Below are 116,597 nucleotides of genomic sequence, written 5' to 3' on the forward strand. Positions count from 1 at the left end.
CATTTTCCAAAGTGTATCCTGATCTTTGCCTTTTCTTCACTAACAAAATGCCCTTCCTTAGATATTTGAATATAGATTCGAAGACCTATAAATATACGGTTTTTATAGCTGGAGCTACTGACTTACCACTGCTTCAGAGTTTCTCAAAATAGCTTTTGAAAAATATTTGACTGGAAGGTTGATCGTTGATCCTAAAAAATATCTTACTAACATTCCTTCAATTCTTATTGATTACTAAGACGTAACCGGCGCCGTTATTGATCTTTATTTTTTTTTAGGGAGAGTTCCCTCCATTCTAAAGACCTCTGCTCAAAGATGATGGTCTTGATCAATCACGGAGAAGCAACGATCGACGAGGTAGAACTTGTTCTACTTAGCCACTCCAGCAATTGTGGGATTCGGAATGCACACATTTATGCTTAATAATTATAACATGAGGTTTTTGAAAGTTATATAAATATATGTAGTTATTTGAATACTTTAAGGGTTCTACAATTCAAAGTGGATATGAGTAGTCAATTAAGCTAAACTGAGCATATAAGCAGTCTTCGATCGAAAATTCGATCATTGCTTTGATATAATGAAACACCCTATAAAGGATAGAACCTGGAATTAGTGCTTGAAAAGTGAGAAACCTCTGTAAGCGAAAGGAAAAAAATTTACTTCCTGAGAAAATTTCTTGTGAGAATAGTATTATATCAGGTCCGCAATACTACAGCTCCGAATTTCTAGGGATTATGAACAGACAATACGTTCAATGTTATGTACATATATTGCAAATAAATATTTAAAAAATAATCATGCAATTGTATGTCACTACGAGCACGAACATAACCCGTCTTCTCATCACGTTTGTTTGAAAGCAATTTTTGGATCATTTTCGGCCATTGATTATGTTAAACACTGAGTTTTTTTTCAATCTGAAATATTTATTGAGGTTTCATAAATTATTCGCAAAAATAATGTTACTTACGGAGCATTGAATCGAGAGAAAACACACTAACGAAAGCACAATCTAAAAATAAATATCTTCTACTGGTAGCTAACTTATATTTACAATCTTTGGTTTCACTTTGAGAACATTTGGTATTTAAAAATTGAGCTGCGACCAATTATCTCTGCACATAATCGATGCAGGAATTGTTCTGCCTCATCAGCTGATGGTGGCTGGTCGCAGTCGACGGACTGGATCCGTAAAATCCCTGATAGTGTCCGGCATAAGCCGTGGCAGCCGCCGTTACCGAGTGACTAGAATGGTGTGGTGGGGTCGTTGGTGCCATTTTGTACTTTTCATATTTATCGAATGAGCTGACGTACGATCCGGGATGATGGGCAGAGTGGAGCGCTCCATGGCCATGGTGATGATGATGATGGTGGTGATGATAAATTGGCCCAAAACCGCTCGCTTCCGTCCCATACGGTTGGCTCAGCATTGACGAATTGCTGTGGTGATGAGGACTGCCAAGACTGTATGGCGACAGGCCAGTCGAAGGGCTGATCAAGGGTGACGACTGGAAAACACCGGTTCCGGTGAAACCGCCGGCAGCAGTTGAGTGATTAATTCCGAGCATAGCTGGAGCCCCGGAGTTTTCACCGTTACTCCCGGTAGAGCTGGGTGATATAGATGGACCGCCAGCCATCAGTGAAGTCGTCGTCATCGTTGAAGGATCTGTTGCCTCGATGTCTTCTGTGGGGGGAGACAGAGATCAAAAAGATTATGGATCAGAAATGGACAAAAAGTAGCGCGGTCGTATGCGTAACCCTTTGAAATACGTGGTCGTACGCAGGAATCATAAGATGTCTTTTATGTATTTGCTGAGAAAGCCGTGTTGAGAGAAGGCTCAAGTACGCAAAGTGCTTTACCTAGTAGCGACCAAAAAAAACCAGAAGCGACTACGGTTGAAAGAGTGAGAATGAAGGTTTTATGTTTTCCTCGGCGAAGCGTTAAGAACGATTGAAAAAAGATGCTCGTGAAAGGCACTTAATAAAAAAAAATCCCGCCGCACATAAAACGGATTATGGTCTGTCAACAGAGTGTTACAACGTAAAATTTATTTCACTCCGCCATTATTGCGCGGGGACGTCTGGTGATTGTTGGACTAAGGTGAAACCGTTTCAAGTTCAATGAATGGAGAGATCATTGGATTTTTTTTTGGAAACCGTGAAATCTGTAACTAGTTTAATTCATTATTAACGAGATCAAATAATCTCAACAGTGCTAATATGTGTTGCTTCTAACTACGCAATCACATTTGGAGCAAAGAAGAGCTTCTTAGGGCCATTAACTAAGATTAAACACGAATTCGCTAATCGCCATTTATCTAGTTAACGGTCCTGTTTTAATGCATTCTCAATATTTTTTATAAAATAAATGCGTGTGCGCATTATTACATCGTCAAAAACGATATTCAAAATTTGTAATCGATCTTTTTCCTTATCAAGATGATAAAATTGAACATAATATAATGTACAAGGAGTATATTGAAAGAAAAATTCGAAATATTTTTCGAACATTTTATTAAATCACAAATAGTAAGCAGAAGCACGAAGTGACGTTCGGTCAGCATAATAAGTTGAGAATAGTAAGCGTTGAAAGTATTAAATTTCCGCTTTTGAAATATGATTCATATTTTTTTTAGAAATGCGATTAGGCGGCATCCATAAGTTACGTAATGCTAAAATGCACTTTTTAGACCCCTTGCCCCCTTATGTCACAAATCGTAACACTGCGACTTACCCCCTCTATGAAAATTACGTAACGCTGAAATATACCCTCCTCCCTCCATGCATGTTTTAAAATTTTGATTTACGAAGACTCGAAAAATAAATTTTACATAATGTGGATTATGAAGATTTCGACTGTATGTTTTAGTGTTCAAATAACGGCAAATCCTTCCAATTTGTATTTATAAATGACGTTTAATTTATTCCGTGCTCCGTGAATATTTGTCAAAAAAAATACTGTAAATTGCCAAAAAAAACCGTGAAATTGTGCATGAAGATTAGAAAGGATAACGTTGATGTTAAGTGTAATGATGGGTGAAGTTTGGAAAGCAGTTTCCCGAGATATATTAATTGCGATTCAAAAAATAGTGCTTAATAGTAAAGAAAAATGGCTACCGGTGTGATCTGATTTGCGTTTACGCAGTATCGATTAAATTTTCAAGCGTACTTTCCGATATAAAAATGTTCCCAGTGGTCCACTGCTGGTGAAGTCAGGAAATATTGTTTTAAAAGACATCTGAAGAATTTGGAAAAACAGCAATGCAGCGGCGCAGCCCAATTATTAGGCCACAGCAAGAGAAAAGGGAAATTCCGCAATGGGCGAAAAAATGCAGTTCTTTTTAAGATTGCTGCGATGCGCGTTGCTTGTAGGCGACAGATATTTTGAAAAATATTTGGTTGCAACCCGTTCCAGTTGGCTCCAATTAGGAAGGATTGGGAAACAGCTCCGGCCTAAACCTTCTATACCATTGAATGGATTTGGTGAGATCGTTTCTTTTTGAAAATTTATTGCTTTTACTCTTTTTTTCAGTCCTATTTGCCGAGTAGGATTTCCCATATAAATATCCCTTCCCCTTCCTTTCTAAATACAGCGCTCTGGATCGTATGAGTTCTCTGCACCTGAAAAGTTTTATTTGCTGTATCAGATCATCCCCATTATGATTACAATGACTTGTCGCGGTGTGCATTATTGTACTAAACTTATTTTTAAAACCAACACTTGAAACGAATATTGAATCCAGATACTCGTTTTGGCATCTTGTGTTTGCTTTGATGATTAAGTTGTACTTTGTGTATTAGCCAATGCAAGATGTGTGTAGTCACCCAATGCTATGCTATCAACGACGTTTAATTTATTCCGACTTATCGGTGTTTATTGCCACCATCACCAGAGATCCAAGTTGTCGTTTATTACTATTTTTTTTGTAAAAACGTACTGTGTGTATTATTTTCTGCAGAATCTATTTCCCATTCAAAATTTTTCTTTAAAACTTTCTATGGAAGCACTATAGTGTACTTTCAGGCGGAACCGACCAGAGAGTGTTTAAAAATTTTACGTTAAAATTGATTGCATTCTCAACAAGTTCCAGATTCCACATCTGCACTATCGAATTACACATCTGCCCTGTTTGTGTCTCACAGTGGGGCAGAACCTATGAAGCTTAGACAAAACCTCTTTTTGTAAATTTCGAAAATTCATCATAAATTTATGCTTTTTAGAAACTGGACATTACACCGATCACAAATCTATCAAACATATCTTAAAATTTGTTGTTTCATACAATTTTTAAAGTAGGTGAAGTTGTAGTTTGATGATGTTGCATTTTATCGCAAAAACAAAAAAAATATTTTCAATACTGCTCTAAAATTGTATTTCATAAAAAACCAAAATAAAAAAGCATGGATGTGTTCAGAATAATAATCGAGCACAAACGAATAACGTTAAAAAATTTCGAATTTTCATAATATTCGGACATCTGGAAAACATGTTACCAGACGAGACCCCACCCTCATTCTTACACAAACCTTAAATCCAACAAAAAAAAATTGCCACTTTTTGCCAATTCAAAAGTTATTCACGTTTTAGTGAAACATGTTTTTGGACAATTCTTGTACTTTTGGGATTGCAGGGAGGACTCAGTAAGCCGTGCCCAGGAGCGGCCGCGTTTTTTTTCTTTGATTCCTTGCTTCAGAAAATTTAGAAAAAAACAGGATATTTTAGCCAAAATCCGGTTTAAACGTTTACAAAGCTTAATAGTGGTCCTATGTTCCGTAAAGTTTAATAGAAAGAAAGTAGATTTTTGGCGTTCGAATCGGAGGAATTAGTTTTTTAGAAGGTCTGGTGCTACGCCTCCCGGACCAACTCAAAAAGACTAAAGTCCAGCTTCTCCGTTAATCCAAGGACGTTCAAAAGCTAAGTACATTGCAAATTTATTTATCATTTGTTATTATTTATAATTCTCAAATGATGTGTTATAATAATTAAAAAAAAAACATGAATTTTAGAGGTTTTGACACCGTAAATATTTGCAGGCAGGAAATATTTCGTTCGGAATTTCGGAAACGTAGATATTTTTGTGAGTTAAGTATTTGAAAACGTTTTCAAACCAAAATGGAACCAACTGGTCGAAGTCCAGAAGCGAATCAGTGTGTTTCGGAATTCCGTATTTTATAGGCGCTTTCTTCACCGGAGATCCTATTTTTACAGTTTTTATGGCCTGTTCAAGACGGTGAGTGCTTTTCGACCGACAATTGCTCTTGCCAAGATCTTTTGAAGGCGTATGGAGAATCAAACCGATGAAAAATTTAAAATACCTGGAGAAACTTATATGTCCGTTTTACCCGACCTTGAGGTGTCCGTTTTACCCGCCTTAGCAACTTTTTTTTCGTAACGTTTGCTGTTCAAGCCCTTTGACGGAAATTCTCTGATTTTCCTCCAGATGGTTAGACAGAAGCCCAATAAACACTCTACCTTTGAAAACGGTTGAAATTTTCGAAAATTTTTCGAGTTATGAACTATTTAATGAGGAGAGAAAATTTCAAGACGGTGAGTGCTTTTCGACCGACAATTGCTCTTGCCAAGATCTTTTGAAGGCGTATGGAGAATCAAACCGATGAAAAATTTAAAATACCTGGAGAAACTTATATGTCCGTTTTACCCGACCTTGAGGTGTCCGTTTTACCCGCCTTAGCAACTTTTTTTTCGTAACGTTTGCTGTTCAAGCCCTTTGACGGAAATTCTCTGATTTTCCTCCAGATGGTTAGACAGAAGCCCAATAAACACTCTACCTTTGAAAACGGTTGAAATTTTCGAAAATTTTTCGAGTTATGAACTATTTAATGAGGAGAGAAAATTACATCAGATAATGGATCCTCAAAGTTTTTGTTTGTTTTTTTACTATGATGGGAGCTTGCTTGCTATAAATAAACAAAGGTTCTCGAAAGCGTTGATACACTTAGGCGAACATATTCCCATCATTAGATTTGTGCTAAACATTGTAATTCTCGAAATATTGAAAGTGTCCGTTTTACGCGCTGTGTCCGTCTTGCCCGACTTTCCCCTACCCCTTCAGTCCCACGTTCACATAATGTGTTTCCAACAAGTTTATTGATGATTTTTTCCATCAATTGATAAGATTTTGTTCATAAGACTGAACAAATTTAGAAAAACCTATTAAAATACATAAAAAAAATTTAGTCTACATTCATTAAACATCATTTGAGAAATTATATATTTTTTTATATTTAAAGGCTGCATTTTTATAATATTATTATTTTACGATCTAAGGTGTTTATTATAACACCTTTTCGCAATAAGATAAAAAAAAAGGAAAATAGGGTGATTTGCCAATCGTTGTCCCCTAACCCATTGTTGCACAGCATGACTTTAATTGTCAGTATTTCAGATGATATTTTAACTTTTCCCAAAAATAATACTCAATCATGTAATTCGGAATGTTTTTCTGATAAAATGAGGCTTTTGAGATATTTTCTGCTGTTAAATGTGTATCTTGTGACAGTTTTAATTTTTCTTGTTTTTTTTCCCGCGGTTTTCGTGCTAATTGTTAACAAAAACCTTAACATTCCTTCTACGGCAAATAAGGTTTTACGTCAGAACAAAACATTTTTCGTATCAGTTTTCTATACGAAATTTTTGTTGGACAATTTCAACACCATGATTTTGAAAAACATTGTGATCCTTACTTAACCAGAAAATATGTCGGATCGGGCAACAATTGGTCCGTTCAATCTCCTCATGCCCCATTGTTGTACATTGATTAAGTCCTGAATTACAACAACGTGTTTGAATTAGTAAGGAGGCTTGTACGGAAAAATCAAAATTTTCATTCAAAAACCATCAGAGATGTACTGAAAGTTCAAAAAACATAATTTTGGATTTTAAAATATTTTTTGGCTTTCGAAATGGTTATAACTTTTTTCATGAAATACTTTGCTTCTTCTCATGTTGGCAAAAAAATAATCTTAAGAATGGGCAAAATTAATGATTAAAAATAAACTTCATTTCAAACTTATTTGAAATTCTTGGACATTCGAAAAGTTCATCTTCCATACAAATTGTCATACAAAATTGAACACATTCATTGACCACATGCATAAATGGATATTTACGTTTAACTAGTAATTTTAGTAATTTCTGTGCTCCAATTAATTATTTTCCACTTAGAATTTTCACATTTTTCGCACTCAATGTTGATTTTTAATAATTTATTCAATAATTCAAAGACACTTTATATATCCATAAGTTTATTTTTTCTACTGTCGAATCTTAAAATTCAAGTTTTGAAATTATTAGGCTCGTTGAAAAAACTTATGAATGTATGAAAGTCGGGCAACTTGCATCGTCTGAAAAAAGTCTAAGTCAACTCAACTGCATTGGCTTTGAGAGACTACTTTTTTATCAGATTTATTTTGAAATTCTTTATCCCGACCATTTACTCAACATTTTATGCAAAGAATCTAAAAATTGTCCTGGAAAAATCTATTTCTCTTATTTCGAGACGACAAATCTTAAAGAATTGTATTTCATGTCGACAGCGATCCCCTTGATATTGTAAATAATATTGTCAGATTATTGTACAATAGGAAAACAACGATCCTATCATCCAGAAAAATAAACAGTCATAGCTTTGTGAAACCTAATTTGATCCAAAACAGGTTTTCAACCGGAAAGCTCTATGTGATGTGATTGTTTCCTGAAGATTGATGAAATGCTACAGAGGTTACATTAATTACAAATAAACCCACTTACATGAAAAAGATATTTAAATCAATTAACTTTTCGAAAAGATAAATTCTTTTACAAAATTGTATATTATGAGCATAAATCAGTCGAACGATCTGAAACTTTGGGCGTGGTTGTGTGCATTTTCAAGTTTTAAATTGATATTCAATATGTAAAAATCGATAGACTTACAAGTGAATCCTAAAACAATTTTTTTTATAAAATCATATCTTCATAGGGGTAAAAGGGGGCAAAACAGATCATGTTCTCTAATCTTTTCACCTGTAAATAGGCACTTTAAAATGAAGTATCAAATACCTTTCAGTTTATCCTATATTCTATTTTAAAGACATAAAATTTTATATTGGTAGGACATATAAAGAAAAAAGCTCAACACTGGGCAAATTATGTCAAATAACACTCCATTCAAATGGCTTCGGTTAAATAAAGAGATGGATTTGAGTTTCTGAGAAAACTATTCCAGACACTCAAACCGACGGCTTTGTGTTTTTTAAGATTTTGAGTTCAAATTTTCCAATTGTGCATTGGACGATATATATGGAGACCACCGCGCCCCCCCCCCCCTCCCTAAAAAGGGCCGTCTTCAAATAAGATTGCATTCGAACAAGAAGTTCTCATAATAAGCTTCCGTAACAAATATCAGCCTCTTCGACCACATGGTGGTTGATTTTCAAAATGTGCAACCATTGGAAAAAATCGGACAACATTATGACCGACATGAAATTTGTCTGTGCAACTATTGGGCACAGACAAGCTGTTTTAAATGATTTTTAAAATTTGTATGTCTCTTTTTTCAAACACTTGAACTTTTGGATCTTGTTGACCAATCCTGTATGAGTGCATCGACAAAAAAAAAATCGAGTGAATTCGATTGAAATGACTAAAATACAGCATAAAAACCAAAATCATGTGCTTAGCTGTGCAACGATTGGCAAATCACCCTATGCGTCCTTTGTCTTTCCTACATTTAGGTTAGGATTGATGAAATTTCCAAAATACATGATAAAATAAAAAATTGACTAATTCCTTCCATTATCCGTTGTTTTTTTTAAAGCAAATCAGGAAAAAAAACTTTTATGTGATAGCGTTATCTTACAAAAAGCAACCGTCTATGGAAACAATTTTACAAATAATCACTATTTATTTGCATCAACTTTTTTTTTGCTAAAATTGTTGAAACTTCTTGGTCTTTTTATTATTTAACAGGTGACCAATTCAGAAGTAACCAAATCAATCCATTTAATACTTTTTTTTTAGCGTTTGTAATTTTTCAATCAAAAGAGTAAGGTTTAGTAACATTTGTGATTGGTTAAACACGTTTTCTACTAGTTTATCTAATCCATAAATGTACTGATTCTATCTGAGAAATAAATTTCTTTTAAATACTTCAAAATAAAGGCAGATTTTTTTAGGTTTCAGTAGTGTAGTGACAATAGTTTTGGTCACACTAGTCAAAAGTGTCTCCCGATCAAATACTTTAAACCAAACCTCTAAAATAAAATTGTTTTGCTAGGATGCAGAGGTAACCTTGGTCCTAAAGCACAAAATTGATCTTTCATCCTTTCCTACCTTTTCCAATCTATCCATTGACTACTAGGACGTGGCCGGCGCCGTTATTGATGTTAAAAGAGAGAGCATCAGGTTTGAGCATTGTGAATGTGTTGCCAATCCCAGGTTCCATTCATTCGACCTCTGAACAAAACTGATGGCCTCGGTCAATCACGGAATAGCAACCATTGGTGATGTGGAACTCGTTCTTCTTAGCCACGCCTGAGATCGTGGAATTCGAAATATTTTTATTTTTTATAGTGATATTTTCCAAATTGAAAACATTTTAAAATAACTCAAACTTGCGTTGGTTAATTTATACGAATGAAAATGGTGATGAAGCATTTCGAATTCAATGATCAAAGGTGGATGTGAGTAGACAATTAAGCTAAGCTAACCTAATTCTTGTACTTTTGGGATTGCTTTCGAAAATGTTCTTGCCAGAAAAACTTGAACACAATCTAATTTGAAATTTAGCTCATTTATTTTTTTCTTCATAGGATAATTTTTATAATACTTTTTCGGTATTTTAATTTTTTTTTATCTACAGACAAGCAGATAAGATTCTTTAGAATATAAACTTTCTATAACATCCTTTTCGGTCAGATGTTTAGTATCTGTTAACTAAATTAATTTTTTTTTCAACATTTTTTTCTATAAAATGTCTCTCGACATTCGTTAACAAGGAAAAAAACTAGATCTTCTAGTTTTACTCAAAAATAAAATAGAAATTATTTACACACTGAATGTTAGGATTAAAAAAAAAAGAACCATGTTTAATTGCTGTCAAATTAAGCAACAGCCTACTTGATCCATTAGCTACTTATATAGAGTACCAATATGAGTTTATAACTTATTCATCTGAACTTATTTGTTCTATTACTGAGCTCTGACCAATAGACTGGCCCAAATTTGTATGGGATGATTTTTACAAAAAAAAAAATTCAACGCGGCACCCCATTGATTGGTGCATTTAGGTGAAAAAATGACTTTCTGAAAGTTTCAGGTCATTTGGAAGAAGCACGAGCTGGCGCAAAGGACTTGAAATTTGTATGGAGATTTTCGGCAAAATGTATGAAAAATCGACATACTTCCACTCTTTGTGTTCTAAACATGTTTTCAGTATGCTAGAAAGCTCAGAATTTCAGGAATTGTAGTTCAAACAATGACAAACAAGTTTGTAGAAGATTGTGACGCGATACGAGTTGACTGTGATGAGTTATTTGCAATTGAATGTGTGATTTTTTTCGCAATGCGCGTGGAATATAAGGATTTTTATTTATATGGGCCAGTCTACTGACCAAGGTTGCTGAAAAAAATTCTGTGTTTTGACGAAAAAAAATTCTAACTTTCTGTGATTTTACCCAAAAATTCTGTGATGGATTTCTGTTATGCTTTTCCATTAATTTCCTTCAAAAGTCATGTCGAATTGCGTCTTTTTACATTTTAATTAAGAAAAACCAATTAACATTACGAATTTTATCATAATTTTCCAATTCAAAATTATTTATCCAAAATTTATATTGACATAAAAAATTTAATTTAAAAAAAAAACGTCCTAAATTTAAAAATTCTGTGATATCTGCGAATATTTTCAAAACTCTGTGTTCTGTGACACAGATTCTGTGATGGAAATTGGCTCAAAATTCTGTGAAATTATAGATGTTTCTGTGATTTCGGCAACCTTGGCTCTGACATCGTGTACGTGTTTTTTTTATTGGTTTACAAGTTTTAAGTTTGGTTGATTTTTTCCTGAAGTTTCTTCCCCGAGGTTTGGTTCAGAATGTTCCGGAGATGAGACATTTTTGAAATGCCCAATGAGAGCAGTCACAAGGGCTGGAATAATAGAAAAACCAACGTTCTGGAAAAAAATTGAACAATCTGTAATTATAGACTGTGAAAGAAAAAAAATCTTTGAGAAAAAAACAATAGAAAGCTCCAAAATACAACAAAAATGGAAAGGCTGTTACCGTACAGATAATTCTTTTTCGCGAAAAAATAATCTTTGGCTTCAAACTAAAATAAGTTTGGACAAAGCTATCAGTGAAGGTTAATATTAAATTCTCAATTATTTTTATATAAAAAAAGCCCTACAATACAATCATTGATTCTTCAGGAGGAAGACCTTCAGTAAATGTTCAAGATTCTTCAAATCGTTCAAAACGTAGAAAAATCACTGGATTGCGTAGATCTGTTCCAACACAGTAGCTTGCAATGGCGACAGAAATGAATTAGAGTTCAGAAGGAAAACAGCAGAAGCCAATCATATGAAGGTAATATTTCTTCCAACATTTTCTCGAGCGAATTGTTCTTTAGAGCAATCTAGTCTTGGAGGAATTAAGCTTTACACTCCTAATGAAGCTTTAGCCTTGATTTTGGATCTGGATTTAACCAGACACCAATATCAAGCATTTAGATCTCAAGCCAAGAAGAGAGGAATCGATCTGTATCCTTCGTACAAAAAAAATCAGCAGGAATAAAGCTATGCTATCCTTCCGCTCAGGACATGGAAGAGACTAAGTCCAAACTTTTGGTATCACTGCAACCGTTGATGGATTGATCCAAGAGATGTGCATATATTCATGTAACATTTGTATGGGAACCCCCATTCTTGCGAGGAAAGGGATCTTAAAACATCATTTAACTTTTTAACGGTTCTAAAAACCCTTACATGAAAATTTTCGCGCCGATCGACTGAGTAGCTTCTAAGTTTATAAGGAAAATCAGCTAAATAAAGTAATCTAGATCTAATTTCAAAACATCAAGATGAAAAAAATTCATCAAATTAAAGATTTTTGTCAGAAGAACAACTTTTCAGAAGACTTTTAACCAGTAGGATTTGATTTGACAAAGTTATAAGGTTTTGACCATCGGTTGGTCAGGTCTGCCCCACTGTGCGCCTTAGACTCTAAAATGATGTTCAAACTTATTGATCGTCAGCTTTTTTATTTTATGCTGATTATTTTTTCCCTGATATGCAGCACAGATCGTAAGGACTAATACAAACCAGCATGAAATATGATGAAATTTGGAGCGTTAAGCGATTCAAGCTGTGGCAAAATTGGCTAAACATAAATAGCCAGTAATTGGCATATCTACAAAATAGCTTCGAGCAGACTGACATTTTGTGAGAGGAAGAAATCGTTACGTAACGTTGAGCATCCCCCTCTCCCCCCTATGTCACTATTCGTAACAATTAAGCTCACCCTCTCTCCCCTTAAGAGCGTTACGTAATTTATGGATGCCCCCTTATTCATAACGTGTAGCTTATTTATTTAAAAAATTTAAAAAAATGATTCTAACTAACCCGGAATAATATAAAGTTACAGAATAGAAAAGATTGTTTTTTGACATGTGAAGCATTTTGACGAGTTATCTGATTTTAGTTTTCGCTCGCACAAGTTGACCCTGGTAAGTCATCGGAAAATTCTTCCTGGTGTGGAATGACTTGCACCAATGTATTGAACTCAAACCGAACGATTTGAAGGTCAATGGCACTCGTAAGCCTCACCCGATGATTATTCAATGAGTTCCGTTATAATTACGACGCGCGGTGCACCAGTGTTCTATACGAAGAAAAAGTTCAGAACCCTCAATTAGCTACCTACTGACTGATTGTCATGAACACCAAATTTCAAGTTCAGAAACCCACCCAACTGAGCCCCATAGTCTCTTCTCTTTGTTAAACTAATTTGAAATTCAATCAAAACTCCACTCTGCGGTGTCAAAACGGCAAAATTAATCGGTCGGCTCCAAAATCCAAAAAAAATAATGTTAATTAATTACCGTACACGGATGATATAAGTCAGGGTCGCTTCATTAAAGAAGCACCAGCCAGCCAGCCAGAGCTAGAGCTGAAAGCACTGGGGCGCAACATGAGACACTTCCCTAGTTCCGTGTTTTGCGATCGTCTTGGATGGAAGTGGCGCTTAAGAGTTGAAAAGTGAAAGCAAAAACCAGTTTCCACCCGGGTTGTGTGTGACCTCGCGTCTCGATAATGCTTAGCACAATATTATTAGATCCGAATGCCATTCTCGGCAACTTAGTAGCTGCGACTAGCCAACACATGGCGGGTGCATATGGTTATAAGCTAGGGTAGAAGAGCCAAGGTAACATCTTGCGTGCTGCGCTGAGGAAAACATTTTTTTGGCGAACAAATCAAAGCTTGAAGCTCTGGCTAGTTTTAGGCTGGCGTCTCAGATAGAGGTTCATCAAAATTGATTCAGTCAACTTACTCTTGTAATTTCCGCCTCGGTCACTTTTTATACGCTGCTCGTTCATAGAGGAGATTCGGTCTTGTGAACTGTAACGGATCGGAGAACATAAAAGAATAAGAGGTTAGCAGTTTTGTTTAGCTGTCGAAGGGGTCTATCGAAAGACACAATCTGAATGATTTAATATTTGATGTTATTAAAATAAGCTTATAGAACATCATCTCGGATGTTTCCTAGGGACTCCGTTTAACGGAAACACCGGAACCGGTAGTGATTTTCACTGACTTTTTAAATTTAGGACTTCTCCTCACGGAGTACGGCAATTGTCTATGAGACAAATGAGTTTCATTAAATAATCTGTATAGGGGCACATTATATGTTGCCGAAATACCACAATACTTACCCTACGTCCGTTCATTTTTTGTAGAGAACATATGTATGTTAATGTTTTTTAAGCCAAATGTTCGATAATTATTCTTCTAAAGCCGGTAATTTTCACCGATCAAACTGTGGGGAAGAGGCGGGCTAAATGCACATGCTAAAGAGAATACTCATTTTCTCCCATATTCCAATAGATAGGAGTCTGAAACTGTATGCACATGAGCGGACATCTATTTGGTATACGTTAGAGTAATTTTCCTGTTAAAGTCTCTCAATTTTTTTGTGAAAATAATTTAATAATACATGTAGTCCAAATTGCCAATTTCCGATACCGGGCGGGCTAAATGCGCGTATCTATATCATGACTGAAAAAAGTGTGCGCCGGCCGATGCGAGATACCAAGAATAAAGTAGATTTTTTGCTTACAAAAAACGACAAATTATTTTGTTCAAACTTTTTCATGAAATGTTCAAACTTTTTTCAAGATTACCTTCTTAGAAAGTATTTCGATTAAACGAACTGTTAACTGTCCGATTTTTAAATACACTAAGCTTTAGTACGCCTCCGAACCAAGGTTTCCGAAAAAAAATTCTGTGATTTTTGAGAAAAAAATTCTGAATTTCTGTGATTTGCCCCAAAAAATCTGTGATGGTTTTCTGTGTTGCTTTTTCCTTTATTTTCATAGGAAATTCACGATAAATAGGGGGGAGTAGGCCTTGGCTTGACCGCAGTGCACGCGTTTTTTATCTCGTCCGTCGAAATTTTCAGAAAATTGAGTGTTTCTGGTGAAATTATATTGGGAATTAACAAAATAAAACTCTGGGAGTGTTGATTAAAGATGCCTTAAAGTGGACAAGTCCAATCTTGGGATGGATCCACTGGACGAAAATGGAAAATCGTGATCGAAAAAGGACGGTTTGTTTTTTTTGTGTCGTCGCCTTTCAGGTCGTCGTCTTTGCTCTTCGATTTGGTTATCCGCGCGGTTTGATTATGGGTGTCCCTGGTGAAAATACCGTATAAGATTTCCTAGTGTTCAATGTGTCGCTTATCATTGCAATATTGTGAATATCATTTGTGAACATTCCCAACGACAACAGTGGCAGGGAATATGAAAAAAATAAAATAAATTAGAGCAGTGTTGTGAGTTTTCAATCAGTCCCTTGGCACGATGGATTTGTTCAGCTTGCTGCGACCAAATTTTTTCTTTTGGTCGTTCATTCTTGTGTGTGTAGGGTTTGTGGAAGGCCAGCGGAGGCATTTGATAATCAATATTCAAGTGCTGAAAATGGCATAAAACTGTACTAAGTTCTAGATTTTACGGGTGAATCATTAATAGATGAGTGGGATCCTCAAGAGTGGCAGGATAAATATTTCGTGCCGCGTTCCGCTAAGGCGCTGCACGGAACTGGAAATCATTGAGAGCAGACTGGAAAGAGGAATTCACCATCAATTAACACAGCCCAGATGTTTTACTTTTATTTGGTGAGTTCGTTCCATGATGTTTATTTTACTTACATGAAGTTAAATAAAGGTTAAATTCTGAGTGTTTCCACCCTCAATTCTCCAGATTTCGGCTTCATTTGAATATTATCGGCTGCAGGGAATAGATTGTGTTATATTATATGTTTCATTTTTACCGATTGTTTGTTTGTGTGAAACATTTTCCCAAGAAGTTCAATTTTTGGCTTTATTGACCAGGACACAATTGAACTATTTTAAAGTTTTGAATTTAGAGATTATTATTATAGTTTATTTATTTCTATTAAAAGTGTTAATTAAAAAAAAAACCTTTCGGGTTCGTAACAGACCTCGAAGGGTTTTATGTTCTTTTAATATTGTCTTATTCTCTTTTTTATTTTCAAGAGCGAGTAAAGGCGCTTTATCCTTGGTCGATGACCAGAAATGATTGTACATCGAAATCCAAAATAATTGAATGAAAATAAAAAATCTTAGAGTTTTAAAATCATTATATTTATTAAATTACTTCTACAAAATGCATTTATTCTTAGGTTTTGTGATTTCTTTGTACAAAATGAATCATTTCCAACCACTGAAGAGGAACCCCTGTGATTTGTGGAATTACTTCCAATAACGCGTGGTTTTTCATCAAGGAGCATTTTTCTTAGCATGCTTCCAACGACATTGCCCATTTGAAACGTATGGTACTGGTGGTCCACGTTTCTTCTGTTCCTGAGTTCCAGATGTCTCTGCGTTCTCTGCTCCATGGTAGGCCCAACCATTTTGTGTTTTTCATCATTTTATTTTTTTTATGTTAAAATGATAAAAAGCATGAACAAAGACAAGAAGAATAGTAACTCACTTTTATTATTCTTTGGGACTCAGACATAAGTTCTGGCTGTGGAAGTACGATTAGTGATTAGTGATAGGAAATTCACGATAAATAGAGTCTTTTTTATATTTATGTTTGGCAAAATCAATTAAAATATATATCTTATAATACATTTTTAATTGAAAGTAAAAAAAATCTAAATTTTATATTGACTAAAAAATCATAATTTTGGAAATCCATTCAAAATTCAAAAATCTGTGAAATCTGTGAATTTTTCATAATTCTGTGTTCTGTGACACAGATTCAGTGATGAAAATTTGCTGGAAATTCTGTAAAATTACAGATTTTTCTGTGATTTCGGCAACCTTGCTCCGAACTGCCTATCGATACGCTCCTATTATGTTCCAATTACAGAGACTGTATTTCTTTTTGTACGGAATTTTCATCCTGCACAGAGACTGCATGACCAGCGTATCCGTTTATATTCCGTTGAGTTTTTACAATTTTTTGATACTCCGTAGAGAAATTTTCTACTTTGTAAAGTTTACATTACATTTTGTGGTATTTGTGTTCATTTCAAGTCCAAAGACATACATAATTTCCTTAAGCTAGAAATTTAGGGTAGTGGGACTCGATCCCTGGACCTAAAAGCTCGGTAAACAACTGGTGAGCAAAACCAAACTCATAGTTTTCCGATTACTGTGTTATTTAATGTGTTTAACCTTCCAATGCTGTTAGGGTCTTTATCACCCGAACTGTACGTTCTCGATGCAATATCTGAGGAACGATTGAAGCTAGATTCATAAAATTTGTTGACTTTTTTTAAAATGAGAACTATATAATCCCTCATTTTGGATTTTGAAGTCACCCACCAAAAAAAGGACTATTAGCTTAGCACAGAGAACAGACGTACAAGCTCGAACAAAAAATCTTCAAATAAGTATGTGAAATTTCAAATGCTTTGTTCGGATAAATACATTAAAATCTGACTTGAAACCAGGCTTGAAAATTTTCATTCATTCATATGGACGGCGAAATTTATTTTGGATCACTATACCCAAGAAAATATGATCAGTCATGGATCATGTCATGACAGAAATATTCCTATCATGTGAATGAAAATAACATTCGTATTCACGTGAGATAAATAAATAAATGTCAAGTATGAGAAGAGTGAGCAATGAATGAAATTTAGGAACCAAATGGAATCTTTAAAAAAGCCGCAGCAAACACTTACATATCTCTATTTTCATATTTTAATACTATTGCTAGTTAGCGTTTGTCATACTATAGCATATTGAAAATAAGCTTGGCAAACGAAGCAGCAAAAAATTGCACTGATGATCTATGTCATGACCAGTTTTAACCGTCATGTCATGACCGAAATATTGGAGATCTCAATGATCAATGACATAATGGAAAAATCTTTCTTTACCAAAATAATCATTCATAGCATGCTTTCATTTCGAAAAAATTCTAAACTAACGACATGTGAGGAAAAAAATAGATCACGAGTCGCAATTTTTGGCTCATGACTATGACATAATCCCGTCCCTGCTTGAAACAGTGCCATCTATTGTGTCATTCAAAAGTTACAAATCAACGTTCAAAGTGACCAGTTTTCGAAAAGGCGTATGAATAATTGAACCAACGTTTCGCTAAAATTTTAATAGACGGATCAGTTTTTTTGCTAGATTAATGCAAAGAGAGGTATTTTTGAATGGACAAAATTTCACTTCCTTTATTTTTGTACATATTACTGAGGCAGTCAAAATTACTAACAGCTTTTTAATAAGTTTTTGATCAGTTATTGGATTAAGAGAACGCATCGGCTATGTCCAGTCGAATAGGAACATTCTTGACGATCAGTCTCACCCGGCAGATTCTAGACATCTTAAAAAGGGATTACTTCCAAAAATCACTTTCGCATCCCATTATTTGAAAATTTGGTTCTTCTAGAAAGTTTTAAAGAAATACGAAACTTCAACAGCGATTTTCTTGAAACATGCTAAGTAGCTCATACGACCTGTGTTAAACTGAATAAAACTTTTTCAATTTTTCTCTGTTTTGGTTTTCACAGTTCTCTTTGGTGTGATTGAAGACATCTGGTGGCTCAGCAAAAAAAAAAAAAACAAAAATTGTTTCAAAACGGAAGTTGGAATTTTTACACACGTTCTCTGTGCTATTAGTCTGTTAAGGTCATAAATACGGATTACTGTTTTGCAAATAAAATCAAAACTACTTAGCCGATTTTTAGAAATTCGGATTATAATTTTTTTGGTCTGGTCAAGTCAAAATAACCTCAAAAATGGATGTTTTGCTACAAATATAACTCATTTTGCTAAAATCGTAATAAAAAACTGTTTATTGATAAGGATAAATAGGGCCTAGGATAAATTAAAGGGCCTTCTGAAATATTTTACTGATAGAGGGAAAAAATTATGCCATCTGTCGTATTTTCAAACAAATTGATTGGTGCTAAGTTAGCACTGCTAACACAAGGCGGTGCAGTAACAAGTCAGATTTTTGGGTTGATCGTATTGGAACTATGTATGTATAAAGAGTAACAAAATATTAGAATCTTGAAATGGAAAGTCTAGCCATAAAAAAAAACTAGTAAATTAGATTTTTTGTACTCAGATTCTTTAATTTCAAATCAATAAATTTACAACATAAACACAAAAGACTTGCTATCCTGCTGTTGAACGTGAACCTTAATAAGCTACATAAGAGTGAGAATCTCATTTGTGTACATACTTTGAAATTTTTTGGTTGATTTGTTTTCTCCGTGCAATTGCAAAATCAAACAGAGGCAAAGAGTTGTATTGCCCTAATGAGTTTCCAGAACCGATCTTTTTCAGTTATCACAACCTACTTAACAAATTAAAAATTAAAAGGAACAAAAAAAGAGAATCAATTCATCCATTAACAAAACTTTAATATTTAAAATATCTCCTTATAAATATTCTTCGAAGTTTGATAGAAGTATTTCAAACTAAGGGGTCGCTTTTGAAAGAACATCAGTGCATCAGGAACAAGAATAAGGAAAACAAGCTAGTTAAAGGAAAATTCGAACACATTTTTCACTTTCCTTTAAACTTTGTATCACTGCCCCAAAGTTTGAAATAGGAGTTTCCTTAAGAAAAATCTAAGAGCATAGGAGGTGTAGGAAAACTCTATTACACCATTCATCAAAATGGATCCTGAGTTATAACCTTTCCCCTACTTACTAAATCCTTTTCTTGGATATTTAAATATAGATTCGTAGACGTATAGACGGTTTCTATGGTTGGTTATATTGACTTACCTTTGTTCCTGAATTTTTCAAAAAAAAAATTATCTTTGGAATATAAAGGGACAAAAGGTTGTTAATTGATCCTGGGAAGTATCCTACTAACTATCATTCCTTCATCCCTCACTGACTACTAGGACGTGGCCGGCGCCGTTATTGATCATTTTCAAAGGGAGAGTATGAATTTTGTGCATTGTGAATGAACTGCTAGTCCCAAGCACCATTCTTTTGGCCCTTGAACAAAATTGATGGCGTCGATCAATCTCGGAGAAGCAACCATTGTCGAGGTAGAACTTGTTCTGCTTAGCCACGTCAGCGATCACTGAATTTGAAGTGAGTAAGTTGAAGAAAGTCTAATCAAATATGTTATATGAAGCTTTAAATTAAAGATCATATATAAGCACTTCAAGTTCAATGATTTAAGGTGGATATGAGTAGTCAACTAAGCTAAGCTAAGCTAAGCTAAGCTAAACACAAAAGACCTGCTATCTTTTTTACTCTAAATCACCTCAACATTAAATCGCATATTATAAGCTTTTCGAGTAGGAACAAAAGAAGTATATATTTGCAAAACGGATACAAAACGACCGATCAGTTGGGGGAAACTTAGAACAGGAATAGAAAAAAACAAGATAGGGCAAAACGTTCAAATATCACACACTTACTGAAAAACTGCACTATTTTGAATAATCAACAAACAATAGTTGAATATTGAGTAATAGTTTAACGAATAGTGTTTGATTTTTGAAAAGGATTTGCCAAAATATATCGAGATCTCAAACACATTTTTCTCGATTGGAGCCAACTTCTGGTTTCGCCCTTATGAAATGTTACACGATTCGTTTTCTTTGACATGAGGTTTGACAGCTAGCTCTACATGCTGGTGGTGACATCTCTTTGTAAAATAGCTTCATCCATCGATCCATTCAGTCCGTATAAATTAATTTTATAGCTATATTTTCATGAGATTTAGCAAATTTTGATTTTCAAAAATGCTTTTCTGTTAAATCACATCCATTTCCAATCGACAGTAAAGAATTTATTATGAAGAGACTGTTAAAATGACCAGTTTAAGTATTATACCATCGAATTTCAACATATTGTGAAACTTATTGATTTGGGCTTCACGATTTTCGTTACACTGAGCACAATTTCATTCAAATTTTCAATTTCATTATAAAATTATACTTAAAAAATCAAATACGCCATCAGATTAACTCAAAAATTTGAAATCAGAAATTTAAACCCATTTTATGTTAGAATATGGCACGACGAATTTCTGAAATTTCTCGTTGTATGTTTTCGCGGTTCTTTATGTGATATAACATATAAGTACCTCAAATATAATTAAAATTTAATTTATTTCCATTGGTTTTGATGTTTCAATTAAATAAATTATTTATCAGCTCAGATTTATAAATATTATCTGATTATTCAGTAGTAAATAATAGGTTTCAAGCACCGCATCCAGAACGATTGCTAATTACCAAAAGATGGAAAACAAAAAATAAATAATTATAATTAAGCATCATTATCACTTACCAGAAGATCAAGCTATGTATATCCAATAAAATCGTCCTTCACTCCTGGGGAAGAAGGAGAACGATTGAAATATTTTCTTTCTTTCACAACCAGCTAACAAAATCAACTGGCTGATAATTCCCTTTTCCAATACGAATTTACAACTACACGCAAGAGAAAAATGAAAAAAAAATTGAATCCACTTAGACTTCACGTGAAATTCATGCGCTAGCGAAGTAAAGTAGTTATTACAGAATACACGTGGAATCGATGTAATGTAACAAAATCTTACTTTACGTGAAAAATCCCGCAGTCATGAGAAATTTGTCCTAGCAAACTCATTTTACTTAACTGCAATGCAACTTATACATCACATGATTCTAACATTATTGAAATGTCCTGGACTCAGAGTCAGTATAGTACGGTTAAGCAGGGTAATTTCAAACATAACTACGCTGTGAGTATCGTTATGATCATGACAGGGTCCATAAACAATTAAAAAGTGATTGTTTATCATTCAATTGAAAAGTAACAGTTATAACATGCCATGCAAGTCTTGCTATATAAATTCTGTAATCATAGTTGTAGACGAGGTTCATGTATCTGAGAAACGATTTTTTTAAGATGTGTTCTATAAATTGACTCCATCGTCAATGTAAATGTTTTATAAATTGACTCCATCGTTAATGTAAATATTGTTTTTGATAGTTTTACGTTCAGTAAATGATGCTCCATAAGGTGTGATTTGATTTTTGTTAAAAAAAAAACCTATTTAGTATTGTACAAAGTCATGAAATGACTTCAATATTTAGAAGTTTTTTCATTGCGTAAATACTTCAAAGATATCATCAACTTCGTATAACAAAAAATAGTTTGATTGATTATCGATTGAATAAAACGATTTCAATTTATAAAGAATTAACCTTCGACCTCTGACATAATCAGCTGCCTTCAATCCCAAGTGATTTCGACTCATTCTAATGATTCATCACGGCAGCAATTTAACAGAACGAGAAAAAAATCACTCTGACAGCGATCTATGTTTGGAGTTTAAGCTTTCAGTTATTAGCTAAAGCCCGTTGTAAAACATAATTAACCGAAACACAGCCAGCTCCTCCAAAATGCAGCTTTGATTCGAGCGCAACCAAATGGTAATGGAAATGATTTGGCGGTTTTTTGACTCCGCAATCACAGGGGGACGCGGACGACACCTTGAAATCTACACACTCGATGAGATATTCCAGCTACGACCGACGAATGTCAGCATTTCCGTTCCGTCCGCCCATCTAACAAACATAAGTGCGAGGACATTTCGGATATACATTCTCATAACTAACTGCACCACCTACCAGGCAGAGTCCGCAAAACTTTAAAGGCGAATCGGTCTGACTTAAAGCTGTCGTTAACACATATTAAGTGGCAGGCCCCGGTCAATTGATGAATCTGGTCAAACCTGTTCTGGCGTTCGGATAGTATTTAAATCGTTGTCGATAGAATCGCTCTCGGGCGGCTAGAATTGTTGTGCTTTGGATCGATCACTGAAAACGATGGGAACAATTAATTCTAGCTTCTAATTTGACATTATTCGAGCAAAAATTGTGTAGATGATTTGTTTACAAGATGCATAAAACTCTCTTATAAAATCATTTTTTTAATTTTTTCATTAGTTGAATTTTGAATTTTGTGTTTTTTTCTCATGTACATATATGTATTTTTTTTAAATCTGGGACACTATTGGTGAAAAAACTCTTCTGAAGCAACATTTCAACGACTTGTTTTTTTTGTGCGGTCACCGACTAGTGAAGTGCGGTATCAATATTTGTAGAACCTTCATCCCAATGAAGCTAGAAGAATAGTCCCGTGGAGGTTAACGCCGTTTTTTTTTGTTTCGACCGATCCATTCTCGAGGAAAGCAAAAAGTTAAGCTGACAGTAAAAGAAGCTGATGATGGTCAACCGTTTGCAAATCGAAGATTTTAGCACACTGCATTGGCAGATTGATTTCAGTTTCACCTCGAAAAACAATCGCAAATTGTTCTGACACAAAAACTTAAAGTCCTCAGGCAATGATCAGGGTCTTAAAATGCCTGGAAAAAGATAATATAATTTAAACTGAGGCAGGTTAGGTAGTTCGATCAGCCTGTGGAGGAATTTTGATTGACCCTTGAAAAATGTGTATGTTTTTATTGCATTACCTACATGGGAAAAAATGCTGATTCTAATCTGCCATTTTTTACTAATACAATAGTGATACAGTGACAATGAATACTTTAAGTTAGCTGGATGTAAAAATCGTAAAGCATTCAAAATTCAATCATCAAATGTGCAACGTGGATAGAAATTAAAAAAAAAAACAAAGAAGATAAAGAAAACTTGAAAAGCTTATTCAAGGTAAACTCCAATCAATACCTCCTCATCAATTGAAATTTCAAATAACAAAATTTTATTGATTCAGTGCATTGCAAAATTAGATTGAAAAAATGATTGCTAATTCATACCCAACATCTTACTGTATTAAATATTGAAAATCATAATAACACTTTAAAATCAAAAACAAGGGATTAAACTGAAAACCGCAGTCTTAACTGACGATCCGAATTTTTTAAGAAAATTATATACATATATTGAACCGATCAATTTGAAATTTGATATGTTAGAGTTTTTGAGGTCGGAGATGGTTTCTTAAATACTTTCAAAGCGTTCCGGAGGGGGGGCTCCCATACAAAGTCAATAAAAATATGACACAATTTGAACAAACTACTGAGCCGATCAACGTGAAATTCAGTGTGTAACCGTTTTGACGACCGAGAATAGTTTTCTATAATGCTTTCAAATTAAGAGAGGAGGGGGGTCTCATACAAAGTTGCTTAAAATATGACACAATTCGCAAAATTTCCAGTTAAAACTGGACCAATCAACGTGCAATTTGGTGTGTAGCCGTTTTTAAGACCAGAAATGGTTTCTGTAATACTTTCAAATCCCTCCGAATCCAAAAACGGGGGGCTTCCATACAAAATTAACAACAATATGTAAAATCCTCGATAATTTTTTGATAAATATTGATAAACGTAAGCGTTTTGACATAGTTAAACATGATTAACTGTCTGTCTGTCTGTCTGTCTGTCTGTCTGTATGCTCCCTATAGACTCGAAAACTACTGGTCCGATTTACGTGAAACTTGACAAATAGAAGCTTACAAGACCGGGGAAGGTTCCTATAATGGTTTGGAACCACTCCTTCTCACTGGAAGGGGGGAGAGGGTCTATCAAATAAAATTTACAAGTCTTTATAACTCGAGAACTGATCATGCAAATGGAACCAAATTTGGCATGGGAGTGTATTTCGATGCAAAAAATGTTTCTATGATGTTTTGGCACCCCTTTTTTCGAGTGGGGAGATAGGAAGTGGAGAGGGGGGCTCTCTTACAATTTTTTACATAAATCGAGAACTAATCAAGCAAATGGAACCAAATTTGACATGTGCAGGTATTTCAATACAAGAAATGCTTCTATGGTTATTTGAGGCACCTCCCTTCTACCAGTGGGGAGAATGGAAAGGCGAGGGGGGGGGGACTTTATTCAGATGGAACCAAATTTGGAATGAGAGTGTATTTCGGTACGAGGAAGTTTGAATGATGGTTTGGTACCCCTCCTTTTTCCAGTGGGGGGAAAGGAAAGGGGCAGGAGGGCAGTCTTAAAATCTATTATATAAAATTCTCTTGTAACGGTGTTTGTAGTACTACTCCTCCGGGATGACCCAACCGATTTAAATGATATTATTTTTAGAATATTCTGTGGGCATGCGAATCGGTTTAAATCGAATAAAAACAACAAAAAGTCGCATCAATTGTCCGTTATAATTCAATTTGTAGTTTTTTGAATGAAATTAAAGTCATGACATCCATTTTTGGAGATTTTCTTTACTTCGGGCGCCGGGCGATTTGTTTTTCGTCTCCATGGTCGTCCAAGGCGTCGCAAGCAAACGTCGAGAAAGGATAGTAACGAAGGCATAGCATACTGATTAGTTGAAATATTTGGGCGCGCTTTTCTAAACCAAGCATAATTTCAAAATGCATGTGGTAGCGAAATGAAGCCTAGATGTGCTTTTTTTCCTCTTGATTCCTAGATCATTTGTGCAGCACATAGTAATGAATGACGCCCAGATTGATATTTTGCCAATCAAATCAATACCATTTAAACGATTTAAAAAAATAAAACTATTTTAAGTTCAGCAGAAATTGTTGTCTGAAAAATATGAATTTAGTACTGATGCATATAAACTTATGGTATGACTATTTGCGGACATTTGAAAAAAAAAATTGGAAAGATTTACATACAATTTTATAATCCAATACCTCTAGCATCATTTTTCGAACATGTACAAATGTGCTTAACTGAAGATTTTTCGGGTGCCTTTAAATTTACAGAACAACAACAAAATCCATTGAAGATGAACAGACACATGAACTGAACAAGAGCCTGTCCTTTAAAAAGGATTACATTTAGGATTGATGGTTATTTTAAGACCTAATGCAAATAACTTTTTGATTTTTTGCAAGCATAAGTGAAAGTTATCAATAAAATTATTCATGTATACATGTTCACATTATTTCTCCATCTTTAAATCGTTGAGCTCAAATAAACAATCTGACTAAATAAGCTCAACTTTTTTTAAAAATCATTCACCGAAAACCTGTTTACAGGTTCACTGTTTGTTTACACAGAATTCAAGTACGTACTTAACATGAAAGTGTGTTTATGTTTATCATATTTTTGCTACATAGAAGAGACTTCAGATCCGATTTTTTGTTGAAAAGTTTTTCTGTGATTGATATTCCAAAAGCATTATTTTTTGATAACAGAAGCAGAATTTTTTTGATAAGTTTTTATTATGACCTGAAAGTGTCGAAAATGAATGAAACAAGTGGCAACGCGCCTTTTAGTCATGAATCATATACCTTTTAAGAATTATTTGTCCAAAATCATCAGGAAGGGTATGCCGAATGTTAAATCTGAAGCGGATATTAAAAATTATTAAATGTCTTTGTAGATGAAGGTCTTATGGTAAAACAGTGTTCAGTGAAATTGAAGTACCAAGCATTATTTTATTCTGGAGAAAAACTGCAGATATATCAATGAAAGACAAACAGGAAAAAGTATTGAATTCATTTTAAAGTCTTTACACTGACGTATCTGAAAAAGAGCTATGTGTTTTCACTTGCATCAGTAAATGGGACAAATGTACCTTTACTTAGATATTTCTTATTGAAAGAATTTGAAAGTTGAACTGTGATGATAGCCGAGAGACACTTATATGTTTTTAAAGGTTTCGAGGTATATTTACATGAAAACTTCCAGAAAAAAACGAATGAACTTATGGAATCATTGTAGCCTTTACAGATTAGCTCTTTTCGATCTATTTAATTTTTAAAAACCTCAATGCTTCAGTTAGAATCTTAGAAAAAAACAATGGTTTCAATTGGCAGATATGTCACTTAGGATAAAAATGCAAATAAAATTGCTGTAATTCGGTTGAATATAAAAAAATCTTAACATATTTTTTCCTCCTTTTAAAACCGATCGTTGTTTTTTTCATTGATTGGATAAAGGTTCAAAGGAATTTAATTAATAACTGCTTGAAAATGGTTAGTGAAAAATCTTCTCTAATTTTTTTTTTATTTCTTCAGTTCTAAAGAATATACCATCCGAAGAAACTCGGGAGCTGAAAGTACTGCGTTAGGCATAATATTGGGCAAATACTCATAAATGGTCCCGATATTCAAAATTATTTTTCCATAAAGTTTCATATGCAATGAATTACAATTAATGAGAAACTTTTGATTTCGATTTAAACCTTAATGTGAACTCGAGCAAAGTGGAGTAAATCAACTAAATGGTATTCAATAAATGAAACATTGATATTATCAACATAAAGTTATTTATGGAACAAGTTACAAAGAGTGGTATTTTTAAGCATGCTGCATGAGGCTTGCCAAGTTTGATGGTCACGTTGAGTGCTGAAAAACTCAAATTTTCAACGGGAAGCTGATATCTGACACCATCCAGCAATATTCAAAGCATCCGAATCAAAGAAAAGTGAAAGAAAAGATATCCTGTAAGATGGTAATGTTTTGATAATCTATGTACAGACCCGTAGAATTGAGTTAAAATTTTAAGGTTTGATTCCGATAGAATTAAGCGTGACAATTCGAGTAAACGGAAAAGAAGGATGTGTAAAAAAAACTAGGACATGTTCATAAAAGCGAGACGCCAAGTTAAACATGGTACGACGAAGTTTACCGGGTCTGCTAGTTTTTTATATAATTTGAGAACTTTCCAATCACATGGAACCAAATTTGGCATGGGACGGTATTTGAGACTAAAGAAGATTTCTTGTGATTTTTGGTACCACTTTATTCTTTCAATGGGGAGATAGAAAAGGAGCTACTTTACAATTTTTTGCATAACTTGAGAATTTACAGAGCAAATGGAACCAAATTTGACATGGGAGTGCATATGACACGAGAGTTGGTTATATGATTATTTAAAACCCCTCCATTCTTTCATCGGATATACAGGAAGGGAGTAGCGAGGCTTCCATACCAAACTTAACATGGAAAAGGATTAGAGCACGTGAAATGGTTCTTTTAGAATTTGAGACCCCACTCTTCTTTCAATATGTTTAAAGGAAGGGGGAGGAGCCCTAAAACAATTTTGTTGGCATAACTTGAGGCTTAATCAAGTGAATGAATCCAAATTTGGCATGGTAAGATATTTGGGTACGAGAAAGATTCTTTCCTTTTTGGAAGGAAGAAAAGAGGAAGGGAAGGAGGGGGTTCTAAATAATTTTGTTGTATCGCTTAATAATAATAATTATTATAATTATTATAATTAATTCTTGATTGGTGTAAACGACGAACAAAACGGCTTGATGGTTCTTCGAACTGATGTAAGTACTCAGCATCCTGGAATATGCGCATCATTGCGCTGATTGGTTCATTGTAGCCGTAAGATGTCCTATGAGTTCGATTCGACAACAGCGAATGAGATCGTGACGTTCTCGACGGAGCTCTAAAGCTGATCATCCTTGGCAGGTTTGGCGATTGCACTTCTCCGTTCAACATATTTGCGATGAACGTGGCCTGTTGAGTTTTTCGGCGACGTTCAAGAGTATCTAGGCCCAAGAGCTGGCACCGATGAGAATAAGGGGGCAGATCTTCGAGATGCCATGGCTCCAAAGCAAATGGCGTAAAGCGAATCTAATAAACCGTTTTTGTACACGTTCGATTCGTAAAATCCAGCTGAGCTGATATGGAGCCCAAACGATTGCAGCGTGCTCAATAATTGATCGGACGAGTGCACAGTAAAGTGACTTTAAGCAATACGGGTCATTAAATTCTCGCGATATTTTCGAGATGAAGACGAGTTGTCGATTGGCCTTATTAATGACCGAAGAACGTTGATTGTTGAAGGTAAGCTGATCATCAAGAATATCACCAAGATCATTAACTTCGAAGACTCTTTTTATGTGCTCATTGCCGATGTAGTAGTCAAATAGAACATCACAGAACACTTTGAGACACTCACAGATAATTTGTTACGTCTACACCATCCATCCGAATCCGAAAGAAATGATGAATTTTGTGGCAACAACAACATGGTGATCGGTGGATCGCTCTTCCCCCATCGACCAGCACATAAGGTCACTTGGGTATCCCGAGATGGCCGAACAGAAAATCAAATTGACCACATCTGCATCAGCCGAAAATGGAGAAGGAGCCTTCTTGATGTCCGCAACAAGCGAAGCGCAGACATTGCATCTGACCATCACCTCGTCCTTGGCGAGATACGACTGAGAGTTGCACGTGTCCAACGGCGCGAGGAGAAAGTCGGGTGTCGATACGACGTCCGCCGGTTGGAGAATCCAGAGGTGAAAAGGGCATACGTTGAACAGCTAGAATCCCGAGCCTCGGAGCTGCCGACAGACGGAACAGTCGAAGAACAGTGGTGTGGAATCAAGAATGCCTTTATCACGACGAGCCATGGTACTCTCGGTAAAGTTTGTGGAAGAAGGAGTGAATGGATGTCGGATGAAACTTGGAGGATGGTCGATGATCGGAGAAAGGCGAAAGTCGGAATTGAGCAGGCATGTACCGGGTCAGCCAAAGCAGCCGCCCGCTTACGATATGCGGAGCTGGAAAAGGCAGTTAAACGAGCTTGTAGACGAGACAAGAGAGCCTGGACAAACTCCCTAGCCGAAGAGGGAGAAAGAGCCGCCGCCAATGGAGATATCCGATTACTTTATGACATTTCTCGCCGCCTCAGTGGTGCAAGGACTAATGCAAGAATGCCGCTAAAAGACCGAGCAGGTCAGTTATTGACCGATCGAACAGATCAGCTAAAACGATGGACTGAGCTCTTCGAACAACTCTTCCGAGTCACGAATAGCGATGGCCAACAGAATCTGCAGCTCGAAGCGCCAACAGTAAGTCGCATAAATGGCGTCAACTCGGAAGCGCCTTCGCTGGCTGAAATAGAAGCGGCAATCAAAAACATGAAATCCAACAAAGCACCTGGGATCGATTGCATCCCTGCTGAAATGCTGAAAGCCGACCCTGCCCTATCAGCACAAATGTTGCACCGTCTTTTCGCTGACATCTGGGATACTGCAACATTCCCGGCCGACTGGATGCAGGGTATCCTCGTAAAGGTCCCGAAGAAAGGAGACCTGACAGAGTGCGGTAACTGGAGAGGCATAACGTTGATCTGTACAACCCTCAAAGTACTCTGCAAAGTGATTCTGAACAGGATCCAGGAGAAAATAGACGCTACACTCCGACGGCAACAAGCTGGATTCCGATCTCGACGATCATGTGTGGACCACATCACAACGCTACGAATCATACTGGAACAAATCAACGAATTCCAGGACTCTCTTCTGCTGGTGTTCGTTGATTTCGAAAAAGCATTCGACCGACTTAACCATGAAAACATCTGGGCGGCTCTAAGGCGACGAGGGGTCCCAGAGAAACTAGTCCATCTCATCGAAGCACAATACGAGGCATTTTCGTGCAAGGTCTTGCACGACGGTGTCTTGTCCGAACCAATCCCGGTAACTGCTGGAGTGAGACAAGGATGTATTCTATCACCGCTACTTTTTCTAATCGTAATGGATGAGATTCTGATTGGATCGATTGACTGTGCACCGAACCGAGGATTGCCGTGGAATCCTTCAACAATGGAGCAACTGAACGACCTTGACCTGGCTGACGATATTGTTTTGCTCGCCCAAACACAACCAGATATGCAGAGCAAACTCGACGACCTCACCGAAAGTTCCAAGGCAGCAGGTCTCAAAGTCAATGTCGGAAAGACCAAGTCGATGGAGATCAACACAGGAAATCCCTCCAGTTTCATGGTAGCTGGGCAACAAGTTGAGAAAGTGGAGTGCTTCCAGTATCTTGGTAGCCAGATTACGCCTGATGGTGGTACCAGAAAAGACATCGAAACACGGATCAGAAAGGCCCGATTTGCGTTTGCGAGTCTCCGAAACATCTGGCGGTCACGCCAGATCTCTCTACGAACAAAAATCCGAATCTTCAACTCAAACGTCAAATCCGTATTGCTGTACGGGTGCGAAACTTGGTGCACATATGCGGTAACGACGCGAAAACTGCAAGTATTTGTAAACCGCTGCCTGCGGAATATCATCCGCGCTTGGTGGCCTGGCAACTGGATCTCGAATGAGGAACTACATCGCCGGTGTCATCAAAAGGCGCTAGAAATCGAGATTCGGGAACGTAAGTGGAGATGGATTGGGCACACGCTGCGAAGAGATGAAAATGAGATTTGCAGAGAGGCGCTAGATTGGAATCCAGAAGGTCATCGAAGAAGAGGCAGACCCAGAAATTCGTGGCGGCGAAGCCTAGCCGCTGAAATCCGAACTGTCGACGAGAATCTTGACTGGGACCAGGTGAAGACGCTGGCTCCGGATCGTCAACAGTGGAGGTCTTTTACCACGGCCCTATGCACCGGAGGATCGGCGCGGGATCATTAAGTAAGTAAGTAAGTACACCATCCATCAAAGTGGTCTAACAACGATTGGAGGTATTCACAGTCCGCAGCGCATTCTATTGGAACGAACATTTTCAGATCATCAGCATATCCAATTTTGTTCCATCGTCTAAACTGGTTATCAAATCGTTGAAAAATAATGCAAATAACAAAGGCCCCAAGTTACTACCCTGAGGGACGCCAGATCGGTTTATAAAAGGCAAGGAGATGCTATCGTCAATTTTAATTCTTATGCACCTGTCAGTTAAAAATGACTTGAGCCAATCAATCATATTATTATGAATGCCAAGCTTAGCAAGCTTAGCAAGAAGAATTCGTTGATCAATGGCATCGAATGCAGCCTTGATGTCGGTGATATGGCATCAACGTGCTTCTTATTCTCAAGCTGATTCAAACAGAACGAAGTGTATTCTACAAGATTTGTACATACCGATCTTCCAGGCATAAACCCATGTTGTTCCAAAGCAATATATTGCAATGAAGCCTGTAGTAAGGCTTGACTAACTGTTATCTCGAACAGCTTGGAACCTGCGGACAAGCTAGTGACGTATTGTTTAACGTTCCGACGTTCGCCAGTTTTGAAAATCGGAAACATAAACGAAGTTTTCCACATCTCTGGAAATTTCCGTTGCTGGAAAGACCGGTTAAAAATTCGAGCCAGAGGTGATGATACTGCTTCGCTTAAAAAGCTGATGGGATTCGGTCAGGTCCTGGCGCAAACGAGCTTTTCAGTTTTTTTGCAGCAGCTTCGACGATTTCTTAATTGACTTCAAAGGTGTTAAAGTCTATTGCATCGATAGGAACACTGCTAATGGTTTCGATACACTCACGTGCAGTAGAAGCATTGTCCGAAAAAACTGACCGGAAATGCTCAGCAAACAGGTTGCAACACGTTTGTGGAGAGTCAGCTACAGTCTCATGAGAGAACACTGACGAAGGGATTGCGTTTGATTTCCGTTTTGAGTTTACAAACTTCCAAACACTTCGAGGGTTACTGCGCAGACCAGAGTGTAAACGCATCAAATAAAGCTTGTAGAGTGAGGCATTGAGTCGACGGTATGCTGTGCTAGCTATCCCAAATTGTGCTTGATAGTCTTCTGTCCGATTCCTACGAAGTCTACGCAAACAAACATTTTTTTCACGTTTAGAAGAGACCATTTTTTTCAGAGCGGATTATGAAAGGAGACCTGTTTTTTTACTATATTTTAATCGTTTTAAACTGAACATTCATTAAACAAATGGAGCCAAAAGTTGCATACAACGTCATTTAGATGAAAACACGGTTTCTATGAAAATTCGTGAGCTCTTTCCTCTTTGGAAGAGGAAGAGGATGGAGAATTCATACGAATAAATCATACATTTTGGCATAGTTAAAGAACTCACGAAACTAACAAAAAATAAGGCAAAAATTTCAGATCTTGTAAAACAAATAAAATGATCAAATTTCACTTAATAAGATGAAATTGTCATTGAAAAAATAAATTTTTTTTACAGATTTCATTTGTTTTAAGAAGGTGTTTTAAGGGAACATCCATAAATGACGTAGCTTTTTTACGAGTTTTTATACCCCCCTCGTAGCATTTCGTCACAAAGTCATAGACCCCCCCTAGATAATAACGTAGCTTTAATAGAGCCCTCCCCCCATTTTAAAAAATCGTTTTTTAATTTTTACTACTATTATCAGAATTTTGCAAGAATAATACAAAAATAACAAAAAAGGGAAAGAAGTTATAAATGGAAGTTTTAAAAAGCATATCAATTAGTCAAAAAAAATCAAGCTACCTTTCAACAAACAGGATAGCTAGTAAGTATTCAATCAGTTGCGTCGGTCCAAATTATCTCCATTCGGGATTCCAATGAAATCGTTGGGCAGCTTTCCTCCATCGTCTGTTCGGCTGGAATAATTGCATCTGCGATGTCAGCTGCCTCCACTCACTCTCTATCGTCCTCCGGAGTGATGACCAGCACTTCGTGTCCTACAATTCGCTTTGGACAAATTTTTCTATCCGAGACTGGGGCCTTGTGAATTTTGCTATGCTCCTTTTGGAGAACATTTGAAGCAAAATATAAATTGCATTTCTTGCATGTACGCTCCTTGATACGCTTGAATACAGTTGGGCAGTAGGAGCCAAAAGCTACATGTTCAGACTAGATTGAATTAGGCATAATTTTGCTGAATTTTGATTTTTTTTTATTATTTAATTAAAGCTACGTAGCTTTACTTGAACCCCCACCCCCGCTCTCGTCACACATCGTCACACAAAGTCAAACTCCCCCCCTCCCCCTCAAATGCTACGTCATTTGTGGATAATAAAATATAACATACCTACATGTTAATAAGTAAACACGAATGCCACAAGGATGGTAAAGTGTCATTAATAAAAAAAAGACATTTTATCAACAAAACCAATAATGTCTTAGTGTTTTTTTTTCATAAAGTTTGGCACACTTCTTGATTATGTGCAAATTTGCCTGTATTTAAAAACTCCTCCCGCTTTGAAAAGGGGCGATTTTATTATTAAATTTAAAGGGAACATTTATTGTATTGAAGATCCCTCCTATTGTGTCTCAATCAACATTCAAACCTTCAAGTTACGTTTAGCCTCAAGTTAATCCACACGCTCAGATGTCATACAAAAAAATCGTTGTGAATTTCATTTCAATTTAATTTAACTAAAACAATTTAAAAAACTTCAAAAAATTCCATGGAAAGGGTAGCAAAGCACACCGGGCCAGTGTGTAGACTATAGAATCATCAGATCTTAAAAAAGATATCAAAAGCCAACTTCACGATAAAATTGCAAAATTAAAAACTGAAAAAAATCCAAGCACAAATTTGTTTTTAGTTTTTTTTTTAATTCCGAGCATATTGGGAGTGTGCAAATTCTACATCCGGATTTTAATTTTATGCTAGAAAATAATCAACCAAATATAATTGAATATTTCTTTTAAAGTCTATCGTTTATGTGATTAGGATCACTGATGAAAAAATGTACATGTTCATAAACGAATGGTGATCACAAAGGCCATTTGCGACCACTTGATGTGGTTTTTTTTTTAAACAAGTCTCCGTTTATTTGTAATGACGAATTGTACAAAAAAAAATCGACCCACTTCTTTTCGGGATACTTCTCATCTGTCTGCGGTTTAAACACAACGCACTCAACGAAACCGAAAAAAACCGTAACAAAATAAACAATCTGTAAAATAACGATCAATTGATACCACTACTGCTGGCTGGACAAGAATCGAGAAGAAAAATATGTCTAAACAATTCGTTACTTATGATCTCGTTCAGCTGGGAATGCAACCGTTTGGTATTGTTTTGTGTTTGAAGAAAAAAAAAGTCTAACCACTAAATCATGTTTTAGCGATGCAGGTTTTCATAGATGCAAAAGAAGAGAAGAATCGCTTTTAGGGCCTAGAATATTCGCATCTTGATTCGAGTGTAGAACCTTCAAAGGTTGGTTTTATTCGAGAACAAATTCGGATATAAACAACCGATATATAAAATATTCTAATCGTTTATTTATGCACATCTGAAGAGTGGATTTTTTTCTCGCCATGCTCAACTGGTTCATCTATAGATTGGAACAGGTTTCTGGACAATTTTTTTTTGTTTACAAATTCGCCTTTTAAAGTTGTGCGTTGCTGCCGATAAACATTCTTATCGTTGAAATTTAGGAATCGTATGATCAAATAAAAAACTCGTATCCAAACAAAAAAACAACTTCATCCAAAGTTCATTGATTGTCAAGTTTCATTGGAGCCACATATTCGATATTCAAGATCACGAGATCTGCTTAGCAAAATAAAGAACATTAGCAGCATATTCTTTGCATATTATGTTCTAAGATTTTTACCTCTCTGAAGCCAGACTTGAGGGTTGATGTTTGCTATTGAATTTGAATCTAAGTTCAAATTTGGGATTTGGAATGTTGAATTTGGATGATTTTTTTAGAAGTAAATTTAAATATTACATCTTATGTGCCTTACAATGAGGTTCTCAAATTAAGAGTTATTTTCCATGAAATGCTTTCTGGTTGATTCAAAGGCTTAAAGCTGGTATTTTGTATTCATAATTTACTCAGCTTAGCTTAACCAGGAGGTAGATTGATCCTACTTTTTGTAATATGGATTTCCAAAAACAATTTTCGAATCTTAGTTCTGATTTTCGTTAAATTTGCTGGAAAATCTTGCACATGCCTATAACGATAAAAAAGTTTGGTTTACTCTTGGGCATTGAATTAGGCTTAGTTATTAAATTGTTGCAAAGCAATTCTACCCCAACATTGAACAAACGGATTTATTTGAAAAAAAAAAAAAAATAAAAAATGAATCAAGTGAATAACCGTACTCAGACGATGTTATGCAACGAAAACGATGAGAATGAAGTGTAATATTCGATAAGGACTACGAAAAGAATATTCACAAATGTTCTTGCTCTTATCAGTGGTGCAATATGATGGGTGCATACCGGTCATCCACCTTCAGGATGCATTTGGCAACCGTTATCACCTGGCAATTCGGGAGATTAGGAGCGAACATAAAAGCGCTGGTCGGCCGTTCATCCAGCATCAGTCACAACGATGAGATCGTTCACGGTCCTTGCTCTGGCAGCAGCCTTGGCTGTTGCATCTGCTGCTTTCGTTCCAAGCACCGGTCAGGTGAAATACGCCGACAAGGAATGGTTGCACAAACAGGAGGACCTGTTGCTGCTCTTCCGTCACGTCTACCAGAAGGACTGGAATCCCCAGCTGATTGCCTACGCCAAGAACTATGTGTTGAAGAGTAACTTCCACCTGTACAACAACCAGGAAGCCGTGACAGAGTTCTACTCCTACTACGAACATGGAATGCTGCCCCGTGGTGAGGTATTCTCTATCTTCAACGAGGTGCACCGTGAGCAGGCCATCGCTCTGTTCCACTTGTTCTACTATGCCAAGGACTGGGACACCTTCTACAAGACCGCTGCCTGGGCCCGTTACCATGTCAACGAGGGTATGTTCGTGTACGCTCTGACCGTTGCTGTCACCCATCGTCCAGATATGGCCGGATTCGTTCTGCCAGCTCCTTATGAAATCTTCCCGTACTACTTCATCAACACCGAGGTTATCCAGAAGGCTCAGCAGTACAAGATGCAGGGCTACTATGGATTGAAGAAGGTCGGTGATGTCTACACTGGCGTCGTCCACAACAACTACACTGGCTGGTACATCCACACCAACCCGGAACAGAAGATTTCCTACTTCACCGAAGATATTGGCCTGAACACCTACTACTACTACTTCCACATCGACTATCCATTCTGGTTGGGAGGAAAGGAATTCGGTCTTTACAAGGACCGTCGTGGAGAACTGTACCTGTACGAGCATCAGCAACTGTTGGCCCGCTACTACCTTGAACGTCTATCCAACGATTTGGGTCACATCCCAGAATTCTCGTGGTACTACCCAATCAAGACCGGATATTACCCAGACATGCAGTACTACAACGGCCACACCTTCCCCGATCGTGACAACTACTATCTGGTACATGATGAAGATCACTATTACGATATCAAACTGGTTGATGATTACGAACGTCGCATTCGTGATGTGATTGATCGTGGATTCTTGGTTCTGCCCGAAGGAAAAGTTATCAACTTCACCGTCCCAGAAGCCGTCGATTACCTCGGTAACTTGATCCAGAGCAACCCCGATAGCTATGACACCCGTTTCTACAAGTATCTGAGCCTGTTCTCTCGCATCATCATGGGTGCTGCCGTTGAGCCCGTCGAACCCTACCAGCTCATCCCAAGTGTCCTGGAGCACTTCGAGACGTCTCTGCGTGACCCAATGTTCTACCAGATCTACAAGCGAATCATCCACTACTACTTCCACTTCAAGGATCATCTGCACCCATACACCTACGAAGAGCTGTACTTCCCAGGCGTGAAGGTTGAAGACGTTGTTGTCGACAAACTGGTCACTTACTTCGATCGTTTCGATATGGATATCACCAACGCCATCGATATTGAGCCAGAGCCATACGTCGAAGGTAAATACGACGGATTCGGTGAAATCGAATACAAGGCTGATCCAGTTATCATCAAGGCCCGCACCATTCGTCTGAACCACAAGCCATTCACGTACAAGATGAGCGTCGTTTCCGAGAAGGCCACCAAGGCTGTTATCCGTGTTTTCATCGGTCCCAAGTATGATGAATTCGGCAGCCTGTACCGTCTGAACGAAAACCGTGAAAATTTCTACGAGCTGGACTACTTCGTATACGAGCTGACCGCCGGCAAGAACGTCATCACCCGCAACTCCCTGAACTTCAACGGCTACGTCAAGGACCGCACCTCCTTCTACGAGCTGTACAAGAAGGTCATGCTGGCCTACAAGAGCGACGAGAAGTTCCCACTGGACATGACCGAGGCTCACTGTGGCTTCCCGAACCGTCTGATGCTGCCGAAGGGCAAGAAGGGCGGTATGCCGTTCCAGTTCTACTTCATCGTGTCTCCGTACCATGAGCCAGAGGTCGTCCAGTACACCGGTTTCGATCCTGTTGTGTCCTGCGGTGTCGGTTCCGGTGCCCGCTACTTCGACAAGCTGCCATTCGGCTATCCCTTCGATCGTCCAATCGACGAGACCTACTTCTACGTGCCGAACGCCTTCTTCGAGGATGTTGTCATTTTCCACAAGAAGGAAGGTGATGTAAATGCTGTTGTGTAAACAGTGTTTCGGATGGACTAGAGTTAGACATTAAGTCTACGAATCTGGGTTTCTCACTTTCCAAGTGTGAAAACCTGAGGAACCTTGATTCGTTCGTGCTAATGTGATATTGTTTGTAATAAAAAGATCTGCTGAAAAAATCAATATGAAATCTTTTTTTTTCTGATCCCTGTAATCGAAAGGCATGATTTTCGATTTCCAGTGTGACCTGATCCAATTATGGCACTGGAAGTTTGTTTATGTACGAAAGAACGGGAGGTAAACATGCGGGTTTGGTTTTTGCTGGAGAGCTGGTTCGAGCGTCGGATCGGGCGGATGCGCTAGGGAGAAAAAATATTGTTTATTTATGCTTCCAATTTAAGAATTCGAGTGTTTTTGAAGTCCACGTCCAGTCCACGGAATATCTGCAACGGGGAGTGATAACAAGAGGCAGTCCATAATATGGACACCATCTGGCGAGGATGGAATGTACGCAAACCGTCGCTCACGATTGCGTTATCGTTAATAAACAAAAAAAAAAGTTTATAGGTAACTGATGAAATCAACATTTAATTTTGAATCGCTTTCTGTGGCTATTTTAGGAAGCATAAACTACACAATCAATCAATGATTTTAAATTAATTATACCCTTGAAATTTGTTAATTTCAGAATATTTTTTTGGGAAAGTTGTTAAATTACGATTTCGACTGATTACAATTTTAAGATTAAAATTGAGATTTGTAATTTAAATAGTTGAAATATGTCGAGCGGCATCAAATTGATTTTTTGAGTACTTTACTTCAGATTTTCACTCTCGTTTTAAGCTCGATTTACACCAGAAGGCTTTCGTTCGTATACTCCGCTTCTGGTCTGATTTCGATAGCTGACATTTCAGTGAAAACGCGTGTTTCAGTTGCACAAACATTACCAAGTTCAGTTTATTTCGAAGCAACATAATCCACTAAATGACCAAATTTTATACAGCTCTTCGTAATAGACAAGTATTGCGCAACAATAGAGTGGACATTGGATTGGATTGGAGTGGACGATTTGTTGGTAAATATATGCTTTCATAACTGTCTAAATGGAGTTAGGAATTTCAAATTTTTACCCCAATTACAGATTATCAAATTTGATTGAAAATGCTTATATTGATGTACAATTTTAAGTTCTGGTTCAGAAATGGTAAACGAATCAATATTTAAAATTTTATTTATATGCTTTACTAATGAACCTGAATCTGATATTTGAAATGGAATTTTGTAACTGATTAATAGACTAGTTCACTTTTCGGTTTTTTTTTTCGCAGATCAAAGCCAGACTCATATGGGTTGTTCCTCATGCATTTTCAAATATTTCAGCCAAATTTGAGATCTAAAGGGTGATACGGTCAAAATTTGGTCAAGGGAAAACGCGTGTAAACCGGTGAAATCGTGTATTTAAAAAATCAAATTAAATTTCTATTTCAAGTTTAATTAGTTTAAAATTCTGTAAAAATATTCAGTTAGGCTTCCGCTTTTCCAAATCCTTATTGCCGGGCCTTACGCTTAAACCCTGCCATCAGATTTTGAACAGCCACCTTGTCCACCGTCTTCGCCGCAGAAAGCCAGTTTGCCTTGAACTGCTGCTCGTTCTTAGCAGTTTTTTTGGTCTTCTTTATGTTCCGCTTGACAATAGCCCAGTATTTCTCAATTGAGCGGAGCTCTGGCGCGTTGGGAGGGTTCTTGTTCTTGAGAACCACCTGCACGTTGTTGGCGGCGTACCACTCCATGGCCTTTTTACCGTAATAACAAGATGCCAAATCCGGCCAAAACAGTACGGAACAACCTTGTTTCTTCAGGAAAGGCAGCAGACGTTTATTCAAACACTCTTTCACGTAAATTTCTTGGTTGACAGTCCCGGAAGCTATGAAAATGCTGCTTTTCAAGCCACAGGTACAGATGGCTTGCCAAACAAAATTTTTTTCGCGAACTTTGACAGTTTCATGGGCTTGAAAATATCTGCTACCTTTCCCATTCTTTTTGCCGTATAAAACTCCTATCTTGGAAGCTGCTTGTAGTCGGCTTTGACGTAGGTTTCGTCGTCCATTACCACGCAGTCAAACTTCGTCAGCAACGTCGTGTACAGCCTCCTGGATCGCGCTTTGGCCGTCGATGTAAGTCGATAGTCCGGCTCGTTTTTTGGCTCGATGCACGGTTGTAGACGATACACCTAGACAAACGTTCCCCAAACACTTTAATTACATTTGTAACGGTTGATTCGGCAACTTTTAGTGATTTTGCCAGCTTCGCGTGCGAGTAGCTCGGATTTTCGCGATGCACGAGCAAAATTTTGATACGCTGCTCTTCTTTCTTGGACGGCATTTTGACAACTGAAGAGTGAATTCCAAAATCAAAATAGGAGCAACATTCTACACACACACACACACACACCTTCAAAATGAGGGGTGTTCAGGTTTTTTAAATGCAAAATTCAAAGTAAAGAAATACGTCAAGTTGATATTTAACAAATTTTGACCGTATCACCCTTTATTGAACTTATCTATGTTCTACGCAATGAGTTTTTGTGGAAAAAGTTCATTTTTCTTGAAAATCTTCTTATGATAGTTCTAGCTAGCCACTGTTAATATTAACCGATAATTTAATGATGCATGGAGGATGATATCATCAGCATTGTATCTGTTTTAGATAATCGTTCAAAACAAATCGATTTTTTTTTTAAATCATTAACTTATACAAAAATTAAACTTACAAGTTAAAAGTTGAAAATCTGAAGTAAATCAGAAAAAAGAAATTTAATAAAACTTTTCTTGTAAAGCTAGCTCTTTTTGTTACTTTTCTTTTGATGTAACAAATATACAAAATTGATTTATAGCGGTCAAGATATTTACAGATGTTTGCAATCAATTTGAATTGATAAAATATTTTTCATTCAAGTTTTCTCCACACCAACTTGGGTAGAAGCAAAGATATTTTATTCAATCAAGTACCCCATGACTGAGCAAGGATTTAATAAAAGCGCGTGCTTTGATCAAGTTGTAAGCAAGTCCTCTTGATGCCACGTTTTTCAGGTTACATGAAGCTAAAACTTGAATAGGAATACAATTAAGATTTAAAAACTGATGCATAATTATTTGAATAATTTTGCTCCTATTATAGCGATTATTACATTTTAAACTTCAAATGAATGGTTATAAACAGTGCTAAGTTACAAATTTAGATTTTGTAAAAAATATTTTTTTCGGATTTACTGCAGATTTTAAACTTTATGAGTTTTGATCAGCGTAAAAAGCCGAAATGTGAACTAGTCTACTGATCAGCGATTCTAATTTCTTTTGAAAATTTAGGATTATGATTTTTGGATTGAGAAAATTTGGTCTATATCAACTTGACGTATTTATTTCAATTTTGCATCTAAAAAAACTGAACATCCATCATTTTGAAGGTGTGTGTGTAGAATGTTGCTCCTATTTTGATTTTGGAATTCACCCTTCAGTTGTCAAAATGCCGTCCAAGGAAGAAGAGCAGCGTATCAAAATTTTGCTCGCGCAACGCGAAAATCTGAGCTACTCGCGCGAAAAGCTAGCGAAATCGCTAAAAGTTGCCAAATCAACCGTTACAATTGTAATTGAAGTGTTTGGGGGACGTTTGTCGACAGTCAGGAAGTCTGGATCGGGGGGAAATCGAAAACCGGAAGCCGCAGAGGCGACAAAGAGAGTTGCCGGTAGTTTCAAGCGAAACCCTTACCTCTCTCTCTCCGAGATGCCGCTAATAAGCTGGGTGTATCGTCTACAACCGTGCATCGAGCCTAAAAACGAGCCAGACTATCGACTTACAAGAAGGTAGTGACTCCAAATCGCGATGATAAACAAAATACGACGGCCAAAACGCGATCCCGGAGGCTGTACACGACGATGCTGACGTTTGACTGCGTGGTAATAGACGACGAAACCTACGTCAAAGCCGACTACAAGCAGCTTCCGGGACAGGAGTTTTATACGGCAAAAGGAAGGGGAAAGGTAGCAGATATTTTCCAGCACATGAAACTGTCAAAGTTCGCGAAGAAATATCTGGTTTGGCAAGCCATCTGCACCTGTGGCTTGAAAAGCAGCATTTTCATAGCTTCCGGGTTCCGAGTGTTCAAATAAACGTCTGCTGCCTTTCCTGAAGAAACACGGTTATTCCGTACTGTTTTGGCCGGATTTGGCATCTTGCCATTACGGTAAAAAGGCCATGGAGTGGTACGCCGCCAACAACGTGCAGGTGGTTCCCAAGGACAAGAACCCTCCCAACACGCCAGAGCTCCGCCCAATTGAGAAATACTGAACTATTGTCAAGCGGAAACTAAAGAAGGCCAAAAAAACTGCTAAGGACGAGCAGCAGTTCAAGGCAAACTGACTTTCTGCGGCGAAGCAAGTGGACAAGGTGGCTGTACAAAATCTGATGGCAGGAGATAAGCGTAAGGCCCGGCAATTCGGATTTGGAAAAGCGTAAGCATAACTGAATATTTTTCCTGAATTTTATACTCATTAAACTTGAAAAAGAAATTTAATTTTATTTTTTAAATAAACGATTTCACCGATTTACACTCGTTTTACCTTGACCAAACTTTGACCGTACCACCCTTTAGTTTGAACTAGGCATTTAAAAACATCATTTTATCATCGAAAACTGACACCAATAATATAGAAAAAGTTACTGAAATATATTGTCAAATAGCTGCCATTAGGCAGTTATGAGCTGCATAGAAATGACTTATGTGCCTTTGCTTATGAAACCATTTCACGTTATTTATGTCCAGCTCGTAAATAATCGATTCGGCTGTGTGGTGCTAAATTTATTATGCTGGCATTTGAAGAATTCCTCTCGGAGGAAAACTTTTATAAGTATTCAACCCATAAAGTGATCAATTTATAGCGCCACCTCATCGTGTCCGGGAGTGAAAAAGCACCAGTGAAAAGTGGAAAAGAACTAAACGCCCACGCACCGACCGGTGAAACAAAAATAGGGAAATTCGTATAATTTACTACCTTTTCTTCTCGGTCGAAAGATGTGAACAAAGTGCGTTCCATATCATCTATCGCGTTCTTCAAAATAGCTTGTGGTCCAACGTTCTTTTTTTATTTCTGAAAAATTCGGATGCAGTTCATTCATTGGTGAAATGCACCTTGAAGATGCTGTGCGAGATCCATGCAAGCTGGGTGCATCCAGATCCGGGGGTGAATTATCATGTTTATTGAGTCGGATCAACCGTAAAAACAAACACGGTGACAGCGACTGTCAAACAGGATCATGTTTTCGGTGAAAACAAATAATGTTCAAATGATCTGCATTTTATGGGCCCCGCGAGACGAAATGGGCCAGATAATTTCGGCTGAAATAATCGTCGTAATGAAAGGTGGAAATCTCACGCGTAACGAACGAAACAACATACAACCGAGTCGAGGGAATTGACGAAAAAGAAAGCTCTCGTGAAAGAATCATCATTTCGCATGTAAACCTCCTTCTAATAGGAGGAAAAATGAGTTTCCGAGGGCAATTAGCACTATTTATTAACCAATTACGATGCCGGTTTGTTTTGATAATAAACTGGGGGAATTGCACTACACGACCATTAGAGCTTGATTGGTAGTAAACATAGGCAGTGGTTTGATGAATTGTACTTTTATTGTGTGGCACGGTTCGATTGATTTGAACTGAAATTCATTCATTGAAAGGTGTTTCCAGAGCATGTTCACAATTGTATTACTCGATACGCTTTTCTTCAGATAGAGTTGTAATTTTTCGATATGGCGCCTTTTATTGGCTCTATCGTTATTAGTTTACTATTGGTGCTAACACCTATACAATTTTGAAACTAAGGGTTGAGGTTGACCCTGATTGTGTCTTTCGAGGGGAAACATTATGTAGTAACATTTATCACTTTACTTACTCTTCATTGGTTTCGTTGTCTCGAAATCCTTTGGCGAATGGATTGCTCACTATTTTTAATTGTGTGACCTGGAAAAAATTGTTGAAAGATACTATTATTAAATTGAACATAAAAATAACAATTAATTTATTCACTTATTTTGTCAGGAGTGTTTTTCTATGAGAATTCCGTAAAACGTTAGTTGCACTACGGATTTAGATCCACAAACAATGCGACTCTTATAGAGCCCAAAAATCAACTGAACTAATTGAAGGTAGATTTAATTTATCGGCCTAGTGGTGAAAAGTGATGTCCTTTTTAGTAGGGACATCTAAAGATTATGAAGTGTTTTTATATAGGTGGATAGAAGGTTAAATGAAATGAAAGATGTTGAAAATGAGCGGGTAGAGCGCACTGCAAGTTTTCCCTTGTGGAACGGACCACGCTTGGCCTACTAATGTGTGGTGGTAGATGCAACTCTATCTGTATCTATCGCTTCATAGAAGTAGGCCCGTGAGGAACAAAAATTTGATATGTGATGATATGCTTCCAAATAAATTCTACCCGCTCATTTTCAACATCTTTCATTTCATCTAACCTTCTATCCACCTATATAAAAACACTTCATAATCTTTAGATGTCCCTACTAAAAAGGACATCACTTTTCTCCGCTAGGCCGATAAATTAAATCTACAAGTATAAATTACGGTGATTAATCCTTCATTAAATTAATTGAAGGTATTTGGCTTGAAATTCCAGCCAGATATCTCAGTTCTTTTCAACAAGATACATTTTAAGGTTGAGCTTAAGCTTGCTATCAACTGCAGTTCACCTACGGCCTTTCCTGACCAATATTTGCACTTCAAGATAATCAAAATTGCATTATGAACCAAATGAAAGGTGCTGGGAACAAGCATCACAATCTCATCGTTACATTTTAAGAATCATAATCTTTAGATTGAACCAGGCTTGAGAATGTCATTCAAATGAAATTCAAACTCCTATCAGTCGCATGACATTTCCCATAACATTTCTCAGGGACTCAGTGACATTGACAGTCATCCAAAAAATGTTACGCAAATAAAAAAATAAGTTTTAAAATTTTTGAATTTTTCTCCTCAATAAGATTTCTGTCTAGCGGATGTCATTGGTTGGTTGGTTTTAAGAATGTCGATATGAACTTCGTGAATTTTAGAAGGTGTGAATGTCATGAAAAAAAAGTCACAAACGTCCCTTTTTCGACTGTTATAAAGTTCATTGATCGCAAAAAAGATCCTATCCAAAATGCGGATATTAATTAGTTGCCGTGTATTTGGAAGGATTAAACGCGAAATTAAAGCAAATAATTGATGATTAACAGCACAAGTACCGCGAGAAATAAGTTTTGCTCCGGTTTCAACTAGCTCCCCTCTAGTGATAGGGTTTGACTTGTAGGTGTTGGAAATTAGGGTCGCGAGGTCGCAAGTATATGCTACTAGTATTAATATCGCGAGAAATTAGTTGAGCTCTGATTTCAACTTATGACACCTCTAGTGAAAGGTTTTGACTTGTAGGTGACGTAAATAAATGGAGCGAGTTCGCTTGTACAAACTACTAGTTTTAGTACCGGTAGAAATAATATAAGCTTCGATTTCAACTTGCGACCCCTGTAGAGGAAGGTTTTGACATGTAGGTGACGAAAACTAGTGTCGCGAGCTTGATAGTACAAGCTTCTACTGTTAATTTCATTAGAAATGAGTTTAGCTCTGATTTCAACTCCCCTTGAATGGAAGTTTTAGACTTGTGGGTAATGAAAATTAGTGCGCGAGTTCACTAGTACAAGCTTTCTTTTCTTACAAGTCAAACACTTTCACTAGTTTCCCTCATCTTCAAATCAAACCTTTTCACTTGAGGGGTCGCAAGTTGAAATCGGAGCTAAACTTATTTCTAATGGTACTAACTTTAGTAGCTTGAACTAGCAATCTTGCGATACTCATTTTTGTCACCTACGAGTCAAACACTTTCAGTAGAGTGATCGCAAGTTGAAATCAGAGTTTAACTAACTTCTGCCGGTACTCACACTAAAGTAGCTTGTACTAGCAAACTCGCGACACTTATTTTCGTAACCTACGAGTCAAACCTTTTCACTTGACTGGTCGAAAGTTGAAATCGGAGCCAAATTAATTTCTACCGGTACTTACACTAGCAGCTTGTACTAGCGAGCTGCGATACTAACTCTCGTCACAAGTGAAATCTTTTCACTAGAGAGGTCGCAAGTTTAAATAGGAGCTGAATTAATTTCAACCGATACTAACACTAGTAGCTTGAACTAGCGAACTTGCGATACTCATTTTTGACACCTACAAGTCAAACCTTTTCACTAGAGTGATCGCAAGTTGAAATCAGAGCTAAACTAATTTCTACCGGTCCTAACACTAGTAGATTGTTCGATACGAATGCCATAAGGATGATAAAGTGTCGTTAATAAAACTTAAAAAAAAACTAGTAGATTGTTCTAGAGAACTTGCGACACTAATTTTCGTCACCTAAAATCTATAGTCTTACTTAATTTCCTTTGCGACAGTCAAACTCATAACATTTCGTTGAATGTTACGATTGAGATTTCGTGACATTCAAAATGTCGATGTCGAATAATATTTCCAAAAAGGAATGACATTCTAGCAATCGCCGACTTTTCTCGGACGGTCAAAACATTTTTTTTTCTATAACCGTCCCGATCTTTAAGCAACTCGTGACATTCTTTCCGAATTGCTAAAAAATTCCGGGTTGTTTAAAAATGAAGAAGATACCTTTTTTTATCGGAATTTCCCAGTGTGCAATGGCTTAACCCGATCCTGACCTTAAGTGTGAATGGGTCATTTTACTTGGGATACGCAACAATTACTGGTTTTGCATTTAATTTTTTTTTTCACTGGTGGCTTGCTGTTTATTATTTTTTCTTAAAGCTTACATAAAACCAGTATTTTACCCAAAAGCACGTCACGAACGAAGTTATAACAAAAAAATTATTAAAAGTTGCTCCCCCTGTGGATTTTCTTTTATTTAGAGCTATAAAAACACTCTGAAACCTATACATAACGATGGTTTGCATTTTATCCTTAGAACGTGACTTCGTGTTTTAATGTAATGTATCTTAGATGTTGCTGCTTATGTAGAGATTCTCTACGTACGAATGCACTTCAAAAGATTCAACAAATCTATAAATTGATCTCAGTTTAAAAAAAAACTTTAATGTTGTTGAAAACGACTTACGCAAAAACGTCAAATACCATGTCAAATGGAAAAGGGGGAATAATCGAACCCATCCATTAATTTTTATTTATTTTTCCAATCCAGCATCTTCATTCGTAAAGCGAAATTGAGTCTTCCTGAACAGTCTCGGGAAAAAGAGATAAACCAGCTGAAAGCTAAAAATCTATATAATAAAGATATTAAAAAAAAGTTTAAACCACTGAGGATACAAGCAAGTAGCTAGTGAAATAATAATACATATTTGAGTTTTCTTCAAATATATTGGTTGAATTTAAAGGATGTCATCGACTACCTTCATTCAGTTCAGAGGTTCTTCAAACTTTCTTTTTGAGTATACCTAAGCTCTTTTTCCGATTTTTTGTAACTCAATTTAACTTTATTTCATTTATTTCGAGAAAAAAGCATTTTAAGTTCGTTGTGTTCCAATAAATTCCATAGATATTTTTCATGAAATTTTTCAATGAGTTTGACCTTTTAAAATAAACACGAATCATTTGACATAATTTTTTAGAAAACCAACGTTTGTTTGACGTTAGTTGAGGCGACACATGATTTTTAATTTTTGCATTTATACCCCTTTGGCTCCAAACACCTGCACTTATACCCCTTTGCCTCCAACAAATTTCCATTTTCAAGTGATTTTTTCTTGTTTATATGATTAAGAAAACAAAGGAATTGATTAAGGTGAAAGTCAAATAATTTATTAACATATTCATTGTTTACTGGTATGATGGGAAATGTACCCTGGTGCAGTTAATCGAGAGATTTCATGTCTAACGATCAACCTTGTCTTTTCAGTTGGAGTAAATTTTTTCAAACAACAATTTTCCATCAGGATAATTATAAAAATAATTTATGAAAGGTGTTTCTCTATGAATTTTCAATCATTGCATGTTTCCTGCGACTTTTCCTGGTAAATTGGACATTGGAAATGGTTTTCCGCTTCTTATGAGTTGATGTTTAACAGTACATTTACAACTAGCGTTTCAACGTTAACCCAATCATCTCATACGAATACATATTGAGCCTAGCCCGAAATTTGTGGCATACTCCATAGAATTATGACCAGAAATCAGGGATTTGGAATTCATTTTGTGGGGTTAGAATAGATAAAATTCAAAATTTGATAATTTTCGTTCACTAGAATTATCACTAAAGCAATGAAATGATTAACTGTTGATGGTAAATTTTCAAACATAATTAACTTTTCAAAATCAAATGAAATTCCACTTTTTTTAACTTTACGTCCCAATGAAAAAAACGCTTATTACTGAAAATGACATTTGGGTTGGTGGCAAAGGGGTATAAGTAAATTACTTGGTTGGCTCCAAATAAGAAGGAAATTTCAGTTAGCAGGACTTTTTCAACGAGATCAAAGCAGAACAAAATAGTGAAATAAAATTATGATTAAAATAGCATATGATATTTGACAGTCAAGGATTCGTTCTAGATGGTTATCTCGATTTTTTTCATTTTGTCACTTATACCCCTTTGGTTCCAAGGGCCTCATTTCAAATTCCATTTCTCAACAGATTAAAATAGACGCCAATTACTTAGTTGAGTCCTAAATAAAAACAACTCATAAAGTCACTCGGAAGAGAGAGAAAACCTACCCGCTGATTCTGATATGCCGTAACGGCGGTGAAGGATGTTTCCGGAAACACGAACGTCCGATGCGTGAGGGTGTCTTTCTCGTCCTTGACTGAACCGGCCCGGGAGTAGTGGCAGACATGGAGCCGCGGCTGATACCGATGCATCGAGTTGAGAATTATCTACAATACAAACGAAAAATGGAACGAACCGGAAAACGAAAAACACCAAAACGAAAAATCAGGAAGTTAAATTAATGAAGTGATAGGTGAAGCGTAAATGGATTGTCTGCTTTAGTATTGAATTGGTTTAGATTGTTTCGTTTCTTACATGGCCATTATCATCCAGCTGATTGTTGGTGAGTTTGAGTTTATCGAACGAGATGGTCTGTTTCATCCAGGTGGCTCCGGTTGCCGGTGAGTCCGGGTGGACACTTATCCGTGGCGGAGAGATGGGATCGGCTTTTCCGGCCACTACCCAACTGGAGCTGATGCGGTGAGAGATAAGAAAAAATAGGTACTCAATTTCGGCTTTCATGCAAATTAGTTAAGGTTTTGGATCAACTTTCGATAATAATATAAATAATAAATAAAATCCTGCTTGAAAAAAAAACAAAATTATCGAACCTTTTGATACGTACCTAAATGGTTGTTGAGCAATATGGATAACCTTTTAAAACACTTAAACACAACAACAACAAACTAATAACCAAGTCTATTGTGGAAAAATTCCATTATGGAATTATTAAGTAACTTTTTCAGACGTCTGATACAAATTGCGAGCAAATCGAGGTGTGTCTCTCTGAAATTCAGGCTGTAGACAAACTTATAATTTTCAGGTAGCTGTGTTGTGAATGAAATCCATGCAGACAGTAATCAACGGCGGTTATTTGCATACCGATTACTTGAATATTGCGTTGTTTTTAAATGGTCGCAAGCCTTAAATGTGATCTGAAAACATAGTTTATGACAGAAAAAAAATTCAAATAAGTTATAGGCATCCAGTTGCACAAAATTATCCAAATATCCAATTTATCTATATCATATCGATCGATAAAACTACCAAAACTAGTACGTCATTATGCATCATGCAACTTTAACCATGTTTTTCAAACGATTACCTAGTGTACTTATTATAATAATAAAGTTTCTATACAACGACGTTTAGAAAAAAGTGGCTTAAATGGTCTGTTCAAGATTCACAATATGAGGTTATAACCTTTTATTCAAATTGTAGCTTATAGATGTTTCATTCAAATTGCAGGTGGCGACAACTCAACCCACCGATATTATATAAAAGTAATTTTCCAACTTTGTTACAAGGTATTTTTAGAAATGTGCAATATAACCTTGGTTATTTCGGAAACAATAGTATCATGAAAGTAATTATTCTTGTCTCCATACTCTGGGTGAATTGAACGGATTTTCGTATTAACATATTTTCTTGTTCTCATCGTCTTATATATAAAAATGGAGGCGTTTTCTTTGTAACACCATCACGAATAATCGGTCTGTCGGAATGAAGTAAAATTTGGTATCCGAGGTTTTTTCGGGTCAGAGATGGTTTGTATAATAGTTTCAAGAATCTCACTTTTTATGGAAGGGAGTCCCCATACAAAATTATCTCTTCTTCACATCTTCTTATATATAAAAATGGAGGCGTTTTTTTTGTAACACCATCACAAATAAACGGTCTGTCGGAATGAAGTAAAATTTGGTATCCGAGGGTTTTTCAGGTCAGAGATGGTTTGTATAATAGTTTCAAGAATCTCACTTCATATGGAAGGGGGGTCCTATACAAAATCAACTAGAAACGGGACAAAACTCGAACAACTTGAAGACAATTTTCATGAAAACTGATTCACAAGCACGAAGAAGTTAAAGAACTGTAAACATTTTCCAACGATTAATTAAGTAACGGGTAAAACGAAGTTTACCGGGTCAACTAGTATCTTAAAAAAACGCAACTCGCCTTCTTTTACATTTTTTGACAGCATGTAATTTTAAGTCTATAATGCTTCAAAAATAGAACGATCTATGACACCCTGTACATATGATGCACTCGCACATATTAATATACATATATTTTTTGGATTTTTCAAAAATATTGATCACAAAAAATGTGATAAAGTGTTCTTTAGTAGGAATCTAAAGTAAGTAAGAAGTAAAGAATTTTTACAACAAGTGTATTGCACAATTTGACGTAATTTGATACATTTTTTTGGCATCTTTGGATTCTAAAAATTCTATACAAAGAATGTTGACGCGTTTTCAAAGGAAGCTGTTTCCCAAACTTGTTGTCTATTTTATACATTCAGCTTTTATACGTTCAGCTTGTACCTGGATTTAGAGTATAACATATGCATTAAAAAAATGTTTGAAATTTTACGATTTTTCCTGGGTTTACTTTTTAACGCACTGACAAAATTTCTTATTCAGCATCTATCATAGCGTCCCAAGAATCAACAGTCTAAATAAGACTCCTCTTCCTCTATCATTCAACTTCTTACTGTGAATGCGAAAACAGTGAAGCTACTCTGTTTGGTTTTGGTGGATGCCGGATACGTCAGCTTTGACATCTGCATTGTTTTGACACTCTAGGATAACAATCAGAGCATCGAAAGAAAGGCCGGTTTCGGACGGCTGACGACCCTGAGCGACAAAAAGCTCCAAAGAATTCTGATGAGGAAGATCGAGGGAAAAGTAATATTGCTGCAGACCCTTGGCTAGGAGGATGGTGCAACGGGACAAACAGTGAAAATGGCCCTGCCGAATATGCACATTTATGTCAGGAAACTGCATTCCCCTTAACTGGTCTTAGATCCGCATTAATTTGGTCGTGAAAATTTAGGAGGAATTGAAAAATAAAACCAAGGTGTGCATATATAGGAGGTGTAACGATATGTGAAATCCCCGATTCAGCCATTTTGATTTTGCTACGGCGGAGTTCGTGGAGTTTGTTTACCAAAAAAGCCCTCAGCTCAAGCAAATTTACCAATGTTTACTAACAAACTCACTGAATCTCATCGCGCTCTCCTCGCCTACTTACTGACAAAGTCAGAGAACCTTGGGATCTAATAACCTTGAATAAAACAAGAAAATTTTTCCAAAAGGTGGCATCCATAAATTACGTAACACAAAAATGCACTTTTTGACACCCTCCCCCCATATGTCACAATTCGTAATGCTTTGACGCACCCCCTTATGAAAAATACGTAACGCTGATAATTCTCAAACCCCCCCCCCCCTCATCTTCCCATGTTTTTTTTTATTTTTGACATAAAATTTTTAAACGTTTTTCATAACAGAATTAATATAATTCAAATAGCTTCTTAGTACTCATTGATGATAAAATAAATTGATTGTCTTATTACGAGTTGCTATGTGCTTGTTAACTCACGGTTTACAAAATAATAAGGTGATATCTTCCCGATAATGTCGTCATTACTATCCATCTAGTGATCCTCGGTGTATGCAGCATTATCTTACGCGCGCAAAACTTTTTGCCTGGCTCGCTATTCGAAGATAGTAATGATGTCACTTGTTTACATTTAAACGAGTTGTTTACTCGTGTTAGTAGGCTACCTTCTTTATTTATACCGTGTTGTTAACTGATTATCTATCTTGTTTATTTTATTATTTTCAAGAAGCATAACTTGTTATGCAAAATATACGCCACTTAGTAATATTCGTTGGAATAATAAAAAATTGCATTGTTTAAATCAATTGAGAAAAATAGTAAAATATCCGTCTTAAGCTTGAATTGAGTTCTTGGGGGTAAATGTACCTAGTATTCGGTTTTCCACCATTTATTTCAAGAATATTTAATTCACATTTTGAGGAGTCTATCTCAAAATCTTTAAAGAGGAAAGGTTACAAACCAGTTTCAATAATGTTGAAGCTTATATACAATTTTTAAGCTGGTATTTCTTTGCATATAATTCTGCAAAAACAGCGTGACATAAAAATAGCTGAGATTAAACTGAAATTTTTAAGGAAACAATCATTACGTAACATACCCAGATAACCAGAAATCGTAAAGTAATGTTCATTGTAGATTGTATAAGCATCCAGTTTAAATTGGAATTGTATAAACATCATGTTGTAGCTAAACCAACTTATATTTTATCGTTTATGGTTTGTACAGTTCATTATATACGATAACATTTTGTTAATCGTATATAAAAATCAATATCAATATTGCGCGTTCTGGAATCCATAGAATGGGAAGTCGAGCTCGATCTTTCTGATCCCAACGCAGCTGCAGAGAAATTTACGAATATCGTTAATTACACCATCGATCGCCATGTGCCGAAACGTAGCGTAGGTGCTAATCTACGGACTCCGTGGGTCACTAAAGAACTGCGGGAACTGAAGACAGCTAAAAAACGTACCCTTCGTAACTATAACAAGCAAAAGTCGCTCTACGCTCAGAATGAATACCGCAAACTGAACTCGACTTATAAAAAGACCAGTAAGCGCTGCTACCAGAATTATCTTAATCGGCTCCAGCGAAACTTCAAGACCAGTCCGAAAAAATTTTGGAAGCACGTAAAAAATCAGCGGAAAGAAACAGAGCTTCCGTCCCACATGTTTCTGGACAACAACACAGCCGCTTCCGACCCCGAAATTTGTGAGCTCTTCGCCGGGAAATTCTCAAGCGTTTTTACCACCGAGGGCATTTCTTCAGAGCAACTGGCCAGGGCTGTCCGGAATATTTTACCTCCGGGTTCATCTTTGAATGGATTCCTAATTGAAGATGCAGCCATCTTGAAAGCAACAGCAAAGTTGAAAAATTCTACCTCAACGGGCCCGGACGGACTTTTTTGAAGCGTTTTATGCCACTTTTGCTGACTCCCATCAAATATATTTTTCAATCATCGCTGGATAACGCAATTTTTCCCTCACTGTGGAAGGAAGCTCATATGTTTCCTGTCCATAAAAAAGGGGACAAGAGAGATGTTAGCAACTACCGTGGGATATCAGCTCTATGCGCTATATCCAAACTCTTTGAACTGGTCGTTATGGATCCTGTTTTCTCGTTTTGCAAACCTTACATTTCCAACGACCAGTATGGATTCATGCCTAAACGATCCACAACTACCAACTTACTGAGCTTCACATCTTTCGTTCAAGACTGCTTTGCCAGGAAGACTCAAACTGACGCCATTTACACTGATATCTCAGGTGCGTTCGACAAGGTGAACCATGATATTGCTATCGCAAAGCTCGGACGCTTAGGATTCTGTGGATCTCTACTGGATTGGTTCCGGAGTTATCTAACGGGACGGAAATTATCCGTTCGAACTGGTGAATCCTTTTCCAGGCAATTCCCTGCCCCCTCAGGAGTACCCCAAGGAAGCCATTTAGGACCGATAATTTTCGTAATCTACTTCAATGACGCACTCTCGCTCCTTGAAGGCACAAAACTTGCTTATGCTGATGACCTGAAACTTTTTCACGCCATAAACAACCAAGACGATATCGACTTTTTACAGCAGCAATTTTCCGTATTTGCTCACTGGTGCGACATTAACTGCCTGCCGTTGAACCGCAGCAAATGCTCGGTTATATCATTTTCCCGTAAGCGGCACACTCTTCGTGCGGAGTACATCCTTGGAAGCGAAACCATCACCCGAGTAGAACACATCAACGATCTAGGAGTCATCCTCGATCAACGGCTGGAGTTCAAGACTCACACTAACTATGTTGTTGACAAAGCTTCTAGAAACCTTGGATTACTGTTTCGCATGGCCAAAGACTTCAAAGACGTGTACTGCCTTAAAAGTCTTTATTGCTGCATAGTTCGTTCCATTCTCGAGTACGCATCTGCTGTTTGGTGCCCCGTCTATCAGAACGGAGCTGAACGAATCGAGGCTATCCAGCGGCGCTTCCTGCGGTTTGCCCTACGTCACTTGATTTGGTACGATCCGTTTCGTCTGCCAAGCTACGAAAATCGTTGCCGCCTTATAGACTTGGACACGCTTCAAGTTCGTAGGAACGCTACTCGAGCTCTGGTTGTGGCTGACCTGCTGACATCGAGAATAGACTCACCCACGCTGCTGGAAGCTGTCCCTCTCAGTGTACGACCCCGAGGATTAAGAAACCAGCATTTGCAGCTCTACGTCCCCATTCGTCTGAACAACTATGGGGCCAACAGCGCTTTTGTCGGAATCTTAAAAACTTTTAATCGTTTTTCTGCGCATTTCGACTTTGACGTTTCGAGAAATGTGTTCCGAAGGAAAATATTAGACGTGTCCAGAACTGTGTCGAGTGGATTTTAATTTTGATAAGTTATTTAGGATTAAGTTATCATTTGGATTAACATATGATCCGTTGATTTTTTATACAAATAAACAAATAAACAAATAAACAAATATAGTGGTTTTGAATCGCAGTAGAATTGTGTAGAGCTCAATATTTAATCCCACTGTACAATTAAACAATCTTTCATGCTTGCAATCTACAGAAACAGAAAAGTTATTGCGGTTCAAAGATTGTATTATGGTCGAAAACTGTCGTATAAAACGCAATGCGTAAAAAGTACTCATTGCGTGTTGGACAAAATTTGCGGCCTTTGAACCGCAATAACTTTTCTGTTTCAAATCCAATCGAGTTACAGTCTTCGGGTGAAATATTTGTCTCAAATTAGGCTTTAAGAAAATCAACCATAAAAAACAATCAGCTAGTGATGAAACATGTTATTGATAAAAAACCAGTATTTTTCGTTCCTTCCGGGCAAAATACCTCAAAATTTTATTCACGTTTGAGACTTAAGCAACCCCTCCCTATGGTCAGATCTTCCTGAAACTTGGCATGTGACCTTCTGCTAAGCTAATAAATAATTTTGACTTGGAGCTAGTGAGATTTATCATGTTTCATTCTTCTTATACTATGATAAGTGTACTGCGGTTCGTAAAATTATTAAAAACTCCAAAAATTTCAGTTATGGTAAAGTAGCCATAACTTCTTCAGCTTTCAACCGATTTTGAAAAATAACCACTTGAAATCTTTTTTTTGAATTGAAATTTAAGCGCAAAAGAAAATCAGATTTTTTTAATGCTACCATCGAGTCTAAAACTTTCGTTGAAACAAAATTTTCTCTAAAAAAATGCGTTTTTTATAATTTTTTTTCTCATAAAGTCACTAATATCAGCAATACTGTTGGTCAAACGCAAAACCAGTGTTCAGATGATCGATAGAAAACTTATTCACCTTCAAAGAGCGATTTCAAATTACTGCTATGCCGTCCGAGATACTTTAATCTAAGTACAAGAACTTTTTTAATTTTTTCGAAATTACATATTTGGAGCATAGCTCAAAAATGGTTCTACTGAGATTTTTTTGAATTTCATTTTCGGATTCAGCACCCGATTTTACATTAAAAATGTTGGTCAGTTAATCGAGTTCACGATTTTTTTAAAATTTTGTAAACTAGTGTAATTGTTAATAATGCATATATGCTTAGTAATATGGTAATCATCTTATGTCAACAATTGCAAAAATTGGAAATCCTTGACGAATTTTGTTGCAAAAATGAAGGCAGTTTTAATTAAGAAAAAAATTAAAAAAGTGGCACATACAGTCGGCGTTTCCAGAAACACAGGCGACGCTTCAAAAAATCCAGTTTAGTGATAAACGATTCCAGATAGACAGAAATCGTAAAGTAGTGTTCATTAAAGATTGTATAAGCATCCAGTTTAGATTGGAATTGTATAAACATTATGTTGTAGCTTAACCGAGTTAAATTTTATCGTTTATGGTTTGTATAGTTCATTATATACGATAAAATTTTGTTAATCGTATAGAAAGATCAATAAAGTTGTTTTGGATCGCAGTAGAATTGTGTAAAGATTAATATTCAATCCCACTGTACAATTAGGCAATCTTTCATGCTTGCGATCTATGATGACATATTATTTCCATGAAAGGTCGTACACACTTAATCTTTTCTCCTGTGGTCGGAACGATTTCGTCCTGTATTTTCAACAGCTGAAATTACAGGACAAATCTCGGGACAGAAAATCACTACAGGAAAACAACTGTCAAAATTATCTGTAGGGTCGAAACGATGTTCTCCTGTGGTTTGCAGGAAGGTTTCGGAATTATCCTGTAGCCTCGAGACTGTTTTCTTTCAAAATTTACATGCAAAATACGGATATATTTCGCACAAAAAACCCATGTTAAAATTGAATGAACTTTTATTGATGAATTTTTTTTAATAATATCAAATGGCTGCTGCATTCTGTTTGTATTCTTCCGGTATATTGCCTGAAAAAAAAACAATGGAATGTAATTCTTCATGTAACTATTTATTCTGACAACAAATACCTGAAACTTGGTGTGCAACAAAGTATTTCGCGACGGCCAATTTCAACGGCCGGTAGATCCCTTGGCGTAGAGGTTCCTCCCGCCTGGCTACCAGCATCACCGATGTTTCCGCTGAATCCTGGCCGCATCTATGAAATAGATAACAAATAAGAATTTTCGATAGTGGTATCAAGTGAATTACTTCTTTTTTTTTAAGACAACACAATTTACGGCTCACTTTTTTCACTGTTTTTCCTTGGCTGATGGATGGCTCGTCTGGAGGAAGTGTCCTAAATGGCCGTAAGAGCAACATTTCGCCGCTGATTTCCTTGATGTTTTCTTTGGGCTTTGTCGTCACAAATGGAAACTTTACGTTTCTTTCCGCCAAAGGCGAAAAAGAAAAACTATTTATAAAAAGCGAGACAAAAAACGGTTGACAGCTGAGGTTCTCCCGTGATACAGGACGATTGTGCGATCACCTGTACGTTCGTAGGAATTTCATCGCGAATTTCAGAAGAAATGAAGCGCCCCGAGATTCGAGAGGGGTTTCGTTCGAACTTCGTTTAAATCAAGCAATTTCCCTGTGATTCGGATAGTCATTATCCTGAGGGGGGAAATTGCAATCTTAGTGTGTACAGTAATTGTAAGAACATCGTATAATAGAATTTAAACAATCTGCAGATTGTCGAATTGTTTAACAGTACAGTAAATAGCTAGCTAAGATCGCACAGCATTGAATACAATTATTGATTGTAATAGAATCGTCTATGAGATAAGTTAAAGTTGTATATCAAAAAACGGCATCTATAAATAGATTTGGAGTCCGAAATGATGCAGTCAGTGGTATTTTATACGATCAACTGAATTTTGAACGGCATTCTCAACTGTACATGAACAAATTTGCTTGTATGTATCAACATGAAATGGCGCCGAGAAAGTATCGAAGGACAGTGATCGGAACGTTGTGAGTTCGAGACTGAGGGAAGGTATAGATAAAGTTGTATATGGTTCAATTTTTTTTTGCAGTAAACATTAAATTCTATTGTATTTATGTTCACGGCGATTCACAATAAAATCGTAATAAGGAAAAAATATAATTGCTTGGTGAAGAAAGTTGTACAAACCTCAGGCTACCTGCAAATGGGAATTGTAATCAAATTGTAAGACAGGCAATAGAAAGTTGTAAGTTTTACAATCCTAAGATTTGGTACGAAGCAAAGTTGCTATCAAATTGTTGAAAACGCAATACAAAGTTTTATATTTTCAAGGTGAGCAATTTGGTCCGTATATTGCCTCCACTTTGGTACGTACAGGCTCATATAGAATATTCTATACAACTTTTCCAGATTGTACAAAAGTGTGTATATCTCAGAAACAACTGAAATATACAGACCAAAATGTTCACTGGGTACTCCCCTATGACTATGAGTTACTCCCCCACCCCCCCCTTGGAGCGTTACGTAATTTATGGATGCCCCTAAAGAGGTTTTACCCATGTTTTTGTACGCCACATCGTAGTTAAAAACCTCAAAATCCTGGAAGTCATTTTTAAAGTAAGTCTAAGTGCATTTTTAAATGAGATTCGATTGTCTAAATATCAAGGAACGTTTGCCTATTAAAAACATTTACATCATAATTATCACCTTAGGCTTTCTAGTAAGAGATCGACTTGTATTATATGATGGTGGATGGATATAATGTTTCTTGCATTTTAATACTAGGAATGATTTCACCGATGTTTTTTTCTTGATCACTTTTGGTGGACCACACATCCAGGAGACCGGGAGTACGCATCACGTTTCAATGTAAATGAATCAGAGATTCATTTAATTTTATTAACATTCGGATAAGTACAGGAAAAAAAATCGGTCGCCGCAAGCAGAGCGCAGAAAATAATACATTTGTGTAGACCGAGGTCAAATAAAATACATCAGAACCGAATTCTTCCTATTCGTTTGAGGCCTTCCACAATTAATTTATGTACCTACATATGTCATCTTCGAGGGAAAAAGAACTATTTCTAAACTTTAACACACTCCTAACAACAAGCGCTTCGCCTAACAGCCCCAAACCTCTACACGAGAATAAAATTCAATGTGTAAACACTCCGTTCCTGCAGCCACCTGTTTGCAACTTTTTTTCATGAAATAAGACTTATTTCCCTTGAAATTTTGGGGACTTCCGGCGGAAACTTCTGCACTTCCTTCCAGCTCTCACTCCACTTCTAGTTAATTCCCGACTGTTTACGTACTGAAATCAAAATTCTTTCTTATATCCTCGCAGACGGAAATAAAAACGCGATTAGCAAAAGCCATCGCCTACTTTCTGTCAAATCAAATTTTCGCAAAAGTCGTAAAATTTGTTTCGATTGACAATAAACAACAATTATCCTTCACGAGAATTTGTTGGAACAGTGAAACCCCCTTAATCAGAGTTAGTCGGGGAAAGGACCACCTCGGATAAGTGAAACTTCGAATTACTCGAAATACATTGACCAACCACATTCTTCCGCTTTGGTATTGCATAAGGGGCATAGTACGATAAATTTATGGATTCTTTTGAGCTATTTAATCGACGTTTTTCGCCATTTGAATTTTAAAGTCGCCGAAATTTTCGATTAAATAGTATAAAAATATATCCTAGTGATAAAACAGATCTCCCTTTACATGAATTTTGTATGGAAATGGTGGCACGGATAACCGGAGCTCGGATTAGCGGGATTCAACTGTATTTATAGAATTTGCTGTGCTGTTTGATAACGATTAAATCTCTATGATAATTCCCATAAAAAAAAACTTACGTATGAAACGCATAGCGATAGCGCTTATCATCCAGCGGTACAAAGTCCATTATCATCAGATACTCGGCGGTCAGCTCCAGTCCGACGACCTTCACCTGGAAGGTCGGAAACATCCGCCGGCCGGCTTTGGTGACAATCATCTCGGTACCCTGCTCGTGGAATTTGTCCCACAAATGTTTGCCTTCGAGCATCACCATTACGGCCGATAGCGTGGGATGATATGGTTTGGTGTCGCTGCTATCGGTCGATCCAACAACTGACTGGCTGACGTTGGACTGGTTCGGTTTCTTACTGACATTGGTCAGGGTCGTCACCCCGCCGGACGATTTGGTGGCGCCTGGTTCCGAATTTCCCCTTGGACTAGTCTTTCCAGCACTGTCATCACTAATACTGCTGCCCGGGCAAGAATTCGACTTTTCAGGCGAGTTGCAATCCGTCTCGGTGAGATTCTTATTGCTACTCAATGAGTTGTTGTTGTTGTTGTTATGACCTAAAGTGCTACTACTGTGGAGACTATCTTTATCACAATTAATACTAAGTTGTTCCACCTGTTCGAGTGGGTTGTACTGGCCCTTGTTTGCATTTTGTAGACATGCTGAAAAGAAAAAAAACGTTGGGTATTAATTAAGTGATGCTTCTATATGGTCCTAATTTCTTATCAGCAAAGTTTGAATGGAATACGCTTTGATTATAAGGCATAAACAAGTTTTATGGGTAGGGGAGAGTGGGGATACTTGATCCCCTTTTCTTATTTTCACCATATCTTTTTGGAAAAAATTACCAACTCGCACTCTTTTACATTTTCTCACAGCGTGTAACTTCAAGTTTCTATGTTCCTAAAATTAGAACGATATTTGAACCCGTAGATGAATTAGAAGCATTTTCGTGGGAGTAACAAAATTGCGATATTTTTGAAGTTAAGGGATACTTGATCCTTTATCCAGGAAGCCCTAATCCATTGAAAAAATCAATCGAAACCTCAAGATAGAATGTTAAATGACTATTTTGGGCATGTTTGTTCTCATTTAACAATCTATAATTGTCAGAAAAATAATTCTATAGCTTATTCTCAACTCTTATGACATTGCATACTTACGGGCGTAATTTTTTATAAACAAGAGAAAATCATTTATTTTAGCCCTTTTCTTCAGATAATTGATGGATGAATATAAGCTATTGGATAAATATTATTAATCTCGTAATCAGCAATGACCACGATCCACTGAGAAGAAGAATATACCGGGATCATTTGTACCCAAATATTAGGGATCAATTGTACCCAAAATCAACATTTTAGAAATTTTTTTCTGAAAAAAGCTGGGAGTTTTCCATCGCTTTGAAAATATTTTATTTTGAAGTTCATTTTACACTCGAAAGATTGATGTATTGGAATAAATATTTTTGTTATAATTTTTCCATGTTAGGAACATTTTAAAATGATGAAAAAAGATCTTCAAGTCACATTTTGTGAATTTTTTCAAACAAAGTTCAATAACCCAAAAACTTATTTTGTTAAAATTTTTTGAGCTTCAACCATTGCTTTAACCATTCCATTTGGCACATTTTTCTAGAACATTTGATCTTTGTACGACATTCCAGTTTGGAGATATAGCTTGTAACCAGCCTTCTGCTAGTTACAATTAAAATTCTGCTGTTCGGGTAAACTGGTTTTGATGTCTTTAAAAAAAAATTGTTATATTTTTTTTGTAATTGTCCGTAATTTCCTAAATACAAATATGTCATAATTTGTGTTTAGTAGCCTTAGGTTGGTGTCGCCATTTGATAAATTAATTTTTTGTTATTTATTAAATTTTCCGTATTACTTGTTTTTTGTTGTTTAGTTTTTTTTTATAATTAGGTAGTTATTTATTCTATTCGTTATGTATGTAAAAACAATTTTGTTAGGACTATTAAAATATATTACTATTAATAATTCATAAAAAAAATGGGAACATCGCATTAAAAATTTGAATTTGAACATGCTATAATGTAGATTTTGAAAAAACATCGAATTTGAAAAAAAAAACAGACACCAACCATAAAAATAAATTGTACTGTTCCTGTCAATCAATGAAGACGTCAACGATGGGGACAGGATTTGATGGGCGGAAATGAAAAGGAAAGGACGAGAATCAAAGGTATATATATCACTTCCATCTGTACCGTTGAGCCGTCAACACGTACGCCGGAGCATCGTATCGTTGCTGTGTACCTGCAGGAACATTTTTACATTATTTATTTTTTGCTTACCTGTTTTTCAATCAGCACTTTTCAGTGCTAAAATTATTTTCATTTTCTTTTATTCATATTTTCTCTTTTCTTTCCAGCATGGGGAAGTCATCGGCCGGCTCAAGGGCTGGTAGAAAACGGATTGCCGAACCTAATTCAGGTCCATCGCCCAAAAAAGTTGAAATTTCCAATTCATTCGATGTCCTTCATAACATCGGTGATGAGGAAATATTCATATTTAATTCTGATAAGAGTACTAAGAAACCTTCTTCTTCTTATACTCTTAAAAACGAAAAGATTCCACCAATAACGGTCACGATTCCTGACTTCAATGCCTTTCGAAAAGAAATCGTCACTTCCGTCAAGGATGTGAAGATTTCTTTTCAGATCGGTCGAAGGGGAACTGCTCGTATATTGGCGGAATCTTTTAATGATTTTCAAAAGGTTTTAAATTATTTGAATAATAAAAAACACCAATTTTTTACGTACGACACTAGAAGTGATCGTCCATTTAAAGTTGTACTTCGTGGTCTCACTGGCGATCAGACACCGGATGAGATCACAGCTGAATTAAATTCTTTGTTAGGTTTTTCTCCAATTCAAGTAATTCAAATGAGGAAAAGAACCAACACGAATAATACCAGTAGTGTTGGTTTTGCTCCTGAACTTTATTTGATCCATTTTAAAAAGGATCAGGTTAATAATTTGCAAATTCTTGAAAAGGCTCGTCTTATGTTTCATTGTCGAGTCAAATTCGAACCTTTTCGTAAATCTTCTACCAATTTTCTTCAAAATATTACGCAATGTCGTCGTTGTCAAGCTTTTTGTCATGGCACTAAAAATTGTAGAATGAATGCCAGATGCATGTTTTGCGGCTCATTCGATCATGAAAAATCTAAATGCCTTTTTGGTGGTGATAAGCCAAAAACAGAATTTTTTAAGTGTGCAAATTGCGCAGGTAATCATTCCTCGAATTCGCTAGACTGTCCCATCAGGGCAAAAATTATTGCTTCTAGGAAAAATCCCAAAGTGTCCAGAAAAGTTTCTTCTCCTCCTTCCTCTTTTTCGTCTTCACACGTCGGGCCGGCAAACAACCTGCCTGTTCGCGGTCAGCCTCGGCCTACATTGGAATCACGGCTGGGTAATACCCGAAGTGATTTTAATGTTACCTGGGCTGATTCTGCGCCACAGACTCGTTGTTTATCGTTCTCAGAGGTGGTTGAAAATGGGTTTCCCTCTTCAGGTTCAACTAATAAAAATGGGAAAAAACCAAGTCTCAACGTTCATGCGAAGGCTTGGGAAAATCCCCGAAATTCAAATACTTTTTCTTCTCCTTCCTTTTCTGATCCTAACAATTTTGTGGATTTGGGTGAGATTACTGAGGAAAAATTAAAATTTTTGCATCAAAATTTAATGGAAATGATGCAACTTATGTTGAAAGCAAATTCAATGTTTGAAGCTTTCCAAACTTCTTTTAATTATGCTAACAAAATTATTATGACTTTGCGATTCCCTCATGGATCCAAATAGATGTTTAAATATTATGAATTGGAACGCTAGATCTTTGCTGGCTAACCAAGATGAATTCTTTTTATTTTTGAAAACTCAAAACATACATATTGCTGCCATCACTGAAACTTTTTTAAAGCCAGACAATAACTTGAAAAGCAATGCTTTCTTTAGAATTTTACGAAATGATCGACTTGATCGACAAGGTGGGGGTGTAGCTATTGTCATCAATAGTCGTCTCAAATTTAGACTTCTTCCTTCTTTCAATACAAAAGTCTTAGAAACAATTGGAATTGAATTAGAAACTTCTATGGGGAAAATTATAATTGTTGCCGCATATTTGCCTTTTCAATGTAGCGGTGAACAGAAAAATTTTTTGAAGGGAGATTTACAAAAACTCACCAGAAATAAATCTAAATTTTTTATTATTGGTGACTTTAATGCAAAACACCGATCTTGGAATAATATTTCATCAAATTCAAATGGGAATATTTTATTTAACGACTGCTCTGCAGGTTATTATACTGTTGAATATCCTAATGGGCATACTTGTTTTTCTTCAACTAGAAATCCCTCCACAATTGATTTGGTTCTAACGGATTTAGGCGAGCATTGTAGTCAATTAGTTACTCATGCGGACCTCGATTCAGACCACCTTCCAGTAACATTTTCTTTAACCCAAAGTCCCATTGAAAACCCTTTAAAATCAACTTTTAACTTTCAAAAGGCTAACTGGGAGCGATATAGTAATTTTATTGAACGTAATTTAGATGTAAACGTTCCACTGAATTCAATAGAAGATATTGATTTGGCTGTAGAAAATTTGACAACTTCAATAGTCAATGCTAAAGCCGCTTCAATACCCAAAGTTAAACATAAATTTAATCAACCTTTAATTGATGATGATCTTCAGTTTTTGATACGACTGAAAAACATTCGTCGACGCCAATATCAACGTACTAGGGATCCTTATTTGAAATTAATTTATTGCGACCTTCAAAAAGAGATCAAACGTCGTTTAAATTTCATTCGTAATGAAAATTTTGCTAAAGCAGTAGAGGACATAAAACCCTACTCAAAGCCATTTTGGAAATTAACTAAAATTCTGAAAAAGCCCCAGAAGCCAATTCCTACTTTGAAAGACGGAGATAAACTTCTTTTAACGAATGCAGAAAAAGCTCAAAAATTAGCCCAACAATTTGAGTCTGCTCATGATTTTAATTTAAACGTTGTAAGTCCAATTGATGCTCAAATTTCCCTTGAATTTGATGATATTCTTTCTAAACAAAATGTATTTGAAAGTTCTCATCAGACAAATATTGATGAACTTAAATTGATTTGCAAAAAATTTAAAAATATGAAAGCCCCAGGGGAAGATGGGATTTTCTATATTCTTATTAAAAAGTTGCCTGAAAGCACTTTAAATTTTTTAGTTAAAATCTTCAATAAATGTTTTCACTTGGCTTATTTTCCAAATAAATGGAAAAATGCCAAAGTAACTCCAATTTTAAAACCTGGAAAAAATGCTTCAGAGCCTTCGAGTTATCGACCAATTAGTTTGCTCCCTTCTTTAAGTAAACTATTTGAGAGAGTTATTTTGAATAGAATGATGATTCACATTAATCAGAAATCTATTTTCCCTGATGAACAATTTGGTTTTCGTCATGGACATTCTACTACACATCAACTTTTGAGTGTAACTAATATGATTAACGCTAGCAAATCTGAAGGATATTCAACTGGTGTTGCTCTTCTTGATATTGAAAAAGCTTTTGACAGTGTTTGGCACAAAGGTTTAGTAGCTAAATTAGCTCGATTTGATTTTCCTGTATATCTCACCAAAATTATTCAAAATTATTTGACTAGCCGAACCTTACAAGTAAGCTATCAAAATTCATGCTCTGAAAGGACACCCATTAGAGCTGGTGTCCCTCAGGGTAGTATACTTGGGCCAATCTTATACAATATTTTTACTTCTGATCTTCCTGATGTACCAGAAGGAAAAGGTAGAAGATTATTTGCTGATGATACTTTGCTTTCAGCCAAAGGTCGAAATTTACGGGTGGTACGCAGTAGATTGCAACAAAATTTAAATTCCTTTTTGAATTACTTGAAAATGTGGAAAATTTCTCCTAACGCTTCCAAAACTCAACTTATTTTATTTCCCCATAAGCCAAGAGCAAATTTTTTAAAACCTAATGAAAATCATTCCATAACTTTTAATGGGGTTTCATTAGAATGGTCTGATCACGTGAAGTACCTGGGACTTACACTTGATCGGAATCTTACTTTTAAAAATCACATAGAAGATATTCAATCTAAGTGTAATAAATATACTAAATCTCTTTATTCTCTCATCAACAGGAAATCCAGGTTGTGTCTGCGAAATAAGATGTTAATCTACAAACAGGTATTCCGACCAGCGATAATGTATGCAGTTCCGATTTGGTCTAGCTGCTGCGCGACGAGGAAGAAGGCCATCCAGAGGATTCAGAACAAGGTTCTGAAAATGATTTTGCGGCTTCCACCTTGGCACAGCACCGAAGATCTTCATCGGATTGCGGACATTGAATCGATCGAAGAGATGGCCAACAAAATCATCTCCAACTTCAGAGGCAAATCGATGCAGTCTTCCATCGCAGAGATTCGCTCTCTCTATAATTAGTTTTTATATAGGATAGTCTTAGTTTTTAGTAGTAAGTTTAAAATATTTTTTGACATTACAGGATGTTCTCCTACATAAAAATACTTGATTGCACTCAGCAAAATTAATGCAAATAAATAAATTATAGTGATTAATAAACTATAGGGCTCTGGACAGTTCATCATTGAACTGAACACCTAATTTAATGTAATAATGTAATATCAATGTAATGATGAATTGGTACAAATAAAGACATATTTAAAAAAAAAAAAAAAAGGTATATATAGGACCTCCGAAAGTGAAGCAGGCCTCTTTTTTCTAAAATATCGATCGATTAGTCCGGGAGTGAGTTTAGGAAAAACGATAGTTTTCCGCGCCATACCCCGTTTTTTTGTGACAAGTAAGTCACTGGTGAACCGCGAGTGCGCAATTGGATTAAGCCTCTCAACCACTATATGAAGATGGCAAATCGTGAAGTGATGTGACTAGGAAAAAACCAAAAACTATTTCACCGTCCATCCCAAAAATCCGCGAACGGCAAAGTCATCGCCAGACCTGCCGTCTCGTAAGCCACGCGCGAGTTTCCTGTGTTCACCTTGGCACCACTCCCTGGACATGATTAAGGTCCCCGTAGAAAATTGACCTTAAGTTCCCGTGGACATTATAAAGGTCTCCGTCAACATAGACCCAAATTCCACGTGGACATTATTCTGGTCTACGTCAACACAGACCATTAGGGGAGAATGAGGATACTTGATCCCTGGGGATACTTGATTCCTTAGCTATATCTCGATACTGGAATGTCTTACAAAGTTCAAATTTTCTAGAAAAATGTGCCAAAATGAGCAAAATAACAATGCTTGTAGTTTAAAAAATGTTAACAAAATAATTGTTTGAGTAATTGAACTCTGTTTGAAAAATTTTACAAAATGTAACTTGAAGATCTTTTTTCATCACTTTAAAATGTTCCTTACATGGGGAAATTATGAAAAAAATATTTGTTCCAATGTATCAATCGTTCGAGCGTAAAATGAACTTCATAATGCCATATTTTCAAAGTTATGGAAAACTCTCAGTTTTCTTTTCAGAAAAAGTTTTCTTAAATGTTGATTATGGGTACAATTGATCCCCTAGAGTTGGGTACAATTGATCCCCCTTCCAAACGGCATATTCTCCTTTTGAATTGATCGTTATGATTGCTGATAACGAAATTACTAATATTTATACAAAAACTAATATTTATCAAACAATTGTCTGAAGAAAAGAGCATCAATAATTAATTTTCTCTTAATTATAAAAAATAGCGCCTTTAAGTATGCAATGTTATTAGCGTTGAGACAAAGTTATAGAATTTTCTTCTTATGTCTGCTATAAATTGTGAAATGAGAACAAACATGACCAAAATAGTCAATTAACATTCTATCTTGGGGTTTTGTTAGATTTTTATACAAGGATTAGGGCTTCCTGAATAAAAGATCAAGTCTCCTTCAATAGGGGATCAAGTCTCCATTAACTTCAGAAAAATCGCAATTTTTTTACTCCCACGAAAATGCTTCTAGTTCATCAACGGGTTCAAGTATCATTCTAATTTTTGGAGCATAGAAACTTGAAGTTACAAGCTGTCAGAAAATGTCAAGGACCGCGAGTTGCTATATTTTTCCAAAAAGATATGGTGAAAATAAGAAAAGGGGATCAAGTATCCCCACTCTCCCCTACTGCCTGGAAATATTCGCCTGAAACAATCAACTGCCAAGGAAAATCCGTCGTTTGGTCCTCTCCCAATTTCTGGATCGTCATCGTCGAGCTTGTCGTCGTCAGCCCGTCAACCGTCCCCCAACGAGTCGACCAACGAGCATCACGGCCGCATCGAGTTTTGCAAACACATCAATAAATCTACCAAGCGCAAGTACATATTCCACTTTTTTTTTAATCCTTAATTAGTGATGTTGTGGTAAACTTGCCCTCTCATGCAAAAAGTGACACTTTTCCATAAAAACCCCAATACGATGAAAAATAAAATCAAATTGTATGGTCCCCATCTAAACCAGTTCTAGTGTGCTATTTTTTGTATATATGATGTTCCCAAAGTAGTTAAATTTTCTCACGAAATTCATAGTTTCATTTCACATAACCTTCATTTAGTTGACATAGCTCCACCCGTGCAGCAGAGTTTGGGAGAAAAGTCCCGCCAAAATCGTCATCTCCTGGAGACCAATATAGTGAACGCCCAGCCGGGCAATCAAAACGTTCGTAAAGTAGCTTATCTAGCCCTAACAAATTGATACGTTTCAAGCTAAGGAATCAAGTTCCCCAGGGATCAAGTATCCTCATTCTCCCCTATACTTTTTTTTTCAAATTATGGGCAAAGCAGCTAAAATTAGAAATAATGATTATAAATGGAATTTAGAAATTCTCCGAAATTACTGAAGGTATAAAAAGGTTTACTAGATTGGATATTGGAGCTTTCTTCCTAGCTGTAATTTGATCTTTAAGCCTGGTTCACATTTTCCGTGAAAATAAAAGTGAACAGATCTTATTTTGTCCATAACTCAACAACGCGACTAAACAAAATTTTGTAACATGGTAGAATCGATGGGGAATGGTTGAAACATGAAAATCTATCTGATCTTGTTGCTAAAACCTCCTGGAACTTTAATCTTAGGGTCACCAAAATTTGCACTGTTGTTTTAGGTCGAAATGGAACCCAAAACCGTTTCATAGTTTTTTCGTGCGATTCTGACCGTCTAAGTACACCCTTAAACACTTTATGAACAATACGATTGAAAGCAGCTCATCTTCCAGATCAAGCACTTTGAATCAATATATGACAGTTCGTCCCGTAAGTGTTTGTTATGCTGAACCGGACATTCATCAACACTTCACCAGAAGACCTCTACCAAGGACCATACACATTCTAAGTGACGAATAAATGTTTAAAATTCTATTCCCTGGAACTCCTTTATCTACCCTCATCAATTGCATCATCAGCTGGACAATCAATTAGTGAAGATGCCAAACAGCGTCTAATTGATGATTGTTTGTATCGAAATCACAGTTGCTCAACAAGAGTGTGGTGGCCTTCCTTCCTGACGTAGGTTCACGCAGAGGATTAGCTGCAATGCGAAGGAACATAAATACATACATTACCTATACTTTATGTTTGGCAAAGACACGAGAGTGCTACTGGATTGGTGTTGTCGTTTTTCCTTCTTTCTTCATGTACAACGACGGCTCGATTTCTGTCGAGGAGGACTGTGTGTTTATTTAGGCAAAAGACTTCAAGATATACAAACTTACTCGAGTGGTTAGGGTGGTTTAAGTTTAAATCTAGAAATTTAGAATTGTTGTGTTTAAAAGGATCAAACCACATATTTTTAAATATTATTTGGTTGCTTGGATAATCAATTCCATATTTTAAGTCACATGATAATAGGCTTACCAGCCGTCCTATTTTTTAAACGAGTGTCCAATAGACTGTCCCAAGTTTGTATGGGAAATTTCAAACTTGTGAAATGTTATGCGCTGCAGGCTTAAATTGATCCTAGGCTCAGTACAAGATTCCAAAGATGCCAAAAGAGGGAAGGGGTCGCTCAACGAACCTGAAGTTTGTATGGGATTTTGAGACATTTTGCTCGGGAGGAACATGAAAATCCAGAATTTCATCTATAACTTTGATCCCCTTCGACAGATTTCTTTTGAATACGGTTTAAAAAAAGAAGTTAGCCCTTGGAAACCCTTAGCCTTAAAAAGTTAGCCCATTTTTTATGCTTAACACGTTCGTCGTCATGCTCATTTTGGTAGTTTTACTAGCCGGGCCCAAAGAAATTTTCAGAGAGAGAAAGCAAAGAGGGAGGACTCCCATATTTGAAACGTGTGGCGAAGCTGAGCGGTAAACCCAGGAAAGAGAGCGTCACACGCTTTTTGATGTGACTGGGCCCCCCCAGGAAATACATCCGTCACCCGAATATGGGTGCCGTGGCGACGAACGTGTTAATTACCTTTTTTAATCTTAACTCGAATCGAAATGCTGTCTCCAGATGAAATCATTATCATTATTTAGGCTTTCGTAATTTTACCTATAAACTTTATATTTTCTATCAATTTATCTATGTTACAAAGAATTGCCGTATTTTTGGTTATTACTTTTATTTATGATCAACCTGCAAACTCAATGTTAGGTAGTTTAAGTTGTCTGTAGCCCATTAAATCAGCCTAGTATTGATTTCGAAAAGATTTTTCTTCGGAACCGAATGTTCGTGTCTGCATGTTTGTGAATTTTCACCTTCAACTGCTGCTTCTACTGCAGTTAATTGGTTGTTTTGTAACGGTTCTCGAAGTTTGCTGATCAAAAGATTGATAAACTGCCCTCACTTAGCGCCAAACGAACACGTGACAATCGTGCTCGTATGTGAAGCAGCAATTTCCGTTCGTGCCCGGCTAGACTCCTCAAGGCGAGTCCTTCAAAAAAATCAACCCGAACCAATCGCTATCCGAGACCCATTTACACCCGAGTTAATCCGAAAATCTGTCCAAACAGGGATACAAAACCTACAACGCGAAACAAGCAATAATGAAACTTTTCTCTCAAAGTACGACAACCAGCTGAAAATTCAGATTTAACAAATTGTATTAATGCGTTTTACAGCCTAGGCCTCAAATCTGAACAATTATCTTGGGATCCCACCTATCGAACCTACTCTTCTTTATCGACACACCAAATGCTATTTTTAACAATTATGCCAAGTTTGATAAAATAACTATCATCAATACTCCGCGTTTTCGAACGGAGTTATTTTTAGAACAGCACAGGACAATCAAATCGGATCTGACCTTATTTGAGCGGCTACTTTTCCTCCGGGCGGCTAACTGGGCAGATGCTGTCAGTTAATCTGACGATGTGTGTCCGGGATAATCGAGCGATGATGTAGTTTGCCTGCGTGTCGTACCACTGGATTCGGACTCCGAGAGATCAGGGGGCAAATGACGACCACCGGTGATCTCAGGTGGACAGACGTTTCCACCTGGGTCCGTGAATGGTGATCTTTACAGTTTTCTAGGTCCTAGTTAATTACCTTTTAGGATGGTCAAAAAAGTATCTCCACCCTGCTGGAGTACTTGGGTTCGATCCTGGTATCGGACTAAAGATTTTTTTTGTGAATTAAAATTTGTTCCAAAATCTTTTTTTTTTGTAACTTACGGTATTCGAACCACTCCTGCTCTAATCTGACGTCAATCGGGACAACCGAATTCGGTTCCTGCCACTAAAGGAAGGTTTTTTCAGAAATCTTTTCAAACCATCAGATTTTAGATTACTCACGTGGAGCTTGGAGGCAGATCACTTTAACCGAACAAAAGTGACGATCTATCAGTGTCACGGTATCTTTTTTTTCTCGAAACTGTAACTAAATTCACGCAATTAATTTACAGAATTGTGCGGGTTTTAGTGGTGAGCTTACTCTGTGATTTCCAACCAATTTTAACCAATTTAATCCAATAGTTCAGATCACAAATCACTCAAACTTTTGAACTCGGCAAACGTATCAACTGATTGCCGCACAAATCGAGAAAAGAATGATTAACCCTTCATTTCATGATTTTTTATTTTTCCTCAAAAATCATTTTTTACAGTTTGAAATGATGAGTACATCAAGAAAAAAAATTAAAATAAAATACGATTTTTCACTTTTTCCATACATTGATTGTTGCATATTTGTTACTTTATGTAACGAAGGGTTAATGGCAAATGAGGGTATTGACCCCCGGAAATTGTAAATACGAAATCAAATCCCACTAATACAATTAATGTATTATCCGATCCTAATCTCTCGGAATTGGTCAGAAATTCCGTTAACCCGGAGAGATGGATGATCGGGCGGCGATCGGTTACCAAATTGTGGTTCTACCTCCCACCACTAGGGGCGCAAATCTAACTTTAAACGGAACTGAAATTACTACTTTTAAATTGAGCAACTATGCCACGACTCGATTAACGTAAGGAAGAAAGTTCGCCAATCAATCGTATAAAAAAAACTAATCGATTGCTGCAAAAATTTACAACAATCTATTAAACCTCTTAATGATTTTGTAACAACGTTACTGTTTTTGAACAGCCACCAAATCTTCTTGTCACGTTTACGAAAAAATAAAATTTATAATTTTGGAATCTTACGGATTAAAGTATCTATCAAGATTTAATATATCAATTTCTTGTTAAATGAATTGGGATTTCTAAATTCTAGAAAAAAAAATTTATTGGCTTCCGATAGGAAGACGGATTGGCACAGGAAGTGCAGATTTTTAAAGCTACTGCTACGAAAAAATTGTTTTTGGATCAGCCTCCAGTAGAAAGACGGATTGGCTCAGGGAGCGCACCTGTTACGAAAAAGTTCTGTCTGTTTCACCCTCCGATGCAAAGACAGATTGGTACAATGAGCGCAGATTTCCGAATTTGCTGCTACAAAAATAGTTTTTCTGATTCAACTACGGTGAAAAAAAAAACAAATTAGCTCGGGAAGCGCAGATTTTCAAGGTTGCTGCTGATGTTCGTAAGTTTCTGATTTGGCCTTCAGTAAAAAGACAAATTGGTACAGGAAGCGCAGATTTTCAAGGCTGATGCTGAAATTGTTTGTTCCTGATTTGACGTCCTATAGAAAAAAGGGTTGGCACAAGAAGCGCAGATTTTTAAGGCTACTGCTACGAAAAAATTGTTTCTGACTTAGCCTCCGGTTGAAAGACCGATTGGCTCAGGGAGCGTAGATTTTTGAGGTTGCTGCTACGAAAAAGTTGTTTCTGATTCGGCCTCCGGTGGAACAATAATAGTTTTGCTGATTCGGCTCCGGTGAAAAAAAAACAGATTAGCTTGGGAAGCGCAGATTTTGAAGGTTGCTGCTGATTGCTGATGTTCGTTGGTTTCTGATTTGGCCTCTGGTAAAAAGACAGATCGGCACAGGAAGCACAGATTTTCAAGGCTGCGGCTAAAATTGTTTGTTTCTGGTTTGGCTTCCGATAGAAAAACGGATTGGCACAAGGAGCGCAGAATTTTAAGGCTGCCGCTACGAAAAATAAAAAAAGTTTCTGACGGATTCGCAAGGGAGGCGCAGAATTTTAATGCTGCTGCTGCTGCTGTGGGTTTGTTTCTGATTTGGGTGAAAAAGATCGACAGGAAATGCACAGATTTGGAAGGCTGTTGCTAGAAAAGTTTTCGGTTTGTTCCGGCTCTGGTAAACAAAGACAGAATGACAGGAATAGCACGGGTTGGGAAGGCTGTTGCTAGAAAAGTTTTTGACATTTTCCGGCTCTGGTAAACAGCGACAGGAAAATCATAGATTAGGAAATCGGTTTCTAGAATAGTTTTCGGCTTGTTCCGGCTCTAATAAACAAAGACAGAGCGACAGAAAAAGCACAGATTGGGAAAGCTGTTGCTTAGAATGTTTTCGGATTGTTCCGGCTCTAAAGCTTAGTTCTTTTAGAAATGGGACAGTTACGAATGCCTGTATCTAAAAAACCATTCGTTTGAACGAAATACTTTCTATGAAGAAAAAGAAGGTAATGTTATGATCTTTCACGAAAAAAATTGAAAAAAAAATATTTACCGTTTTTTGTTAAAGAAATTTCGACTTTATTCTTGGTATCTCCCTTTGGCCGGCGCACACTTTTTTCAGTCATGGTATTGATCAGTTTCTCCAACTTATACTTCGTAAAATCTATATTTTAGGTGGCTTCACCCTCCTTCTTCAATTTCTGATACTTTTTGGTCCAATACTTCTCTGGAAACTGGAAACTGGAAGCATTTTAATGGATACAGTTGTTTCGAAATGAACAAATTTTATTATTTTTGACCACATTTTTGAACGTTTTTTTTTCGGTACCGGTTTTACAGCTTAAGAGCTTTGGAACTATCAAAAAATGGTTGTTTGAGGTTGGATTTCAATGAGTCATCACTAGGCAACACTTTCAGCTTATCGGAGAAAATTGTTTTGGACATTTCAGCGATCTACCCTTAGTTTTTCGTTTATTGAAAATTAAAAATGCTGGTATGAGACTTGACTTCCTTGATGATCCTTAACCGTCGTTGCCAATCATGTGCTTCTCTCCAATGCTTGATTTGAACTTTGTGGACATTATTGACAGTGTTTGCATACTCATCCACCACAAAAACTCAGTAATTCTTTGAATAATCAACGGTTTTGTCAGCTATCAATTTGATAATAACGTATTTTCAAGGAAACTGTGCAAAATTATTTTTTTCTTTTTCTCTTGCATCGTACATATCTCAAAAACGCGTAAATTTTAAATTTTGAAAAAAATAGGTCGATTAGTTCTTTTTACAGGCAACAAAATGTTGTCAAAATTTTCAATATCCAATAACTAGTTAACGAGCTATTAGCAAATGAAAGTGTCCCATTTCTAAAAGAACTAAGCTTTAGTAAATAATGACAGAGCGACAGGAAAACCATTGATTGGAAAGACCGTTTCTAGGAATGTTTTCGGATTGCAGCGACAGTATTTTTTTTTAGCTTGGATGAAGGACTTACAGAAAATGGATAAAATGAAAAGATTTGGATGGAAAGCCTTTACTAAGAATGGAATGGAGAATTGAGATGAAGGGTATTTGAAAAATAATATGGGGTTCTAGAGAAAAACGACACGGTACACAAATATTTCTATTGAGAATAGAGGAGAGAAGGAATGTAGATATAAAACGATGCATATGCAGAAAATGATTGAAAATATTATTTGAAAAGCCTTTGCTAATAATGGATTGTAGAGTTAAGATGAAGGATATTTGGAAAAACAATCAACAGCTTTTGCTTCGAATAGAATGTAGAATACAGATAAAGGATATTTGGAAAATAAGATTTTGTTTTAGAAAAAAAAAACAAAAGTCGATAAGCTAAAAGTTTTAATTGAGAATATATGTGAGAAGGAACGTAGAGATGAGATGAAGGATATGCAGAAAATAAATAAAATTTAATAAAATAAAATAATAGTTGTAATCGGCAACACTGAAGGTAAATAGAATAGGTCGATTCACGCACTGCATGGCCTCACTGGTTCTGACACTTCGCGATTCCTGTTTTGATTCCTTATTTTCCAATTCTACACGCTGATGAAGTTAAGCAAACATCTGGGTCCCCATTTTATTCTCATTCACACGATTTTAGTAATAGTTCTCATCTTAATTTTAGGTTGAAACAAAATTTAAAAAGGAAATTAGTTGTTAAGAAATTAAATGTTTTTAGTATCAAATAACGAAAAATCAATCATTTTGTTTGTTAATCAATATTAACTTAAAAGTTAAACTATCCGACGTTATTTTTATTCCTCAAAAATATGATATTGTTGAAAATTTAGAATAGTTCAGCCTTATCTTTCAGTATACGTTTACGATTCTTCTGTCCTTGAATAGCGGTGTCGTACAAGTATGTGCATTTGTTTACAGCTTCCGATCAAAAAAACACAAAAACTTCCAGACAATCGAGTCGGCACATTCGAATTTTCCACATTGGGACATTCGATGGGATTTTTTGTTTCAAGTAGAAGCGCTGCCCCAGAATATTCAATGCAAAGGGGAATTGGTCCAGAAGAAATGTGTTGGAAAAAGGTGATTAAAAACATGTTGAAACATTTTAATACCTCCTTTTTGAAATTATTATGAATTTTCAACTTCTGTTCATTCCCGGAGAGATAACTGTTAACCCACCCTCCCCCCCCCCCGGATTTTTTTTTTCGGCGCGTCGATGTTTCTTGACATTCTCTTAGAAGCTGAATAGCGTTCTCTACAGCCACCTAATCGAACTTCAAAGTAGCTTTAAGAACCTAAATTTTTAGCTGATTAGCATTCTCTTCAGACACAAATGAGAGCTGATTAAGCTTCTATGGAACCTTTTTAAGGGAATTCTGGTTGCTTGGGAAGAAACCGAAAAATGTGCTAAATTTAGTTCACAAAATGGGACTTGGTATTTTGCTATCCTTAAACTGAGTTATGAGTTAAATTTCTTGACCGTTCAGCTACACGAAAAATTTCGCCGCACCCCATTTCTCGTTCGTAAAATTTTGTAAACAGGACGTGCGAACTGTCACCACAAAAGGGAGCTACGTCATCGTGAATCGACCCATATTATAAATTTCTATGGCAACGTTAGTTATTTTGCCAACACAAGGTAAAACAAAACAAAGTAAGTCATTGATCTATTCTTGTGAGCGACACAAGTGTTTGAGTGAATCTCTGAAACGAGATTCATAAGAATCGTAAAATCACGACACAAAAGTTCATGCCAAGGTGATATGAAATATAAAAGGCTAACTTTAACCCTTCTTACTCTGTGTGATAGGATTAATCATCCAATAGGGTGAAAATTCTCGATAAAAATCTTACTTTGTGTCCTTTGAATGAAATAAAAAGCAAATAAAAACAGCAAAAAATTAGTTGAATTTCGCTTGAATTTAAAGCATTTAATAAATAAAATATTAAAAAATATAAAATGCGTAAACGTATTGCTTCAAATTCAAAAATATAATGACAGTAAAATATTGTACTATAATTTTGAAACTCATCTGTTTTTAAAGGTTACAGAAAACGGTTGTTGCGATTCTAAAATTGATATTTTTTCATACTGAAACATCTTTCTAACTCCTCTACGAAAAATTCCATACTCCAGCATTGCACCACCGTACCAAAAGACAAACGATGAATTAACCGAACACAGAGAAAAAAAGGAAAACCTCTAATTACAACATAAATATTTGCTCGAGACATGACATTGTAAATTATGAGCCTCTCTCGACGCAGTGGATGAATTTCCCGAATGCCTCGTGTGAATCCTAAGTGGCAACAAAGACAAACGTGAAACGAAGAACACATAAACACAGCAAGGTGACGCACCCACCACTGACTGCCCGGGTTGATACAATTTATCTCACGCATTCTAACCTAACCCGTCCAGCAGCAGCGGACGACTGACGATGATGCGACTTAGGGATCTTCTGTGTCTGTTGGTGGTGCCAAAGACGAGTGGGTGATCCTAATGAGTTGCTATCGACATCATGCTGGAACGATTCGTCGAAGTCGAATCCGTTGGCCGCAGCATGATTTCGTCCCTAGGAAGACTGTTGAGATGTCTGCAATCGATGTAAACATCCTCAATCTTTTTGCCTCGGAAAAGTTTATGCCTACCTATCGACTTGCCCATCGATATTAGAGATAGACGAGTGGAATTCTTAGAAAACCACTCTGTCTGGTTTGACTCAGAATCTTCTGCCTGTCCTATATTTGGTCCATCAAGGTTGAGTACGCTGATTTCATTGAGATGGAATTCTTCACTTCATACTAAACTTGATTTGCTGATATTTTTACTAACTAAACAATTCGAATACCTATCTTTTTGAGTAAAAATTATCGGAAAGAAAAAAACTATAGGCACAATTAAAGCTGATATCAATCGACTGTATTGTTTGAATTGATCCATCAGAAAATGTGGTCAACTTGGAGGCGTTATAGTCGTAGGTACCTACTACAATTAATATGATGCGGTTGCAGTAATTGCATTGAGCAGTCGATGAATTTAACTCTCATCGCCCGATGCAAATATCAACCAGGTGCTTGATTATTTTACTTGCCAATCGAATCAACAACAACAACTTTCACTGCACAAAGTATAAACTGTTAGTGAATTGCGAATCGGTACTAATATCTACAGATGGCTATCTGCATTTCAACGGGATGGAACTTGCGCCACATTATCTGCCTGTCGTGTAAGCTCCGAAATAGAATTTGTGAGAATAGTTATCCAAACTTAGTCGAGATTACCAAGAACGTTTATTGTTTTCCATGATCGGTTCACGGGTGGTTTTGTTATCTTAAAATGTGCCGACTACAAATAGTTTTGAGATCCTTTTCACGATTTATTTTCTTCTTAGTCTTTTGAGAATTTGAAAAGGAATGATTATTGCTCAATCTGAAAATCATTTTTTAGTTACTTTACAAGGTTTACACAACTATAATTTTTATACAAATCAGTTAATAAATTAGAGAACTGAACAATCTGGGATGGATTAGTTTTGATGATTTAATATTTAAGTTGAAAGTAAATTGGGACGTTCATTAGGAAACTTAAAAAAACAAAGGCATATGGAAAATTTACTACCCACAATGCGTTTCGAGCTTTTAATAGAGATAACCTGTCCTGTCTTTGCAAAATTTGGTTCAAAACTCCATGATCATGAGAACTGTACTTGAAAATAATGCAACACTTTCTTTTGTAAACAACTTTTAATTAATTGGTATTTGATGGAATTTGTGAATCTACCTAGTGATGTTATGTTTACATGTGAAACATTTGTGATGAGATATCTTGTGGTGTTTGAGATTAAATGGAAAAATTCGTTGATTCAAAGAAAAATGACTTTATTCGATCAGAATCTCTTTTATTAGAGTTTATGATGGACTCATATTCATTTTCACTTTTGAAAAATAAAATCACTGTACTATTTTGTCAAAGTTCAGGTGACAGTCCAACAGGACGAGTTTTAATCCTCGAAAGTTCCACGAATACTAGAGTGTTATTTTAACACACCTGGAGCTTTAGCTTTCTTATTTATTCACCGGATTTTTACAAGATGTTTTGGGGACCATGTTACGAAAATAAAATTTAATTTTAAGGCACCGTTTTTCGCCTGCAACCACTTGTTTGACATATTCAAAAAAGTACAGGTAAATCAGTGGATGTTGCAGTTAAGAGCTAACGGGTGAAACAACCAAAAAGGGGTTTATTTTCACGTAGCATTAACACGTTCGTCACCATGGGACCCATAAACGGGTGATGGCTCTCTTACGCAAAATAGCCGCTCAGTTTTTACAAGCGTTGTAAATCTTCAGCTCTCTCACGAACGTGTTAATCACATAATCGGATATTTAAAAGCAAAACGCGACCACGCCCACACGACCAAGCAGCAATAACATCCTAAATCATGTGGTTTGACCTTGTTCGTTGCAAAATATAGTTAAAAATGCAACAATAGAATCAGAAATAAGTGATCATTCCATGATTATATCGGTTTTATTAGGGTAAATGATCTTGAGTGGAACCAATTGGCTCAATTCGACGCAACTCGGAACAGTTGATCAAGTGGTATGGCTTTGGGTTATATCCCAACAAATATTTTTTCAGTTCAGCGGATAGAACTTGGTTTCTGCTTTCTAATGATGATTTTTAGAATATTTTAGAGTGAATCCTTATAACTCTAGAGATGTTTTACTGAAGTAAGAATTCTGATCTTGAGCGGAACCACGCTGATCTTGAGCGGAACCAAAATATGATCTTGAGCGGAACCATTTTCATCTGTCAACATCTTTAATAGCTCTTATTCCTAATACTTGTGTAACTGTGAAAACTTCAATTAAATTTCATCTTTGAAGATTTTAAAGTTCAAAAATTAATCTTTTTACGTGAAAAAAGAAACTTAGCGTTCCAAAGGTGTTCTCAAAATATCCGTTCAAATTTATTTCTTGCTTAAAAAAAAGTCCAATTTCTCTTTGATGCACTGTATCCTATTTTGAAAGAATCGTTTCTCTAAACTCAAATTTTAGTTTTTTTAATCACAAAAATTAAATTCGTTAGTATATTTTATTGATTGATTGATTGATGAAGGTAACGACAAAATTAGTAATAAAAAAAAGATACTTTAAATTACAGATTTGGCAAAAAACGGTACATTGCTCTAAATCAATGTTTTTGAGAAAAAACTCTCATTTTTTTAATCCTTATTTCCTTAATTCCTTTAACTTTATTGGAAATTCATGATAATTTGTGTCGTGTTTATATTTTAGTTGGGAAAAATCAGTTTACGTTGAAAATCTTCTCATACTTTTTTAATTCAATGTTCGCAATTAAATAATTTTGTGAAATCTGTAAATATTTAAAAATATCGTGTTCTGTGACACAGATTCTGTGATAAAAATTTCCTCAAAATTTTGTGAAATAACAGATATAACTGTTATTTCGGCAACCTTGCTGTAAGCAACTTATTCATAGAATAAAGTTTAAAATAAATTCCAGTTTCTCATGAATCACGTTGACATTTATTGAAACATTAATTATTTATCTCAATTGATAAAACAATTATTTCTCAAACCAATTTCCAGTTCGAGCTCAAATGTAAAGTCAAACACAAGGAAATCGGATAGGTTTTTAATACCAGGCCACCAATTGAATTGTGAAGTATTATAAAATAGCTAACCCGGTGTGCTTTGCTACACTTTGTAAAACTAAAATGATGTGTGTAAAAAAGCAATATGAATTTTTATTTATTCGATAGTATATCGTTTTCAATTGGAATGTGAACATCTGAAACAATCTCTTTAAAAGAAAGCTACTTCATAAAGTACGAATAAGAATGGCAATGAAGATTGATTCTTATTCTGAAATAATGATTTAACTTGATTGGCTTCATTAGTTCTCGAATTATGCCAAAAATTATGTATGAAAGCCTTTCTCCTCCTTCTCGTCGTCCCTCTGAAAGTAAGATTCAAAAACACATTTCTTGAACCCCAAAAAATTAAACTTTTTGTGTGCCTAGTTTGGTACGCTGTGACGCCAATTAATTAGTTTTTGTTCTATTCGAACTTAATTTTACATTTTGATAGAATAAGAAATAAACAAATGTGCTGCATACATTCAGGGGTATAAACTGCGTGTGAGACATTAGGCATAAGGCAGCGCACCTAGCGGTTTATTTCGGAAGCTAGTAGTTCCGCTCAAGATCGAAGATGGTTCCACTCAAGATCATATTTTACTTTTAAAAACTACGCTATTAATTGATATTCTGAGGGAAAACTTGCTACAAAAACCCGAATAATGCTTTTTTATGAGTTTTTCTACCATTTTAATCATTGAGAATTAGTTTACAACGGTCAAGGGTGACATAAATTGACGTTCAAAGTCAGCGTAGATTGATAAAAATTGCAGCAGAAAAGCGTATGTTTTTAAATCTTCTAATAACATTATTTGAGTTAATAAATTTTAGCAAAAATGTCAATGCTTGTATGACAAGATCTTGAAAAAGTGTTTTTTCAACAGTTTGGTAAGATTCATAAACAATCATTGCCTAGAACTTAGAAAAAGTAAATGGTTCCGCTCAAGATCAGATTTTGACTAGTTCCGCTCAAGATCATTTACCCTACTTGAAAAATAAACAGCTTCTAGGATTCTGGAAAAGGAAATTCTATTTTTGAAAGCGAATTAATCCGTGTTACGGCTATTTCTTCGAGTGAAAAACTAGAAAAGCTAGTCGAATTGTATAAACATCTGTAGCTTAAATACTCAAAAACCGTAAAGATTACTGCTAAAGTCAAATCAACTTGCCTCTGGATGTCTTTTGATTTGTGGAAAGTTATAAAAGTCAAGCACAATCTTTTAGCAAGAATCAAACGAAGGTCTACCAACACCGAAATAAAATCCCACCTGAAACAAGTCTCAGCGCTAGCGGTGCGTGAAAAAGCACGCGCAAAAAACGTGTAGGTTACCGAATTATTTTGGACCAGAGGACCAAAAACAAACAATCATTAAATTTTTTAGCAAATATTTTTGAAGCCCGGTCACTTGATGAAATGCACTATTTTTTTTCATTATTAGTTGCTTTATAAGAGAGCAAGACAAGGTGGTCCAGAATTGGTCCCCTGGTCCAAAATAACCCTACTACCAATCCCTTTTCAACACACATTCAACACACACAACGACACATTTGGAAAAATCTTAACTGAATCACCGCAAGGAAAGAGCATACGAGAGAACAGCTTAATATGATACAAAACGGCCTAGTAATTGAAAGAAAAAATGTACCTAATATTTTTAATCAATACTTCAGCACGATAGGGCACCAGCTAGCTTCTACAATCAACAGTCAGTGTGATATAAACCGATTAAAAACCTTGACCCCGAATAACTCTTCATTATTCTTGCGACCTTCGGATGAAAATGAGGTTATTTTAAAAATCAAGGACCTGGAGTTTAAGAAAAGTCCAGGACCAGATGGAATGACTGCCATCTTTTTGAAAAGACATCACAAACTCTTCGCAAGTGTCATAAAAGATGTGTTCAACGAAGCTATCGAAACAGGCAGCTATCCTGCGTACCTAAAGACTGCTAAGGTTGTTCCGATTCATAAGGAAGGAAGCAGTTCGGAAGTAAATAACTATAGATCGATATCAGTGTTATCTATCTTAAGCAAAGTGATTGAACAAATGATGGCTTCCAGATTATTGAACTTTCTAAACCAGAATCGCATCATATATAACCATCAATATGGGTTTCGATGTGGATCTAGCACGCTTACCGCCGCCTGTGAACTGGTTGATGAAATAACAAATGCAACGCATTTACAATACAAGCTGGATATATATAGCATCAGAGGAACATCAATCAAGTAATTTGAGAGCTACCTTGATGATCGCACCCAATATGTAATAGCCAATGGGGTCACCAGCAAACTTTGTCCGCTGCTATCAGTCGGTGTTCCACAAGGTAGCAGCTTGGGACCACTCTTATTTCTGATTTACAACAATAACCTGCCCAATCTCAGACTTTGTAGGAAATCTTGCCTTTTTGTAGATGATATCTCCATGTTGTATGTTGGTGAAAATTCAGAACATATAATCAACAGAATGAAAACTGATCTAAAAACATTGGGGAACTATTTCGCAGAAAATCTACTTTCGTTAAACCTATCTGAGATCATATATACCCTGTTTAAAGGACCACGTTCCAACACAACACAGATGATTCCCAATCTTGTTGTCAACTCAACGGTGATTGAACAAGCCAATCATTATAGATATTTGGGTTTACCTATTGATGACAAATTAAAATGGATCGCACATATAGATAAACTAAAGAAAGATATAAGTGCTGCTTGTGGTTTATTTTGGGGGATCAGAAATCTGCTGCCTACAAAACAAATGATAACCATGCACCATGCCTTCGTACAGTCAAAGCTGCACTACATGGTTTCCATATGGGGGAGTGCATCTTAATCGAAAGTGAAAGAAATACAGATACTTCAAAACTGATGCTTGAAGATAGTAAATATACCAGAAACCGCGACTGTACTCAACTGATCAGCTGTATCACAAAGCTCAGCATCAGTTTTCCCCATCCAAGGTCTAAGAGAAGTTCAGACATTAGTCCAAATGAAAAACTTTTTAGATAATCCTCGAGCACACAAAAACTTGGAGTTCCCGGTAAATTTTCACAGATACCCAACAAGAGGCCAAGGAAATTTTCAGATTCGACGAGTGAACGACGAGTAAAGCTGAACGAAGTTTTACCAACTTCGGGATTGCTCTTTACAATGCCCTGCCAGCCCATATAGAATCAGAACAAAACTTAACAAAATTTAAAAAAAGCTTATACAAGCTTATGTTTGTAGTCGAATGGCTTTGCTATGAATGAAACACCAGTTCAGTAGTTAGGAAGTATGCCCAGAATCCCCTCAAAAGAGAATATTCTCACTGGGGATGCCCAACCGTGCTCCTCATCCAAAGTTGCAACACCACCAAAAAACAAATTTTAGGCCATACTAAAGCCCAAACAACTTTTTTTTCCTATCATTTCCGCCACCACCACCTCCAAGCCGCCTCCGTATCGCCGCCCGCCACCCAACAGACACCAGTAACAATCCAAAAAATATAGTGCTTTCAATACATATAAGTGGAAATGATAAAAATTGTAAACTTTAAAATTGTAAACTTTGAATTGAAAAAAAATAATGGAGAGGAGGTTTTGTGCCTACGGGAGCAGGAATTCAAAAGGAATCACACTCCCGCGGGCTTTCCTTTAATCTAAAAAAAAACATGGATACCCCTATTTTTGTTGTCACAGATGTGTACAATACCTTGTACAAAATTACCTCCACGTAAGGGGAACGGATCTTAAAAAATTTGCACACTATCCAAGAATTTCAGCTTTTTTAGCATATGTTTTCGCCAAATAATCATGCTACAATATTATTGGTTTGTGTGCAAAATTTTGAATCACCCTTTCTATAGCTTGGAGACTATTTCAATAACGGAAAAACTAGCGCCGAAAATGAAGTAAGCAAATTATTCTGCACATCTTTGGTAACAAAACAGCGGTTTCCAGATGTTTTTAATTTCCAAATACTCGATTATAGAACCCGTAAAACTTGGGAACTGCTTGGTGTGGAGTAAATAAAAAGAAACATCATTTATGACAGGATTTTCATAACTAGTTGAATATAACACACAAATTAAATTTTGCAACGTGTAAAATAAAATTGATGTACAATTTTGGTACGTGTAAAATAAAAATGATGTAAATTATAAAACCACTGAATATAGGAAGAAAACGTTCCAATTGGAATTTGTTTTGTTTACCTTTTTGTTAAAATGATTCAATAATGCAGTTTTCTTATCTCTTTAGAAAAATAAAATGGAACTGTGATAATTATCATTGTTTTATTTATCGACAAAGATTTTTTGATCTCACACATTTTTTATTAGGAGTCACATTCACTTTCACTTTCTTCCCCGAAGTATCCAAAATTGGGTAACGTGGAGCCGCTTCCAAAACCGCATCCCTGCTTCTCGAATCCCTGAGATAATCGAAGGGTCTTTTGCGACTGAGCTAGAATTATCCGGGAGTTGTTGGCCAACAGTCTCAGCTTTTTGGTCGAAAATTTTGAAATGCCCAGATTTTGCCTGGTTTTTATATGGGAGAGTGGAGAATCATGGGACACTTTTTTTTCTATGTTCCATAACTTTTTTTTATTATAAATGATAAAATGAAAATAATAAATGATTTTCTACATTTTTAAGCTATCATTAAGTATTTATTAATTTTTTAATAAGTTATTGTCCGCAAGTTCTGACTGTTTAAAAAAAAGCAATATTTTTTTGATTTTGAAAAATGGTAAGGAATCGTGGGACACAAAATCCAAATTGTCCAAACATTATGCAAAGTTTATGAGTTGACCCAAAACTGTAATTTCATTATTCATTTAGTTATTTTAAATCAATTTCAGATGATGAAATCAAAAAGTGGGTTGTGTATGATCGCAAAGATTCAAAATCCTGGATCGCGAACGTTTTGGCAAAATTCTTATACAGAAGACAAAATATACAAAATATTTTTCATAACTCTTCATTTGTCATAAAAAAAACTATACAGATGGGAAAACATATTTTTATTCTGAATGTGTATAAAACCATAAAAATAAAGGTGACCCAAGATACCAAACAAAATGTTCCCCACGATTCCCCACAAGCTATGATTTGCAAATTTGTTGCGTTTGTGTGATTTATTGATGTTTCATAAAAAAATCTTTTTCCACGTGAAAGAACATGACAAAAATAAGATCATAAGCATATGAGTATATTTTTGTTATGAACTTTAGGTTCCCCATCCATGCAATTAGCGAGTGTTTGTTTAATTATGTAAGTGATTTTTTAAAAACATTTTTAAACTTGATAAATAAAAGAAGCATATGATGCGCATTTACGTCAACAACATATAGAAAAATATGCTTATGCAAAGCGACGACGATGACAGTTGGATTGAGATTTTTATCTCAACACACATCTGAGATAATCAAAGAGGTCCACGTTACCCCACTCTCCCTTACAAAATTTATAAAAGCTACTACACTAATTTTAAATTTTATAAAATAGAAAACGAGTTGAAATTCGGAGTCCATCTCCATCACGAATGCTTCCTTCCAAATAAACGACAGACAACTAATTGAATGATCAACATTCCATCAAGCTAACAACACAAATCCCCACAAACATATCCTGTACCTGACAGCATTACACCGGATTACCACTTGGCAGCATAATTTGCCCGGGTGCGCCTCTTGATTTCTTCTAACGAGAGTGTTGGATCAAGATTTATGTCTTGTTAAATTTAAATTATCGCCGCTTGCATCCACTTGCGACACACGACATAAATCGAGTGGAACTAATTGTCCCATTCCTCCAACTGGCTCAGAAGGAACGATCACTTACCGCCGTCCTTTGATTACGGCTTTGCTGCTACAGTCTACCGGTGCTAAATTTTCCCTTTTTGGTTTTTCTCCTGGACCAGTCAGTGTTGCAAATTTCATTCACAGTTTCGTGAGAAGAATCCACGCTGTTTTAGTTTTATTTTGCCATCTTGAGGTAAACCGTATCGAGCTGGAATTAGAACACGATCGTCCTCACTCTTGTTGGCTACGCGATCGAAAACGGATGCAAATTCAACAGTCCTCAACAAAACGCAGGTCCCTTGAACCGAGCAGCGACTCATCGCATCGCACAGCTGGAATTCATGTTCCCTGTTTTTTTTTCTTTCAAATTTTGGAATGGCTTTATTTTTTCCACATGTTTTGTCCCCGTCTAGGGCTGCATTCCATGAATCATTCGTGTGCCGTGTCGTTTGTTTCCAGTTTTGGCATTTCGGGCAGTAAAGTGTCATTACATATGCGGTGTTTCGGGTGATAAATTACCGCGAGCAAGACAAGAACTAATTCGACAAAATTGTTTTCATTCTTGGTGCGCCTGCAGTTTTTCTACCGTGCATTTGGATAATCTTGAAGTTGTGAAAAACTGTGTCAACCTCTAGTTAATCGTTTAAAGATTGGCGGCATTTTCTCAAAACAATGAGTGTGTAATTCTTTGTTCATGTATTTTAAGTTCTTTTTGAAGTACGATAAAAAAGCCAAGTTTTATTTAAATTTCATATTTCTAACATTGCTGCAAGATGTAGGAGCTAATGAGATGATAAATCGTTTAATAATGTTGAAGACATGCGCATCATCAATCAACATGAGATGTATCGTTTTCAGAACTGTGATTTATTCCTAGAAAATGGCAATTTGTAAGACTTATTCACGTCATTTCCTGACTTATGCTTTAAAAAAACTAAGGAAAAACGGGAAGACTCTATCCCATTTCTTGTTTTGTCAGCGATGTTATTTTCACTGAGCGCTTAGGCCTCTGGGAATATATAAAAAAACTGTTGCTTCAATTTTAATACTTTATCGTTATTTGAAATTAATTTCTTTTCAGTGTATTGTGTAGCTGAAGATTTATAAATATGATTAATGAGAATTTCAATTCAAATGCACCATAGCTCTGCGTAGAGTCTAAATGCTATAGATGGAATGCGCCCGCCGCATTCTGTCCTACGAGGAATATCAATTAGTGGTATGAATAAGGTAGCTTTTACTTAGCTTGAAATCGAGCAAAGCTAAAGTCCAAAGCATTTTAATATTCGTTCAGCAAAAGTACATTAAAACTATAAAACAGCTTTCTTAAGTAAATTATATAAAAGTTATTTTATATACTTAATTTCGGCAAAAATAGCTTCAATGTCAGCTGTGAGGGTGGCGGACGTGAAAATCACTACCGACAAAAAACATGCTGAAAAAGTTCAAACAAAACATGTCAAGGTGGCGGATCATATTCTTATAAGTAGGGGAGAATGAAGATACTCAATCCCTTTTTTTATTTCATCATATACTTTCATTTAATTTCAAGTTTGTATGCTCCAAAAGTTAGAACGATACATGAACCTGTAGATGAGCTAGAAGCATTTTCGTGGAACGAAAAAAATGTGTTATTTTTTAAAGTTAAAGGAGAATTGATCCTTTATTCAGAGTGCTTTAAGCCTTGGGAAAAATCAAGCAAAGTCTAAAGATAAAAAGTCAATTTACTAATTTTGGTCATAATATTTCAAATTTTTCAGTTACTGGCAGACAAAAAGAATTCTAAAAGTTCGTCTATTACCCTTAAGTCATTACAAAGACGTAATTTCAAATTTTTATTCAAAAGCACTTTTTAAGTCCTTCTTATCACGCAACTAGCTGACTCGGTGTGCTTTGCTATATCTTCCAAAAACTTATAAAACTAGTTAAATTATCTGAATTTTGACTTTTTATAGATATATATTTAATTAAATTTCAACAAAATTCAGAAGGAACCACCTTAAAATGAAAGCGGCAGCAGGAGTGCCGAATTGCAATGCAAAGTTGATTTCATACTACTTACTGAAACTTTTCGCATTTTGTTTTTCAAGATCTGAAATTTTTAATCTATTTATATGAGCCTAATGAGTTCTTTAAATCTTTAATGCGTGACAGCAATTATTGAGTCAGTAAAATAATAACATTTTCGTTCAAATGTCAAAACTGAACAGGTTTTAAGCCTTTATTTTAACCTTCCCATGCCGTTCGGGTCAATATGACCCGAAGCGCACATTTAAAATCTCTTTATCATCATTCCAATATACTGAAGAACTATGAGTTTTGACAGACCAAGTATGTTCTATGAAAATAATGATCAAATTAACGCCAAAAAATTGAAATTTGAGTTTTGAAAATCGGTTCATTGGGAAATGAAATACAGCTAAGCAAAGCAAAAAATTGATATCGTTTTTTTAAAGTTAGATTTTTTTCTACCGGAAGATCTGAGATTGCGGTCAAAACTTTCATTGGACCCCAACATATCTTTACACTGTCGAATAGATGGATTCTTGACGGTTACAAACATCAATGAAACACTTAAATACAGAAAAGCTGTCAAAAGTTATGAGCATTTTAAAAATAAAATTGATTTTTCGGACTTTTTACTTTCTGAACCAGTTTCTGATAACTTGGTAATACATATCGACTTTATTTTAAGATTTTGAGTAATAAGAACAAATTACCTACACAATGAATATAATATCATCAAAATCGGTTAACATTTACAGCCAGGAGAACGAAATCAAACTACAACTCAAATTTCCCCGAAACGGATATTTTGCGAACGGCATGGGAAGGTTAAGTATTATGAGAGTAATAGCCCATCAAAGTAGAAAATATTTTTTTTAACCCTTCATTTCATGATTTTTTATTTTTCTTCAAAAATCATTTTAAACAGTTGGGAATGATGAAGATCAAGAAAAACAATTAAAATAAAATACGATTTTTCACTTTTTCCATACATTAATTGTTGCAAATTTGTTACTTTATGAAACGAAGGGTTAATTCGATACGATTTTGCAAATTTCTTCCAAACATTGTTCATTAGGTGCAGAAAGATGTATGTGAGATAAAAACAATTGATAGAATTTCCCAATTTGAAAAAAATTACATTGATTTTCCAAAAAATACTTTTTTCGAAAAAATAAATAAGTTTGAAGTTTGCAATTTTTCTGTATACTTTCTTGGATATCTCACACAAACATAAAGTATAGTGATTAAAAATACCATGGGCTGAATTCTTCTAATTTCGAAAATAAATTTTGTGAATACTGGGATCCAAGCTTTGCAGCTTTCTTCTCAAGCATTGCAGCTTTGCATTCGAACTTTCATCGTACATCATCGCACTTAAACATTGAACATCCAACGCCAGTTCACTCACACCATGATTGTTTTTATACTGCTTACAGTAATGTAAATTGCACTTTTGCACGAATGTGCGTGAAAAATATTCAAACTAGAGGTTGAAACCCAACCCGTTAACGCTTATTTGGCGCTAGTGTGATGTCGGCAAAATTTCAGAGAAGCCGATAGGATCTGCTTAAAGGGTCAATTATGACAAAATGAATGTTTCACTTGTATGGATTCTAGCCCTTCTCACTTTTCGAAGAGGCAAGGGCTCCCGAATTCCTTATAACCTCCTCACGAACCTAATAAAAACATAATTAGATAGTACAAAATAACATCACTTGCCACATCTGGCTCCATTTATTTGATATGTTACATAACGCCAAAAATTCGTTCGCATACAAGCTCTCTTATGAAATATAATCCAATTTGTTTGATAAATTCTCGATTCATACCAAAACAAACTTATATAGGAGCCCTTTCTTTCCCTTTCTCATTCCTTGCTGCTTGAAGGAGGTAGGCGTTTCTAATAATAACCCCCCCCCCCCCCCCCCCCTATATCTTTAAAATACACTTTTTTCGTATCTTAAAACTCATTCATATAATTTAATATACAACAAAATTATATTATTATAAGTCCTAAGGTTGTTTAAAAAAAATTGTATGGGAGCCTACCTTGTGACATTCTATATCCCAATAACAGAATGGAGAGCACTCTAATAATCATTTGCTTAATAAGTTGTCAAATGATGCAAATAATTGTAAGGAAACCCCTTTCCTTTTCAATTTTTACATAAAACATATAGAAGACCCCCCCCCCCCTCCCCCACCTTTCAATTTACCCACTGGAAGGAGGAAGGGGTGACAAACATTTCTTGTACCCAATTACCCTCCCGTGTCAAACTTGGGTGCAACAATGTATAGAAGACCCCCTCTTCTCTTCCAAAATCCCCACTGGAAGGAGGGAGAGGTGACAAACATTCAATGAAAGTTTTTTCGTACACTGATACCCTCCACATTTTGTTAGATGTTTCAAACAAGGTGCAATAACTTAAAAAAAAATGTTTTTTTTATTTTTTTAAATTAAAAGTTAGTTGTTTTGTTACATTTTGCACATTTTTCTACAATAGGGTGAATGCTTCTACTTTGGACCTAGAGCCTACTTTAGTCCTAAAAAGCCGAAATTGTAAATAACTCCTTTTTTCAGCATAGGATAAAGATACGACTATGCACATAATGTACTCTCATTCTTTCTGAATCCTACTATACCGTTTTTCTAATAAAAAGTCTTTGCGATAAAATTTCCAAGGTTTTTAAAAATGTACTTTCTAATACGTGGTAATTTAGACAGCTCACATAGTGGGGCGCGGTTTGAAAAATCAGAGTCAACAAGGAAAAAATCACTTTTTTTACTGTCCATGTCAAAGTTAAAAGGGAAATTACTTTCACTGTGAATAATATCAACCATACTACCTTTTTTCCTAAAATAAATGAAAATCAATGGAAAACCCGGAAAATTTGTAAAGGGTCCAAAAATAGGAGACTTTTAACTTTGATGTTCTATTTTAAGACTTCCATATCCATATCTTTGCAAATCCTTCAATAACGGTGAAACCTATGTTGAAATTTTTAATTGATACTTGCAGATTATATCGTGAACTATAAATCAATTTCCTGAAATATATAAACCTTCCACTCGTTTATGAGAAAGACATGATTTTCTTAAAACCACCGCTTAAAGAGTCCAAATTAGGGCAACAAACCCTATTTTATAGTGGAAAGATACGTAGTTTTTCGATTTTATCACGCTTAATTCACCGTGATAATGGCAAAACCGTGAATTTGGCGAAACTTGAAATAAAAATAGGAAAATGGTAAATGATTTCCAAAACAACACGTGATAAAATCGAAAAAATAACCGTGATCACATCGAGCGTGAATTTAGCGGGTATTGAAAAATCGAACAGTGATAAAATCGAAAAACTAGTATTCCAGTTTCGAGGTATAGATAAGAAATCAAGTATCTCCAAGGAATCAGTAGGTATTCTCAAACTCATCTATCTATCAAGGTTGCCGAAAAAAAATTCTGTGTTTTGAAGAAAAAAAATACTGACTTTCTTTATTTTTACCCAAGAATTATTTAACAGTTTTCTGTGATGCTTTCTCCATTAATTTAATTCATAAGTCATATCAATTTGCGTCTTTTTTACATTTTACTTAAGAAGAGTCAATTAACATTACCAATTTTATCACATATTTTCAAATCAATGAAAATCATCCAAAATTTGACAAAATATTGACATTGAAAATTAAATTTTGAAAAAACGTCAAAAATTTTGAAATTCGGTGAAATTTAAGAATATTTCTAAAATTCTGTGTTCTGTGACACCGATTCTGTGATGAAAATTGGCTCAAAATTCTGTGAAATTATAGATTTTTCAGTGATTTCGGCTACCTTGCTACTGAATACAACGTTGTTCATCGCTAATTGGTAACGAAAAAAGAAGAACTTCAATATCTTTGTAGCACACTCTACCATACGCTGCAATCCCAAGTAACACACAAAAGTAGAATAGGTTTTATAATTTTTGCAAGGAGTTTTATAAGTGATATATAATACCGTTTACTATTTTAAAATATATTTATTGAAAACCTATTCAAAACTTTTCTTCATGATAGCTACAAGCGTCTTATATAGTCAATCTGAGAACCAACAATAAATTTGTATGATTGCTTTTTTACTTGGCTCTTTGTGCAAGCTATAAAACATTTTTATACCTGAAAACATAAACCATTTGAAAAAGTCATGAAACACTTGCATACAAACCTGTTTTGATCTATAAAAGCCTTTTTAAATTAATTCGTAGCACTCGTGTTCTTATATGGTCTTTACAAGAAGCTTCGGTTTTATAAATCTTCCTTAATGACTGATTGTGGCCTCTTTAAAACATTATATGGAAGAAAATTCCTCTATAGGCCAAAATAAACTTATTAGTGGTATTTCGCCAAATAAAGGGTTTATAAAAGAATGTTATGCAGTTATCGACCAAAATGTCAACAACAGGATGTTTTTCGACAGCAAAAGAAGAAACAGTTGTTTTCGCATTTGTCAAGACAACAACGGATGAAATTGACACCGTCGCTCGTCAGAAAAAAAGCTGCTCAAGGTGAATTATCCACTAGAAGTGTACGGCACACTGGAATTTTACTTTTTCCGCGATAATTGAAGTTTTCGTGAAAATAATCGATGAAGCCGATGACGTTTCTCAAGAACATTAGAATGTAGTGATTTTCTAAGTGAATAAAAATTTCTTTGAATGATTCGAAAAGTTTTTTTCAATTAATTCTATAAGAACAGCAAAATTCAAAATTCAGGACAAAATTCATCACTTCCATCATCAGGAACGGCAGGCTGCATATCTGCTGAAAGAGCGCAGTGTTGTTGTAGAATTTCAGGAGCAAAATATTTTGTTTGTTACGGGCCTCAATAAATTTTAAAATTTTTAAGATATCAATAGGAAAATGATCTGTAAAGTGTGCTTTAAGAAAAACATACCCATGTAATATTGTGAACTAATTTTCAACTCAATAAAAATTTTACGCAAATGCTTTAGAAAATTTCATTTGGTTATCCATTCCTCTATCGCCAACATTATTTGAATCGGAAAGGTTTTATGAGGTACATGTATTGTTTTTTTTTAGAATATTTTGAGAAGCCTCAAAACTTTTTAAGTTTATAAGATTCATCAAAATGCCTCAAAGAAACACATCAAGCCTAAAGCAGTTTTGTAGGAAAGACTCACAGAATACTATAAAACTTTGTCGGTTTATAGAATCGGTATTCAAGCTTTTACACACTTTAATAAGACTAAAAAGTTATGTAAAAGTGTATTAGCTCGATAAGTAATTTTACGATACCATTATCGTTTTGTAAATGTTCCATAACGACTATTATTAATTTCTATATTAGCGCCATTTTCATAACAAATAATGATGGATATATGAAAGATGTCTTTCTATTTTAGAAAGTAAAACTTATCTTGTTCATAGTTTTATAAGCTTTGACATCATTATGGCTGATAAAATGTAGAAAAATTGCCAACCATCCACATAATAGATTAAAAAGTTGAAAACGATATTCTTTCAATATTATTTATCAGATTTTTATTCTTTAAAAGTACAAATATCAGCAGGCCCTTAATTTTTCTCAAATTTTCTCATACCTATTTGCAGTAAATTTGAATGTGAATGGGCAAGTGAATGAACAACTTTTAACGAAAATTCAGGATGAGAAAATAAAATTAATTTATTAAAGAAAGTGATGATAAACTGGTATTAGCATTGTGTTTTGTATTATTTTTATATTTGTTTCGAACAAGATATATTTGTTTTAAAATTAATTGTCAGGATCCTCATTAGGGAGCAGAATTATTTGTATAGGAAATTTATATAATCAAAAGGTTTTATAAGCGGAATTTATAAAGAATTTTTGAATTGGATTTGGCATGTCATGGTTTTATAATTTACTCTACAGAACCTACTGCAGAAGGGCCTTTTTGTGCTATTAAGCGTTGTATTGCAGTTTTATTGATCCTAAAATAACCGGACGCGTTTTTATAGCTTTAATTTATAGTTGGTTTGGAGTCCCTTAGAAAACTTAAAATGTTACTTGGGATACGTCACCACGGTCAAGCAAATTATGATGGAAAGCCATTTGGGAAGCAAAACTCCTTTTTTTTAATATTTTGGATGGGCCCTCCTCTACTGAGATGGAACGAGTCCCCTTTCATCTCGAAAAATATTAACATGTCGAGATAGGTATATGTTCCAAATTCGAGGAATATCGCGTCAAAATTGTTAGAGCAGCTCGTGTTTTCGAATCTGTTTCGTGGATGGGTGGATGTTAGTAGCAACGACGTCTTGTAAGTCACTTCGTTTTACTAAGTTAAATCAAAAACTATACGGTATTCCAGAAAAAAATTTAGTACATTTGAAAGCTACATAAACTAACTTAGAAAACTTGAATAACTGACAAAAACGGATGTACGTCACTTCGTCATATCACGGCAGAGCATCGGTGGTAGTTCATTATCACACTATCGACCGTAACGATTCGCAATCAAACCCCGGTTGTATCGAATGCGTTGATAACAAACTGAGAAGGCAATCTATCGATAGATCCGTTCTGAGTTCTGAGCGATAACAAGTTTCCGCTTGTGCTGTTGGCCTATTAATGAGTGGAATAGATTCAAATCTATCTGTATCTACCATTTCATAGTACTTGGCCTGTGCTGAACATAAATTTGGTAGGTATGTGATGAAAATGCTTCTTAACCGAATTTAAATCGCTCATTTTCACCATCTTTCATTACTCCTAACTTTCTATCCGTCTATACAATTTCATAATCTTTAAATGTTCCTACTAAAATGCCCATCACTTTTCACCGATAAGGCCGATTAACTAATCAATTGAGTAAATATTAAGTCATGGAAGACATACCCAAAACGTATTAAAATAAAACCGAAACAAGGCTGGCTGTCGTTAAGTTTAGAAGCTCTGTAGAAAATACGTTCAAAGTGTTCTTAATGTTTGTTCTGTTTTTTCAACGTAGAGGTTTTGGCCACTGCTCGGTCGGTAGAACATTAGTCAACCAAGCTTATGGTCAAATGTTTAAGCTTAAGAGACAAGAAACTTCGAGATATAGTTCATCACTCTGATCCATGAACAATGCCAAGAACCCGATATTATGCAACGGTCAAAAAATCACCTTCCATTTCCTTCATGGGTGTCGATCCATTTTTGTAGGGCGTCGGTGTACTCCAATATTCCGGCGGTGTCGCGCCATAATTGTGTTGCGATTGTTGCTGTTGATGATGGTGCTGCTGCTGGTGTTGTTGGAAGTCAATCGACGTTAGTTCCATGGCAGGGCCGATGACCGACCCGATCCCATGCAAGGAATCGTACGAGGTCATTCCTACGATGCCCATTCCGGGACCAATTCCACCGTCGGAATGTCGAATTCCGATACTGCCACCGAAATCCAAGTGGTGCATGATGACTAAGAAATGCGCGCTCACCACGTATATGTGTATCAGTAAATCAATCGACAATTGTGTCACCAAATTTTTCACACTCTTTAACACTTTTCAGCACATTTTCCACTGACACTCGAAGGAGGTGCTATATTTTTGTTATCAAAACGATTATTCCCCGGCACCGTTGAAAGGAAGATCACAAATTTGCTGTTTGCAAATGAGCACCCAAACAAACCATTCGTCGCCAAACAAACCGGGGATCACACGGATAGGATCTCACGTAAAGGCCCAAGAGGCACTTGGCCGTTTAGTTGCACGGCACTTTTTTCACGGCTACCAGTGATCAACACCTAATTGTCTCGCACTTTCACAGGAATTTTCACACCTCTCGAAACTCCGAGCGACCGGCGCACGACCATAACATAAAGTATATAAAAAACGAGAATCCCGGGGGCCACTCCGGTTTTACGCCGATGATGATGGTCACTTGGGGGGAGATCCTAAGCATCGAGATATATATTAGCGAGTAAACACACTATCGCAGCCGCCGCCCGACCGAACAATAATAATAATTAAACTTTCAACCGGTAGCGATGATTTTCCCCCTTCCGACCCAATAATACATAAATCGGATTCTAAACGCTCTGGCCAAGTGGCAATCGGCGCACGCTACCGATATGGGAAATCATTAAGGAGCACCGCGGGCGCGAACCGTTGATCGTACAATAAAATTATCACGAATAGCCTAACACCAACCGCTCGAGAATATCCGACCGAAAAAAAGGAATTGCCGCTACTGAGCAGGGAAAGAAAGATGCGCCACCCAGTAGTGGAAACGATGATCTGGTGCAGATCTCCAAGCGCAAGAAAGAGTGCGATCGCAGGCACGTTCTATATTCTAGGGCGGCTGGTTGGTGCGTGCGCGATCGGGGAAAAATTCAACACCAAAAGACCGAGGAAAATTTTCTTCTCCCGCGCTCTAGAAATGTAGATATTTCGAACAACCGGAGGAAAATGTTCTTCACTGCCAGCCAGGATCTCTCACATCGAAAAGTGTGAGAGAAAGCAGATCACGATCTCGATCACACGGGAGAGTGGTGAAGAGGGCGTGAAAATGTGCGACAGAGAAAGCATCAGCAATTATGGGCCGCACAAATTGGTGCTAGTGACTGGCTCACAAGGGTAAAGCTTGGTTTGGTATGTTGACGATCGTGCATTTTATCGATCGTGTATTTTATCGATCGAGACACAAATTCTGATGTTCATTAGTTTGATTAGCAGAATTGGCGGTAGAACTTTACCAATATCTTTACCTATGCTAGGAGATTTGACATCTTATCACAACTGATATATTCGAGTTATTTGATTTATGTACAGGTAACTGAAACCATCGCTTAGATGAAAAATTGTTGAATTTTTTTTTTTATTTATTTATGTATATAAATTTAAAAACCTATAAGATTTTTTTACGATCTTCAATCCATCAACTACCGATATACCGATGTGATAACGCACATATCGATGACCCTGCCATGGTGTTCACTTTTCGGGATTCTCCGGATCTTTGGATCAAATTGAGAATATGGGTATTACGTTATGCTTTGAGTTGTTACTTACTTTCATACCAGATCTATAGTGATTAAAATTAAACGCAGACCAAGCTAAACCTTAACCGGTGAAATTTTAGTGACTAACATTAATTAAAATGACGAGTTATGAGATAACCTATCATCCTAAAACTTTATCATCTGAAATTTGGTCACATTTGAAAACTTTTATATTACGCTTCAATTATGCAAAACAAATTTTTTCATCTCTTTTACTTGTTATAAGACTTGATACTTCGATACTTCTACAAATTGATACGGTTTTTCGAAAGTCCACAAAAAAAATTAAATGCACAAATTACCATCAACTTTACGAGATTGTTTAGTTCTAAGGCTTTTATACAAAGATACAGTTTGTATAAGGAACAACAGCCGCCGACCGTGTCCTAGAGGATAGCTTTTCAGTCTTCTAAGCCAAAGGTCATGAGATCGATCGAGTCTCGGTCACGACGTACATAGTACACTTTCTATGGGCTGATGGTTTTAGTAAGATGCTAGTCACTATATCCTTAAAAGGTGTACACTTAGAGTTAAATAGAATTTAGATCTCTTAAAAAAGCATGAAAATCCTGGAAAAAAAAGAAAAAAAAGATCTCTTCGAAGAAACATGAAGTTTCACTAAGATCCTTTTTGTGTGTGTTCGTTTTAAAAAAACCAAGAGTATCCTTCTTTAAAAAGCAACTTAACAAAGCGAGAATCTTTGTTGAATGGTGGTTGAACATTGGTACATTATAAATACAACGCCCAAAGATCTTGGAAACATTTTTGCATGGTAAAATTTAAAAAAATGTGCTACAAGTGTCAAAATTGCTACCACTTTTTTCCAACACGAGTGATCTTGCTCTAAGAAGGTATCCAGATCCAGAAAAGGATTTTAAAATATATTTTTTTTAAATCATACATGCAATGGTTTTCTCATTCAAGTCTAGAAATTTTGCTGCAGCATTTTTGCAGCATTTTTTACTTTTCGACAGAAAAATGAGCACTTTTAGAAAAGATTTGTAATCGTTTATGATAAAAATACCAAACAAAATCAACATAGCTGTTTTTTCATAGATGAGGCATGCTCAGTTTGGTGAAACTTGTAAACTTATCCAATGCAAATCTCTCTCAACAACTTAAAAACATTCTAATGAAACAAAATTTGATGCCTGCTCACTGGTCGGTGATTTAATCACATCAATGTGACATTTGAGCGCTATTTTTGTTTTTTCTTATGTTTTCCATCCCTGGATCCAAGTAAAGATGCTGCTCAGTTATAAGCAGAAATCTTAAATGACTACCATAACAGAGAAATTTATGTTTTCGAAACGACGTAAGTATTACAGATTTTTCACAAGTAACAAAAAGAAATAAATATAACTACACAGGATAGGGCAAAAGAATAAAGAAAAATGTAATCGTTAAAAAAGCCGAAATAAGAAATCAATATAGCCATGAAAATTAGCACCTATGTTCTCTCAACCGTAAGAAACGTGACACATCCAGTTGGCATTTAGTTTATTTTTGTGATTCGAAAAAAAATCATTGTAATCTAGTAGAAATGAAGGGAAATATTTTTTATTTAGGGTGATGGATGAAGAGAACACCGCGCGGGCGTCAGTTGCACTTCGTCGCACGAAGCACTCGTCGAAACTGTAAAATCACCGACAGCGGAAGAGGCAGCGAGTCTGAATTTTCTAGGAGAAAAAGCGCCACGTGGAAAAGGAGGAGCTCGATGAACTGGAGCTGCATCGTTCCCAGGAAACACTAAAGTTCTATCAGAAGCTCAACGCATGCCGCAAAGGCCTCGTGTTACAAGCCGAAATGTGCCGGGATAAGGACGGTGGCATTCTGACGGACAATCGTGAGGTGATCAAAAGGTGGAAGCAGCACTTCGATGAACACCTGAACGGCGCACATGCAGGAGATCAAGATGGAGCGGGAAGCTGCATTGCCGGCGTAGCCAACGACGTAGAGGAGCCACTCCCAACGATGAGTGGAGTTAAGGAAGCCATTCGTCAGCTGAATAGCAACAAATCGGCTGCCTAACCGCTGCCTAACCGCTGCCTAACGCCACATACAAACAGATTCGTGGGAAGTCATCAGGCCGGCTTCCTGAAGGGACGATCTACGGCGGACCAGATCTTCACACTACGGCAAATCCTCCAAAAATGCCGTAAACACCAAGACCCTACGCACCATGGACGAGAACGGCTTTTCAGGGAAGCTGACCAGACTGATCAAGGCGACGATGGATGGAACGCAGTGCTGTGTGCGGATCTCGGGTGAATTGTCGAGTTCATTCAAATCGCGCAGGGGGCTTCAACAAGGCGATGGTCTATCCTGCATGATATTCAACGTGGCGCTAGAAGGTGTTATTCGCCGAGCGGTGGGCAAAATGCGGGGAACGATTTTCAACAGATCCTGTCAACTTATCTGATTTTCCGACGACAATGAAATAGTCGAGATCAAGTGCCGGGGTGGAGGAAATCTACCGCAAACTGAACCTTGAAGCAGGAAGGATTGAGTGAATGATTAATACGTCCAACACGAAGTATATGCTGGCCTACGGATCCGAGACCGACCGAGCCCTCTTGTCCAGTAATAACAAGGTCACGTTCGAAGGCGACGAGTTGGATATACTCGGCTTCTTCTGCTTCTTATATGTCTTTAGACACAATCTTACCTTGGTACGACGGACAGGGGATCCAGGGAATGTCGACCACATCCTTAACTGAGGCAGTTTTCTTACGTAAGCACGCTTGACTTTCCGGTCCCAAGTTTTGTTCACCGGACCCGGTTTACGCCTGATTTTTTAAGTCTATGAAGCTGCTTTCCTTTCCATACTTTCGTTCGAATTTCAGACTGCTCCAATGCTTATCTCTTCCATTTTCGCCAACTGACTCAGCGAAATGCTAAGGATAGTACACCATTTATGCATGATATTTTGGCACTCTTTGAGGGAAATGCTTCTCATTTTCAGGAAAATTATGAAAACAGAAGCTCACGATATACAGAGTTTAAATTTCAATTTAAAAAAACAACACCCAGCAGGAATCAGCTATTTAAACGTCATCCGGAATGAGCAGGGTGAAATCAAAATCGTGCTGAGACATAATAAGACACCCCATCACATACTAGCTGATCCCGTACAAACTTCTTTTCGCTTTAAATCATTAATACGTTAAGATGAGTTTAGAATATTGAATCCGATGCATTTTTCGACAATATTAGGTGAAACATTCAACAGTGTTTATAGTCGCCACTTTTTCTTGTCCTTCAACTTGAAATTCAAGTTAGGAGGTTGATTGACAAATTTACGTTAAAGTGTTTTCTTCTCGATAGGTTGCAAAATCACGACATTATGGCAGAAACATGTATTATTTGTTTCTATGTACGACTCCTCTGCTTGATCTTCACACTAAAATTGGGTACCAAGTATAAATTGACTGCCTTCCACAAAACACTGAACTTTTAATGTGGACAACCTCTTTTACCGTATCATGGTCCGAAATTCGATAATTGAAACCAATTTTACATCTCTCAAAATTCCCTCGTGCGGTTCAAATCATATTTATAATAACGTCAGTAACTTGAAAACAGTGAGCAATTGATATAAACGACCACTTTTGCCGTCCACTGACCCGGAACTAGGTACCTGGAGTGAATTGCTCATAGCTCATAACCCCCCCCATATGCAGATTTTCATCTCAATATTGCGAAAACAGTTAACAACTAACATGGACTACCCCTTTTTATACCACGACCAAAATTTGACACCTGAAATCGATTACTTTTCCTGTAAAACTCCCATGTACCAATTTCCATTACAATACTATGCAAAATCAAGGTCAGGTAAAATCAAGACAATATCTCAAAACCAGTAAACAAATAAAATGGATGACCCCTGAATCAAAATTTGAAACCTGAAAGCAATAGAGTGTCCCTCAAAACTCCTATGTGAAAATTTTCATCTCAATCCAATAATGTAGTATAACGTCAATATCGCAAAAACATTAAAAGGTTGATATGGACAACCCCTTTGACCGACCCTTGATCCTAAACTTGAAACCTGGAATTGATGGTTCGTCCCTCAAAACACTCATGTGCTAATGTTTATCACAATACGATGTATAATAACGCCAATATAGCAAAAACTTTGAACAGTTGACATGGTCGAACCCTGACCTTAAATTTAATACCTGCAATTGATTGTTCGTCACCAAAAACTCCTATGTTGAAATTTTAACCTCAATCCAATGTATGAATACGCCAATAACGCAAAAACATTAAACATCTCATGTGCAAATTTTCATAAAAATACGACGAAAAATAACGTCAATATCGTGAAAACAATATTTGTCTTGTATAGACGACCCCCTTCAACAGGAGTCCTTCGAAAATCTGAATACTTTTTTCATCAATCCTGGCCCTAATGAGCATTCATGCCAAATTTCAGCTCTTTAGCTCTTAAGACGGCTGAGCCTATGGAGGACAAACAAACCCGCAGAAATTGCTTTTTAGAAAGATAGAATAAACTGACAAGAGCTAGCCAGAATGCTAGCTAAGATGTCAATGAAATACCTGAAAGAGTGCATGGACTTTGTGTATGGTTGTGCTAATATCATGCATTTGTTAGGCAAATCATTTCTAAATTAATGGTTTTCCGGTACTACTATATCTTTGTTATTAGTTTTGTTTTTTTTTGTTTAATATTAGTTTTGTTATGTTATGCTTTCTCAAAGTTTTTTTTAAAATACGGTTTGATTTAAGTACTTATCATTAAGAAGAAGATAATCACTGTTTGACTATCACAATTTGAAAGCTGCGATTTCCTAAACGTTCTCCATCACATGGATGGGTTCGTTGAATTTGGACTAGACCATGATCGATGCTGCACTAATTAGATGTAGAGCTGTGCTGTGAGTAAAGAGAGAAAGTGGAAAAAACATCTGGCTCTGGTTGTGTCTGTGTAGAACTTTTGAGGGAAACGTCTTTTCCAATAGCACACGAGAAATCCATCTGATGAACTAAAGCGAGACAAATATAGGAACATCATTTCACACCTCATAGTGCGGAAGATTAGTTTTGTTTTTGAGGATCTCTTTGATGATAAATCTGAACTTCAAGATACAATCTTACAATTTGTATCGTTAATCATATGAAAGTGACTTTAGGTAAATTGAAAAAAAAACTAAAAAGCCCAAAAAAGCAATTGAAAAATTAATCTGCTAGTCTATTTAAATCGTGAAAGGGAAGTTTACTGTTAGAAAATAGCACTTTGAATTTATTTGAATGCTTTATATGTTGAAAGAATATACAAACATGCAAACCAGGATGCTTTCCTATTTATAATTACTTACAAGTGTTATTTAGTTGAAACTTTTAAAACATTTCGAGATCAAAATTTCTTTCATTTGATGAAAAGTCCCATGTTTAAAAAAAATGTTTACTTGGCATTTAATGATGGTTTTAAAATTTGAACTTGATTCAGCGCTTATTGAAATTTTAAAAGCATGAGAGTTACATTGAACAAATGCCTATTTACCGAAAAACTCCGGCTGTTTAAATTTCCAGCGATAAACATTATTCTCAACCACAAATGCTACCGTTTTTAATTTTTATTGTGAAATATAAAATATTACTTCCATTATGAGTTTAACCAACTTGCGCTGTGCTGCGCCTTTGCGCGCTTCGTCACTCACTCAACACCAGCCGCTGGGACTTGGCAGGAAAAGCCGGAAAAATCCAACCACGGGATGCTGATTCAAGAGCCGTATTTATGGAGCAGCAGAATTTAAAAACCTATGCTTGTTTTGGGTGAATATTTCTCTATGCTTTATCTCTGTTGGTTGTTTAAGACTGCTCAGCCATCAGCAGCTGCAGTCACTAGGATTGTTGCACCTTTTTCTAGTACCATTTTAAGTAGAATTCATAAGTTCTTTTTCTTATTAAAAAATTATAAAAAAAGTTGTTGTAACTACTTTTTTGTTCAACTTGTCAAATTTAATTCCGTGCGTCGTTAACTTGATTTGGAAAAGTTTTTTTTGTAAAATATAGTAATTTAAAAAAAGCACACAAAAACGTTTTCCTTTCCTCTGCTGGGGCATGGGAAGTGACGCAAACTCATTCAATAGGCTACGAGAATCGCAAACCGCCTGGCAGAGTTGGGAACCTAGCCGTGAATCGAACGAATCCATACATTCCCTTAGCAAATGTCACTCAGGTTCGGTGTTCTGAAATTGAAATTTCTGAAGAAATTTTAGTGTTTTAACAGTCGTATTTATTAAAAATGGGAAACCGTGTCTTGTAGCATTTTTTAGGGTTTTAAATGTTTCAAACAAGTCAACTTCGTTTTTTCTGAAAATAACACGGATCCTACAATAAATCCATTTTGATCTGTCAATTGCACAAACTATTGAATGTGTATTTGGAAAACCACTATATCTTCTCCGAATTGTTTTTCAAGTGGAATATCATTGTGGCTTGTAAAATTAAACCGATGTCAGTGAGTTCGAGCCCAAGAGTAAATATCCTTTACATTTGTACCGGACAAGTTTTTGATTGACTGTCCGCCAACTGCATGGATGATATAAGTCACGAATGACATAATGATGTTAAAACGACTATAATCGAAACAAAAAAATGATGTATCAAATACACTGTTTGGAAAAACGCAAGATTTTTTTTATATCTCGGTGTGACGGACCACCCTAGTGATTGAGGAGCAGGAGGTGAACAACAAAACGACGAAGGAGCGACAGTGATTATTTCGACGGGTAAGTGATCGGTCGATGAAATTATAGTCGTAGTATTGCGGGATTATCGAAGTATTTTGGTGACGGATTTAGTTTTGAAGTTACGTTGGAGAAGTTTTGGCGGAAGTGTGAGGTTCAAAAGTGACCGGGTACAACTCGGGCGGTCACAACTGGGGGCTCAACCGGGATCCCCGCATATCTATTCGGGGTTCATGATAAGCGATCTGAAGAAACGTCTGGAGCAGCATCAGAAGAAGACGTGAAAGAAGAAAGGTTAAAGCGTTCGGTAAAATCAAGAAACGGCGCGAAACCGATCAGAGTGGTAACCATCGGCTTGGAGAGCCGGAGAGAAGTTCTCAAAGTGTTTGTACCACAAATTCGGTTTGTGGTGAATTGGGCGATCGTAGTTCGTCTGAGTTAGTTGTTGTGGGGGTTCGTAGCACCGAATTGGTTGGTGGGAGATTCGGAAGCGTGCAAACGTGCCTAGTAGTGGTGACAGAGCAGAGTATAAGGAGTATTAGTGCGATAGAAATGTTGTAGAAGTGGTCGTGCAACCGTATTTCAGATTTGTTTTCGTGGGCGGTTTATTTATATTGGAAACAGTGATTGAGTTGATGTTATGGAGAACCACGGATGCAGTGACTTCTCATGGATGAGTCTTCCGGCGGCAGGTGCCCCAACGGGTCCTAGATTGTTGCCACGAGTGCAGTTCGCTTCGACACCGCGAAGCGATGGGAACTTCGTTCAGGTAGACAGGTCCAATATTGAACAGGATATCAATAATGAAGCGAACATTGGAGAAGTTGGAGAAGCGAGGGCAGTCGAAAGGGATCCGGAAAATCAAGGACGTGACAATCCGCAGTATGACATTTCGGATTCCCAACGAACTGCTAGTTTGCTACAACAGAACATCCAGGGGCAGAATGTTCTAATTGAAATGATGCAGGCGTTGCAAACCCGGATGAATCTACTGGAGCAGAATATGAGAGAAACCGGTTATAACCAAAGGCACCCAGAGCAACCGGAGGTAGGTGATAATCAGGTTGAAGGATTACGTGCTAGAGGTTTAGCTGACCCAAATGGACCGAAGAATTCTCCGAAGAGAATGACAAGCCGCGAAGGAGTTGTTCATGTACAAAGCCAGGCTCACGGAGGAGCACCTAGAGCGATGGAAGGGGTGCCTGAGGTACCTTTTCAAACCACAGGGAATAGATTCACTACGATTCCACCGGTTTACTTTGGATGCACGATGCCTTCCGGCCCAATAAACGGACTGGGTACATCGGGTTGGCCAGGGAGTACCATTAGAGGAACTGCGACCGGCAATCAGTCAGGATTTTTCCAACCTTGGCTACCGAACTCGGTCCATCCACCTGTGATCGATGGAAGTAGCGGATTTACAGGAACAGAAGGAAAAATTTATAGGAATCCTTTGTTGCCCAGACCTTCGTTCAAAGGAACTTCGGATGAACAGCATCCAATGGAGTTCATAAAGCACCTCGAGCAATATTGTTTCAACAACAGTGTATCTCCTTATGAGAAATTGTTAGTCGCTTTGTCTTGCTTAGAAGAAGAAGCGAAAATATGGGCTCGTGGGTTTGAACATTTATTTCAAAACTACGAATACTTTATGTACCATTTTCTGGAAAATTATTGGGGACAGACTGCTCAACGACAAGTTTCGGAGGAAATTACGCGAGGTTCCTATGTACAAAGAAGCGGATCTCACATGGCTGAATATTTTTTGAATATTGTGGCAAAAGCTCGATATCTGACGCCTCCCCCAACAGAACGAGAATTGATTCAGTACCTCGCCCGCCACTTTCCAAGAAATGTCCAGCATCTTCTTGGATCATGCTTGGAAATAGGATCGGCATATCAAGTGTTACAGTCGGAGGACCGGTTCATAAATTCCACGGCCCGCTATAGTAATGGATCGGGTAACCATTCATCATGGAGGGAACAAAACGGGGGTCCGCGGTCTACTCGACCCCAAGGCAATGGAAATGGGCCTGGACCGAGTAACATAAGTCACAACCGCAACATCACCATAACCGAAGAAACAACAGAGGAACCGGCGGTTTTGACCGTATTCGTGGGTCGGGAAGAGTTGCTTAGAGAAGATCCGGAATATGAGCAACCGAAAGTTCAGCGAATCCATCAATCACCGTACATTGCAGTGAAGGTGGACAAAATTGAAGTGGAGGCTTTAGTCGACAGCGGATGCGAACTGTCATGCATCTCTAGGGAATTTTATGAACGACTTGGAATGCAAGGCGCACCTTTGGTGGGGTTGCCTTTACAGGCTATCACTCTGAGAGGTCCATTCGGGAAAAAAAGCAAAAAAGTTACCTCACAAGTTTTACTTAATTTATGGATTGGCGATCAATGCATGGATGTTTCGTTTATAATTGTGGGAGAGCTTGTTAATGAAATGATATTAGGGGAAGATTTCCTGGATAATCATTCCGTGTGGATGCATCACGATGAAAAACGTATGCGGATATGCAAGGACAATGAGGAATTTTGGGTGGCTTTTAGTCATGGGTCTGAGGTATCAGGCTGTGTCGAAAGCATTTCACTGTGTGAGAGAATGATCAACTTCATGGAAGGGCTAGGAGAAGCAGAAGAAAAGGCAACAAACTCCTCGAGGTCACCGGTTCTTCAGGAAAACGAACAAGAAATGTGGCAGGATCTCCTACAAGAATTCTCGGATGTTTTTTCGGAGGAAAAACCCGGTTTAACAAACGAATATCAACACCAGATTTTTGTGTCCGACGAAAAATCTTTCAATTTAAAGCAATATCCAGTTCCGTTGGCAAGAATGAAAGCGGTCGAAGAAAAATTGGCACTAATGGAGAGCTGGGGCGTTATTTCCAGAAGTTCTACGGCATACGTTAGTCCGCTCGTAACCACTATAAAGAAAAATGGGGATGTGCGTGTTTGCCTAGACGCGCGCAGGTTGAATAAAGTGTTGATTAAGGATCACGAAAAACCACCCAACATCCAACAGCTGCTTCAAAAATTCAACGGATCAAGATATTTTTCTTCAGTTGACTTAACATCTTCTTACTGGCAGATACCGATCCAACCGGATCATCGGAAATACACAGGTTTCATGTATAATTCAAAAACCTACGTGTTCAACGTGCTTCCATTTGGTTTGAATACAGCCGTCGCTAGTTTTTCCCGAGCTTTAGATATTATTTTAGGACCAGAAATTCTAGAGTTCGTAGAAAAGTATGTAGACGACTTGTTGGTACATTCGGAATCTTTTCTACAACATTTGGATCACTTACGGCGTCTATTTACCAGACTTCGGGAGGCGGGATTGCTGGTTAGCACTTCTAAGTCGCAATTTTTTCGATCGCAAGTTACTTTTCTTGGACACATAATAAGCGTTGATGGAATAACCATCGACCCTAGCAAAACATCGGCTATACGAAACTTTCCTGTTCCACGCTCCGTTCACGATTTGCGGAGTTTTATAGGAATGACAAGCTACGTTGCACGGTTCGTGCCTCACTTTGCGGAAATAGCTCGACCACTTTACGACTTGTTACAAGGGAAGCAGCCTTGGCAATGGATGGAAGACCAACAACTGGCATTCGAAAAACTTAAAGAAATGTTCCTGAAGTATACGTTACTACACCATCCTGATTCTGAGAAGGAATTTTTCGTACAAACGGATAGTTCGAATAAAGGGATTGCCGGAGTGCTTTTTCAAAAGGACGACTTGGGAAACAATAAGGTTATTGCCTATGCTAGTCGAACTCTGAAATCGGCAGAGACAAATTACACAGTTACAGAGCTAGAGGCTCTCGCAATCGTATGGGCCTTAGATAAATGGAGACAGTATTTGTTGGGTAGGCATATCACCATCATCACCGACCACAAGGCACTTATTTTTCTTAAGCAGTGCAAATTGCTAAATGGTAGATTGACAAGATGGGTTTTGTTTCTGCAACAATATGACTACGACATTCAGCATTGTAAGGGAACGGAAAACACTCTTGCCGATACTTTGTCTCGGTTTCCGGAAGGAACATTAGACACCTGTCCCAGCGGGACTAATCAAACCTTCAATATAGCGGCCACACGACCAGGTATGCCAGACGTGGAGAAGGAGTTTCGAGCACAGTTGCATCAAATCGCAAAACTACAAGAAGAGGACCCTAGCATAAAAAAGATCTTAGAGGAAATCAAAAATCATCCTAATCAATCTTCAAGGTATCAAATATTGAGTAGAAAACTGTTCACTCGGCAGAAAGGAGACGGAATGTGGCGTTTAGTACTACCGAAAAATATTACCTTGATTGCGTTGAAATTCTATCACGAGGAAAAAGGACACTTCGGGGTTTTTAAAACATATCAGGCTATGAAACAAGACGTCTACTGGCGTGGTATGCGGAAAGATGTTAAACTTTTTATCAAGACCTGTTTAGTCTGTCAGCTAGCTAAAAATCAGAACTTCAAACTAGCGGGAACCTGCAGGAATGTACTCCCGCTCCGCAAGAACCAAATATTATCATTGGATCTCTATGGCCCACTCCCTACTAGCACGGCTGGTGTAAAACACATCTTTGTTGTTCTGGATGTGTTTACTAAATATGTTACGTTGTTCTGCATTCGAAAACCAACATCTGTCATTTTATGGCGTCGGATCGAAAAATACATAAGCATGCATGGGAAACCCGAAGCGATACTGTGCGATCAGGGAACACAGTTCACTTCAAAAACGTGGATTAGAAACTGTAAGGAGGCTGATGTAAGACTTATACACACGTGCGTCCGGCATCCACAAGCCAATCCGGTCGAACGCGTTATGAAGGAAATATCCCGTTTGTGTCGTACATATTGCCGGGATAATCATAAGGTTTGGGCGAATAAAATCGGACATTTTTCGGACCTACTAAATGCAGTTTGCCATGAGTCGACGTTATGCTCGCCTTATGAGCTACAGTTTGGGAGAAAGCCTATTGATATTTTACGTAACTTCGTACAATATCCGACAAATTCTGAAGAGCATACGGGAATTAACTTGGACGTAGTGCGAGCAACTTTGATCCGGAAGGCGAATGAACGTAATCGCCGAGCCCCAAAACCGTCTCCTAGGTTTTGTGGGTAGCTTGGTGCTGGTAAAGGCTAACCCAACTTCATCAGAGCAACAAGGGGAGATTAAGAAATTCTTCATGGTTTATGAGGGACCTTATGAAGTTTCAAAAGCACTACACGAAGATGTCTATTGTTTGGTCCACCCGCACAATCGGAAGGAGCGAGGACGGTTTCACATCAGTTTGCTGAAACCGTTCTATTTCGATCAAACAACCAAAGTTTAAACCCTGAAAAGGGAACCTACGCGAATGGCAAAAAAACCATCAGAAAGCGCGAAAACGACAAATGTGCCATTCGCAGTATTCGCTAGGAGGGGGGCGTTGTGACGGACCACCCTAGTGATTGAGGAGCAGGAGGTGAACAACAAAACGACGAAGGAGCGACAGTGATTATTTCGACGGGTAAGTGATCGGTCGATGAAATTATAGTCGTAGTATTGCGGGATTATCGAAGTATTTTGGTGACGGATTTAGTTTTGAAGTTACGTTGGAGAAGTTTTGGCGGAAGTGTGAGGTTCAAAAGTGACCGGGTACAACTCGGGCGGTCACACGGTGGAGACTTTCAAGGGTTTCGTAAAATGCGTTTTTCGATTTAATTTTACATGGATGTACATATGTAGTCAATAAAGCCATAACGGAATGGTTTTGTAAGACGCTTGAGATTCTATTTTCATATTAATAGTTATAAGAACAAAGCACTTTTTTGGATAACCTTAAAAAGTTTATTGCTGCATATAATCGCGAAATTGGTTCATCAGTTTACAGAACATAAATGGTGCCTAATAAATTAAAATATTTACTATTATCGGTTGATTTTTCTCGGCTATACACTATGGGGTTTGAGGCGACAAAAATTCAAAAGAAAATTTTTTATCGGATCGCTTTTTTATTTTTACTATTGAATAACTTCAAATTTGTTTAGATGTGCCCGGTTTTTCAACTCATTATCTTGGATACTTACGTACCACAGACATCAGACTTTGCAAAATTTGTATGATGAGGAAAAAAATTTGAATTACATATTTTTTTATGGAAAACATTTTTTCTTAAATTTAAAGTACACCATTTGAAAGCTTATGTTAAAAGCATTCATTAGAATTGCTCAAAATTTTTCACATTGAATTGATCTATGATAAAAATGAGTAAATACACTATTTTTTCACAAGTCAAAAACTTCAAAGCTTGTCAAAAGAAAAGTCCCGCATTGCCCCATGTTATTTTCACTCTCAAGATCTTGTTTAAAGTCCAAAAATATCATGCACATGAGTAATTTTTACCCATCAATGAGTATTCTCTTCTCATGATTAATCAATCATTTCACCCATTTTTCGTTTTCAGTGTCATAAAATGTTTTGATAATATTATTCATTTAATTATCAATTAGTCCAATAAACGGTTTTCAAAAGAAATAAAAATTAATATCGAAAATAACACCAATCATCCTGCTATATAAGTTGGTTCTGAACAATTTTTGTATGAATTTATCTAAAATTAGTTAAAATAGTAATATTCATACTAAATTTTCAAAATTTACAAAAACAAAATCCAAAACACCAAATAATTCTTTTTGTATGAAACAGCCTCATAGTGCGATGTGATAATAATTCTATATTTATTTATTTAGATCCTAGTCTTCAGCCCTTTATCTTATTCTAGAGCAGGGGTTTTCAGATCGTGTTCCGCGGAGCACTTGGTGCTCCGCGAAGCTTTTGAAAGTGCTCCGCGACGTACGCAATGATAATCATAAACCAACTTTGAAAAACTCAAACTTTTTGTTATCGTTTAATTTTTATCGTAACATGAGAAAAAAAAATCACAGGGCTTACAGTACGAACGAATAAATTTTCTTTACTTTGTTTTTAATGGCGGCTGAATCCCTGCAGGGATGTTGGCAAAGAATGGTGGATTGTCAAAGTGCACTGCTTTGATCGAACAACGTTGTGTTGCAGGACTGAATGTACAAAACACTCAATGAAAAGATTGTTCTTGCGCCGTACTTGGCGAGCTACCGATTTGAAAAGCTGGAGAAGCGCATACTATTGCTGAAAACTTATTCAAACCTTGTATTCAAGAAGTCGTCCGTATAATGGTTGATAATAAAACAGTGGAATTGGTAAATTCGATTCCCATGTCTGACAACACGGTTTCTCGGCGAATTTGTGACATGGCTGAAGATGTTGAAAGCGATTGAGAACTTCAAAATTCGCTTGACGAATCCACAGATGTAGCAGGCAATTCTGATGATATTTGTTCGCTATCAAGGTTCTGAATGCTTCGAAGAATATCGAAGATATCCTTCATCGACATGCAGTCGCTACGAAGAAACTAAGTATCATCATCTTTGTAGAAAGTCTTGTCGAAAGCTTAAAAATAATCAACTTCATTAAGGCTCGACCGAAAAATGCAGGGTTAATCAAGGCGTTGTACGAAGATATGTTTAGCCTACCGAAGGTCACTGGTTATCTCGTAGAAAAACGTTGTCTTGCCTGTTTCAATTGAGAATGGCTTCAGTCTTTCAATGCAAGGTAAAGGAATCTTCGATTAACACGTTCGTCGCCACGCTCATTTTGGTAGTTTTACTAGCCGGCCCCAAAGAAATTTCCAGAGAGAGAAAGCAAAGAGGGAGAACTCCCATATCTGAAACGTGTGGCGAAGCTGAGCGGTAAACTCAAGTAAGAGAGCGTCACACGCTTTTTAATATGACGGGGCCCCCCAGGAAATACACCCGTCACCCGAATATGGGTGCCGTGGCGACGAACGTGTTAAAATGGCAAAATCATGACTATCAAGAGCAAAAACTAATTTTGGGCAGAATCGCTCAGAAAGCCCAACCTGGACAGCTTTCCGAATTTAAGAAGCATTTAATCAGAAATAACCTTGAAGTTATCATCCTAAATTTTCCATGAATTAAGACAATCACAATACTTTTCGTTGGAATTTTTTTTGTTCCTTGGTGTAAACTTAAGCTAACAGGCGCCACGTGTCTAGTGAAGTAATTTACAATTACGATAACAATGTTTTGCCGCAGGATTTGTTGAACAACTTCCAGCAAAACTCCCCAAATAATAAAAATCCATCAACAAATAATAAAAAGATCGAAGACTTTAAATGCGTGAAACAGCCTATGTTTATGTCAAAGAAACCAGAATCATTAACATCGCAAGAATATGAATGCTTGATAGATATGACATCGGATTAAAAGCTTCAGGAAAAATTCGTATCCAAAAAGTCGTTGGAGGAATATTGGTGTAAACTGAAAAATAAATTTTAAATTTTGTCCGATAAAGCAAAACTTATTTTTCTGCCGTTTTCCACAACTTATCTATGTGAGTCTGGATTTTCCACATTTATCGCAACGAAGACAAAATACCGATCCCGAATAAACGCGGAACCAGACATCAGGCTACAACTAACACAAATTTAATCAAACTTGTTACAGCTTGCAAAATTTAAGAAAGCGTATTTTTTCTATTGAAATCATTAATTTTTGTGTTACTAAAAACAAGACAAGAGTAGCCATTCATTACTGATTTTATTGACTACGATGACAAGACACATCTTATTTAAACGATAAATACCTACAAGTTTTCAAAACTCGGGTTTCTTTCATTCTTTCAAAAATGTAGGTGCTCCGCCAAATTTTTTGGTTTTAAAAAGTGCTCCGCCGAGCAAATGATCTGAAAACCCCTGTTCTAGAGCATGGGTGGAAAAACCATGGCTCTCGGGCCACATGTGGCTTGACTTAACTTTTTGTGGCCCGCGAAGCTCTTTTTGGAAAACCCATTTTCTAAGAATTGAATGTTTTTCTTGGTCTGCATATATCATTTGGATAAATGTATCTGAATACACGCTAACTAAATCCAAAAAAAAGATTTCAAAAATATTTTAGCATTGATATAAAATGAGGCCCTTGAGGCCAAAAAAGATAGAAGTGTGTAAAAACTAATTTCAAGAAAACACGCTTTTTAATTGTTGTGTTTGGCCATTTTCATACAATTTTCGAACATTTGCAATTTTCTTTCAATCGTAAAAGTATGCGAATATAATTTAAAAAATCTGAAAAAAACACGAAATATAGTTTGAATTATGGAAAACGTTTGGCATTTTTTATTCAAAATCAATCATTTTTGCACAAAAACCCCTTTGGCTCTGAGGGCCTCATATAATTGTACAAAACAGGTTATCGTCACTGAATAAAGCAACAATTGCAATTAAAATTTTGAAATTATCAAAATTGTACGGTATTTGACATATTATCTGTAAATTCCATCACACATTTTTCAATGTTTTCCGATTGGTTTTTGGAAAGTAAGAAAAATAGTAAGATAATATCAAAATTGTTTAAAAATTGTATGAATCAAAATCATAATTAAAATTATACTTTTAAAACAACTTGAACCATTCGTAATTTGAATTCTATTTCAAGAATTTCGTTCATTTATCAAAATTAAATAATTTTTTGCAAATTTGGTTAAATATGGAAGGTCGCTCTGTAAATTATTCCAATTTGTTATTTTTTGCTAAACTGTAACAGAAAAGGATATATTTATGAAAATTAAATCAAATCGAAATATCTTTTAATTGGCAACTTGGTCTGTACTTATGTACATCAATAATGAAAAACTGAACAAAATTTACAGTTGGGTAGTAGAATTCAACTAGAACCGGTTGGTACTGGCAAATCTCTCAGAAGAACAAGTTTTCAAGCAAAATTTTTACTTAAAAAAGATGCATAAAACAATCAAATTCCTATTCATCCTGTTAATAGAAGGTTTTCTCAATACACTTGTCAAATCGAGATACTCGAAAATTAGAAACGAGTTAGATTGACTTGAGGTTAGGTCCGTAGTTCAAAAAAATAAGCGGTCATTTTTTATTATTTGGAGATCATATTTAAAATTGACCTTTTGTTCATCGTAGTCACACGATTTGACATTTCTGGGATGAATCAACCGAGGAGATTTTTAATCCTTTGAAAAGATTAATGTCCATACATAATTTGGGAAGGATAATTCATTTCGAGTTTCGTAATATTTCTAAATTTTTTTCCAATGGAGAAACATTTGTAAAAATAAATAACAAAAATGACTTATTAAGATGATGCGACCTAGACACATGTTTTTTTTTATTATCTTTTAAAAATCCTTTAGTTTTTGTTTTCCTTAAATATTCCAGAACCATTTGTTTTTTTTTGTCCGCCAGAAAAACTAATTTTTGAAATTTGGCCCTCCTGTCCACCCATGTTCTAGAGCATAGTTAATTTTTTTTCAAATGGTTTTGTTAAGACATTTTATTTATAAAGTTTTTATGTGCCGGGAGTATTTTTCATTATAAAGTTTGCATTATAAAGTTTCATGATTCGGTACATTGGCTCATCCCTAGCATATTTTTGAATCTGATTAACGTACTGCAGTGGCCTTAAGCTACGCAAACTACAGCGGCCTTCGTTGTAACATATTTGAGATGTTAAATACAGTGAATAATATTTTCCACTGGTCAGATCTTTTAAAAACAGGGCGTCAATCCATTTTTTTTTTTGCGGGTTTCCTGGGAGTCCAGTCCTATCAGCATGCACAACCCTCGATACTCCGGCATTTCTGCTTGCCATCCAAGGTTTCTCAAGGCGTATCTCAGGAACTTATTTGAACTCCCTCTAGTCTGTTGATATGAAAGTATGGACGCCAAACAATACTGGCGTAGTCTATTGCGGTCCGAACTAGGATTGTTCGATCTTCGGGAGAAGATCGATCTTCAAGATCGATTCAGATGAGCGGTTTTGGGATCGATCCATTTACAAAATCGAAGCTTGAAGATCGATCTCCGATTAATCGATCTTTTCCATTTGTAACCAGAGGGAACTGACACAAAATTTCCAATTTGTATAATCCTTCTACATATGGAAAAAAAAATCCAAGCGCTTTTATGTAAGGTGAACCGGAGTTAATGTTTTAAAACAACACTAATCAATATCCAAATATCTCGGAAACGCTTTGATATATTTAAGTAATGTACTGACAAGAAATATTTTATAGATTAAACGAAATTATTTCAAGGTAATTTTATTTAGATTTTTTAATGTATATGGGAGATATCGAACAAAATAAGCAGAAAAATCAAAAATTTGGTTTTTAAAACATCAAAAACATCAAATTTATTTATTTTTTTGAAATAAGTTATTTTTGGAAAATTGCTGTTATTTCTTAAGATTAGCAAATTCTAGCAAATTCTAGCAAATTTTTTAATCTTAATCAATCACAAATACCTTCCTGCACCCAATTCACTAGGTTTGGGAATAATTTGCAAAATTTTATTGAAATGAATTAAAAACTTTTAAAATTATTTTTCAACTGATCATGAATGCTAAGGCGGCATCCATATATTACGTAACGCAAAAATGCACTTTTTTGACCTCCTCCCCCCGTATGTCACAAATCGTAGCGCTTCGACGTACCCCTCTATGAAAATTACGTAACGCTGATAATTACGCTCCTCCACGATTTTCTCATGTTTTTAAATACTGATTTTGGAAGGTCAAAAAAAGATTTTAACCAACATTTTTTTAACGTTCTTTAAAACAGAATAAATATCGATCAGAATCGCTTCTTAGTACTCATTGATGATTATTCTGTGATAAAATAAATTGATTGTCTTATTACGAGTTGCTCTGTGATTGTTAACTGATGATCTACCATGTTTACTTTATTTTGTTCAAAGAGCATAACATAACTTATTACGTAAAATATACTCCACTTAGTAATATTCATCGGAATAATCAAAATTGCATCAAATCAATTGTGGAAAAATTATAAAATTTCCGTCTTATGGTTGAATTGAGTTCTTCGGAAAAATGTACCCAATATTCGGTTTTCCAACGGTTATTTCACGGATATTCAATACACATTTTAAGGAATCTATCTCAGATTTTTTTAAAAGGAAATGTTACAATCCAGTTTCAATCAAATTGAAGCTCACAAATTTAAAGCTGATTTTGGTTTGCTTATCATTCTGCTAAAATGGCATGACATCAAAATAGCTACGATGAAACTGAAATTTTTAAGGAAAAATTCGTTACGTAACGATGAGCGATCCTCCCCCCCTCTCCTATGTCACAATTCGTAACGATCGAGCTTACTCCCCCCCCTCCCCCTAGGAGCGTTACGTAATTTATGGATGCCCCCTAAACGAAAAAAAATCGGCTTGACCAGGAATCGAACTTGAGTTTTCTGATTATCCCTCTGACACTTTACCAATAGATAAATCGTCAGATGTAAACTAGTCAATCAAGAAAACGCTCATCGTGCCCCGCTTGATGGTGCTTGTACTGCCCCTACAGTGCCTGATTTTCAGATATCGGCACAAAAATTTAAAATGCATTTTTAAACCTTTATATCTGCTTTTTTCAAGTTTCATCCAGTTAGGAAATTGACTTCCACAACAGTGGTGAAAAAGGGGACCCAAGTGACTCCCTTGTGGTACATCACTATTGACCGAGTAAGTCCTGGATCTCACGTTCTCCAGCTTTTCCATCCCATTCTCATCCCATTCCCATCTCATTCCCAGCCCATCCCCATCCCATTTCCATCCCATGCCCATCCCATTCCCATCCCATTCCCATCTCATTCCCATCCCATTCCTGTCCATCCCCAAATTAGATATGTGTTTTCGTAACAGCTTTAACTCTGATTCTGATTCTGGAATCCTATTTCCAGGC

The 116,597-nt window shown here is 36.5% G+C and overlaps 2 protein-coding genes across 2 annotated transcripts; one reads left to right on the plus strand and one right to left on the minus strand.

Moving 5' to 3' along the window:
* Window positions 1-1,016: 1,016 nt before the first annotated feature.
* On the minus strand, window positions 1,017-96,048 carry LOC129758461 (T-box transcription factor TBX1-A-like). Its single transcript, XM_055755962.1, has 7 exons — window positions 95,158-96,048; window positions 59,644-60,238; window positions 48,865-49,021; window positions 48,558-48,716; window positions 43,714-43,781; window positions 13,552-13,619; window positions 1,017-1,687 (listed from the first exon to the last, which is right to left on the minus strand). The coding sequence occupies exons 1-7, from the start codon at window positions 95,441-95,443 to the stop codon at window positions 1,113-1,115; spliced, it is 1,908 nt and encodes a 635-aa protein (XP_055611937.1). The 5' UTR covers window positions 95,444-96,048; the 3' UTR covers window positions 1,017-1,112.
* On the plus strand, window positions 35,676-37,946 carry LOC129758457 (hexamerin-1.1-like). The gene has a single exon (XM_055755960.1). It carries the CDS (start codon window positions 35,676-35,678, stop codon window positions 37,800-37,802), a length of 2,127 nt encoding a protein of 708 aa, XP_055611935.1. The 3' UTR covers window positions 37,803-37,946.
* Window positions 96,049-116,597: the final 20,549 nt, after the last annotated feature.

Source organism: Uranotaenia lowii, chromosome 3, assembly GCF_029784155.1.
Source record: "Uranotaenia lowii strain MFRU-FL chromosome 3, ASM2978415v1, whole genome shotgun sequence".
NCBI lineage: Eukaryota > Metazoa > Arthropoda > Insecta > Diptera > Culicidae > Uranotaenia > Uranotaenia lowii.

Coding starts and splice junctions, on each gene's coding strand:
- LOC129758457 (XM_055755960.1), top strand. CDS start 35,676: ATGAGATCGTTCACGGTCCTTGCTCTGGCAGCAGCCTTGGCTGTTGCA.
- LOC129758461 (XM_055755962.1), bottom strand. CDS start 95,443: ATGCACCACTTGGATTTCGGTGGCAGTATCGGAATTCGACATTCCGAC. Junction 60,239..95,157: donor ACCCATGAAGGAAATGGAAG/GTGATTTTTTGA, acceptor TTTTCTTTTCAG/CATGTCTACAAAATGCAAAC. Junction 13,620..43,713: donor GACAACGAAACCAATGAAGA/GTAAGTAAAGTG, acceptor GATCCGTTACAG/TTCACAAGACCGAATCTCCT.